This window comes from Triticum aestivum, chromosome 4B, assembly GCF_018294505.1.
Source record: "Triticum aestivum cultivar Chinese Spring chromosome 4B, IWGSC CS RefSeq v2.1, whole genome shotgun sequence".
NCBI lineage: Eukaryota > Viridiplantae > Streptophyta > Magnoliopsida > Poales > Poaceae > Triticum > Triticum aestivum.
This window is the reverse complement of record NC_057804.1, coordinates 18,434,037-18,578,215: the sequence shown is the minus strand read 5'-3', so window position 1 is coordinate 18,578,215 and position 144,179 is coordinate 18,434,037. Positions and strand designations below refer to the sequence as shown.

The window sequence follows — 144,179 nt, the reverse complement described above, 5'->3', positions numbered from 1 at the left end:
TGCGCGCCCCCACGCCCGTCGTCGTCGCCGCCCCCGCCGCGCCCGGTCTTGTCGCCGTCCCCGGCCGCCGCCGGCCCGTCTCGTCGCCGTCCCCGGCCGCCGCCGCCCCTCTCGTCGCCGTCCACGGCCCCCGCCGCCCGTCGTCGTCGCCCCCGCCGCCCGTACGCGCCCGGCCCGCTCCACACACACACGCATACACACACACACACTACATACACACACACATACACACAGACACACTACACACACACATACACACAGACACACACAGACACACACACACACACACACACACACACTACACGTACACTACACATGCATGTACGTACGTACACACATATACACACACACTACGTACACACACACATTTTTTTTACTTATTTTCTGTTTTCTGATGTTTAGATGAATTAGAACTATCAAGTTTATTTTTAGAATGTTAGAAATGTTATGTTAGATCGATCTAGTTTATTTTAGTATATGCTTAGTTTGAACTAGTTGAATTAATATAACTAGTTTATTTTTAATAAATGTTTAGTTGAACTAGTTGAATTAATATATATAGAGAACTAGTTTATTTTTAGTAAATGCTTAGTTGAACTAGTTGAATTAATATATAGAACTAGTTTATTTTTTGTATATGCTTAGTTTGAACTAGTTGAATTAATATATATAGAACTAGTTTATTTTTAGTAAATGCTTTGTTGAACTAGCTGAATTAATATATAGAACTACTTTATTTTAGTATATGCTTAGTTTGAACTAGTTGAATTAATATAACTAGTTTATTTTTAGTAAATGTTTAGTTGAACTAGTTGAATTAATATATATAGAGAACTAGTTTATTTTTAGTAATGCTTAGTTGAACTAGTTGAATTAATATATAGAACTAGTTTATTTTTAGTATATGCTTAGTTTGAACTAGTTGAATTAATATAACTAGTTTATTTTTAGTAATTGTTTAGTTGAACTAGTCGAATTAATATATATATATATATAGAACTAGTTTATTTTTAGTAAATGCTTAGTTGAACTAGTTGAATTAATATATAGAACTAGTTTATTTTTAGTATATGCTTAGTTTGAACTAGTTGAATTAATATAACTAGTTTATTTTTAGTAAATGTTTAGTTGAACTAGTTGAATTAATATATATATATATATATATATATAGAACTAGTTTATTTTTAGTAAATGCTTTAAACTAATTGAATTAATATAACTAGTTTATTTTAGTAAATGCTTAGTTGAATTAATAGAAGTAGTTGAATTAATTGAATTAGTAAGTGATTAATGTTTCGCCTAATATGAACATAGGAAATGTCGTCTGACGACGGAAAAAATTTCATTATGTGCGAATACTGTGAAGACCAGCGCGGCCAGTGCGACAGAAATTTCCTTGTTGATGGTAGGCGATTCAGCATCAAGCTGGATGAGACTTTCGAATTCGATACAGTAAGTCACAACGACAAGTCTGTTTTCGTAATTAAGCATGACTTATATATGCTTCATTTGCCTGACTTATAATTTTTAATTTTCACTATTCTACTAGCGCATCCCGTGCCATGCAAGAATTTTTGTCTTGGATAAGATAGGTTTCAAAGATATGGAAACTATGGAGGTAAAGAGAGCTTACCTGAAAACTGAGCATGATGGTTATACTTTCAACGTCAAAGTATACAATACACACACGTACACATATTTTGAATGCAAAACTTGGCAAGCACTATGCAAGGCTTATGCATTTGAGCCTGGTATGGTTATCACCTTTGATATTCGTCCGGAAGATGATATTGAAGGTAATAGAGACATATGGGTCGATGTGCAGACGCCTCCAGTTCTACCATTATGTGAGTTCTTCTCAACTATATTTTTGTCTTTGATATTGCTTATTCAAAAATAACTGACAACTAATTTCTATTGACAGCTTATCTCCATTCAACCAAACATGTCCGGCGCTTGGTAGACAGGACCTACTACTGTCCCGGAGCTGAACTAAACTGCGAGGAGATAAGTCATTATGTTTCATGGCTTGAGGATCTTCATACTGTCAAGACAAATTTTCTTCCTGCACTTAGAAATGTTAGTACTCAAAACGTGCGACCAATAGTGATGGTATTGAACTACGGTCACATCTATTTAGGAATGATGGTAAGATATTTACTATTTGTCCTCAGTGCATATTTTGCATACATAATTTTTTTGCTAAACTTTCATTGCTAAGTATATTAATTAAGTACTATACAATGTTCTTCAACAGGGACTCCCAATGACAGTTGTGCCTCAGGGGATCGAGACTAAAGGTCAGATGTCAATTGTTAGCTTACGGCCAAGATATCCTGCATTGCACATGAATGCATTCAGGATTTCTAGAAGCGATGAATGCTTAATAGTGAAAGATTGGAGGAAAATTGTTAATGATCGCAGAGAAGTACTAGGGGGCAGCAATGAGAAGCGCAGCCCACGATTAGGAGACAGGTTCATCGGCATGCTCCAGTATGATCAATCAGGAGAGCTATACATGTTCTATGCTATTTTACCAGAGAGAGAGTAGCTAGCAGGAGTGATTTAGCTAGTTCTTCATGCTGCTCTTAATTAGTACTTGTCCTTTCATGTCCGTGTTCTTCGTTCTGAACTTAAGTGATTTGCTTTTTGGTGTTATATATGAACGCTTATAATATCATGACAATCATGTTGAACTCGATCGATAATATTTTTGCTTCTAGTACAAGTGAATGTTTCTTCTTTAAGCTAGTAGTGCTGGTGGTGATTAGATAGCTAGTTAATTATTATATCATTTAATGAAAGAAACCACAGATTAGTTTCAGCTGGATGAATCCTACCTAGCTAAGTGATCAAGTATATGCCATATCCGTATATATTATATAGTTGATCAAGTATAATATGGATATGGCATATACTCTAGCTAGCTAGCTATATATAGAGATATCCAATAATGCATCCAGTCGAAACTAATCCATGGTACTTTCACCTAATGATTTAACAACTCATTATAATGTAAAACAATCACTAAATTAAATTGAAAACACAAAATTAAAGAAGAATTAAAAAAAACACCCAAACATTTAGTATCGGTTGATGTTACCAACCGGTACTAATGCCCTCCACGCAAACGGGCCTGGCTCGTGCCACGTGGTGGCACTTTAGCGCCGGTTTGTGACGAACCGGTACTAAAGGCCGGGGACCTTTAGTCCCCACTCTTTAGTGCCGGTTGGCGAACCGGCACTAAAGGCCGGTTCTGCACTAGTGATACCAAGCGAGGATGACGACGAACCCCACAAGCAGAACACCGGAGAACAAAAGAAGTTCCCGCAAGAAGTCAAAATAGTAAACTCACTTCATGTGACAAAAGGGAAAAACAGAGTGGCGCCTATGGAGATATGCACCATACGGCCTATCCCAGAGGAGTCCCGCCACTAGTTGTTACAACCAATCTCCTTCGATCATCAGGATTACTCTAGAGGTATCCGGAACGCAGGCTGGACTGCCTTGGTCTTAGATCCGATAATTGACGGACTCCACTTTACACAAGTCCTAATGGATGGTGGCAGTGACCTAAACCTGCTATATCAGGACACAATCCGCAAAATGGGGATAAACCCAGCAATAATTCGCCATGGCAACACTTCCTTTCAAGGGGTCACGCCAGGTCCAGATACCCATTGTATGGGATCCCTCTCGTTAGAAGTTATGTTCGGCTCCCCCGACAACTTCCGAAGCGAAAAGCTAACCTTCCACATCGCCCCATTCATAAGTAGCTATCAAGCACTACTGGGACGCGAAGCTTTCGCCTGCTTTAACGCAATACCGCATTATGCATCCCTTACACTCAAAATGCCCGGTCCACGAGGCATCATCTCATTAAAGGGAAATATCAAGTGCTCCTCGAGCGCGGACGATGGTGCGGCTGCCTTGACAGCCACGCACTAATCCAGCTTTACTAGTTAGAGCACCTAAATAGGTCGTTCATGACCCCGGACATGGCTCGACGAGTCCGGCGTAAACATACAAAGGCTTAATAGCCGCATTCCCCTGTACAAGGGGCTCCGCGCGTTTACACCAGGAGACAATAAAGCTCAATTCTACCCATTTTTTTGTATTATACTTTGTTTATTTTAACATAGATTTCTCGCACGATTGTTTTCCACTAAGTTCCTCTCTTTTGCACACGAACACCGTGCTACACCCGTCCAGGATATGGTACAACGGAGACACAGGCGCAGACGTGCAGTAGGGACCCGTTTCAAGGATTCTTTTCAGATTAAGACCCTGCGTAAACCTTTTTTACTGTCTCTTGTTGATAACATCCCCCGGTTTTTTGCTATAACCGAGGAGGAGGCTGGCGTCTTGGCATGTGGCCACGCCAGAATTTTGCGCGTACCTGGACACCAGGGGCTTCTTACCAAGGGCTTTTGTTCGACCTATTTTCATAAAGACCGAATACCTTAGGGAGTGTTCGGCGTCGCGAGTTTGGCCTTATATGCATCAGCTCCGAATCATGTCTTTGGTCAAATGTTGGATTTGCCCGACTCCTGTGTTTTGCTGCCTTACGTTCCGCTCTATCGACTAAGGCGGCACCAGGAGAACTACTGCGATTGTGCCCCGGTTCGTCCAGGCGAGCACCTCAGTAGAGAAAGCCGAAAACTGACTGTCATGATATAGCGAGAGACTGGTCAACCACTTGATGACTTGCCGGAATCCTTAGGATTCCTCCGCATTAACGAAGGGCCGTTTCCCGGTCAGGCACACATGCGCCCTGAATTCGGGCGAGCACGGTGCCCCCAGGGGCTATTCAGTAGCCCCACTATCAAACTCCTATGGCTAAGTGATAGTGATAAAGCATTATAGTCTGTTGCCTAGTTCGCTGCGCTATCACCTCCTTTATAGGACCAAGATGTTGGATCAAGTGTGAAAATGCGCCTTCTGCGAACACCCCCGCATTATATGTGTGGGGGCTGAAGCCAACGACTGCCATCTTTTAGGTTATATACACATATACATTAACGGCCGCACAGGAGGTATTCTAATTCTTGAAAGCACAAGTATAAAAAGCTTTTATATTCCATCAAAACATTGTTTTACAATAGCACATGTTATGCGAACACAACATCCTTCGAGCACTGCGTTTTTATTAAACGAGCGCCTTGCAGAACTTCCTCAAAGTAGTGTTGGGCAGGTACTCGGCTTTCGTCCGAATCCTGGGATGCAACAACACTGGCCTTCATCTCCGCCCAATATGTCTTGACACGGGCAAGAGCCATCTGTGCACCCTCTATGCACGCTGACCTCTTCATTGCATCAATATGCGACACCGTACCAAGGAACTGCTGCACCAAGCTAAAATAACTCTTCGGCTCTGGCCCTTTCGTCCACTGATGACTCACGACATGCTTCATGGCGAGTCCGGATAACCTGTTCATCCACGCCCATGCGGCCAAACGATCGGATACCGAAAGTGGGCGCTCTGGATTGTGGAACTGCGACCAAAAAAGTTCTTCCAATTCATGGTCATCTAGACCCCGGAAGTGTTCGGTCGCGTCCACGGCACTAGCCGCCAAATCCAGATAAGTGTTCTCCGCACTCCACTTCCGGTCTAACGGAGCATACTTAGGATCCCCGAACTTCATCCGCAGCATATAGGGCTTTCCAGCCGTGATATCTCCGGCCTGATGTAGCTCCTGCTTCATAGCTCTCCTTGCAGAGCGAGTGTCCTTGTCCTCGGCAGTGACCTTTTCTAGGTCCTTCTGTGCCACCCTACCTTCTTTTTCAAGAAGCTTACAACGGTTGGCAGCATCCTTCAATTTTACAGCCATCTCAGCCATTCCTTTCTTGCTTTGGCAATGAGCAGCCTGTTCGGCTTTTAGCTCTTCAGCCGCCTTCACGGCAGCCGCATCACTTTTCCTCGCTTGCTCTTGGCTCGGGCAAGTTCCGCCCGAAGGTTTTCCACGGCAGCGGCACCATCAGCATTTAGCACACATGTTATAAGGTACGAGCATCAAGCTCCTCTTACCAGATGTCTTCGGAGACATTACATACCTTGTGCCTCGTCCGGTCGCTCATTTGCAGGCGGGATGTCGGCATCTGCCACGTCAAGTTGCCGCTTTAGCTCGGCAAATTCATCAGTCCAGCTAGCCACCGAACACCTCGCCACCTACATAGGAAAGGCGACATATTATACATGGGATTATGATCCTCTGTGCGCCGTCATTTTTGACAACACAAAGAGTCTCAGGGGCTACTATCTATACAGGGCGCATTTTATATATGCGACTCTGTCAAAAGGTACATCTTTTTGCGTACCTCAAAACCTATCAGTAAACTCCTGGCGGCCTCGTGCAATCCGCTTTCTGCGGATGAAATCCTTCTAATCACCGTGTTCATCAACACACGGTGTTCTTCTGAGATAGACGCTCGCCCGAGCAGATCCTTCAGCTCCTCCGATCGTGCACCAGACGGTGCCGGACTCGTCCGAAGACCTTTTTCCAAGGCCGGATTCAGAGAAACCCTCCGAGACGACACCTCGGGGTCACCCGCCTCGCAAGACGGTACAGCTGGGGGAGGCGTTCCGCTCTCCATCATCTCCGGACGAAAATCCCCTGAAGATGAGCTCTGTTGCGAAGGGTTGAGATCCGAACTACAAGGTAAAATTTCGGTTATCTTCCTCAAAAATAAAACAGGGATGTCTCTCATTTTAAAACCCCTCTCTTTACTTACGGCTCGGTGGAGAGCTGATCCCCTTGGGGGCGTAATGCGGCCGGGGCACCCTCCGGCGTCGGACCCTCTGACGAAGATTTCTTCCCCCGCTTTGAGGCAATCGCCTCCGGGTCTTCAGAGGCGGTCCTCTTCTTTCCCTGGATAGAGGAATTCTCGATTCCTCCTTTCCTGACAGCCTCCTTCATGGAGGCGGTAGCTTCTTTGTTCCCCTCTTCGCCTTCTTCCAAAGGCGCAATCTCCATCATCCTGGTCAACACGGGATCCGGCGTGGTCTCAGGGAGGGGGGCCGGATACCTGATAAGCTTTACTTTCGCTATCCACTCCTGTTTAAAGGATATCTCTTTTGAGGGCAGTTTTATGATAAATGTACGGATAGCGTGTCCGGGTACAGGGCTACTTACTTGAGTGTCCGGGCGATTGCAGCTCAGACCTGCGTCCTCGGACAAGTCCGGACACATTGCTTGTGATCCAAAGAACAATTTGTACATCTCCACGGGCGTCGTGCACATAAAATGTTGGAGGGCTCGTGGTCCTTCCGGATTAAATTCCCACAGGCAGAGGGGGCGATGTTTGCAGGGCAGTATGCGGCGAATCAGCATAACCTGCGCCACTACGGCCAAATTGGTATCTCTTTCTAGGAGATCTCGAATGCGGCTCTGCAGCAATATGTCCTTGGACGGCCCCCAGTTAAGCCCTTTATTGACCGATGACGCTAGCCGTGGTGGGGGACCCGAGCGAAAAGCAGGTGGCGTCACCCACGTGGTGCCCCTGGGAGCTGTGATGTAAAACCACTCTCGTTGCCATAAGCCGAACTCCTCTTGAAAAGAGCCCTCGGGCCATGGAGCATCGGCAATCTTGCTTATAATAGCACCTCCGCACTCAGCGTGCTGCCCCTCGATCATCTTCGGTTCTACCTTGAAGGTTTTACCACAGTCTGAAGTGAGGAGTAATATGGAGGAAGGCCTCACACACGACAATGAACGATGAGATTTGGAGGATGGACTCCAGAGCTAAGTCGTGAAATTCCAGCCCATAATAAAACATGAGCCCTCTCACGAAGGGATCAATCAGGAAGCCTAGCCCCCGAAGGAAGTGAGATGTGAACACCACACTCTCACCGGGCTGGGGAGTGGGAATAGCCTGCCCTTGAGCAGGCAGCCTATGTGAGATTTCACCGGTCAGATACCTGGCATCTCTCAGCTTTCGCACGTCTTCTTCCATAACGGAGGAAGGCATCCACCGACCTTGGAGGTCGGAGCCGGACATCATCGAAGGTCCGAAGTGCCTGAATCTGGAGCTTTGGGTGTTGGAACTCGAGGCGAGAGGCGGATTTGATTGGATTGAAAGAAAGGAGTCGAGCCTTGGTCTCTTTATAAAGAGGTTGAATACCAAGAGCCCTCCCCGTGACCTTTTGGGACTCACTTTTAATTAAGAAGTCATACCAATGGCACGGTTGGGTTACCCATGCCCGTATTGATGAGAATCTCGGAATAAGGGGACACGATCTCTGCTTTGACAAGACGTGCCAAGGAAACCGCCTCGCTAAATGCGCTGAGGTGGGACAGTAAAACGATTCGAATAAAGGCTTGGCCGTGGCGTGATGTCACACTACGGAATACGTCAGCAGATTAGATTTGCGTAAATATTATTCTCTCTATGGTGGTATGTGGAACTTATTTTGCAGAGCCGGACACTATCCTTGTGTTCAAACATCTTCTATGAAGTATTCGGAGGAGGAACCCGCCTTGCAATGCCGAAGACAAATTGCGCGCCGGACTCGTCGTCATTGAAGCCTGGTTCAGGGCTACTGAGGGAGTCCCGGATTAGGGGGTGTCCGGATGGCCGGACTAAGACCTTTGGCCGGACTCCTGGACTATGAAGATACAAGATTGAAGACTTCGTCCCGTGTCCGGATAGGACTTTCCTTGGCGTGGAAGGCAAGCTTGGCGATGCGATATGTAGATCTCCTCCCATTGTAACCGACTCTGTGTAACCCTAGCCCTCTCCGATGTCTATATAAACCGGAGAGTTTTAGTCTGTAGGACGAACAACAATCATACCATAGGCTAGCTTCTAGGGTTTAGCCTCTCTGATCTCGTGGTAGATCAACTCTTCTACTACCCATATCATCAATATTAATCAAGCACGAGTAGGGTTTTACCTCCATCGAGATGGCCCGAACCTGGGTAAAAACATCGTGTCCCTTGTCTCCTGTTACCATCCGCCTAGACGCACAGTTCGGGACCCCCTACCCGAGATCCACCGGTTTTGACACCGACAGCCGCCAAGCCCATCTCTTCCGCTACCGGTCACCTTGTCGCCTCCGGCGACCACCACGACCGTCACCCCGCTCCTGCCTGCGCCGGGATCCTCTGTCGCGCCCGCCCCCACCGTCCTCACCTGGGAGGAGGTGTCCGGGGTGCTGCAGGACCTAACCCAAGCGGTCCAGGAGATCCACCTGTTCTTGGCCGGGTCCTACGGGTCACACTCGGTTGCGCCGCCCATTGCCGCCCCCGCTCCGCTATGGCTGCCGTGGCAGCCGCCGCACCAGGCGGCCTTCGCCGCGCTCGCCGGGCCGCTATAGCTGCCATCCATCGCCACCACCGCCCAGCCCTGGCTGCAGTGGCAGCCGCCGCTCCTGGCGGCCTCCGCCACGCCCGGCGCGACAGTGCAGCATCCGTTGCAGCTGTAGCAGCCACCGCCCGTCAGCTCCGTTGTCCAGTATGGGATGCCCTACGACGGGAGTGTGACGACCTCATTCCCATCAGCGCCACTGCCATCCCGGGGCGTCCACATCCAGCAGATCAAGTCCCTGCCGTCATCGCCACCGCTTCCGTCTTGGATCGCTACCCGCCACGCGGCGGTGAGGCTGCAGGCTGCTCCGTGTGGCCTCCTAGCGCGTCGGCGTGTGCGGGAGATGCGTGGTATGCAGCTGCCGCTCCTCCAAGTTGCCCTTCGCTGCACAAAGACCTCGATCTCGTCCACTGCGTCGGGGATCTTTGGCATGTGGTTTCCCCCACGAGCGGCCGGCATGCTGTTTTCCCCGTGGGCAGCGACCTCAAAGTCTGTGACATCGGCGGTTGGGGGGCACACCCCTCCTCGTCATTCTTCATTGCAAGCCCTCCACTCTTCCCTGTGCGGTGCAGACCAACAGCCATACACATGCACTCCTTTTGTCCAAGTGGTGTCCATGGGATCCAGGTGGCTGTACACGTGCACATCCAAAATAAAGCATCCTAGTCTATTTCAGGTTGAGAATAATAAAACAAGCCGAGATGTAAAAGGCTTGTTTTTAGGTGTTAGGTTTGTGTTGCGTCGAGTCATGGTTATAAGTTGGTTAGGCTGCAGCTCGAGAACAAGTTGCATGTCCAGATGGGGTGTAGTGTTAGAGTACGTAATGGGCCTAATGGGCCCATTAGTCTTAGGGTTAATTAGAGATAAGGGTCGTTTGCTTAGGAGTCAAGTAAGCCTTGCTTGAGAGTCAAGTAAACCTCTCTATATAAAGAGAGGAGATGTATCAATCTAATCAAGCAAGAATTAAGAAGGAAATCCCTTCCCTCTTGCCCGGCCGTGGGCAAAAAGGCCCTCGGCCGGCCCTCTCACGCCCTCCTTCTAGCAGCGCCATAACACGCGTGTTCCCCAGCTCCGCGTCCCCTTCCTAGGCCTCGCCGTCGTCCACCGCCCTGGTGCTCTTAGCGCGGTGTGGTGAACATGGTCAAGGAATGACTTCCATCGGACGTGGACTGTACGTGGGGAGGCTGACAGCTAGGTCCATGGCCGCACACAAGGAAATGCCTCCTTATTACGTGCAAAATAATGATTCCTCCAGCTGACATCTGGGACCCACCGGAAGGGCCTCTGTATCTTGCGAAAAAATGTTCCCCCCGCTGACAGGTCGGACCCACCAACTATATCTTCGCACGCAAGGAAGTGCCTCCTTATTACGCACAAAAAAATGAATACTCCCGTGCTAGCTGGGACCCAGCATAGTGGGAGCCTGACTTGTGGGCCTACTAAGTTGACGGGGATGGAGGGCTTTGTCAACTTAGTCAATAGAACGATTCTAGCTCTAGTGACCATACGATGTCCATCCAACAGCCGTAGTGCTTCTTCAATCTCTGGTCTTCTTGCTCCAGCCGCCCAAAGCAGCGCCGATGCCGCCTACTCCTGCCTCCCGTGGCCGTTTGTGCTACCACGGAGGCCTCACTGCCCCACTACTACTCCCACCGGTGGCCAGGCCATCCCTCCACTCACCCACACCCCCTGTTATTCTGCGGCGACGGTAGCCTCACACCGAAGCCAAACCAGTTAACCCTCGTACTGCTCTCTGACTGGGCATCCACTGCCGCGTCTTCACCAGCTCCGCATCCCCTTCCTAGTCCTCGCCGTCGTCCACCGCCTGCTGCTCTTGGCGCGACGTGGTCAATGTTGTCAAGGAACGACTTCCATCGGAAGAGCACTGTACGTGGAGAGGCTGACAGTTGGGTCCACGGCCGCAGCAAGGAAGTGCCTCCTTATTACGCGGAAAATAATGATTCCTCCACCTGACAGTTGGGACCCACCGGATGGGCCAACGTATTTCACGGAAAAAACATTTTCCCCCTGACTGCTAGGACCCACCAGCTACATCTTCGCATGCAAGGAAGTGCCTGACAGCCGGGAGCCACCTAGTCGAAGCGTATGTAGCATTGACATTCTGGTCATGAACGTGTACGTACATACTGGTCGATGTAGAGGCACGCACGTGTCGTAGTAGAGGCGTGCACGTAGCATATACACGTACGTACAACAGCCAGGGTGCAAGAAAGTAAATACGGCCACGTACGTACATACGGGCGGGGTCTCGAACGCCTACTCGCGCATACGTACGGCCAGGGCTCGTGTACATGGCTGAGTCGGAATGGAGAAATTGTGTCGTCGTCGTGTTCATGGGGAGCCAACCGGCTAGGTCAGAACGAAATGTGTCGTCGTGTTCATTGGGAGGGCTTGGATGGAACAACCGATGGAAATGAGGCATTGCGTACCGCAGAATGGAGGAAACGGACTTGTGTTCGACCGACCACGGTCGAAACAGGATCCTATTCATCAAGAGGGGTCTGGCGTGCCGCAAAACGGAGGAAACAAACTTTTGTTGGACCTCCTACGGTCGAAACGTGGTCCTGTTGATCGGGAGGGGTGTGGCGTACCGCAAAACGGAGGAAACATACTTGTGTTGGAGCGCTACGGTCGAAACGGGGGTCCTGTTCATCGAGAGGGGTGTGGCATACCGCAAAACGGGACTCCACCGGATACTGTTCATCTCCACCGTCGACCTCCTCTAGCCTCCATGGGGCTACTGTTCATCCACCTTCGACCTCCTCCAGCCTCCACCTGCGACTGTTCCTCCATGAGCTCCTGTTCATCTAGCCTCCACCGCGCGCTACTCCACCGACTAATGTTCAACTAGCCCTCTCCACGGGGTCCTGTTCAACCACCCCTCCACGGGCTACTGTTTATCCAACCCTCCACCGACTACTGTTCAACCAGCCCTCCACGGGGTCGTCCTGTTCATCCAGCCCTCCACGGGGTCCTGTTCATCCAGCCCCAACCGGCTCGATCGGGGTCCTGTTCATCAAGAGGCAACACCACGGGTTCCTGTACATCCACCCCCACCAGGAACTGTTCATCTAGACCCCCCCCAACAACGCTCATTGTTCATCAAGGGAAGGAGGCAGCAGGGTTCGATCGGCTTCAGTTAGCAGTAGTAGCGAAGGAATCACTCAGGTTCAGTAAGGTAGCTAGTGCAATCACTCGGGTTCAGTTAGAGCCCAATGCCTCGCTCGGGTTCAGTTAGAGCCCAATGCCTCGCACACACACGCGTATGTGTACGAAAGATACGCGCAGAGCTCGGCCCCCGACCACCCACCGTAACCGGGAACTCCCCGATATTTTCCTCGCCCTCGCTTCTACCACGGTTATTTCTGTCATGGACGGCCCAAAGAATGTCTTGCAGCTGCATCTCTGGCCTGCCCAGGACGAAAAGCCCATTTTCTGTCATGATTTTTTGTCATAGAAGTAGGATCCCACCACATCAATGATGATACCGGGTTTTGTCACAATTATAATCATAGAAGTGTCATAAGTATGACAGGAAAAAAATCCGTTCGGACCAAAATGTCACGGATGTGTCTTTTGTTTGTAGTGTTAGGTTTGCTACCAAACCACAATTCATATGGTGTCGTCCCAATGGATTTTTATGGTGCCTTGTTTAGAGTGAATGCAGCTGTCTCTAATGCATAACCACAAAAGGATAGTGGTAAATTGGTAAGAGACATCACACATTGCACCATATCTAATAAAGTGCGGTTACGACATTCGAACACACCATTACGTTGTGGTGTTCCAGGTGGCGTGAGTTGTGAAACTATTCCACATTGTTTTAAATGAAGGCCAAACTCGTAACTCAAATATTCTCCTCCACGATCAGATTGTAGAAACTTTATTTTCTTGTTACAATGATTCTCCACTTCACTCTGAAATTCTTTGAACTTTTCAAATATTTCAGACTTGTATTAAGTAGATATACCCATATCTGCTCAAATCATCTGTGAAGGTCAGAAAATAACGATACCCGCCACGAGCATCAACACTCATTGGACCGCATACATTGGTATGTATTATTTCCAATAAGTCACTAGCTCATTCCATTGTTCCAGAGAACGGAGTTTTAGTCATCTTTCCCATAAGGCACGGTTCGCAAGTATCAAATGATTCATAATCAAGTGATTCCAAAAGTCCATCTTTGTGGAGTTTCTTCATGCGCTTTACACCAATATGACCTAAACGGCAGTGCCACAAATAAGTTGCACTATCATTATCAACTTTGCATCTTTTGGCATCAATATTATGAATATGTGTATCGTCACGATCAAGATTCAACAGAAATAGACCACTCTTCAAGGGTGCATGACCATAAAAGATATTACTCATATAAATAGAACAACCATTATTCTATGATTTAAATGAATAACCATCTCGCACTAAACAAGATCCAGATATAATGTTCATGCTCAATGCTGGCACCAAATAAAAATTATTCAGGACTAAAACTAATCCCGAAGGTAGATGTAGAGGTAGCGTGCCAACGGCGATCACATCAACCTTGGAACCATTTCCGACGCGCATCGTCACCTCGTCCTTAGCCAATCTTCATTTAATCTATAGTCCCTGCTTTGAGTTACAAATATGAGCAACCGAACCGGTATCAAATACCCATGCACTACTACTAGAATTAGTAAGGTACACATCAATAACATGCATATCAAATATACCTTTGCTCACTTTGCCATCCTTATTATCCGCCAAATACTTGGGGTAGTTCCGCTTCCAGTGACCAGTCCCTTTGCAGTAGAAGCACTCAGTTTCTGGTTTGGGTCCACTTTTACGTTTCTTCCCGGGAGTGACAACTTGCTTGTCAGTCTTCTTGAAGTTCCCCTTCTTTTTACCCTTGCCCTTCTTCTTGAAACTAGTGGTTTTGTTAACCATCAACACTTGATGCTCCTTCTTGATTTCTACCTCCACGGCCTTTAGCATCACGAAGAGCTCGGGAATAGTCTTTTCCATCCCTTGCATATTGCAGTTCATCATGAAGCCTTTGTAGCTTGGTGGTAGTGATTGAAGAACTCTGTCAATGACACAATCATCTGGAAGATTAACTCCCAGCTGAGTCAAGTGATTATGGTACCCAGACATTCTGAGTATGTGCTCATTAACAGAACTGTTCTCCTCCATCTTGCAGCTATAGAACTTGTTGGAGACTTCATATCTCTCAACTCGGGCATTTTCTTGAAATATTAACTTCAACTCCTAGAACATCTCATACGGTCCATGACGTTCAAAACGGCTTTGAAGTCCCGATTCTAAGTCATAAATCATGGCACACTTAACTAATGAGTAGTCATCACATCGAGCTTGCCAGACATTCACAACGTGAGCTTCTGCTCCTACAGCAGCCCTTGCACCTAGCGGTGCATCAAGGACATAATTCTTCTGTGGAACAATGAGAATAATCCTCAAGTTACGGACCCAGTCTGTTTCAACTTAGCTTTCTCTAGGAATGCATTAAAATTCAAAGGAACGGTAGCACGGGCCATTGATCTACAACATAGATATGCAAAAAACTATCAGGACTAAGTTCATGATAAATTAGGTTCAATTAATCATATTACTTAAAAACTCCCACTTAGATAGACATCCCTATAGTCATCTAAATGATACATGATCCAAATCAACTAAACCATTTCCGATCATCACGTGAGATGGAGTAGTCTTCAATGGTGAACATCACTATGTTGATCATATCTACTATATGATTCACGTTCGACCTTTCGGTCTCTAGTGTTCCGAGGCCATATCTGTATATGCTAGGCTCGTCAAGTTTAACCCGAGTATTCTGCGTGTACAAATCTGGCTTGCACCCGTTGTATTTGAACATAGAGCCTATTGTCGGTGTCAAAACCGGCGGATCTCGGGTAGGGGGTCCCGAACTTTGCGTCTAAGGCTAATGGTAATAGGAGACTGGGGACACGGTGTTTACCCAGGTTCAGGCCCTCTTAATGGAGATAATACCCTACTTCCTGCTTGATTGATCTTGATGATATGAGTATTACAAGAGTTGATCTACCACGAGATCAGAGAGGCTAAACCCTAGAAGCTAGCCTGTGGTATGATTGTTGTTGATAATGATCATTAGTCCTACGGACTAAACCCTTCGGTTTATATAGACACCGGAGGGGGCTAGGGTTACACATAGTCGGTTTACAGAGGAGGAGATCTACATCCGAATCGCCAAGCTTGCCTTCCACGCCAAGGAGAGTCCCATCCGAACACGAGACAAAGTCTTCTATCTTGTATCTTCATAGTCCAACAGTCCGGCCAAATTATATAGTCCGGCAGTCCGGATACCCCCTTATCCAGGACTCCCTCAGTAGCCCCTGAACCAGGCTTCAATGACGATCAGTCCGGCGCGTAGATTGTCTTCGGCATTGCGAGGCGGGTTCCATCTCCGAATACTCCAAGATAAATTCCGAACACAAGGACCGTGTCCGGCTCTGCAAGATAATCATTCCATATATCACCGAAGAGAGAACAATAATAATCCAAGATTTCAATCTGCTGACAATTCTTCGAAAAGTGACATCACGCCACGGTCCGGTTTTTATTCGAACCGTTTTCTTCAACCTGCTTCCGCACACATCGCAGGCGGTTCCTTTGGCATGTCTTGTCAAAGCAGAGGTCGTGTCCCCTTATCACGGGATCCTCTTCAATACGGACGTGGGTAGCCTAATCATACCATCAATTACGGTAAGTGGGGAACGAGCAGGCTCCATTAGGCAAGCGGGGAGGCGTAAAGTTTTATCGCCTTTATAAAGGGGAAAAGCCTTCTCCTTTCTACCCACGCCTTCTTCTGCTTCCGCTCGCCCCTTTCCTATCGTCTGAGCCCTAGCACCCAAGCATTCATCCTCCCCACCAAAAAAAGGTCCTCCGAAAATGTCCGGATCCGGAGCAGGAGGCAAGTGAATGGCCTCCTCCGTCCAGGAGAAGGATATTAAAAAACTGCGGGCGGCCGGATATCTGGCCAAGAAAATCGACCACCGTCTTCCAACGGCGGGACAGGTTGTCCCTACTCCGGAGCCCCACGAGAGAGTTGTTTTCCTCCCCCATTTCGTCCGTGGGCTCGATTTTCCCTCCACCCTTTTGTTCACGGCATCATGTATTACTACGGGATTGATTTCCACGATCTATCTCCTGTTCTTTCCTCAACATCTCGACATTTACTGTCGTGTGTGAGGCCTTTCTTTGTATCTCGCCACACTTCGGGCTATGGCTCAAGATCTTCAACGTGAAGCCCAAAGTGGTGAGTGGCGAACACGCCGAGTGCGGAGGTACCATGGTGAGCAGGATGCCCAAGGTCACATGGCCGACGAGTACTTTCAACGACTCCGTCAAGGAGTGGCAGCAACAGTGGTTCTATATCACTGAGCTGCACGGCAAAAAGTGGGTCACTGCTCCCGAGTTTCGATCTGGAGCCCCTTTGCGGCTCACATCCTGGCCCAAGAAGGGCATAAACTAGTCGTCATCCGATGAACTGTCAGTGATCCAGGCGCGCGTCAAAGGTATGGAGGACAAGGCAATCAGGCTCGTTGACGTGGTCTAGGTGATGCTGGTCCGCCTGATCCTTCCTTGCCAGCACAGAGGCTGTGATTTGTGGGAGTACGACCCAGCTGAGCACCAAACCCTGCGGGAGCTTTTCGGATCCACGCACAAGGACATCTAGAAGGTGCTCTTTAAGTCCGGCAAACCATCGCCGGACTCTGCCGCAGACCGCGGGTACCAGTTGTCCCACCCTGCCAGTCCGGTAAGTCATCATCATAGCTTGGTTATTCGCATGTGCCATTGTTATGTCTTGAAGGAGATATTTTCTAACGTGTCTTTCCACGGTTGCCTCAGGAATGGATGAAGGTGGCGGGGCGGATTCATTGCCCGACCCCGCTGCCGGAAGAACCTGCGGGACCTCTTTTGATGAAGATGCTAGTCCCAGCGCCCTACAAGGCGCCGAAGAAAGAGGCCAACAAAAAAGCCAAGGAGACCAGGAGCGGTCTCCGTCGTCGGGGCGCTTCGGACACGAAGTCCGAAGACTCCAACGACCCTCCCTCCTCCAAAGAGAATGAGGAGGAGGAAGAGGATGAGAATGAGGAGGAGGAGGAAGAAGAGCCCGGGTCCCTTACGAGGGGGAGGAAGAAAACGGCAGCCTCCTCATCCTTAGAGGCAGATTCGCCTAAGAGGGGAAGAACATCCGTCCCCGAGGCGTCCACCACGGCTACCGACAGCAGTCCGGAGTGGGATCCTAGGGCCCAGTCCCTGGTAAAATTGTAAGTGCACAAAATCCGGACACATCCATGCATCCAGAATTTACTAGAATGCAGTATTTTGATTAGCACCATACTTTTTACAGTCCGGCGAGGTCTCCGGTCCAACAGGACTCATCAGAGGACTCATTGAGTTCCGATGCCTTGCAGAGTGAGACCCCTCCTAGGGCCCCTTCCCCAAAGCCTGGCTGTGACACCGAGGTGTCATCGAAAAAGGACCTGAGCTAGGGGGGTGCACCTTGGAGGTCGGACACCTGGGAGTGGCGGTTCCCATGAATATCGACGGCGGGGGCGATCGTGGATCCAGCCCACAGCCGGACACGGTTCCGGAGACCCTGATGGCTCTGAGATCAGGCAAGCAACCCCCTTTGACTGGAGGGGGCGATCCTAATCCGCCTGCGACCTCTGTCCAACCAAAGGCGTCAGGCGGCCTATCGACAGCACTGGAGAGTGCGTCCATTATGGATGAACACCGCGCCCCTTATGGCGTGGTGATAGAAAGGATTCAGGCCGCCGAGAGCAGACTGAATGAATCCTGCGTCAGCCTTATAAAAGGCTTGGAGGTATGTGTAGAAGACTGTCATAGTATAGATAGTAGCCCCTGACACACTGTTCGGAGAGGACAGGAACCGGACAGGGGATCAACTTCCCGTCCACAGGAGACGTAGCTAATGACATATATGTATTTTTGTGAATCAGATGTCTGCAGCAACTGCCTCCTCTCATACTGCGGAAGTGTCCGGACTCAAGCAGAGTCTGGTGAAGGCGAAGAAGAACTCGGCCGAGTGAAGAGGCGGCTGGAGGAGAAACAAGGTATGTTTGGAAAACTTTTAGTAAGTTTTTCCACAAGTAAGTAGTTGTGACTATCTTTAAAGTATATATATTGCGCGCTCCAGGGGCGGATGCCAAAATTGAGGCGCTCAATAAGGTTGTTGCCTTGGCCGAAAAGAATGCTGCCGCGGAGCAGACTCTCCGTGAGAAACACGAGGCGAGGGTCGTGGAAGCTGAACAAGAGCTTTAGGAGGCCGTAGGAAGAAACGAGAGCTTGGAGCAGAGTCTGTCGTTGAAAGAATCCGAACTTGCCCAAGCTCTCCGGACCGCGAGTGAGGCTCGAGAGGAAGCCCAGGCCGTGCTGAATGATATTCAGGAGGCGCGGAAGATTGCAGCTGATAAGGGGGGTTTTTGTTTTCTCAAGGTGCCTTACGCTTTCGCTGGGAAGATTCATGGTGACCCATTGAATCCTAATTTTTTTAGGAGCGTTCGCGGATTTGCCGCACAGCATATCTGATGCTGCTCAATTCTGCCGAGCTGAGAAGAAGGAAACTGCGGAGAAGCTCTTCTGGTCGTAGTATTTGGCGCCGAACTATCCGGTGCCATTTGTCGACCAGCTAAAACAGTTGATCGAGCTGAATCAGGCGGCCGAACTTGCCATGAAGGATTTGGTTATCCGGCTGTGGCCCGTCAAGCCCATACCGAGCAGTTTCTTTGCGCTCGTGAAGAGGATTGGGAGGGCATGCCCTCGGCTGGACGTCATTAAGCGGTTAGTTTGCATAGAAGGGGCACGAAAGGCATTTGCCCGTGCAAAAGTGCACTGGGGGAAGCTTGATGCTGAGAAGCTCATGACCGAGGGGCCGCCGGAGGGGAAGGAGCACCGCAAGCCCGAACTATATTATGATGGCATCCTGAAAGGCGCCCGCCTCATGGCCAAGGAATGTATGAAAGACATTATTTTTTCCTGAAAGCAATTGTGCTATGCTTTGTAAGGCAAAACAGAGTCACTTAGATGTAGGTGTCTGTTATGTGTAAATTTTATTCCTGCGCCGCCGTTTAATATGTTAGTCTTGAGAGTTGGCCAGTCGTCGGCTTCTACCCCCACGTAGGAACTACGGGGGTGTTCGGGATACACCTGAACACTCTTTATCCCATTCTTGGGTCCATGAAGGAGGTGTTCAGCACAGCGAACCAGGCAATCGGACTATAAGGCTTTATTACTCTCACTTAGCCATAGGATTTTGAGTATGGGCGGCGCAGCCCCTGGGGTTCGGAAGACCGCACGAGGGGCTTTAATAGCGCCTGATCAGTGGACCGATCCTTCGCACGCTGCATTTTATTATGGCATTATGCAGAATAAATCCTTAAAGATTTGACAACCTCTCGAACAGCTGACCAGCTCTCGCCTTATCATGACAGTTGGTTTTCGACTTTCTCTACTGAGGTGTTCGTCCGGCAGAACCGGGACACAATCGCAGTAGTTCTCCCAGCGCTACCTTAGCCGATATTGCGGAACGTAAGGTACCAAAACATGGGAGCCGGGCAAACCCAACCAATGACCCAAGACATGATTCGGAGCTGATGCATATAGTGCTATAAGTTCGGGGTGCCGAACGACCGAGAATGTGTTCGGACTTTAGACGCCGTAGTACGGCTGCGAGGAAGCCCCTGACGTTCGAAGGCATAACAAGATGTTCGGATGTCGTTATGACAAAATGTCATTCAAAAATAGCAGATAAGCGTCACATGACTCCACATGCTGTATTTAAGTAATACGTCTATGCGTATGGGTACGGTGCATGTTATAAAAGAGAGGCATGATGGCAGAACCTGTTGGGGCCGGGCGGTGGTTGGCTGTGCGCGGGTCCAGAGGAATATCCAGATTGTTTTCAGGTGGCGTGGACACCCCCTATATGCGTCCGAGCTGATTCCAAGCCGCCGGTCCGGTTGTGCGCGAGGGTGAACCTGCAAATAGTGCTTAAGAGGCGTGTGTGAGCAGTGCTTGAGTCGTGGATGTGATCCGTCCAGCTTATGCTGAAGGGTCTATATGAGCTGTGATTAGGTTGGGGTATCCTGAAGTAGTTTGGACTCCCTTGTCGGTGTCCGGGAGTTCGGCTGTTGAATTTAGGTTCGATTGAAGAAACCGTGACTCGCTGCTTCAGTGAATAAAGTAGCTGAATATTCTTCGATGCCAAGGCGAAGCTCGATCTTGACCGCAATTGTGACGTCATCACGTGGGTCTTGGGTGATAATGCGTTGAGTCGCAGTGTGCCCTGGCGGTGTTGAATAGCTACTGCCTGGAAGTATAAGACCAAAAGTTGGTATGACATTTTTGTCTATCCGGAGACCATCTCCGGGGTGGCGGGGTCTGGGTGGCCCTTACGCCTACGTGTGACACTCTAAAATGAGTTGTTTGGTGGGGCCCGATCCTCGAGTAGTCGGTCCCTGGACCTGATAATCTGAGCTGCTTGCCCTGGCACCTCTTCATGCTCCTACTGGCGCCGGCCTGCCGATTTGTTTAAAGACCCAGCATTCTCTATTTGTATGATTGGCTGCTGCTCCTAGGGTACCATAGATTTGACATGGTCGGTCAAGTATGCGGTTCAAGCTGGAGGGGGCCGGATTAAGATGTTGAAGTCTCTTCTCCCTCTCAACGGTTTGAGGATTACGGGCTCCTGTGTTGATCGCCGTTCCCCGGGCGCCATTCTTTGTCTTGGGATGCTTATATTTGTTGCACCAAGGTTTGTAGACTCTGTTTCTGTCTGCTGATGCGTCCGGGGTACTTTCTATGTTGCTGTTTGGTATGTAACGCTGGTCTTGTGCGCAGCCCCTTGCTGCAGTGTGCTGTCGGCGGGGTGTAGGCATGCGTTTGATTTTCAGTGCCGCCTCCTCGAATTGAGGTAGTAACATGCGCTTTGGGTAATATTTTGTTCGGCACTTGAGTCCGTATTCTTCGGTTGCCCGGGCCTTAGTCCGTTTGTCTGCGAGCATATCTTGGTCAGCTTGGAGCTGCTGCTGCTTCTGTTCAGCTTGCTTGATGGTGGGTTGATCGGGATCGTATTCCCCTTCGGCACCATCTGGATTATCTTCTCCAGTGCCGGTATTGTTGTGGCGAGGCTTGGAGCGGTGCCGATGACGCCCGTGTTTTGCTTTCTTCCAGGAGGGGTTATCTTCCGTTGCCTCGTCGCCATTGGTTTCTTTGGGAGTATCCACCATGTATATGTCATATGAAGAGGTGGCAGTCCAGCGCCCTGCGGGCGGTGGTTCCTATTCTTCTCCTGCATTGTCATCTATACCGTCGATGTCTTCGGAGTCGAAGTTAAGCACGTCGGTCAAGTCGTCGACCGTGGCTATTAAGTGGGTGGTGGGTGGGAAACGAATTTCTTTGTCGCCAGCTTCCCACTCGAGCCGGACATAGTTCGACCGAGAGTCTCCTGACAGAGAGAGAGACCTTAAAGGATCTAGCACGTCTCCAAAGGGTGAGTGCTGAAAGATATCCGCGGCGGTGAACCCCATCACTGGAGCCCAGTTAGATTCAATGGGCATGGATACGCGCGGTCCAGAACACATGGCCGGAGATGAGTCCGGGGGTCCGGAGACACAGATCCCTTTAGGAGAGGAATCTGTGTTCGGCTCCAGCGCCGAAGAGTATGCGGCCTCCAGGGCGGGGTCCATCCACCCGTCCTTGGAAGGCACGACCCGCCTGGAGCAAAGTCCGGAGCGGTAGCAGGTGCGATGTTCCGAATACTGTCCGACTGTCGATCTAGGTCATGCACGTCGTGATTGTTTGGCGCTCCTGACACGGGCCTGAATCCGTCGAAGATCAAGTCTCCGCGGATGTCGGCGGTGTAGTTTAGGTTTCCAAACCTGACCTGATGGCCGGGGGCGTAGCTATCGATCTGCTCCAGATGGCCAAGCGAATTGGCCCGCAGTGCGAAGCCGTCGAACACGAAGATCTGTCCAGGGAGAAAATTCTCGCCTAGGACGGTGTGGTTGAAGGTTGGAGAAGCCATCTAACCTTGCAGTGACGACACAGAGGAACTCTCAATGAAAGCACCAATGTCGGTGTCAAAACCGGCGGATCTCGGGTAGGGGGTCCCGAACTGTGCGTCTAAGGCTAATGGTAACAGGAGACTGGGGACACAATGTTTACCCAGGTTCGAGCCCTCTCGATGGAGGTAATACCGTACTTCCTGCTTGATTGATCTTGATGATATGAGTATTACAAGAGTTGATCTACCACGAGATTAGAGAGGCTAAACACTAGAAGCTAGCCTATGGTATGATTGTTGTTGATAATGATCATTAGTCCTACGGACTAAACCCTCCGGTTTATATAGACACCGAAGGGGGCTAGGGTTACATAGAGTCGGTTTATAGAGGAGGAGATCTACATCCAAATCGCCAAGCTTGCCTTCCACGCCGAGGAGAGTCCCATCCGGACACGGGACGAAGTCTTCTATCTTGTATCTTCATAGTCCAACAGTCCGGCCAAAGTATATAGTCCGGCAGTACGGATACCCCCTTATCCAAAACTCCCTCACCTATCACACCCGATCATCATGTGGTGTCTTAGCATGAAGAACTTTCACAACGGTGCATACTTGGGGAGTACACTTATACCTTGAAATTTACTAAGGGGTTATCTTATAATGCTACCGCCGTACTAAGCAAAATAAGATGCATAAAAGATAAACATCACATGCAATCAAAATACATGATATGGCCATCATCATCTTGTGCTTTTGATCTCCATCATCGACGGAATGTCATGATCTCCATTGTCACTGGCTTGACACCTTGATCTCCATCGTAGCGTTGTGGTCGTCTCGCCAACTATTGCTTCTACGACTATCACTACTGCTTAGTGATAAAGGAAGGCAATTACATAGCGTTTGTATTTCATACAATAAAGCGACAACCATATGGCTCCTGCCACTTGCCGATAACTTCTACAAAACATGATCATCTCATACAACAATCTTTATATCACATCATGTCTTGACCATATCACATCACAGCAAGCCCTGCAAAAACAAGTTAGACGTCCTCTACTTTGCTTGTTGCAAGTTTTACGTGGCTGCTACGGGCTGCTAGGATGAACCGTACATACCTACGGCACAAAAACCACAATGGTGATTTATCAAGTTTGCTGTTTTAACCTTCACAAGGACCGGTCGCAGTCAAATTCGATTCAACTAAAGTTGGAGAAACAGACACCCGCCAACCACCTTTATGCAAAACTAGTTGCATGTCTGTCGGTGGAAACGGTCTCATGAACGCGGTCATGTAAGGTTGGTTCAGGCCGCTTCATCCAACAATACCGCCGAATCAAAATAAGGCATTGCTGGTAAGCAGTATGATGATCACCACCCACAACTCTTTGTGTTCTACTCGTGCATATCATCTACGCATAGACCTGGCTCAGTTGCCACTGTTTGGAAACATAGCATGCAATTTCAAAAAAAATCCTACACTCACGCAAGATCTATCTAGGAGATGCATAGCAACGAGAGGGGAGAGTGTGTCCACGTACACTTGTACGAAAGCGGAATCATTAAATTAATGCAGTTGATGTACTTGAACATCTTCTCGAATCAACCGATCAAGTACCGAATGTACGGCACCTCCGAGTTTTTCACACGTTCGGCTCGATGACATCCCTCGAACTCTTGATCCAGTAGAGGTATGAAGGAGTCGATGAGTTCCGTCAGCACGACGGCGTGATGACGGTGTTGGTGAAGTGATCCGCGCAGGGCTTCGCCTAAGCACTATGATAATATGACTGGAGGAGTAAACGGTGGAGGGGGCACAGCACACGGCTAAACAATTGATGTGCTTTGGGGTGCCCCCTGCCCCCGTATATAAAGGAGGAGGGGAGGAGGCCGGCCACAAGGGGCACGCCAAGGAGGGGGGAGTCCTACTAGGACTCCCAATCCTAGTAGGATTCGCCCCCCCCTCTTTTTTTTCCTTCTCATGGAGGGGGAAAAGGGGAAGGGAGAGGGAAGAGGAGAAGAAAGGGGGGGCTCCCATAGTCCAATTCGGACTCCCCATGGGAGGGGGCGCGACTATCGGTGTCAAAACCGGCGGATCTCAGGTAGGGGGTCCCGAACTGTGCGTCTAAGGCTAATGGTAACAGGAGACTGGGGACACGATGTTTACCCAGGTTCGGGCCCTCTCGATGGAGGTAATACCCTACTTCCTGCTTGATTGATCTTGATGATATGAGTATTACAAGAGTTGATCTACCACGAGATCAGAGAGGCTAAACCCTAGAAGCTAGCCTATGTTATGATTGTTGTTGATAATGATCATTAGTCCTACGGACTAAACCCTCTGGTTTATATAGACACCGGAGGGGGCTAGGGTTACACAGAGTCGGTTTACAGAGGAGGAGATCTACATCCGAATCGCCAAGCTTGCCTTCCACGCCAAGGAGAGTCCCGTCCGGACACGGGACGAAGTCTTCTATATTGTATCTTCATAGTCCAACAGTCCGGCCAAAGTATATAGTCCGGCAGTCCGGATACCCCCTTATCCAGGACTCCCTCAGTAGCCCCTGAACCAGGATTCAATGAAGATCAGTCCGGCGCGTAGATTGTCTTCGGCATTGCGAGGCGGGTTCCATCTCCGAATACTCCAAGATAAATTCCGAACACAAGGACCGTGTAGAGAACAATAATAATCCACGAATTCAATCTGCTGATAATTCTTCGAAAAGTGACATCACGCCACGGTCCGGTTTTTATTCGAACCGTTTTCTTCAACCTGCTTCCGCACACATCGCGAGGCGGTTCCTTTGGCACGTCTTGTCAAAGCAGAGATCATGTCCCCTTATCGCGGGATCCTCTTCAATACGGACGTTGGTAGCCTAACCGTACCATCAATTACGGTAAGTGGGGAACGAGCAGGCTCCATTAGGCAAGCGGGGAGGCGTAAAGTTTTATCGCCTTTATAAAGGGGAAAAGCCTCCTCCTTTCTACCCACGCCTTCTTCTGCTTCCGCTCGCCCCTTTCCTTTCGTATGAGCCCTAGCGGCCAAGCATTCATCCTCCCCACCGAAAAAAGGTCCTCCGAAAATGTCCGGATCCGGAGCAGGAGGCAAGTGGATGGCCTCCTCCATCCAGGAGAAGGATATTAAGAAGCTGCGGGCGGACGGATATCTGGCCAAGAAAATTGGCCACCGTCTTCCAACGGTGGGACAGGTTGTCCCTACTCCGGAGCCCCACAAGAGAGTTGTTTTCCTCCCCCATTTCGTCCGCGGGCTTGGGTTTCCCCTCCACCCTTTTGTTCGCGGCATCATGTATTACTATGGGATTGATTTCCACGATCTATTCCCCAATTCTTTCCTCAACATCTCGACATTTATTGTCGTGTGTGAGGCCTTTCTCCGTATCTCGCCACACTTCGGGCTATGTCTCAAGATCTTCAACGTGAAGCCCAAAGTGGTGAGTGGCGAACACGCCGAGTGCGGAGGCGCCATGGTGAGCAGGATGCCCAAGGTCACATGGCCGACGGATACTTTCAACGACTCCGTCAAGGAGTGGCAGCAACAGTGGTTCTATATCACTGAGCCGCACGGCAAAAAGTGGGCCGCTGCTCGTGAGTTTCGATCTAGAGCCCCTTTGCGTCTCACATCCTGGCCCAAGAAGGGCATAAACTGGTCGTCGTCCAACAAACTGTCAGTGATCCAGGCACGCGTCAAAGGTATGGAGGACAAGGCCATCAGGCTCGTTGACGTGGTCCAGGTGATGCTGGTCCGCTTGATCCTTCCTTGCCAGCACAGAGGCTGTGATTTGTGGGAGTACGACCCGGCCGAGCACCAAACCCTGCGGGATCTTTTCGGCTCCACGCAGAAGGACATCTGGAAGGTGATCTTTAAGTCCGGCAAACCATGGCCGGACTCTGCCGCAGACCGCGGGTACCAGTTGTCCCACCCCGCCAGTCCGGTAAGTCGTCATCATAGCTTGGTTATTCGCATGTGCTATTGCTATGTCTTGGTGGAGATATTTTCTAACGTGTCTTTCCACGGTTGCCCCAGGAATGGACGAAGGTCGCGGGACGGATTCATTACCCAGCCCTGCTGCCAAAAGAACAGGCGGGACCTCTTCTGACGAAGATGCTAGTCCCAGCGCCCTGCAAGGCATCAAAGAAAGAGGCTAACAAAAAGGCCAAGGAGACCAGGAGCAGTCTCCGTTGTCAGGGCGCTTCGGACACGAAGTCCAAAGACTCCAGCGACCCTCCCTCATCTAGAGAGAATGAGGAGGAGGAAGAGGATGAGGATGAGGAGGAGGAGGAAGAAGAGCTCGAGTCCCTTACGAGGGGGAGGAAGAAAAGGGCAGCCTCCTCATCCTTAAAGGCAGATTCGCCTAAGAGGGGAAGAACATCCGTCCCCGAGACGTCCACCACGGCTACCGACAGCAGCCCGGAGTGGGATCCCAGGGCCCAGCCCCTAGTAAAATCAGAAGTGCACGAAATCCGGACACATCCATGCATCTAGAATTTACTAGAATGCAGTATTTTGATTCACACCGTACTTTTTACAGTCCGGCGAGGTCTCCGGCCCAACAGGACTCATCAGAGGACTCGTTGAGTTTCGATGCCTTGCAGAGTGAGACCCCTGCTAGGGCCCCTTCCCAAAGCCTGGTTGTGACACCGAGGTGTCGTCAAAAAAGGACCTGAGACAGGGGGGGCGCACCTTGGAGGCCGGACGCACGGGAGCGGCGGTTCCCATGAATATCGACGGCGGGGCGATCGTGGATCCGGCCCATAGCCGGACACGATTCCGGAGACCCTAACGGCTCTAAGATCAGGCAAGCAGCCCCCTTTGACTGGAGGGGGTGATCCTACTCCTCCTGTGACCTCCGTCCAACCAAAGGCGTCAGGCGGCCTATCGACAGCACTGGAGAGTGCGTCCATTATGGATGAACACCGCGCCCTTATGGGTGTGGTGATAGAAAGGATTCAGGCCGCCGAGAGCGGACTGAATGAATCCTGTGTCAGCCTTATAAAAGGCTTGGAGGTATGTGTAGAAGACTGTCATAGTATAGATAGTAGCCCCTGATACACTGTTCGGAGAGGACAGGAACCGGACAGGGGATCAACTTCCCGTCCGCAGGAGATGTAGCTAATGACATATGTGTATTTTGTGAATCAGATGTCTGCAGCAACTCCCTCCTCTCATACTGCGGAAGTGTCCGGACTCAAGCAGAGTCTGGTGCAGGCCGAAGAAGAACTTGGCCGAGTGAAGAGGCGGCTGGAGGAGAAACAAGGTATGTTTGGAAAACTTTTTGTAAGTTTTGCCACAAGTAAGTAGTTGTGATTATCTTTAAAGTATATATATTGCACGCTCCAGGGGCGGATGCAGAAATTGAGGCGCTCAAGAAGGCTGTTGCCTTGGCCGAAAAGAATGTTGTTGTGGAGCGTACTCTCCGTGAGAAACATGAGGCAAGGGTCGTGGAAGCTGAACGAGAGCTTCAGGAGGCCGTAGGGAGAAACGAGAGCTTGGAGCAGAGTCTATCATTGAAAGAATCCGAACTTGCCCAAGCTCTCCGGACCGCGAGTGAGGCTCGAGAGGAAGCCCAGGCCGCGCTGAAGGATATTCAGGAGGCGCGGAAGATTGCGGCCGGTAAGGGGGGTTTTTGTTTTCTCAAGGTGCCTTATGCTTTCGCAGGGAAGATTCATGGTGACCAATTGAATCCTAATTTTTTCAGGAGCGTTCGCGGATTTGCCGTGCATCGTATCTGATGTTGCCCAATTCTGCCGAGCTGAGAAGAAGGAAACTGCGGAGAAGCTCTTTTGGTCGTAGTATTTGGCGCCGAACTATCCGGTGCCATTTGTCGACCAGCTAAAATAGCTAATCGAGCTGCATCAGGCAGTCGAACTAGCCATGAAGGATTTGGTTATCCGGTTGTGGCCCGCCGAGCCCATACCGAGCAGTTTCTTTGCGTTCGTGAAGCGGATTGGGAGGGCCTGCCCTCGGCTGGACGTCATTAAGCGGTCAGTTTGCATAGAAGGGGCACGAATGGCATTTTCCCGTGCAAAAGTGCACTGGGAAGCTTGATGCTGAGAAGCTGATGACCGAGGGGCCGCCGGAGGGGAAGGAGCACCGCAAGCCCGAACTATATTATGATGGCATCCTGAAAGGCGCCCGCCTCATGGCCGAGGAATGTACGGAAGACATTATTTTTCCCTGAAAGCAATTGTGCTATACTTTGTAAGGCAAAACAGAGTCACTTATATGTAGGTGCCTGTTATGTGTAAATTTTATTCCTGCGCGGCCGTTTAATATGTTAGTCTTGAGAGTTGGCCAGTCGTCGGCTTCTGCCCCCACGTATGAACTACGGGGGTGTTCGGGATACACCTGAACACTCTTTATCCCATTCTTGGGTCCATGAAGGAGGTGTTCAGCACAGCGAACCAGGCAATCGGACTATAAGGCTTTATTACTCTCACTTAGCCATAGGATTTTGAGTATGGGTGGCGCAGCCCCTGGTGTTCGGAAGACCGCACGGGGGGCTCTAATAGCGCCTGATCGGTGGACTGATCCTTTGCATGCTGCATTTTATTATGGCATTATGCGGAATAAATCCTTAAAGATTTGACAACCTCTCGAACAGCTGACAAGCTCTCGCCTTATCATGACAGTCGGTTTTCGGCTTTCTCTACTGAGGTGTTTGTCCGGCAGAACCGAGACACAATCGCAGTAGTTCTCCCAGCGCTACCTTAGCCGATATTGCGGAACGTAAGGCATTAAAAAATGGGAGCCGGACAAACCCAACCAATGACCCAAGACATGATTCGGAGCTGATGCATATAGTGCTATAAGTTCGGGGTGCCGAACGACCGAGAAGGTGTTCGGACTTTAGACGCCGTAGTACGGGTGCGAGGAAGCCCCTGACGTTCGAAGGCATAACAAGATGTTCGGATGCCGTTATGACAAAATGTCGTTGAAAAATAGCAGATAAGCGTCACATGACTCGACATGCTGTATTTAAGTAATACGTCTATGCATATGGGTACGATGCATGTTATAAAAGAGAGGCATGACGACAGAACCTGTTGGGGCCGGGCGGAGGTTGGCTGTGTGCGGGTCCAGAGCAATATCCAGATTGTTTTCAGGTGGGGTGGACATCCCCCCTGTATGCGTTCGAGCTGATTCCAAGCCGCCGGTCCGGTTGTGCGCGAGGGTGAATCTGCAAATAGTGCTTAAGAGGCGTGTGTGAGCAGTGGCTGAGCCGTGGATGTGATCCGTCCAGCTTATGCTGAAGGGTCTGTATGAGCTGTGATTAGGTTGGGGTATCCTGAAGTAGTTCGGACTCCCTTGTCGGTGTCTGAGAGTTCGGCTGTCGAATTTAGGTTCGATTGAAGAAACTGTGTCTCGCTTCTTCAGTGAATAAAGTAGTCGAATATTCTTCGGTGCCGAGGCGAAGCTCGGTCTTGACCGCAATTGTGACATCATCACGTGGGTCTTGGGTGATAATGCGTTGAGTCGCAGTGTGCCCTGGCGGTGCTGAATAGCTACTGCCTGGAAGTATAAGACCGAAAGTTGGTATGACATTTTTGTCTATCCGGGGACCATCTCCAGGATGGCGGGGCCTGGGTGGCCCTTACGCCTACGTGTGACACTCTAAAATGAGTTGTTTGGTGGGGCCCGATCCTCAAGTGGTCGGTCCCTGGACCTGATAATCTGAGCTGCTTGCCCTGGCACCTCTTCATGCTCCTTCTGGCGCCAGCGTGCCGATTTGTTTAAAGACCCAACATTCTCTATTTGTATGATTGGCTGCTGCTCCTAGGGTACCATGGATTTGACATGGTCGGTCAAGTATGCGGTTCAAGCTGGAGGGGCTCGGATTAAGATGTTGAAGTCTCTTCTCCCTCTCAACGGTTTGAGGATTACGGGCTCCTGTGTTGATCGCCGTTCCCTGGGCGCCATTCTTTGTCTTGGGACGCTTATATTTGTTGCACCAAGGTTTGTAGACTCTGTTTCTGTCCACTGATGCGTCCGGGGTACTTTCTATGTTGTTGTTTGGTGTGTAACGCTGGTCTTGTGCGCAGCCCCTTGTCGTAGTGTGCTGTCGGCAGGGTGTAGGCATGTGTTTGATTTTCAGTGCCGCCTCCTCAAATTGAGGTAGTAACCTGCGCTTTGGGTAGTATTTTGTTCGGCACTTGAGTCCGTATTCTTCGGTTGCCCGGGCCTTAGTCCGTTTATCTGCGAGCAGATCTTGGTCAGCTTGGAGCTGCTGCTGCTTCTGTTCAGCTTGGTCGATGGTGGGTTGATCGGGATCGTATTCCCCTTCGGCACCATCTGGATTATCTTCTCCAGTGTCGGTATTGTTGTGGCAAGGCTTGGAGCAGCGCCGATGATGCTCGTGTTTTGCTTTCTTCCTCGAGGGGTTATCTTACGTTGCCTCATCGCCATTGGTTTCTTTGGGAGTATCCACCATGTATATGTCATATGAAGAGATGGCAGTCCAGCGCCCTGTGGGCGGTGGTTCCTGTTCTTCTCCTGCATCATCGTCTATACCGTTGATGTCTTCGGAGTCAAAGTTAAGAACGTCGGTCAAGTCATCGACCATGGCTATTAAGTGGGTGGTGGCTGGGAAACGAATTTCTTCGTCGCCAGCTTCCCACTCGAGCCGGACATAGTTCGGTCGGGAGTCTCCTGACAGAGAGAGAGAGACCTTAAAGAATCTAGCACGTCTCCGAAGGGTGAGTGTTGAAAGATATCCGCGGCGGTGAACCCCATGACTGGAGCCCAGTTAGATTCAATGGGCATGGATACGCGCGGTCCGGAACACACGGCCGGAGATGAGTCCGGTGGTCCGGAGACACAGATCCTTTAGGAGAGGAGTCTGTGTTCGGCTCCAGCGCCGAAGAGTATGCGGCCTCCGGGGCGGGGTCCATTCACCCATCCTTGGAAGGCGTGACCCGCCCTGGAGTGAAGTCCGGAGCGGTAGCAGGTGCGATGTTCCGAATACTGTCCGACTGCCGATCTAGGCCATGCACGTCGTGATTGTTTGACGCTCCTGACACGGGCCCGAATCCATCAAAGATCAAGTCTCCGCGGATGTCGGTGGTGTAGTTTAGGTTTCCAAACCTGACCTGATGGCCAGGGGCGTAGCTATCGATCTGCTCCAGATGGCCAAGCGAATTGGCCCACAGTGCGAAGCCGCCGAACACGAAGATCTGTCCGGGGAGAAAAGTCTCGCCTAGGACAGCGTGGTTGAAGGTTGGAGAAGCCATCTAACCTTGCAGTGACGCCACAAAGGAACTCTCAATGAAAGCACCAATGTCGGTGTCAAAACCGGCGGATCTCGGGTAGGGGGTCCCGAACTGTGCGTCTAAGGCTAATGGTAACAGGAGACTGGGGGCACGATGTTTACCCAGGTTCGGGCCCTCTTGATGGAGGTAATACCCTACTTCCTGCTTGATTGATCTTGATGATATGAGTATTACAAGAGTTGATCTACCACGAGATCAGAGAGGCTAAACCCTAGAAGCTAGCCTATGGTATGATTGTTGTTGATAATGATCATTAGTCCTACGGACTAAACCCTCCGGTTTATATAGACACAGGAGGGGGCTAGGGTTACACAGAGTCGGTTTACAGAGGAGGAGATCTATGTCCGGATCGCCAAGCTTGCCTTCCACGCCAAGGAGAGTCCCATCCGGACACGGGACGAAGTCTTCTATCCTGTATCTTCATAGTCCAACAGTCCGGCCAAAGTATATAGTCCGGCAGTCCGGATACCCCCTTATCTAGGACTCCCTCAGCGGCCACCCCTTGTGGGCTGCCTCCCCTCTCCCCTATGGCCCATGTAGGCCCAACAATTCCCCGGGGGGTTCCGGTAACCTCCTGGTACTCCGAAAAATACGCGAACCTTTCCAAACCATTCTGGAGTCCGAATATCATCATCCAATATATCAATCTTTACCTCATGACCATTTCAAGACTCCTCATCATGTCCTTGATTTCATCCGGGACTCCGAACTACCTTCGGTCACCAAAACACATAACTCATATAATACATATCGTCATCAAACGTTAAGCGTGCGGACCCTACGGGTTCGAGAACTATGTAGACATGACCGAGACACATCTCCGGTCAATAACCAATAGCGGAACCTGGATGCTCATATTGGTTCCCACATATTATACGAATATCTTTATCGGTCGAACCGCTATGCCAACATACGTTATTCCCTTTGTCACCGGTATGTTACTTGCCCGAGATTCGATCGTCTGTATCCTTATACCTAGTTCAATCTCGTTACCGGCAAGTATCTTTACTCGTTCCGTAGTGCATCATCCGTAACTAACTCATTAATCACATTGCTTGCAAGGCTTCATATGATGTGCATTACCGAGAGGGCCCAGAGATACCTCTCCGATACTCGGAGTGACAAATCCTAATCTCGATCTATGCCAACCCAACAAACACCTTCGGACATACATGTAGAGCATCTTTATAATCACCCAGTTACGTTGTGATGTTTGATAGCACACAAGGCATTCCTCCGGTGTCCGGGAGTTGCATAATCTCATAGTCGGAGGAATATATATTTGACACGAAGAAAGTAGTAGCAATAAAACTGAACAATCATTATGCTAAGCTAACGGATGGGTCTTGTCCATCACATCATTCCACTAATGATGTGATCCCGTTTATCAAATGACAACTCATGTCCATGTCTAGGAAACTTAACCATCTTTGATCAACGAGCTAGTCTAGTAGAGGCATACTAGGGACACGTAGTTTTGTCTATGTATTCACACATGTATCAAGTTTCAGGTTAATACAATTCTAGCATGAATAATTAATATTTATCATGAATAAGGAAATATAAAATAACAACTTTATTATTGCCTCTAGGGCATATTTCCTTCAGCCACCCCTCCTCCCTTCCCCCTATATATAGATGGGTAGAGGGAGGGCAGCCGCACCCATCTATGCCAAGGTGCTGCCCTCCCTCTCCCTCATAGTCCTTCTTCTTTGTGAGGCTTGGCGAAGCCCTGCTGGGGTTTCTGCACCACCACTGCCACCACGCCGTCGTGCTGTCGGATGACTCGAGCTACTACTTCATCATCGCTCGCTGGATCGTGGAGGTGAAGCCGTCATCAAGTCGTACGTGTGTTGAATGCAGAGGTGCCGTTCGTTCGGCACTTGGATCGGGAGTTCGCAAGACGGATCTTGATTGGATCGCGAATACGTTCGACTACATCAACCGTGTTTCTTAACGCTTCCGCTTAGCGATCTACAAGGGTATGTAGTTGCAATCTCTCCTCTTGTAGATGGTCATATCCTAGATTGATCTTGGTGAGTGTAGGAAATTTTTTGTTCCCCATGCAACGTTCCCCAATAGTGGCATCATGAGCTAGGTCTATGTGTAGATGACATCATGAGTAGAACACGAAGGAGTTTGTGTGCGTTGATATTTAGATTGCTTCCTTCCTTGGCCTTTTCTTGATTCGGCTGTATTGTGAGATGAAGCGGCTCGGGCCAACTTTACATGTCCACGTACATGAGACCGGTTCCATCGACAGACATGTGACTTTGTTGCATAAAGATGGCTAGCGGGTGTCTGTCTCTCCCACCTTAGTTGAATCGGATTCAACAAAGGTTGTCCTTGTAGAAGGTTAAATAGCAACTTGCATATCACTGTTGTGGCTTTGGGTAGGTAAGAATCGTTCTAGCTGGATACCCATAGCAGCCTCGTAAAACATGCAACAACAATTCAAGGACGTCTAACTTGTTTTTGCAGGGTATGTTGTGATATGATATGGCCAAAGACATGACGAGATATATTTGATGTAACCGGGACGTCTAAAATTGTTTGTGATCTGTTGTGTATCACTTATGGTTCCGCTACAATTGACGTATGTTTTCCGATGTGGATCGCACACACTCATTAAGTTGAACCGTGTGGGGAGCAATTGCCATGTTAAAACAAAAATATCCCAAATTCACCACAATATTCAATTGAACAAATAGTGTCCACAGAAAGAACATTCATCAGATTTCACAACAATTGCAATTGAACATATGGTAGCTAAATTCCAATGATTTGTCGACACATATATGCATTACATAATTAACCATAGCGTATGAAATACGGAGACCTCATTAGATGGAAAACAATGGATCAAATACGGCGGCAGCGGTGTAGTAGTAGTTTGTTTTCTAAATTTGGTGTAATAGTATTAGTTTGTTTTTAAATTATGTTTTCAGTTTATACAAATTTCAATGAAACCTCCTGAATTTCCTCTAATTTGTGTCTTTTTGTAGGAAGTTTAGCCCAATTTTGGACGAATTTACTTTTCAAGAATCGGCGTGTGGGTCAGCCTTGGGCCAGTGACTGGGAACCATAGCCCCCCCCCCCCGCCAATTTTTTCACTGGCTCACCCTCAGGCGGCGCTATGTTAAGCCCCTGGGGGCCGAACGAGTGGAGATGCTCTAAAACTGACGAACCCAACACCCCCGCGGCCGCCTGGGGGCGCCGGCTGAAGCGAAAAGTCATGCTGGGCCGCGTTGTCGGCGACACCAGGTATATTTCCCGCCGTTTTGCCTGCCTTTTTCCTCCATTTCCCCATTGCTTCCCCCTTCTCCCCCGTCATTCTCACCATTCTGCTCATCAGACCGGGCGCACACCACGCCGCCGAAGAAATATGTTGCCCCTCGCGCCATCGCCGATTCCACCCAGCCGAAGCAGAGGAAGCCGAGGGCGCCGATGGCAAGACTATCGGGCGTGTCGAACGCGAGGTGGAGGGCGAACGTCTAGTGCCGGGAGGCGGTCACCGCCGGCCGGCGGAACAGGCTCAATGCCAAGAGGGCCAGGGACACTTCGATGGCTGGCGAAGCAGGTAGAGGCGTCTCGCGTAGGGATGATGAACCTGCCGCCCGTCCCCGGCACACAAGTCGCGTGTGGGAGCCAGGCGAGCGTCACGTCGCCGGCCAACTTCTCGCCGACCCTGCCGCGTCGCTGGCATACCCTGCCGCGACGGCCGCCCCGGTCCATTACCGGCGCGCCGGGAAATGGATGCCCAGGAGGTTCGGTTCCTCCTCAACTTCCTCCTCGCACTCCTCCTCCCATTCTTCTTCCCACTCCTCCGGCTCGTCGGCGGTGTTCGGCATCAAGGCCGAGCCCGCAGCGAAGATGCCGCTGGGCCGACGCACTCGCAGCGCCGGCATCGTCATAAACGAGGGTGGTCGGCGCGCTTCCTCCTCGGCTCCTCCGTGCTTCGTCAAACCGAAGACGGAGCCGGGGCTCGCGGCCGTGAAAACGGAGCCAGGGTTCCCCACCGTGAAGACGGAGCATGGCGTCGGCGAGCTCGACGAGGCGGCGGCCCTGAAATGGGCGCGCGACGACTAGCTGAAGATGGAGATGGAGCGCCAATGCCGCGCCATGGAGCACTTCGAACATCACCGCCTGGGCCGCGACGAAGGAGGCGTCGTCGTCCTCAACAACAGCGACGACAATGACGCGCCACCACCGCCACCGGTCCGCCATGGCGACGCCGGGCAGGGGTCCAGCAGGGGCAGTCGCGTCAAGGAGGAGAAGGCCGCCGACGACGACGGCGGCGAGGATGGTGGCGACGGCGGCAACTACGCCGCGTTCAGCGACTTCTTCGGCTTGTAGTTGTAGTTTTGGCCTTTTTTAAAATAAATTTGCTATGTAAAATGTCGAACATGTTTAATATATGCCAAGTTTGCCGAATTTTAGCCGAACTTTGCCGAATGCTTTTTTTAAAACATAAACGACATCTGGGGGCGGCCCTGGGGTCGGCGACTAGGAACCCACTCGCCTCCAGGCCGATCTTTTGCGTCGGCTCGCCCCCAGGCGACGATTTTACGTGCCCCTGGGAGGCCAACGGCTGAAGATGCTCTAAGGACAACTCCACCGCGCGACCCCATCATGTCCGGCCCTGTCCGTTTGGGGTAAAACGGACAAACCGGGCGGCCCAGCGCGCGGGAGAAAACGGACTTTTGTCCGTTTTGTGTCCGCTTTCGACCCATCCGCGACCCGAGTTTGCACCATTTTTTAGGCGAAATGGACAGCGCAACCCCCCCCCCCCCCCCGGCCCCTTTGGCGCCATTCCGCCCCAAACCCTCCCACATCCCGCCCGTCCCACTCCCTCCCACGTCCATGGCCGACGCCCAGCCGAACTCCGGCAGGCTGGCCGTCGACCCGCCCGGAATGGCCAAGAAGAAGAAGGGCAATGCACCAAGGAAGCCGCGGTCGGAGTGCACGCCGGAGGTGATCGCCAAGTTGGACGCGAAATCGGCGAAGAGGAGGGGTCGGAGGGCGGTCGCCTAGAACAACATCGCCGCGGCCAAGAGAGCCGCCGACCACGCTGCGATTGAGGCCGCGCGGCACAAGGCCGAGGTCGAGGAGGAGGAGGCCATCGTCAGCAAAGCGCGCGCCCTTCTCATGGCTGGCATTTGTCGTCCGTACGGTTTCTCTGGAGGGGCCGTCGGTCCGGCGAGCACAGGGTCGTCGGTCGCCTGGCCTCCGCACTGCCAGTCGCCGACGTCACGGACCACACCCTTGTCGCCCGGCCCGGCAGAGGCAGCTCGACATGGAGGAGGCGGCCCGGCAGAGGCAACTCGACATGGAGGAGGCGGCCCGGCAGAGGCAGCTCGACATGGAGGAGGCGGCCCGGCAAAGGCTGCTCGACATCGAGGCCGACAACGTCAAGGCCAGGCAAAGGCAGCTCGGCATCGAGGCCACCAATGCCGCCACCAAAGCGAAGGAGGTGGCCCTTGCGATTATGAGCGTGGACTTGTCGAAGATGAGCGAGAAGACGAGGGCCTGGTTCGAGGCCAGGCAGAAGGAGATGCTCGACGCCGACGACCTGAACTAGGTCGTCCGATCGGCCGTGGCCTTTTTTTTGGAGGCTGGCATGGGTTCCGCCCGTCCGCTGGGCCGCTGGCTGTGTGCCGGCGAGTAAAACATTCATTTTGAAGGCCGGCTGTGTTGTCGGCCGCTGGTTGTGTTGCCGGCGAGGACAACCATTCATTTTAGAGGCTGGCTGTGTTGCCGGCCGCTGGCTGATGCCGGCGATGGATGTGTAGGCCGCTGGTTTTGTTGCCGGCGTGATGAACTGGGGCCGTGAACTAGGGCTTGTCATTTGAAACGTTGCTCTTTTTTTTTAAAATAGACGCGAAAAGGATGGGGTAAAAGATGGGGCCGCGCGCTGGGCGCACGGCCACCGCATCGTAGGACAGGCTGGGACACGACCCCATCCCCTGTCCAAACGGACAGAATCCGGACAAAACGGACGTCCGATTGGGGTCACGCGTGGAGTTGGACTAACTCTCACCTCCTCCTATTCTTTCTTTCTCCCTCCATGGCTGCCTCAGACCGCCGCATGACCACCACACACACACCCTCACTCCTTTCCACTAGCCAACAACCGTGTCCCGGGGACCCCGATCGAGCAGAGCAGACACACTGCACGACACAGCACAGAGCAGACACCTCCTTCTCCATCCCCAGCCCCAGCCCCAGCCCAGCATATGAGAATACTATGATCCCTTCCCTCCCTTCCACTCCATCTTGGCTTCACCTCCCACACATGCGTACAAGAGAAACCACGCACTGACCCCCTCCCCCACCCCCAATCACCGCCTCCGCCTCCGCCTCCGCTTCAATGGACGGACGGAGCCACCCCCTTGCAATGCACTGAGCAGACCGGCATTGCCGCCACCTCCTCGTGTTCTTAGTCAGTGAGCCACGGTTGTGTGCTCCAAGAAGGGGCGGGACCTAGCCAGGAGCGGCAATGGCCGCCGGGAGGAGGCTGTCGGAGCTGCTCCAGGAGCAGCAGGAGCCGTTCCTCGTCGAGGCCGCCAAGATTCGGAGGCCGCGGCGCGGCCGTGGAGGTGCAGGCAGCGAGGGAGGAGCAGGAGGGGCTTGCTGCCCGGTGGCCGCGTGCCAGCGGCTGCTCAGGCTCTGCAACCACGGCTTCAAGAAGAGGAGCGGTGGCGGTGGCATTGGCGGCCTCAGGTCCGCGCTGAGCAAGGTGCTGTGCGGCAAGGCCTTGAGGAGCGCGTTCCGCTGGGAAAATCTTGGCGGCGGGTGTTTCACCGGCGTGGGCGTCGGCGGCGACCGCGAGTTCCGTCGGCTGCGGCGGTCTGCCGGCCACAGCGGCGAATGCGATGCCCGTGCCATGGAGTTCGACGACGAGTACGAGCGAGAGGGAGCAGCGAGGTGGAAGACGGACATGGAGGTGGACTCGTCGCGGCAGCTCAGCCCGGTCTCCGTCCTGGAGCTGCACTCCGACGAGGACTCTCCGGTGCATCCCCGATGTAAGCTCCCTGACTTCAATCGATCACGCCATGGACTCACTCTCATGTTAAAATCCCTGGCTGATTTTATCTTTCTTGTTTTGCTCTGTTCTCTCGACAGGGGAGGAGGACGAGAAGCCATCAACCTCCGGGAGCTCACCCTCAATTTTGTCCTCAGACTTCCATGGCCCCACCTCGCCGTGCTTCACCTACAACGTCCACGGCGGCAAGGCTCTTGCAATGGAGACGACAGAGGAAGAGGACGAAGAGGCGGCCGGCAACCGCGGCGGCAAGTGCATCGAGGAGCAGATCTCGTCGTGGGAGAGGATCGCGGGGGACATCTACAAGATCCCCGGGATGGTGGAGCTGGACCTGTCAGAGCACACGCAGCAATGGAGGAGGGGGCTGGAGCCTGAGGTCAGGGAGATCGGCGCCAGGATAGAGACCCTCATCTTCGAGGAGATCAGGAGGGAGACCGTCTGCGACATGCTCGCCTCACACTGTACATTATTTTCACCACCTTCTCGTTGACCAGACAGACAAATTGAGAGGGCTTGTGGGGTGGTTAAAAATTTACTAGTGCTAGTAGCAGAGGATCTGTGTAATGTGAGGCTTCTTGATGTGAAGATCATTTTGTTTTGTTCCCCAGCCCCAAAGTCTTGGTCTGCTCTGTGCCTGGGGACTTTGCTGGGTAGGTTCCATGTTGCCTAGTCTGCAAAAAGAAAAGGCAATTCTAGTAGTGCAATGGTTTTTATAGGTCAGAGGCAAAAGATTTGTCTCATCGACTAATCAGGCAGAAGAGAATTGTTCCGTTAATTAACAAAAAAGCGGTCGAAAACCGTCACAATCTGTTGACTAATCAGGCAGAAGAGAATTGTTCAGTTAATTAACGAAAAGGCGGTTCAAAACCGTCCCAATCTGCTGAACGGTACACATAGGATACCCTACACATATAGTGAGTGATGAAAGGGCAAGCTCTCTTCCTTCATTGTTAATAACAACCTCGCCAGCAGCATCTAACAAGACTAGCAAATTAATGCCTTGGCTTGTAAGTATTCATGCAAAACACTGTGAGTTTCCAAGCTGCAAAGTTTGGTTGGAGCATGGCCACATTGGCAGAATGGGGCACTTGGCTCCCGTTCTGAAATTGGCCAGCAGACAAAACCATTGAAATCGAGCGGGCAAATCTGTGGCCCGGAGGCCAGAAGATCAAAGCTGCGTGGCCAAATGAAGAAAAGGGCATCATTGTTGGGATTCAATTCAGTTCGTCCGTGGAGCAGAAAAAATTAATCAATCAATCGGCAGCACAATCCACATTTGGAATCCTAGCAGCATGCGCATTGCGGAGTTCCAGATGGAGCAGAGGCAAAGCAAGGAGGCCCTGTGCAGCTGGGGTAAAAGGACAAGGCTGATTAGTTTAGGGTGCACTTTCTGACCAGGTGCCTGCATCTTGCTTGGTTAAGCCGGGTCAAAGTGGCAGTAGAGTAGTACAGTACCTTCTTTGAATCACACCATGCTATGTTAGTAGCAGTTGATTAGTTAATTGGTAGGTTAAGGACAGTAGTGCTGCTAACAGGGACACTAGACTGTTATACTTTTATCATCATCAAAAAAGAAGTGGTTGTAGTAGTAGTACAACTACCACTCAATGGAAGTTTGAACAGGTTGTTAGAGAGACGGTTCTCCTTTGTGGAAAGGAAATGAAGAAAGGTTAAGCCTTGGCTCTCACCATTAGGTCACGGCAATGGCAGAACAAAAAAAAAAATGCAATGCTATAACATAGTGAACCCTGTCCCAGCTTACAAACAAATAGAATTGAAATTCATATATATATTTAGATTGGCTTTCGCTACGCTGAGTCCCCGCGCCCCCTCTATGGTGGCGGCGAGGGAACCGTAGCTCACCACCACCGCAGCCCCCTCCCAGTCCCCATCACCTCGCCACCATCGGAGGAGCGGACGGTGAAGCTCACGCCGGCTCCCTATATGGTGGCGGTGGGGTGTCTCGTTTGGCACGACTCCATGTCGGCCCGTCCGACCCATCCACCCCCCCCCCCCCGGGGTTAAGGGTGGTGTGCTCCTTTGCTTGTCTCGGGACGCCATTGTGGTGTCGCAGTGGCGCTCATTTCCTCCGATATGCGGCCATGACTTCAAGATGATGGCTTTCGGGTGTGCTTCTGGTGGTGCCACCCCATCGGTGGTTGCCCCTTATGGTGCGCCTGTTGGAATTCCGCCGCGCTCGTGCCTTTGCAGTGGAACCCTTCCCGGTGTAGCTCCGGACTCGGTGGCACTCAACCTACGTTTTTCAATGTCTTTGGGTTGTCTTGTCTCTTCCAGCACGACGCCGACCTCGGCGCTCTGGAGATTGTGTCTCCTCCAGCCTCTATGGCTGGCCAGTATCCTGACAGCCTCGGCCCTAGCGGCCCGGATGTGCATCTCCTCTAGTTCCTGGCTTGTCGGCGTCGTCGAACGCCATCGGGTCCCTTGCATCGGCCCATTCGCCCCGCCCCTCGCCACGTCCAGCGCGGATCCCCTTCTGGTGATGGCGGTTGACCTACATTTGACTTCTAACTCCAGGTTCCTGGTCCGATGGCTTTGGGATTGCTCAGACATAGCCCAGGGAGAAATCCCTGCTTGGCTTGCTGGTGGCAGTGGCGAGTGTCGTCCCCTCCTTGGAGGTGTTGCCATGGTCTCTCTCTATGCCCCTCTCCGAGCACCAGGGAAAACCCTAGGCCCGATCCTTTGAATCAGACGACGATGACGCCACGACGCCGTTTTCCATTCCGAGGGCGTCGTCTTTTGTGTTCACGGGTCCCCGGTGTTGGACTTGTGGTTGTTAGACTTCAAGTTGGTTTAGCTGTGTCGTTTGCTTGTTCGGGCCAAGCACCCATTGTCATGGCATCGTATTCACGATCACCTTGAGTTCGTGCATGTGTTGTATATCTTCCCTTGTACTTAATTTTTTTTTCTATCAACAAGAAAGCCTTGTGGATACATAAAACTATGTACTTTCTCCGTTTTTATTTACTCTCCATATAGACTTGACTGAAGTCAAACTTTATAAAGTTTGACCAAGTTAATAGAAAAGAATACAACCCTTTACCATAATAAATCTATATGATGTGGAAATACATTAGATAATGAATCTAATGATATTAATTTGTTATTGTATATGTAAATATTTTTGTCTATAAACTTTGTCAAAGTTTACAAAACTTGTCTTTGAACCAAACTAATATGCGGAGTAAATAAAAACAGAGAAAGTATTTTAGTACTACCTCCGTTCCATAACGTAGTGCGCCCACGCATCCCGAGATCTAAATTTGACCATAAATTTAACCAACGAGACCGATTGCGGCGTGCAAAAATTATACCACCGAATTCGTATTTCGATATGAATTCGGTGGTATAATTTTTGCACGCCGCAATCGGTCTCGTTGGTTAAATTTACGGTCAAGGTTAGATTCGGAAAGCGCAGGCGCACTACGTTGTGGAATGGAGGGAGTAGAAGTTAGACGATGATCTTGTCTTTGGTTTGATCATGTGGAGGGTCCGGCAGCTGTGTTAGTACCTGAAAATCGCAGCAAATCAAAACGGCGGTTAGAAGGGGACAAACCCCATTTAATGAACGTCTCGCCTTCAACACGCACACATGCGGGCGTGGGCGCGCCGCGGAAATATTTATTAATGAACGTCTCGCCTTCAACACCCACACTCGTCAACTTGTCTTGTCTCGACCTGGAGCGCCAAGAAATGAACATGCGCTCTGAAATGCCAGTTTTTGTAGTCACATGCACCCCTAGCGTTTCTCATGGAGTACGCTTAGCTCAGTAACCAAACGTGTCAGCTCGCTTACGCCGATCGTGCGGCGTACGGCTTGAGGAATCAGTGAGTGGACACGTACAGGTTGGGGAAAGAAACAAAGCACAGCTGCATGGACACGTACTTGCAGCTTGGTTGAAAGTTGAAACTCAGCACGAGATACAGTTCACAGTTGATGTAGTACTACTCTACTAAATTCAGCCGTTGCCACGAACGGAGGATCGGGTTTCAGGCTTTGAGCACGGTGGTCTTTGCAAGGACGCACGCATGGATTGGACCGGTGAAAGCTTTACGCGGCAAGCGGCATTCACGGCGATGGTTGCTGCGCCCCGTACGGTCCCGCCGAGGAGCTAGCCGAAGAAGCGGTTGCTTTTCGGGCGGACTCCGGCCTCCGACGAGTGGTCCGGGCTCCGGCGCCGGTGGTGCCGCGGCGTCACGCCATGTGCGCCATTAATGGCGCGGCGGTGATGGCAGGCCGGTTGCACGGTTGCCCACCCGAACGCTGCCCTGATAGATAGCTGATGGCGATGCCCCACCCGACACAAGCTGCAACCGCTGTGGGTGCGGTACGTTGGTGCGCACAGAAACGTACGTGTCCACCCGTCCCCTCCACGGCCGGCCATGATCGGTAATGCTACACGTACAAACAGTTTACAGATTTTTACAGGGTAGGTTAGTCTTGATTGATGAACAGATGAGCGGGACGGCCCATTCCTTGAAAATTAGGAGGGAAGAGGTTTGTGATTGATTGTTGGATGAAAAGAGCATGTAAAAGCCTGTAAATCTTTGCATGTCTAGTATTTTGACGGTACAATCATAAGCATAATCATGCATGCATGCAGTCGATGTCGATGGAGCCAACCGTCCACTGTTCGGTTCTCTCTCTTTCTTAGGCCAACTCCACCGCGTGACCCATCCGTGACCCATCCGGACGTCCGATTTTGTTCGTATGGGTAGCGAAAAAGCGGACGTCCGGCCCCCGGACAGTGCTCGAACGCATCCGCGCCCAGCGCGTCCAGGACCAAAACCTGTCCGTCCCGCCTAGCATCGTCGCCGCCTCCTGCAGGACCAGCCCGCGCCCCGATGGCCGGCGCCGCACGCACCCCGCCCTGCCTGCGCCCCGGGGGCTAGCGCCGCGCGCCCCGGCGCCTCGCGCCCCGCCCTGCCACGCCCCGGCGGCCGCGCTCCGGGGGCTGGCGCCCCGCGCCCCGCCCTGCCGCGGCGACCGCCCTCCGTGGGCTGGCGCCGCGCGCCTCGCCTAGCCGCGCTCGGGGGCAGGCGTCGCGCGCCCCACCCTGCCCGTGCCCTGGCGCCTCGTCCTCCCCGCGCCCCGGCGCCTCGCGCCTCGTCCTCCCCGCACCCCGCCCTGCCGCGCCCGCGCCCCGGCGCCTCGCGCCTCGTCCTCCCCGCACCCCGCCCTGCCGCGCTCTGAGGGCCGGCACCACACACCCCGCCCTGCCCGCACCCCGCCCTGCCGCGCTCGGGGGCTGGCGCGCGCGCCCCGGCGGCCCGCGCCCCGCCCTGTCGGATTCGGACGAAGAAATGGACATGATCATGCTCATGAGCATGCAAGAGGAAATGTACCGGTAAATGGAGCATATTCTCAACTTCAAGGGCCCAATCAAATGGAGAAGAGTGATCAACCGGGACAGGGTGTCCGGAGAACAAGTAGAAATCCCGGAAAATCAAGATGCGGTTCAGCTTATGAACTTTCTGCAAATGTATCAGAATCTTCAAGATCAACATGTGCACACGCAGCTACTCAATGATCTGGTGGAGCACATATGGATCCACAATGGCAACCAAGGAGACAATGCTTGAGTTTGACACTTCAAATTAATTTTATGTAAACGCTATGTATGCTTGATACCAACAACTAATTATGTGCAATATTGTGTTGCATGATCGACGTATATGTATTTGCATGGATTTGAGAGTTCGAATTTAAAATATGTGAATACACGGAACGAAATATGAGGGTCCGTCTGTATGGGCATGTGGGTGCGGTACGTTGGTGCGCACAGTAACGTACGCTTCCGCCGGTCCCGTCCACGGCCGGCCGCGGTACAAAATCATGCAGTCGATCGATCGGGCCGTCCACTGTTCCGTTGTCTCTCTCTCTCACGTACCGCAGCATCACTGCACCAACGTGCCAAACTGGGCCGACGTTGCTGTTTTGTGTAGCAGATCCATCCTCCCGACTGTTCTCCAGAAAGCACTCCAAAAAAAAAAGACTGTTCTCCAAAAAGAAAATGAACGAAAAGAAAAGGGCACTAATTCATGCATCGTTGAATTTTTGTTTTGTTTCTGTTTCGTATACGGAGTGCATTGGTCCTATAACGGTTGTTGTTCTGGTGCGCTGGTCCTACGGGGACTTAGCACAACGACTTCCCGACTGTCTACTACAACAAGTTGTTCCCGACTCCGGCGATGGAGGGGCGATGACGGCGGCGCGTCTTCGACTCGCTTCAGTGCTCGCTAGGTGGTCTATGGATTTGGATGTAATTTTTATTATTTCTGGTATTAGTTGTACTGCCATGATTGAAGATGAATAGATCGGAAATTTTCTGAAAAAAAAAGAATGCATTGCATCGATGTGTGTGTAAGCCTGCGGCTTTCATGGTGCAACAGCGTCCGTCGTCATGTGCTCCAACAGTCGCCACTTGCACCGGCAGTTGTTAGCGAGCTTAATTGGGCCGTCGACAGACCGGTGCCGCCGCTGTCCGCGTCTGCCCGCAATGCATTTGGGGTCGAACGAAGCGTGCGACACACACGCGGGTGTTACGGTCCAAGCTAGTCCAGTCCGTCTCTCTCGGGTCAAGCCTGCTGGGCGGCATACATACTCCTAGGTCGTGAGCGCCGTGCTAGCTAGTGTGGTTTGCGGCGGCGACTCCGCCATTCTGGGCGATTGTAGTACAGATCAGCCGCAGCAAGCTACTGCACTAGCTAGCTAGAGTAGCACTGTGGCGATAGTAGATGGAGGTCGACGAGGAGCACTGTTCATGACGTGGTCTTAATCTGGCCTAGCTCCCTCGCGCTGTTCATGGCGTGCACTAGTATTTTCGCAGTGCAAAGCCAAGTTCTTTGCTTGCGATTTCTTCTTTCTTTAAGTTTAATAAGAGCAACTTCAACGCGCCGGGTCAAATAGATGCACACTTTGTCCATTTTTCATTCATTTGGGTCGGCTGCCTGCTCGTCGTCCGCCTGTGTCGGACCAGTGCACTCAACAGGCTGACTCAATTCTCGCCCTTGCGGGAAACATTTTGATTTTAACAAAATGCCAGCCTACAAATAAAATACCACACAGTTCATGCTGACGCACTTGCTAGTGGCTGGCACATATGTCGGCACATATAAAAGGATGAGAGTTCAACCACGCCATCTCGGCCGTGGTCATGCCAGCACACTTGCCAGCATACAAAGATGACGATCTCCGACATAGATCAATCATCAAGCTTGAGCATGTTGTCATGCATCTTCTCAAACCAAGGCCTCTCCTCGGGGACACCATGCTCAAGTCCACCTTCATGATCTCCACCCCCTTCAACATGCAAGAGAGCGTCACTTCTTTTGTGGGCGCCATGATGTATGCCGACGGGAATCTCTCACAGGCATTTCCTCTGGCCCCGGTGGACGATCCACCGGCCACAGGTGTGGCGTTGAGGTCGATGGCCATGGCCACGGGCCTGGCCGGCGCGACCACACTCACCTCCGCCGAACAGTCCCCGGGAGAGGTGGAGAAACAGGAGGCTTGCGGGTGGGGATGGAAGCCGGGCGTCTGCGGTGGTCAACGTGCACGGCGGCTCTGGTCGTGGCGAACAAACAGCCGACGAGCCCGTGTTGGCCGCCACCACGGTGGCCGCGACAAGCCCGTGCTAGTCTGGGTTGTCAAACCCTAGGTAGCTAGTGGCCGCATCGACAAGGGCATTGTTCTCCTGCAATGGCGGCCTCTTGCTGTGCGGCGACGGCAAGGGCAGCGGCCGCCTCGGCTTCTAACTTGAGGGCCTGCACCTTTCTCCGGCCAGCCCTCTTGGCCGATTGCATGGCCCGCTGCGCGTCGGTCAACTCCTTCTTGGTCGGCGCCACCGTTTTGCGGGCGGCGCGGGGCTTGGCGATGGTGGAGGCGAGGCCGGCAGCGGCGCCGAGAATTAGCGCGTCGTCCATGGCAAGCGAATGGGGGTTCTTTGGGAAATAGGGTGGCTTTCCCGCTGACTGGCGAGCCAGGGGGGAGGGAGAAGGACGGGCGTCGCGCACGTCTGCTGCGTGTCCGCACCAACACAAGTGTGGCCCAAATTTAGGCCTGTAATTGATCGCGTACGGACAAAACGCAGGACGTCTCGCATGATACTGCGCACGGTGCACCACCATGCATGGATCGGACACTCCTCCTCTAGCTCCGAATGAAGACGCGCATGTACATGGTCATGGATAGCTTGATGCCTTGGTCGATTCCTCTACAAGCACGCACTAGCTACTACGTCTACGTGAGCCTAGCTTGATCGATTAGATCGGTCTCTTCTGGACACACGCACGCGAGACGTCGATCGGACACACGAGCTGCAGCGTACAGTGTGACTGCGTGAGTCCCGTCTTGGCAGATGCGGACACGAGTAGGACATGGATCGACTTAGCCGGAGAGAGATTGGGGAACAAGACCAAGATGACATGTAGTGGACCCGCCTAGTCAATGAGATTAGTGATGAACTCAGCCGGGATTGATTCTTTCCCGGTGTGCCAAACAGGTGTAGGGTTAAGGTTTACTCGGATTCAAAAGTACAGGGTACCGATTTCAGGGATTGAGAGGTCGGAGTCCATTTCAGACGAGCGATACGAATTCGAGGTTTAAAATAGACTTCACTCATGGACCGCAGATGCGAACGATTGCACAGCTGGACCGCAGGCAGTGTACACTGTACAGTAGTACTAGAGTCCTTTCCCTTCCGGCAGGCGGCAGCGGTTCGTTTGCTCACTCGCACCCAGCCAGCCTTGGATGCCCTGTGGCAACCCACCCTTTGTCGTGGGCTCGTGGCCGTGGCCGTGCGCTCCGGCCGGCCGGCCTCTCCGCTACCCTTCTTTCTACACGTGCATGCAGACGGACACGAAGGCGACAAAGCACCGAGCGCTGCGTGTGCTACAATAATATACAAAGCAAAGCAAAACAAAAACAAAACTGGGGTTGGTTAATGCTCCCGACGTGCTGCAGCTGCTAGCCTGCTACTACCATAACTTGCTAAGCATGTCTGGCGACCATGGCGTGTCGCATGCTTATTTTGCCCGTTTCTCCTCGTCCGTCCTCACATGGGCTAGATCGATCCTGTCTTCTTTGTCGCGTTTGTTAACCTCTGGATTTACTCCTCTCGTGTCTTTTTCAGAGGAGGAGGAAGGAAGCTTCAGCGAGCAGGAATTAATCTGTGTGCGTGGCTGCAGCGTGGGATAATTAATCGAGACTAACGATCGAACTTCCCATACATAACCCGATACAAACAACCTGCTCTAGGACGTAAATCCGGACGCCGGTATTTTTTTGGACGTGGTGGTTGCCATTTTTGGGTGTCTGACATTGGTTGCATTCATTTTAGCCGGCCCAACTTTGCGCTGGCCTCTCGCATGCGTCCTAGCCATTCCTCCCCGCATCTCTCTCGCTCCCCCGTTCATCATCATGTATACGAAAAAATGTATATAAAAAGTTATACAACGCCTATAAAAAAGTTGATCATATATTTAAAAAATGTTAATCGAGCATTTAAAAAATGCTAATTAGGTATTTGATTTTTTATTCAAACATTTAAAATATGAAATGCATACAGTTTATCATGTATATGAAAATTATAAAAAAAAACACAATGTGTATGAAAAATGTTCATCCTGTATAGAAAATGTTCCTAGTGCATATGAAAAATGCAAAGCGTATATTAAGTAAATGAATGAGATATACAACATGTATTGAAAAATGTGCGCCATGTATATGAAACATGTTAAACTTGTACTTAAGAATGTTAAATGTGTATTGAGCAAATGAAACATATAGGATATATAGCAAAAAAGTATAGTGTGTATGCAAAAATATACAAAAAAAAGTAGACATCAAAATATGCAAGTTTTCAAAAAATGCTAGTCATATATTTAAAAGTTAAACATGTCTATAAGATTTATTTCTATTGTATATGAAACATGTTAAATGTGTACTGAAAAAGTTAACATGTGTTGAACAAAAAAGGATAAAAACCAACAAAAAAACAAAGAAAAAAGGATAAACCAATAAAAACAAAAAAAAAGACAAAGAAAACCAGGGAAATGAATGAAAGCCTAAGAAAACCATTGCAAAATAACAGAAGGAAAGAAGAAAAAACAAAGAAATAGTCCATGAAACGGGCCTAAGATCAACTCTCCTGAGACTGTAAATGACTTCAGACCCATTACTCTGCTCAATTGCTGCCTCAAGTTGATTACCAAACTGCTAGCTGATAGACTTCAACGTGTCATCATCTCCCTTGTGCACCGAAACCAGTATGGATTCATTAAAGGGCGCACGATACAGGATTGCCTGGCGTGGGCATACCAATATCTTCATCAATGTCAAAGCTCGGGCCACCCAATTGTTCTTCTGAAACTGGATTTCGCTAAGGCGTTTGATACTATTGCACACGAACCGATGATTTGCATTATGCAGCAAATGGGTTTCAACGACAAGTGGATCTCTTGGATCAAGTGCCTTTTCTCCTCGGGTCGTTCGTCAGTCCTACTAAATGGAGTCCCTGGCCGACAATTTCTTTGCCGGTGTGGGGTGAGGCAAGGTGACCCTCTCTCCCCCCTCATTTTTGTCCTCGCTGCCGAGCTTCTTCAATGCGCGATCAATGATGCTTTCAGACGTGGAGATATCAGCCTGCCTTTTCCCTGCTTAGGGCAAACTGATTACCCGGTGATCCAATACGCGGACGATACGCTACTTGTCTTGCCTGCCTGCCCAAATCAAGCTATACGTGTCAAAAAAATCCTTTCTGACTATGCATCCTCGATCGGCCTCAAAATTAATTTCCACAAATCAACGCTGGTACCAATCAACATGGATGCAATTTCAGCTTCAAGCTTGGCCGCTATCTTTGGATGCAATGTAGGTGCAATGCCCTTCACCTACCTGGGCCTCCCACTTGGCACTACAAGACCAACCATCCAAGAATTCATGCCTCTGGTTTGCAAAATGGAACGTCGTCTCACTGCCACGATCGCCATGATGTCTTATGGGGGCCGCCTCTCATGGCTCAATGCTTCTGTCACATCACTCCTGGTGTTTGCCATGTGCACGCTCAAGTTCCCTCCGAAACTGATTGGAATTCTAGACAAGATTCGAAGGAGATGCCTATGGAAAAAGAAAACTGATCAAGGAGACAAATGCAACTCGCTGGCTGCCTGGGATCTAGTTTGCAAGCCCAAGAGTAAGGGCGGGCTGGGAGTAATCAACATTCAAATACATAATGATGCCCTCCTGCTAAAGTTTTTGCACAAGTTCTATAACAAGCTGGACGTGCCATGGGTTACAATGCTTTGGGATAATCACTATGCCACCCAGGTGCCTCATGCGGTGGATTCGATCGGGTCTTTCTGGTGGAAAGACGTTCTCAAACTAACGCCCATTTATAGGGGGATCACTCGTGTCCAAGTGGTTGATGGATCAACCACGCTGCTCTGGAAGGATCTGTGGTCCAATGATGTGCTTCAATCTTCACACCCACGCGCCTTCTCTTTTGCTGTGCATGAGGACATGACGGTCGCTAACTTCTGGGCCAACGATGAGCTGCATGAAACCTTTCACCTACCGCTGTCTGCCCGTGCTCTTATTGAGGTACGGGATGTCCAGCATGCAACATCCCACATACACCCAACGACGACAATATCTGATGTTTGGCACTACATTTGGGGTGCAGCCGAATACAGACCAAAAGATTATTATAACAACTTTTTTCGCGACGCAACAGCTCATCCCTCTTTTAGGCTCCTTTGGAAATCTAACTGTACAATGAAAATCAAGGTATTTGGATGGTTGTTGCTGCAAGACAGGTTGAACACTCGTGACATGCTGAGGAGGAGACATTATGATATTGGGGGTGATTTCACGTGCCTCCTTTGCGGGCGAAACATTCAGGAGACTCTTGAGCATATGATCTTCACTTGCCAGTTTAGTGAAAGGTGCTGGGCCAGGATAGGTGTTGACTGGCCGGATTTCCATAATAGGTTTGTGGCGCTGCAGAACGCACAAACCATTCTGCCCCATCCTTTCTTCATCGAAACGTTCTACACTGCTGCCTGGAGTTTGTGGAAAGAAAGAAATAATAAGCACTTCAGAGGTGTAGCCCCAAGCATTACATCTTGGTTTCAGCGTTTCAAGGAGGACTTGGGGCTCTCGCAACATAGAGTGAAAGGTGCACGCAGGGCTGCCCTGCTCTCATATTGTGACACACTTAGTTGAGTCCTTCTTTTTTCTGTACTCTGTTAGCTTGCGTAGAACCAAAAACAGTGTGTGAGTGCTGATCATGGCTTAGCTGACCACCCCCCTGTTGGTGACACCAGTAGTGAGGGTGGGATGTGATGTAAGTGATATATCTATGTAAACACCCCATTTATATGGATATATGAAAAATATGCAGTGGGAGTTCTCTCCCACTGTCAAGTTCCTCAAAAAAAAAATCAAGAAAGAAACAAAGAAAAATGAAGAAAGAAACATAAGCAAAAACACTCAAAAAAACCAAGAAAGAAACAAATAAAAACATATTAAAAACCCATGAAAACTGTGAAGGAAACAAAGAAAATGAGTGAAAAATCAAAGAAAACAAATAAAATGGAGAATGTCAGTGAAGAAATAGAATAAAAAACAAAGAAATATGAAAAGGAAACGAAAAACATACAAAGATTAAAACTGAAAGAAACGAACGCAGTTAAGGCAACGAACCTTGGGAGCTATATCTGGTTTAGTGTGATGGATCCGTCCGTGCCTGAAGCTTCATCCCTTACTATAGATACTAGGTCGGGCCAATTCATCTGTTTTTATTTTCATTCGTTGTGTTTCGTTCTGGTTCGCTGAGTTTTGTTCATTGGGTTAAAAAAAAATTTGCGAGAAAAATTTCAATCTATTCATCTTCAATCATGACAATTCAACGGACACCAGAAATAATAAAAATTACATCTAGGTCCATAAACCACCTAGCGACGACTATAAGCACTGAAGCGAGCCGAAGACGTGCCGCCGTCATTGTCTCTCTCTCGCCGGAGTCAGGCAAAACTTGTTGTAGTAGACAGTCAGGAAGTCGTCGTGCTAAGGCCCCATAGGACCAACGCAACAGAACAGCAATCGCCGCCGATGAAGAGTAGCGTAGATCGGAAGGATCAAACCTGAACAAACACAAACATAGACAAACTACGACCAAATCCAAGCAAATCCACCAAGGATAGATCCGCCGGAGACACACCTTGACACGACCACCCGCGATGCTAGGCACACCACCAGAATGGGGGCTAGGCGGGGAAGACCTTATTTCATCTTCAGGGAGCCGTCGTCGTCTCGTCTTCCTGAGCAGGACACAAACCCTAACAAAACTTGAAGAAACATCTAAAAACGGAGCCCTCCCATTGGCAAGGGCCGAGATCCACCGCGCCGTCATGGCCCTAAGGCCACCGGAGACGAGGCGGATTGGCGGCGGCGCCGACGGGAGGTAAAGAAACCCTAAGCTTTTCTTAAAATAGCAACTCTTTCGTTCATTGGGTTTAAATTGTCCCCCCTAAAAAATTGGGTTTAGTTTTTGGTTTCTTTCGGTTATTTTCCTATGTAGGTTTCTTCTCCAATTTTGGCTTTTTTAGTTTTTTCGTATTTTCATTGGGTTTCTTAAAACTCTTTTCTGGTTTTTCTTGTTGTATTCGGGTTTCTTATGTTTTACCTATCTTCAATTTATTTTTGCATTGTTTTTCTGCAGTTGTCCTGTTTCTTTTCTCTTTGTTTTTATTTTGTTTTTCCTTTTCAATTCTTTTTACTTTATTTATTCTTTCTTTCTTGGTTTTCGTCAGCTTTCTTTACTTGTCTTTAGTTTTTCTTTCTTATTTACTTACTTTTCATGGTTTTCTTCGGGTTTCCACTTTTCTTCGTTTCTGAGGAGTTTCTTTTGATTCTTTCTTTCGTTTCTTCAGTTTTATACAACACATCTCTATATTTTTCATACATATTTGCACATTTTATGTTTACATTAGAAACATTTTTAACAACTTGTAAATACATTATTACATTTGAACATATTAATATTTGATGACTACTCCATCCGTTCCATAATGTAAGACGTTTTTTGACACTACACTAATGTCAAAAAACGTCTTACATTATGGGACGGAGGGAGTACTTTTTTTATACACATTGTACATTCTGCTAGTATAGGAACATTTTTAGTACATGTTTAACACTTTTGAAATGTATTATTAACATTTTTTATACACAATAAACATCTTTCAAAAATTATATGTTGAACATAAAAAAGTGTCAATATATGTTCTAGATTTTTCGTATACATCGGGAAAAAATTTGTACACATTTAGCATTTTTCTAAATAGATGATTAACATTTTTTCAAATATTTGTGTTTAAGGACTATTTCTTTGTAGTCATTTTAATTTTTTTGGTATGCATGAGGAACAGTTTTTATCGATGTTTACCATTTTAATAAAAATATTACTACCATGTTTTTGTTACACGGTCAACATTTTAGAAATATATGTTTTTACGTTAACTTTTTTAATACACATTCTACATTTTTGGTATATATCAGGAACTTTTTTTTTTGCATTTTAATGTTTTTTGAAACAGATTGTTGACATTTATAGAAAACATATATTTTTGGATATCTATTGTTTTCCATACACATTATACATCTTTTGTAAACATGAGGAACATTTTTTTATTTACACATTTAACATTTTTCAAATGCATGATTCACATTTCTAAAAAATGCAGGTAAAGTTTATATTTTTGGTAATATAGTAGTATATGTTTAGAATATTTGGAAGTATAAACAAATGTAAGAAAGGAAATCAAAAATGAAAAAAAGGTTAAAAAAAACAGGGAAAAAACAAGGAAGTGGACTCCCGCACGCTTGAGCAGTTGAGCTAACCCAGTATGGCATTCGCGTCAGGTGAGCCTACCATCGAAGTCGCCTCAAGCAAGGTATAGGCGCCTCCGCAACTAACCCCGGCCGAGCTAGCGCAAAGCAAAAAAACACTAATCACTTGCGGCCCCAGTCGGAAGTGCTTTCTGGCGAGATGAGAGCTATTCTTACATTAAGAGAGATATAGCTGTCGCGGGTACATAGCTCTTGCATCCTTTGTTTGCGTCTGAATGCAGGACCACGCACCCTCTTGGTGTATTAGGCCCGGCCCTTAAATCTTTTACTTTGTGTAGTTCAGTGTGTTTTCTGATCTTTTCATGCTTCAATGTATACAACTTAACGATCCAACTACTGCATTATACTCCATCCGTTCATAAATATAAGATGGTTTGGATATTTTAATATGAGCTACGTACAGACTGAAATGAGTAAACAAACACGCAACCAAATCAGAAAAAGGATAGAACATCTTATGTTTGTGAAAGGAGGGAGTAATTCGTTTTGTAGATGTGGTAAGCTATGGATGTCGATGAGCCAAATAAAAAATATTTTTATTAAAATTTGCCTTTCAAAATCATGAATGGAAAAATATTTTCAACTATGGTTAAAAATATTTACGTAACTTTTAACTTCAATAATTATATTTCCATTCTAGTTATTATTGTAGCTTTAGTATGATATTTTTAGACGTCGGTCTCAAATTCTAGTGCAATTTTCTTGAAGCTGATGAAAAGTAGTCGTTTTTTTAGTAAAACCATAAATGTCTAAAGACTTTTATATGTTCTAAAAAATGTTTATGTAAATACTACTTTAATAAATATGTGCCCCATCATATATAGAAATTTTTCATATGAGTTAGATAAGGCGTTCAAGTACATCAAATGAAATGTTCATGTAATTTCCAAAATTTGAAATTGTTCCTACAAATAATACTTCCATTGCTCATACAACCAAACTTCATTTTCTCAAAATTTAACGTTTATTGTACCGCCAAAAAGCCACCTCTTGGTGGGGTGTTAAGATTGATAGTACATAACTATATCCAACAAAGACTGAAATCTGATATCCATATTTACACAACTATGCGTGCGCGTGTATCTCGGTATAATCTCATTCGTAGACAAGTTTTGTCACCAAAGTTCAGAAGTTGGTCACATGTTCATTGGTCGTCGCCTTTTTAGCTAAAAATTAAGGTCCTAACACCACTCAAAAAAACATGTGACTGAATTTAAAACTCCAAACTATAGGATTCTGATTTTGTTGCTACTGTACTTGTCATCCACTAACGAACATGATCTGCACCACAGGACATCAGCAGTAGTACAAAATGGCAAAAAAAAATCGTATAGTACAAAAACACCAGAAATAGTCAATGTAATGATCATCCTTTTTTTAGGGAAATCTAATGATCTTCCATTTCAGGGTTTTTTAGCCAGGCTGACGACGCTGTGCTCCGCAACACCACAAGAGGTCTTGCAAGAGAGGCCAAGCCCAAGAGCAAACCTAAGCCCGGCCCACCCGAGCATCTTCTGGGCCTCGGTGTGCCCCCGGCCGGTCTTCCTGCCGCTGGCCGTGCAGGCGACGTAGGCCGCGAGGAACGGGTCCTCCTCCGGCCGGACGCCCCGCCTGCTGGACCTGCTCCTCACCGCCTTCACCGGCGGCGACAGGGACGGTGCTCCGGGACCTCCCGGCGGAGGCGGCACGCGCAGCTGGTGCGTCCGTGCCTCCACCTTCTTCGTGCTCTCCTTGGACACCCCCGGCTCCTGCTCCCAGGAGAAGGCCACCGCCCTGCTTGTCGAGACAGCTCCGGGCTCCATGCCTGTATCTCCTGTCCTCTCCAGCTATAGATTAGTGAATCACGCTAGCTCCTTAGCTCCCAGTGGAACTGTCTGAGACGAAGAGCACAAAGAGACGGCGTGGTCCGAGGAGGAAGAAGAAGAGCCGAGGCCGTAGCGGAGTGGTGCCGCCGTGCACGCGAAGCGCATGCTCGCGGTGGGGTCGGGAGGTCTGGTTCTTGGTTCGGTGGTATGCGGGTACGACGTGGTGCGGGTTTCCTGGAGGTTTTATAGCGGCGCAAACAGGGTTAGTTCGGCGAGGTTTGATCGGCCGACGGATGTGACGGCCGGGGTCTCGATCAGGAGCTCAGCTCAGGACGGGTGGTGGCCTGGCTTGGCCCGTTGGCCGGCGCGTCCTTTTCCGCGTTCGGTTTCGCCTTTGTGGCATCTGGGAGACCAAAACAGAACCGCGCACGCACGCAAATCCGCCGGCGGCTAACCGTGTACCGGCAATACGGTTGCAGTTGCTGCTGCATGCAGATTTGATCGAACACTCTGGCTAGCAGCAGCGGCGGCGAGGGTTCTCGTGGATGATGTCTTGGCAATCGGCGTGGTGGTATGCCTATCTGATCTTGATCTTGGTAGCAACCGAGGAACGTGCTGCCGCAGCACTCTACTCTGCACTGCTCGTCAGCGAGCAGGCGGGCCTCGTCGCCGTTTGCGTGACAATGCTACCGATCATCACGACCTCGGCGCTAGGTTACAGCGCAGGGGTCAAGACGCAGGGCACGACTTCCATGCGTGCCTGTACCTGTAGAAAATGTTGGGAGCCGCCAGAGAGAGCCGAGACAAATCAAGGGTTGTGATGTGTGTCATGGGCTCACGGGCGGGCCGACCTTTAGCTCGGAGAGCGCCAGCAATGCCTATTCTAATCGCGGCTCACGGCGCATGTGACCCGGCCGGCGTTTTGTAGAATCCAAGCCGGTTTTTGGATCCATGGAAGAACGAAAGATATTGACATTTCTTTTGTAATGTAGTGGCATTTCAATAATAACATACATAACATACTGTTGGGAAGTCTCGGAGGCAGGCCAACCGGCTTTTTGTGAAAGTGACGAGCCGTGCTACACGTCAATGTTGTATTGTTGCTAGGAGGGGCATCTCAAGTTCTTGACGCTAACGTCAATATCTTTTTGGTTCTAGTCCTTCTCAACATCAACCACTCACGCCATACTTATGCGAAACCAAATACTACTTGGTGCGATTTTGGCTCGTGTTTGGGTTGAATACTTGTAGTACTACTCCAAACGATGCAATAATTAATAAGGTCCAATGACTTGTGAAGTGTGTTGGGTCAGTGTAGATTACCTCATGATTGCATATTTAAGAGAAACCTAATAGAAGATGTTTTTTATGCCCACTTAGGAGGGTCTCTTTGAATTGTATACATACGACTTTCATAGAAACTCTGAATGATTACAACTCTAAGAAATCCTTTCTATGGAAACCATTTGGATCATGGGCTTGGAGTTATCAAATTACTACAAATTCATTCCTACGCCCTAGGAATCTTAACACGGGTTTATATCTCGTTTTATTTTTTTAGTGCACCATCCAAAGGAGGTTGCTGCAGAATTCTCGCAGGATTCTAGGTACGTGACATTTAAATCATGCATCTTCCCCATTTATGTGTTTTCATATTCCTAAAATCCAACTAGGTTCTTAATCGTTTGTTCGGGTTTCCTCTCTACACAAAGAGCCCAAGCCACGGACTAACGCAAAGAGGACATGCTTCTCTTTTTGGCACTAAGATGACATGCTTCGATGGATATTTAGATAGCGCATGCATGGCTAGTGTCGTACACTGTATATTTAGAGACATTTTACGGTGCATCAGATGAATTTTGGCCGTTCATTTTTCTGTATGGATGGCCCAGATATGGAAATACTACTCCCGATTTCTGATAGTATATTTTGCGCTCAGGGGTAGTTTCGGTAGTTCACTGTTTAACGAAAACGCGGGCTGGTTCCCCCGAAAAACAAGTGAAGGGCATTAGTGGAATTTAACGTGATCATTTGTTTTTTCAATACCCATCGTCGCCCTTCCTCACCCGCAGTCTGACGGAAGGCCCACGCACACAACCTCGAATGAAAGGTCAAAGGAAAAGGGCGACCGATGGCGGCGCTATGGCGACAGGACGACGGCGAACCTCAGTCGCCGTGAGTGCCCTCCGCGCAGTATTTGCGGGCGGTACGGTTTGGTGCCCCGCCGTACCCGGACGAGCCAGCACCGCGGGCGCCGCCCCTCCCCGGTGTCCTAGGCGGGTGTGGTCGGCGGCTAAATGTCCCCGCCGTTCGTGTTCCCCTCCTAAGCTGCGGGATGTGGAGCGGTTCGCCAAGGGGGAGGACTAAGGCGAGACGTTGCCGGCATGCCCCGTCGCCGTCAAGGCCCTACGTGCCGCGGACCAGTGCCGTACAGATCTGTCGCGGCCGATGCAGGTACTCGCATCCGACCCATCGATCCATTGGCCCCCATTTCTTTCCTCGATTTCGTAAGCTAGCTTCTCCATCGTCTCTGGCCCAGGCACCGCCACTTGCTAGCTGTGTCTGTACCGAGGCTTATTCTGAAATTGGACCTAGGCTTATTCAGCTTAGTTCATGAATCATTAAGATATCTATCCTTCCTGTGTAGCAGTGACAAGCGATTTGGAGGGAAAAAGCTGATCCAGCCATGGTCCTCGCCTAGGAGGAGGACGAGTTCCATCACACCAGCAGCAGTTCAGGTCCATGCTCGTCCTCTCTGCTCATCTTGTGTACTTGTTCAAATTCAGAAATCCACACTAGCTTGTATAGCAGCAAGTCCGAAAGTACAGGAGCTCATGTACACAAGGATTTTTTTTGTATGTGATATATAGCAGCAAGTCCGAAAGTACAGGAGCTCATGTACACAAGGATTTTTTTGTATGTGATATATAGCAGCAAGTCCGAAAGTACAGGAGCTCATGTACACAAGGATTTTTTTTATGTGATATATAGCAGCAAGTCCGAAAGTACATGAGCTCATGTACACAAGGATTTTTTTTTGTATGTGATATATAGCAGCAAGTCCGAAAGTACAGGAGCTCATGTACACAAGGATTTTTTTTGTATGTGATATATAGCAGCAAGTCCGAAAGTACAGGAGCTCATGTACACAAGGATTTTTTTTGTATGTGATATATAGCAGCAAGTCCGAAAGTACAGGAGCTCATGTACACAAGGATTTTTTTTGTATGTGATATATAGCAGCAAGTCCGAAAGTACAGGAGCTCATGTACACAAGAATTTTTTTTGTATGTGATATATAGCAGCAAGTCCGAAAGTACAGGAGCTCATGTACACAAGAATTTTTTTTGTATGTGATATATAGCAGCAAGTCCGAAAGTACAGGAGCTCATGTACACAAGGATTTTTTTTGTATGTGATATATAGCAGCAACTCCGAAAGTACAGGAGCTCATGTACACAAGGATTTTTTTTGTATGTGATATATAGCAGCAAGTCCGAAAGTACAGGAGCTCATGTACACAAGGATTTTTTTGTATGTGATATATAGCAGCAAGTCCGAAAGTACAGGAGCTCATGTACACAAGGATTTTTTTTGTATGTGATATATAGCAGCAAGTCCGAAAGTACAGGGGCTCATGTACACAAGGATTTTTTTTTGTATGTGATATATAGCAGCAAGTCCGAAAGTACAGGGGCTCATGTACACAAGGATTTTTTTTGTATGTGATATATAGCAGCAAGTCCGAAAGTACATGGGCTCATGTACATAAGGATTTTTTTTGTATGTGATATATAGAGCAAGTCCGAAAGTACAGGAGCTCATGTACACAAGGATTTTTTTTTTGTATGTGATATATATCAGCAAGTCCGAAAGTACAGGGGCTCATGTACACAAGGATTTTTTTTGTATGTGATATATAGCAGCAAGTCCGAAAGTATAGGGGCTCATGTACACAAGGATTTTTTTTGTATATGATATTAGTGCAGAGCATGTGCAGTTTCAGATTCCACATAGAGCATGTTTCAGTTTCAGTTCAGTCTAGTTAATTAGTACACCTGTTGAGCACTCAGATAGGCAATGGATAGTTCCCAAGTTGGTGGCCAAGTTGGCTCTTTACAAAATCCTGATCATCAATTAAATGGTAGGATGCACAAGTTGACATAACAGGACAACATTTGCCTATCATTCATTGGCATAATACAGAATTGAAACCCCAGGTTTAAAAAGAATGTGTTGCTTCCAAGGACAGAAGTAAGAAGGAAATTGCGACCGAAAGTGTAAAGCCACTTAGAAATTTTGTTTTTCAATCACATCCTATAAACCAAAGGGAATTGCATCATTAAACAAAGAATACAAGATTTTGTGCGTGAAAGACTTTAATGAAAAATTAATGTAGATATTCAATGCGGATAAAAGTAGGTAAATTTACGGCAATTTGCCGTATAGATAAAGTAGCACAACCAAAAGAATTGTTTGATACATCTCCGCTGTATAGATAAAGTAATAAAATTGAAAACAGTGTGGAAACCGTCTACGGGGCAAAAACCACACCACGCCCGATCCTATTAACTCTACCCTAAGTCTAGCACCACACAACTATAGTGCGGAACCATCGTCTCCCGAGACATCTCGGCCGCTGTCGTTGTGTCCGTCGTCACCTCCGAGGTCGAGGTCTTCTAAATCATCTTGTAAGTCAAACGCTGGTATGGCCTTCCGAACTTTCAACTCATTGTGAGGTGAATTGATCAACGCAGCAGCAAGCCATCTTCTGAACTGTGTTATGCCATCCTGCATAGGAGGTAGACGTTAGGACCCTTTGTATATGTGAAAGTTAAGTTAGATAGGGAAGATGTAGGTACCTGGTTGAATATTGCCGACAATCTCACTCCAGTCCAATATTGGATGTATTTCAACACCCAGAGAGCACAGGAACAGCCATCTGTTTGCTGTGGCACTTCATAGTCTTTGATAGGCCACGAAGCCACTTGAGTGTCCGGCCATCTACTTCCTTGCATTCCATTTTCCATCACTGCTATATCAATATGTGTTTCCATTCCAAGAAGCTGCAAGTAACATATCACTCAATTTAGTACCGTATTCGTATAAACTGTAAGTTTTATAAAATGTTGTTAGAGCCTCACCGCAGCAATTACTTCTTTGCGGTTGTTGCGTGATTGGAGTGAGTCCAGAATTTGAATCTCCCTCTTTTGGGAGTTGACAACAGCCTCCTTATTTCCCTTATATTTCAGATTGCCCTTTCTAACACCAAACCCTTTGCTCTTCGCATACGCTAAGTAGAACTTGTACGCTTCGTTCTCACTTTTAAATGTCTGCCTGACCATCGAGTCGTACTCCATAAATTCATCTATCGAGATGCCTTCACCAGCCATGCCGATATCTTGCAATAAGAAACAGCAAAACCTGTTACATATTTACATGAAAGAAAATACGTTGGAACTAAAACATATTAATTATACATTGTCAACGATTATCATCTGTAACTGAACCAATAATCTCTGACATCCTTACTAATTTTCTGAGAAGCCAAGAATCCTACTGGCCATAGTAATTTTTAACCCATCGTTTTCATGTTCCAAGAAATTTGTATTATGTTCTTGTAAGAAGGAACATGCATCCCGCAATATCAAACACATAATCTGACAACATTTTACTCACAGTACAAGAACTAGAAACCTCACACACACTACTAATTCAGCATCCACACGCACAGAAAACCCAGCAGCCATTTTTGAATTGGTATTGCGTGCACAGAGGCAACGTACCTATGCGAGGGATCTCAATCACGACGCGCGGAGGAACCGATCTCGGGCGCCGTCAGAAGATCCTGCGACAGAGAGAGAGGGCCGCCGGGCGGCGCGGCCCGGCTGCGCCGTTGAAGATCTTGGGGGCCGTCCAAGATCTTGCGGCGGCGACCGCAGGGCGGGAGACGGAGCGGCCGCCCAAGTGCGACTCAGGCAACGGCGACCGATGGGAGGGGGAAGGAGAGGCGGCTCGTGTGCGACGGAGCGATCCGCAGGGCGGGAGAAGGAGAGGCGCCCCCTGTGCGACGCTGCCGGGCAGATAGGCGGCGGCAGGCGGCGGCACAAAAGTGAAGAACGCACGCACGACAAGTGAAACCCAGCTGTGATTACTTACGATTCTATTCCAGCTGTGATTACTTACGTTATTAATCACTGCAATTACCCATATTATTAATTAACTAGTACAAATGCCCGTGCGTTGCAACGGGCGAAAAAATTACAAAACCTACTTCGTGTGCCACCTTGTGCCATTTCTTATAACCAATTCTATAAATCTTGGTAATAAGGTTGTTCGGAGCATGAAGTGTGGACGTGAAGAACCAACCTAACTTGCTTCGTCTAGTGAAAGAGTAGTGGTGAAATAGTATGTGGATCGGTTATATGTTTTGCTTTTAAAAAAACACAAATATTTGTTTATTTTTTAAGAAATTAAACAATTTTAAGTTTTTTTAATTGGAACTGGAACATGTTTTGAGGCCAAACATTTTATGAACACATTATTTTTTTGAATTTATTTATTTATTTTGTGAACAATTATATATGTTTATATATGTTTATTTATTTTGTTTTTAGGCATTTCCTAAAAGTGTGAACATATTTAAAATATGTTTATATATTTTTAAACCAAGAACAATTAGAAACTCTCATTATCTTAAAAAAAACACGCCCAATGCCTGTAAATAAAAAATGATTCCTGGTGTCCGGACCATGGAGTATAGAGTTAGAGCATGGTTAATAGTATAGCCGACCGCTGGCTATATGATCTTGCCACATCATCTATATCCTACCTTATAGCCAGCAAGTACAATAGTTACATATAAATATGTACTACTTTGGTGATACATGACACACCTTTCTCTCTCACAAAGTGTCTAGGAGCGCGTGCTAGAGGCGACTGTTAATCAGTGCCCGCTTCTCTTCTCTCTCCTCTTCTCTCTCCTCCAACTCATAAAAAATATAATATTTAAAACCTTACAACCCGCCTACATCATCCTATTGTACTTGCTGTTAAAGAAGTTGTAGTGGTGTCCTTTGATGGCGCCTCTTTCAGCTTAGCACTATCACTGGGTGAAAAAGTGGTGCATTTATTTTTAGTGGGTCATACAAATGTTAGAATGTTCTATACTAATCAAGAGTTTATTAACTAATTCAAAATTTTTGTTAGAATTTTCAAAAGATTTAAATTCAAACGGATTTTTACTATGTGGATTTTTTAGAGATAATTGTTTGTTTGATTTGGAAGAGTTCAAATATGCACGTGCGTTGCAAAAGGAGGGAAGATTGATGTGTCCACCAAAACACACATCATCATAGCACGGCGGGGGTAGGGAGGTGCATGCCGATAGATTCGTCAGTTTCTCTTTAACCATGACAACCAACCTCTGGTTGGATTGGATGGTTTGGAGGGCGATGGTACCCAATACCAATAGGAATTAAAATCTAGCTTTGACGCTTTCATGTCTCATGAAGGCGAAATATTATTTTTCTGGGTGGCGATTTTCGCGTCGATAGCGAGACACTTGTGGTGCGTTCATCAATCTCAAAACCCATCCAGTCAGTCTCTCAAGGGGTTAGTGTATGTATGTGTGTGAGTCTCTGTTTGTACTGTGTTTTTCAAAAGAAGGTTCCATCTAACTTTTGTATGCAGCAATTTAATGTGTCGTGCGTCCCATCGGAAGGAGAAAATCATCGCATGTTTTTAGTGTCTCATTCATGTTGCCACTTTTCTTGTTTGACATCATCCTCAATGATGATATGATTTTTGGTGTTCGCAATTCAGACAACTTGATGAACCCACATTCATGTCCTTCGATGTTGCTTCAATCAGCACCACACTATCACCGGATAGGAGTAGTGGTGCATTGATGTGAGATTTTTATATATAGTTATTTGTTAATATTCAAAAGCAAGCATGTTTTTGCTATGTTGATTTTCTTTTTAGAAAATGTTGGTTGTTTGCTTTGCAATATTACATTAAGTTTCTTTTCGTTTTGCACTTCTTGGACTTGGCCCAAACACAAGCTTCTCGTGTTGATTGTAGGTTCTTTCTTTTAAAAAACACGCACATTTTGTAGAGTCCAGAATCGCACACGCATCTCTTTCAGTTCTAGATCACAATAAAAAAGGAAAGTTTCCTAGCACATAATCTTAGTGTGCATGTATCCAACGGCTTGAAAAGGTGTCTGAGACTCCGTTAGCGAACCCTTTAAAGTTAGTAGATTTTTTAGGGGTCTTTAAAATTAGTAGCTGAAGTCATTTAAAAAAATAGCTAGCTCAAAGTAGAGGCGAAAGGCGATGATTGAATTTAAATGCATATTTTCTAATTAGTGCATCTAATTCATTTTTTTTATAAATATCAATTTAGTCAAGCATATGCCTGTATGATCGTTCACGTACGACAATATTTTTTTAAGAAAACTTAGTCGGCTCTGCTGTACGAGATTACAATATTTCTTCTGGATAAACTATTGATGTCAAAATCCACAAATACGAATCATATGCATAGCACGCATGCACAACAATCATTGCCTTTCAACTGACTACAGACAAATCACGAGCATTTCCATCCCAAACACCACACGGGGCGCATCGTCGGCTTGTTTCTTGCATGTTTACACCAATGCATATATGTACACACACACCATATATGAGGTCTAGCTACGAACCTCTGGAGCATTTGGTACTGCTCCCATGCATACTACTGCAGTGCAGCCGATCAGGCGCTGTGCCCTAGAACCGGCGGGCTCCACTTCCCCATGTTGTAGCTGTCCGCAAGCGCTGATGCTGGCCTCCTTCTCGGTCTCGGAGACGCCATTGTTGCAGATGTTTGTGAACGCCCTCATGTGTTTCGTGCCATACTGAGTGAGTGATCCGCACCGGGACTCGAAATCTCGCACCTGACAGCAGTGATTGGCATCAGTACACAGTAAACTTAATCTGAACCGGAAACATAAAGAGTACTGCAGGGTGTTGCATATTTATGGGATTGTAAACAAGGAATTGTTACACTCACCATCATCTTCAGACAATCCCAATAGTCTACTAATGGCTGGCCAGGGCCTTTAGTAGCCTCAAGCACCGAAGGTCCCTCAAATCCAAAGACAAGCTTCCCGATGAAATCGATACTGCTGTCGAGATGCTTCCTGTGTAACACAGTTTCTTTGACCTCCCTGAGAGGTGAGAGCCCTCTGCTTCTCCTCTGATCCAACATTTAACTGCTCATACTGAAAGCGAGAAGATACATTGTTAGCAGACAAATTTGGCAAAACAAAACACATGAAAATTAGTAGTAACAGAGAAGATGAGCTACACAAGAAATATATAACTGGGATTTTACCTTCTTCCACATGAAAAGAATATCAACATCTCTTTGATTGATTGCACCCTTGAGGCTGGGCGAAAGCAGCGGCCTGTTTGTGATGCTTGACTTCACAGGATAGAAACCTTGATAAAGGAAAAGCTTGTCATCCTTGAATGTCTTGTTACCATACTCCATGACATGAGAACCGATATTGGAGTCATTTGGGGGTGCCGTTCTTGCTTTAACCACCTCGTACTGCTGCTTGATGGTTTCCTTGTGTAGATTGTGAGTTTCACTGCACAGTAGGATCCCATGGTTCAGAATAGCAAGACAACATACAGAGCATAAATATTACACCTGATGCTTTTTACCTGTCTTCCATCCAAGAAACCCTGTATGCGTCACCCAAGCAGGTCATACATTCAGGAGGAGCTGGTGTTTCCATCCCAGGGCAGTATGCTCCCTAGCTACTTTCTTCCGCATTTGCTGCTGTTGTAACATAAATATTAAGGTCTTGTGGCATTAATCCCTCAAAGATACTGCCACTTTCACATGCTTCAACATATATGATCTGCCAAAATTGCAATTCTAGTTGAATATAAGACTCAAAACAGACCGTTTCAGCTTAATAAATATATTTTTAATGGAAAAGAAAAAAGAGAGGATAGATACCATCTCGGAATAGCTTTTGGAAGCATGCTTTTGCCGTAGCACTTTGATGAAGTCGCCAGGAAAAACAAATGGCAGGTTGGGCATACCTACATGGGTCTTTAACAGAATCAAAGACATAGTGAGAGTGTTCCTGAGACTGAGGGCGTCTGCAATGATAATCATCAAATGTTTTCGTGTCGTAACAAGATCTGCGGACCCCAATGCCTTGATTAAATGTACACATGGTTCCAGCGGCACGAGCTTAATTGCACAAAAGGACCAACAAACCTAGCTCTCGATAAAAAATATAAGCTCCAAAACATGTACAATTAATGAAACTTCTCTCTTCAACTTACCCTCTGAATATTTTTACCAATTTTTTTATATTTTTTCTCAAGATGCTTATTGACTTAAGCTTTCCAGAGTAAAAAGAATCACTCAATTCCGAGTTTACGTGAGGGGGTCAATAAAACCTCCAACCGATCTAAAAAATTGTGACAAACAATGGTTCGCAACTTCGAAGGCCAAAAGATTGTTCGATAAAGAGCACATTTGAAATAGCAAAACAGAATGCTATGTGATAAGAAAAAAATTCTGTTTTTCACCTAGACATTAAAAAAAAATCTCAAGTCACTCTGATCCATTCTGTGTTATTCAGTGCACTACAATTTATTCACCAACAAAATAAAGACCAAGAAGCAATGAATCTGGAGGTTACTGACCTTGATGCAGCAAAGGAGACACGGCTATATGTGGTTCTGCTCGATAGCCCATAAGTACAGCATGAGATCCTTCTTATTGCTCCTGTACGTTGTCTCATTCAGACAACTGTAGCTACTAACATCAATCAACATTCCTTCCAAGAACTTGAATTCGGTAGAGACTATCAATGCCTTGGAGTACATTGGATCTAAAGGCAGCCTAGCCATCTACCCACTGGATTTGAAAGCTTACAATGATCAGTCAAATAATTTATCATAATAACCTGAATAAACCCACATCATGTAAGTAATATGATATCTCAATTAGGGTGTGTGTCTATGTGTGTGCCCGTATAGCTGGTCTATTTGCAAATGAAACTGCTCCAAGAAAATTTCAATTAGAGCTAGGTGATAGTGACAGATTGCTACATATATATGTGAACCTGTATTATCATACAGTCATACATACTTGAGCTAGCTGATAGTGACAGATTACTACATCTATATGTGAACCTTTATTATCCTACTCTGCTTCTCTTGATCCTCTTTGCCTTGCTATAAAGCTCAGTTTTGGAAACTTAACCCTGAACTTCCAAAACATGCTTTCATTTTCCAAAAAGGAAGTAAATTTCTTTGGCATGATCAAGCCAAATCAACCTTATCCATCTTGGTCCCTAGCTCAAATGATATAAAGTTGAGGCAACTGACCTTTTCCACTTTACAATCAGATTACAGTCTGCATAACCCTGGTCCAGGCAAAACTCATACAGATCATTTGACATATCCTTCCTTCTATGGAAAAGATCATAAATGTAATGGCTTCTTGAAATGCGGGAAATTGGGTAGAGTGCTTTGCACTTTCTCTTCCTGTCATGTGTATCATTTTCAGATGTGCGTGCAGATCATATTAGTACTCATCCTGTAGTATGAAATATCAATCGACATCTGAAAAGGTCACATCGATAGATAGCATGCTTAATAAAATGCATACCTTCTCTAATTTTGGCATCCAGCTCACAGATTGTGGGTTCAATAAGCACCCACCCTTCAGTATATTCGACACGGCCTATCTTTATCTTAGGCATACTATCACAAGGGGTGTCCTAAGGCAGGCTTGGAATGCACAAACCTGAGAAACAATAGAACATATGCCTTGTCTGGGAATTGCAACTTATAATTATTAAAAGGAACTGTCACATACATAAACTAATCAGACCAGCAGGCACTCAATTGACTGAACAAAACACTCTCATTAAGCGATTAACTATCTCTTATGATATCTATGGTATAATAGAATAAACAAATCAGAAAAGCAATATATGATGACTGAAACTGGTTGTTTGCTATCAAGAAAAGTAGTGGTGTTGCAGCAAGATGATCTGAATGTAAATCAAATGGAGCTGAATTTTAACCGTGCTTCTTGCGGCTAGTTCATCTAGCGATGGAATATGAGTAAACCATCTAGCTTAACATAACTATTTAATAGGTTCCTCTCATTAAGCGATTAACTATCTCTTATGATATCTATGCTATAATAGAATAAACAAATCAGAAAAGCAATATATGATGACTGAAACTGGTTGTTTGCTATCAAGAAAAGTAGTGGTGTTGCAGCAAGATGATCTGAATGTAAATCAAATAGAGCTGAATTTTAACCGTGCTTCTTGCGGCTAGTTCATCTAGCGATGGAATATGAGTAAACCATCTAGCTTAACATAACTATTTAATAGGTTCAGTTTTTATTCCTGTCAAATCTGAATATAAATACCACAACAGTTACCAACTTCATGATGTGTGTATCAGGACCACATAAACTTTCTGAAGTTTTCATGCTAATACTCCAATTCTGGAGTTTGCATACTGATACTCCAAAGTAAAAAAGGTACATCATACATTTTTCCGAGTGTTGATCAAAATTTCCAGAAACAGCAGCCCATTGATATTTGGAAAAGAGGTTTGAGCTGAACCATATCTTCAAGCAAGTTAATTCTCAATCATGTGTCAGGCGTACAACACATTACTTCCTCGGGGTCGCTAGAACTAAATTTAACAGTATGAATAGCATATATAGGTAATTTTTGATGGTCATCACAATACAGCAAACCAAACAAATAGAACATCTTTGTGACAGCGAAATTATAGGAAATCAGTATGATTCTATCTATATCAATCGACCAGAAGGTACAGGTTACAGTAAGCAACCTAAGAATATATAAAATCCTATCAAAACTCATGCTCTTTTCAAATTTCGGTTTCAAAAAGATTACAGTAAGCAACCGAAGAATATATAAAATCCTATCACAACTCATGCTCTTTTCAAATTTCAGTTTCAAAAAGATCCTAAAACATAACAAACATGTCGCAAAAAGCCATCAAAACAAGCCGATCAATCAATTCAGATCAAATTCTACTGACACGTCCATCTCCCTTGTTCATCCAGAAGGAAGCAGAAATAGGCGTCCTGACAGTCAGCGACACCAAGATAACCACAGGCGGTATGGCCGTCAGCCCGACACCAAGGTTCTGGCTCCCACGGTCGGTCAACTTGGCTGTGCTACAGGACAGCCACATGGGCGTCGCACTGACTTGAAGACCACATGCATGTGGAGCATGAGCGTGGTGGTAGACTCCGACGACCACGAGTGCAGCAACTCCAACGGCCAACAAACTTGTGTATGTGCTAGGTCCTGTTGTTAATAGAAGGAACTTGCAAGCTTGCTATGAATGTGAGGAAAAAATGGCGTTGTAGACATGTGATATCCTGACTTGATTGAACTGGAAACAGAAAAGAAAAAATGGGAGGGAGATGACCAATTGTCGAGCTGAATGTTGTGTGTACTTGTATTAGTTAAAACTGACCCATTCACTGTACGATTTTATCTTTGAAAGATGGTTGGAAGAGAAATTTTATTTATATGTAAGTTAATTCTGCAGATGACAGGTCATGGTTTTGCTTGTTTGCAACCTGCAACATCTTAATTTCTTTACTTTGCACATGAATATGTAGATGGATGGAATTTGACAGCATAACATCATCTATATATTACAAAATTTGATAGGCCCATGCAATTTGACAGCAATGTGTCAGAAAACTTGGTTAACCAATGGTTTCTGCAACTCAAGTAAATGGGGAATGAGTGATTTTCTGCAGTTCAAGAACATGGCAATTTATGAACATGGCGATTTATGAACAGATCGTGGGGAATTAGGAAAAGAGAGGAGATGAATGGATTACCTGATGGTGATGAAGTCCTCATTCGTACGCCACCCCTGGCCTGGTTGGTGTACTGTCGCCCACCGGCCGGCTCTGGATCCCTCCGTCTGCAGCGCACGTCCTCCGTCGCTCGGCTCCGGCGAGCTCCTGCCTAGCACACCGCACCTCCCCTCCTTCCTTCCTTCTTCTCTCCCTCATCTCCACTCTTCTTTCTGCCCAGGAGCCGCGGATGCCATGGATCTGCCAGGGAAACCACGCTTCGGCCTTCCTCATCGTCACCGGCGACCCCTGCCTCGCCGCCTGCCTCCGAATCGGCCTCCCCAGCCTCTGCTGCACACGGATCCGGCCCCTGCAAGCTCCAGCCGCCGGCGTCGTGCCGCATCGAGCAGCCGCCGCCGCCAGACGCCGGCGTCGTTCCGCATCGAGCAGCCGCCGCCCCCAGTCGCTCGTTATGCACGGGTCTTTTTTGCAATGTTTTCTGAGAGCCAGGATCGCGGGTTCAATACACCAAAATGGAGAGTTTTTTTTGTAAAAACGAAACGTTTTCTCTGGTAGCCACTAAAACAGGGATTGCGGGTTGATTTCGTGTAAACTGAGGGGCTGTTTTGCAAAACAACCACGACGGATGACCAGAAGCAATCGCTGGTTTATTAGTATATATATATATATATATATATATATATATATATATATATATATATATATATATATATATATAGGTGGTAAAGATAAAGATAACATTATCATTAAGAAAGGACTAATCTACCCTTACATCCAATTACTAAAATGTCCTCAAGAGAAAAAAACAGGGATCAATAATGACCATTGGATCACCTATATACTACCCACTATTTAGAGCATGGGTTACACCTGCAAAAGCACTGGTGGGTTCCATAAACCTAGCTCATGACTTTGCTTGTATTTTTGCTGTCGCCAAGGTGGACCCGAGGCACGTCCCTCACCATATCTCCTTACACAAGGTGCTTGAGATTGGGGAATACGACAATATCTTCATCAATGGGATTTGGGATATTGCCCACTCGCTCATCATTTCATCGACTCCACTGAGCTAATCCAACCCATCGTCATTCGCGTGCGGCGGGCACATGTGCAGGACTTCACCTCTCCCTAGCTCTCGACGCAGTAACGAAGAGCGAAAAGGGGTGGGGTTCATTGCGCTTGACTGATGTACCCACGGGTACGGCCTCCTTCAACAACGTCCGAACCATGTTATAAATTGCGGTGATGACTGGGCTGCAAATGTTCGTGGGCTGCTCCCCCAACATTCGAGACCATTTTAACATAGCGGCCGACGTTTTATGCTTCATTCCATGTTTAGTCCAGGGCACCAACTCCGGCATGGTGTCAATCCACATCTTCCCACCATTAGTGATAAAGTCGGACAACAACTCGTTTGAATGCTTCCACCTGATTAACTAGAAGTAAACTATATGTGATTGTTATCACCTACTCTATATGTGATTGTTGTCAGCTCGAGCATGGCGTGTGTCTGCTCCCATTGTTGGACCATGCTATTCCCAAGGCAAAAGCTCCCCCTTTTCCTCGGTGGAGCTGACAACATTAAGCTTAGCCATGCCATGGTAGTGTACTCGATGCTCCACATTCTTTCCGTGCTTCTTTAGCGGTGGACACTTGCAACACTTCATATGGACACGGGGTTCTTAGTCTATTAGGATTTATTTATTTTGTGTGTGTGCGCGCGCGCGTCCTTTTGTTCATCGTGTATTGTTCTCCGTGTTCTCCTCGTGCATGAGAGCTTTGTCATGTGTTCTGGTAGACGTATCGGAGTACTCCCACACATGGGGTATTTCCAAATTAGAAAAAATCACCACAGAAGTCATGAAAAAGGACGTATCCGGTGCTAAAAGATCATATCCGAGGTATTGAGAACACAAGTCACAAAAATGAACTAACAAAAGTAGATGACAAAAAAATCTTCAAATCCAAATTCATAATGCATCTGTAGTAATAAAACAAAAAAAATCTAGCTATTATTAGTAACTAATTTAACTTGGTATGTGGATTCGGTCTATTAGCACAACCAACGCCGAATATGTAGTCTTCTTCTTCGTTTCTCGAGCTACATACTGATTTTGATTTGAAATTAGGCGTCGTAGCAATGTTACAGCTTTATTCCATATATTTTGCAAATTTTAAATACGGTTTTCCTAGACAAACTTTTAAATATGTCAAAACATTCTGAGGTGTTACGGGCGTGGGGAGAGATCACTGTTGTAATCAGGAGTGCTCCTAGCTGACGCTCCCGTGCGTCAACAAGAGGAGCTTTCCCACAGGCATGCATCAAATTGGGCCGGCCCATTCGGTGGCTTCACTGCAAATTAAATTAGCAAAGAAGGATGCTCAGTTGAAAAAATCACTTGTTGAGGAGCGCTCCCCGCAACGATTTGTCGGGAAGCGCTCCCCGCACGCCAAGTGTCACGCACGGAGCGCTCGTGAGACTTTTCCGGGGCGCTCCACGCGCGACACTTGTCGCGCGCACAGCCTCTCCCGTGATTTCCGGTTTCTGGTTTCCCTTTCATGTTTTTCTTTTTTTCACTTTAGTCTTTATACTTTTAATGTTTTGTAATACACTTTTGATCTGTTTCGATATTTGTTTCTCTCTGGTGTGGCCGAACCGTCGCCGTGGACTGTTCTTTCTTTGCCGTCGTCTCTGCCCGTCGCAGCCGCTGTCGGTGTCAAAACCGGCGGATCTCGGGTAGGGGGTCCCGAACTGTGCGTCTAAGACGGATGGTAACAGGAGGCAGGGGACACGATGTTTACCCAGGTCCGGGCCCTCTCGATGGAGGTAATACCCTACTTCCTGCTTGATTGATCTTGATGATATGAGTATTACAAGAGTTGATCTACCACGAGATCGTAGAGGCTAAACCTAGAAGCTAGCCTATGGTATGATTGTTGTTGTCCTACGGACTAAACCATCCGGTTTATATAGACACCGGAGGGGGCTAGGGTTACACAGAGTCGGTTACAAGGGAGGAGATATATATATCCGAATTGCCAAGCTTGCCTTCCACTCCAAGGAGAGTCCCATCCGAACACGGTACGAAGTCTTCAATCTTGTATCTTCATAGTCCAACAGTCCGGCTATCCGAGGACCCCCTAATCTAGGACTCCCTTAGTAGCCCCTGAACCAGACTTCAATGACGATGAGTCCGGCACGCAGATTGTCTTCGGCATTGCAAGGCGGGTTCCTCCTCCGAATATTCCATAGAAGATTTTGAACACAAGGATAGTGTCCGGCTCTGCAAAACAAATTCCACATACCACCGTAGAGAGAATAATATTTCCGCAAATCTAATCTGCTGACAGCTTTTCTTAACGTGACGTTCTGCCGTGGTCTGGTCATGACGAACCGTTTTCCCGAGCCTGCCACTGCACGTGTTGCGAGGCGGTTTTATTGGCACGTCTTGTCGAAGCAGAGATCATGTCCCTCTTTTCACGGGATTCTCATCAATATGGGTTGAAAGAAATATGCCCTAGAGGAAATAATAAAGTTATTATTTATTTCCTTATTTCATGATAAATGTTCATTATTCATGCTAGAATTATATTAACCGGAAACATAATACATGTGTGAATACATAGACAAACATAGTGTCACTAGTATGCCTCTACTTGACTAGCTCGTTGAATCAAAGATGGTTAAGTTTCCTAGCCATAGACATGAGTTGTCATTTGATTAACGGGATCACATCATTAGGAGAATGGTGTGATTGACTTGACCCATTCCGTTAGCCTAGCACTTGATCATTTAGTATGTTGCTATTGCTTTCTTCATGACTTATACATGTTCCTGTAACTATGAGATTATGCAACTCCCGTTTACCGGAGGTACACTTTGGGTGCTACCAAACATCACAACGTAACTAGGTGATTATAAAGGAGTACTACAGGTGTCTCCAAAGGTACATGTTGGGTTGGCGTATTTCGAGATTAGGTTTTTTCACTTCGATTGTCGGAGAGGTATCTCTGGGCCCTCTCGGTAATGCACATCACTATAAGCCTTGCAAGCAATGTAGCTAATGAGTTAGTTACGGAATGATGCATTACGTAACGAGTAAAGAGACTTGCTGGTAACGAGATTGAACTAGGTATTGGATACCGACGATCGAATCTCAGGCAAGTAACATACCGATGACAAAGGGAACAAAGTATGTTGTTATGCGGTTTGACCGATAAAGATCTTCGTAGAATATGTAGGAGCCAATATGGGCATCCAGGTTCCGCTATTGGTTATTGACCAAGAATAGTTCTAGGTCATGTCTACATTGTTCTCGAACCCGTAGGGTCCGCACGCTTAAGGTTTCGATGATAGTTATATTATGAGTTTATGAGTTTTGATGTACCGAAGGAGTTCCGAGTCCCGGATGAGATCGGGGACATGACGAGGAGTCTCGAAATGGTCGAGACATAAAGATCGATATATTGGACGACTATATTCGGAGTTCGGAAAGGTTCCGAGTGATTCGGGTATTTTTCGTAGTACCAGAGAGTTACGGGAATTCGCCGGGGAGTATATGGGCCTTATTGGGCCATACGGGAATAGAGGAGAGAGGCCGAAAGGAAGGAGGCGCGCAGCCCCCCTCTGGTCCGAATTGGACAAGGGGTGCGGCCCCCTTTTCCTTCCTCCTCTCCCCCTCGTTCCCCCTTCTCCTACTCCAACAAGGAAGGAGGGAGTCCTACTCCCGGTGGGAGTAGGACTCCCCTTGGCGCGCCCCTACTAGGCCGGCCGCCCCCTCCCCCCTTGCTCCTTTATATACGGGGGCAGGAGGGCACCTCTAGGCACAACAACAATTGATCCCTTGGATCTCTTAGCCTTATGCGGTGCCCCCGTCCACCATAATCCACCTCGATAATATCGTAGCGGTGCTTAGGCGAAGCCCTGCGTCGGTAGTACATCAAGATCATCACCACGCCGTCGTGCTGACGGAACTCTCCCTCGACACTCGGCTGGATCGGAGTTCGAGGGACGTCATCGAGCTGAACGTGTGCTAGAACTCGGAGGTGCCGTAGTTTCGGTGTTTGATCGGTCGGGCCGTGAAGACGTACGACTACATCAACCGCGTTGTTCTAACGCTTCCGCTTTTGGTCTACGAGGGTACGTGGACACACTCTCCCCTCTCGTTGCTCATGCATCACCATGATCTTGCGTGTGCGTAGGAAAATTTTAAAATTACTACGTTCCCCAACAGTGGCATCCGAGCCAGGTTTTATGCGTAGATGTCATATGCACGAGTAGAACACAAGTGAGTTGTGGGCGATACAAGTCATACTGCTTACCAGCATGTCATACTTTGGCTTGGCGGTATTGTGAGATGAAGCGGCCCGGACCGACATTACGCGTACGCTTACGCAAGACTGGTTTCACCGTTACTAGCACTTGTGCTTAAAGGTGGCTGGCGGGTGTCTGTCTCTCTCACTTTAGCTGAATCGAGTGTGGCTACGCCCGGTCCTTGCGAAGGTTAAAACAACACTAACTTGACGAACTATCGTTGTGGTTTTGATGCGTAGGTAAGAACGGTTCTTGCTAAGCCCGTAGCAGCCACGTAAAACTTGCAACAACAAAGTAGAGGACGTCTAACTTGTTTTTGCAGGGCATGTTGTGATGTGATATGGTCAAGATGTGATGCTATATTTTATTGTATGAGATGATCATGTTTTGTAACCGAAGTTATCGGCAACTGGCAGGAGCCAGATGGTTGTCGCTTTATTGTATGAAATGCAAACGCCCTGTAATTGCTTTACTTTATCACTAAGCGGTAGCGATAGTCGTAGAAGCAATAGATGGCGTAAACGACAACGATATTATGATAGAGATCAAGGTGTCGCGCCGGTGACGATGGTGATCACGACGATGCTTCGGAGATGGAGATCACAAGCACAAGATGATGATGGCCATATCATATCACTTATATTGATTGCATGTGATGTTTATCCTTTATGCATCTTATCTTGCTTTGATTGACGGTAGCATTTTAAGATGATCTCTCACTAAAAATTATCAAGAAGTGTTCTCCCTGAGTATGCACCGTTGTCAAAGTTTGTCGTGCCCAGACACCACGTGATGATCGGGTGTGATAAGCTCTACGTCCATCTACAACGGGTGCAAGCCAGTTTTGCACACGCAGAATACTCAGGTTAAACTTGACGAGCCTAGCATATGCAGATATGGCCTCGGAACACGGAGACCGAAAGGTCGAGCGTGAATCATGTAGTAGATATGATCAACATAGTGATGTTCACCATTGAAAACTACTCCATCTCACATGATGATCGGTTATGGTTTAGTTGATTTGGATCACGTGATCACTTAGATGACTAGAGAGATGTCTGTCTAAGTGGGAGTTCTTAAGTAATATGATTAATTGAACTTAAATTTATCATGAACTTAGTCCTGGTAGTATTTTGCAAATTATGTTGATCAATAGCTCGCGTTGTTGCTTTCATATGTTTATTTTGATATGTTCCTAGAGAAAACGTGTTGAAAAATGTTAGTAGCAATGATGCGGATTGGATCCATGATCTAAGGTTTATACTCATTGCTGCGCAGAAGAATTATGTCCTTGATGCACCGCTAGGTGACAAACCTATTGCAGGAGCAGATGCAGACGTTATGAACGTTTGGCTAGCTCAATATGATGACTACTTGATAGTTTAGTGCACCATGCTTAACGGCTTAGAATCGGGACTTCAAAGACGTTTTGAACGTCATGGACCATATGAGATGTTCCAGGAGTTAAAGTTAATATTTCCAGGAAATACCCGAGTTGAGAGATATGAAGTCTCCAACAAGTTCTATAGCTAAAAGATGGAGGAGAATCGCTCAACTAGTGAGCATGTGCTCAGATTGTCTGGGTACTTCAACCGCTTGAATCAAGTGGGAGTTAATCTTCCTGATAAGATAGTGATTGACAGAATTCTCTAGTCACCATCACTAAGTTACTAGAACTTCGTGATGAACTATAGTATGCAAGGGATGACGTAAACGGTTCCCGAGCTCTTCGTGATGTTGAAATCGACGGAGGTAGAAATCAAGAAAGAACATCAAGTGTTGATGATTGACAAGACCACAAGTTTCAAGACAAGGCAAAGGGAAAGAAAGGGAAACTTCACGTAGAATGGCAAACAAGTTGTCATTCCCGTGAAGAAGCCCAAAGCTGGACCTAAGCCTGAAACGGAGTGCTTCTACTGCAAAGGAAATGGTCAATGGAAGTGGAACTACTCCAAATATTTGGTAGATAAGAAGGATGGCAAAGTGAACAAGGGTATATTTGATATACAGGTTATTGATGTGTGCCTTACTAGTGTTTATATTAGCCCCTGAGCATTTGATACTTGTTCGATTGCTAAGATTAGTAACTCGAAACAGGAGTTACAGAATAAACAGAGACTAGTTGAAGGGGAAGTGACGATGAGTGTTGGAAGTAGTTCCAAGATTGATATGATCATCATCGCACACTCCCTAAACTTTCGGGATAGGTGTTAAACTTAAATAAATGTTATTTAGCGTTTGCATTGAGCATGAATATGATTTGATCATGTTTATTGCAATACGATTATTCATTTGAAGTTAAAGAATAATTGTTATTCTGTTTACATGAATAAAACCTTCGACGGTTATACACCCAATGAAAATAGTTTGTTGGATCTCGATCGTAGTGATACACATATTCATAATATTGATGCCAAAAGATGCAAAGTTAATAATGATAGTGCAACTTATTTGTGGCACTGCTGTTTAGGTCATATTGGTGTAAAGCGCATGAAGAAACTCCATGCTGATGGGATTTTGGAATCACTTGATTATGAATCAGTTGATACTTGTGAACCATGCCTCATGGGCAAAATGACTAAAACTCCGTTCTTCGGAACAATGGAACGAGCAACAAACTTGTTGGAAATAATACATACTGATGTATGCAGACCAATGAGTATTAAGGCTCGTAGCGGGTATCGTTATTTTCTGACCTTCACAGATGATTTGAGCAGATATGGGTATATCTACTTGATGAAACATAAGTCTGAAATAGTTGAAAGGTTCAAAAAATTTCAGAGTGAAGTGGAAAAATCATCGTAACAAGAAAATAAAGTTTTTGCGATCTGATCGCGGAGACGAATATTTGACTTACGAGTTTGGTCTTCAATTAAAACAATGTGGAATAGTTTCACAGCTCACGCCACCTGGAACACCACAACGTTATGGTGTGTCCGAACATCGTAACCGCACTTTATTGGATATGGTGCGATCTATGATGTCTCCTACTGATTTACCACTACTGTTTTGGGGTTATGCATTAAAGACAGTTGCATTCACGTTAAAAGGGCACCATCTAAATCCGTTGAGACGACACCATATGAATTGTGGTTTAGCAAGAAACCCAAGTTGTCGTTTCTTAAAGTTTGGGGCTGTGATGCTTATGTGAAAAAGTTTCATCCTGATAAGCTCAAACCCAAATCGGAGAAGTGCGTCTTCATAGAATACCCAAAGGAAATTGTTGGGTACACCTTCTATCACAGATCCGAAGGCAAGTTATTCATTGCTAAAAATGGATCCTTTCTAGAGAAGCAGTTTCTCTCGAAAGAAGTGAGTGGGAGGAAAGTAGAACTAGATGAGGTAATTGTACCTTCTCCCGAATTGGAAAATAGTTCATCACTGAAATCAGTTCCAGTGATTCCTACACCAATTAGTGAGGAAGCTAATGATGATGATCATGAAACTTCAGATCAAGTTACTACAGAACCTCGTAGGTCTTCCAGAGTACGGTCCGCACCAGTGTGGTACGGTAATCCTGTTCTGAAAGTCATGTTACTAGACCATGATAAACCTATGAACTATGAGGAAGCGATGATGAGCCCAGATTCCGCAAAATGGCTGGAGGCCATGAAATCTGAGATAGGATCCATGTATGAGAACAAAGTGTGGACTTTGGTGGACTTGCCCGATGATCGGCAAACCATAAGAAATAAATGGATCTTCAAGAGGAAGACGGACGTTGATAGTGGTGTTACTATCTACATAGCTCAACTTGTCGCAAAAAGGTTTTTGACAAGTTCAAGGTGTTGACTACAATGAGATTTTCTCAACTGTAGCGATGCTTAAGTCTGTCCGAATCATGTTAGCAATTGCCACATTTTATGAAATCTGGCAAATGGATGTCAAAACTGCATTCCTTAATGGATTTCTTAAAGAAGAGTTGTATATGATGCAACCAGAAGGTTTTGTCAATCCTAAAGGTGCTAACAAAATGTGCAAGCTCCAACAATCCATCTATGGACTGGTGCAAGCATCTCAGAGTTGGAATATACACTTTGATAAGTTAATCAAAGCATATAGTTTTGCACAGACTTACGGTGAAGCCTGTATTTACAAGAAAGTGAGTGGGAGCACTACAACATTTCTGATAAGTATATGTGAATGACATATTGTTGATCGGAAATAATGTAGAATTATTCTGCAAAGCATAAAGGAGTGTTTGAAAGGAGTTCTTTAAAAGAAAGACCTCAGTAAAGCTACTTACATATTGAGCATCAAGATCTATTGAGATAGATCAAGACGCTCGATAAGATTTTCAATGAGTACATACCTTGACAAGATTTTGAAGTAGTTCAAAATGGAACAGTCAAAGAAAGAGTTCTTGCCTGTGTTGCAAAGGTGTGAAATTGAGTAAGATTCAAATCCCGACCACGGCAGAAAAAAGAAAAGAGAATGAAAAGTCATTCCCTATGCCTCAGTCATAGGTTCTATAAAGTATGCTATGATATGTACCAGACCTATTGTATACATTGCTCTGAATTTGGCAAGGGAGTACAATAGTGATCTAGGAGTAGATCACTGGACATTGGTCAAGAATATCCTTAGTGAGGACTAAGGAAATATTTCTCGATTATGGAGGTGATAAAAGAGCCCGTCGTAAAGAGTTACATCGGTGCAAGCTTTTACACCGATCCAGATGACTCTAAGTCTCAATCTGGATACATATTGAAAGTGGGAGCAATTAGCTAGAGTAGCTCCGTACAGAGCATTGTAGACATAGAATATTTGCAAAATACATACGGCTCTGAATGTGACAGACCCGTTGACTAAGCTTCTCTCACGAGCAAAACATGATCACACCTTAGTACTCTTTGGGTGTTAATCACATAAGCGATGTGAACTAGATTATTGACTCTAGTAAACCCTTTGGGTGTTGGTCACATGACGATGTGAACTATGGGTGTTAATCATATACAGATATGAATATTGGTGTTAAATCACATGGTGATGTGAACTAGATTATTGACTCTAGTACAAGTGGGAGACTGAAAGAAATATGCCCTAGAGGCAATAATAAAGTTATTATTTATTTCCTTATATCATGATAAATGTTTATTATTCATGCTAGAATTGTATTAACCGGAAACATAATACATGTGTGAATACATAGACAAACATAGTGTCACTAGGATGCCTCTACTTGACTAGCTCGTTGAATCAAAGATGGTTAAGTTTCCTAGCCATAGACATGAGTTGTCATTTGATTAACGGGATCACATCATTAGGAGAATGATGTGATTGACTTGACCCATTCCGTTAGCCTAGCACTTGATCGTTTAGTATGTTGCTATTGCTTTCTTCATGACTTATACATGTTCCTGTAACTATGAGATTATGCAACTCCCGTTTGCCGGAGGTACATTGTGGGTGCTACCAAACATCACAACGTAACTGGGTGATTATAAAGGAGTACTACATGTGTCTCCAAAGGTACATGTTGGGTTGGCGTATTTCGAGATTAGGTTTTGTCACTCCGATTGTCGGAGAGGTATCTCTGGGCCCTCCCGGTAATGCACATCACTATAAGCCTTGCAAGCAATGTAGCTAATGAGTTAGTTACGGAATGATGCATTACGTAACGAGTAAAGAGACTTGCCGGTAACGAGATTGAACTAGGTATTGGATACCGATGATCGAATCTCAGGCAAGTAACATACCGATGACAAAGGGAACAAAGTATGTTGTTATGCGGTTTGACCGATGAAGATCTTCGTAGAATATGTAGGAGCCAATATGGGCATCCAGGTTCCACTATTGGTTATTGACCAAGAATAGTTCTAGGTCATGTCTACATTGTTCTCGAACCCGTAGGGTCCGCACGCTTAAGGTTTCGATGATAGTTATATTATGAGTTTATGAGTTTTGATGTACCGAAGGAGTTCGGAGTCCCGGATGAGATCAGGGACATGACGAGGAGTCTCGAAATGGTTGAGACGTAAAGATCGATATATTGGACGACTATATTCGGAGTTCGGAAAGGTTCCGAGTGATTCGGGTATTTTTTTCGTAGTACCGGAGAGTTACGGGAATTCGCCGGGGAGTATATGGGCCTTATTGGGCCATACGGGAATAGAGGAGAGAGGCCGAAAGGAAGGAGGCGGGGGCTGCCTTTTCCTTCCTCCTCTCCCCCTCTTTCCCCCTTCTCCTACTCCAACAAGGAAGGAGGGAGTCCTACTCCCGGTGGGAGTAGGACTCCCCTTGGCGCGCCCCTACTAGGCCGGCCGCCCCTCCCCCCTTGCTCCTTTATATACGGGGGCAGGGGGGCACCTCTAGGCACAACAACAATTGATCTCTTGGATCTCTTAGCTGTGTGCGGTGCCCCCCTCCACCATAATCCACCTCGATAATATCGTAGCGGTGCTTAGGCGAAGCCCTGCGTTGGTAGTACATCAAGATCGTCACCACGTCATCGTGCTGACGGAACTCTCCCTCGACACTCGGTTGGATCGGAGTTCGAGGGACGTCATCGAGCTGAACGTGTGCTAGAACTCGGAGGTGCCGTAGTTTCGGTGCTTGATCGGTCGGGCCGTGAAGACGTACGACTACATCAACCGCGTTGTTCTAACGCTTCCGCTTTCGGTCTACGAGGGTATGTGGACACACTCTCCCCTCTTGTTGCTATGCATCTGTTGGAAATATGCCCTAGAGGCAATAATAAAAGTATTATTATATTTCGTTGTTCATGATAATTGTCTTTTGTTCATGCTATAACTGTATTATCCGGAAATCGTAATACACGTGTGAACACATAGACCACAATATGTCCCTAGTGAGCCTCTAGTTGACTAGCTCGTTGTGATCAACAGATAGTCATGGTTTCCTGGCTATGGACATTGGATGTCGTTGATAACGGGATCACATCATTAGGAGAATGATGTGATGGACAAGACCCAATCCTAAGCATAGCACAAAAATCGTGTAGTTCGTTTGCTAGGGCTTTGCCAATGTCAAGTATCTCTTCCTTAGACCATGAGATCGTGTAACTCCCGGATACCGTAAGAGTGCTTTGGGTGTACCAAACGTCACAACGTAACTGGGTGATTATAAAGGTGCACTACAGGTATCTCCGAAAGTGTCTGTTGGGTTGACACGGATCGAGACTGGGATTTGTCACTCCGTATGACGGAGAGGTATCTCTGGGCCCACTCGGTAATGCATCATCATAATGAGCTCAAGGTGACCAAGGTGTTGGCCACGGTATCATGCATTACGATACGAGTAAAGTGACTTGCCGGTAACGAGACTGAACGAGGTATTGGGATACCGACGATCGAGTCTCGGGCATGTAACGTACCGATTGACAAAGGGAATTGTATACAGGGTTTGATCGAATCCTCGACATCGTGGTTCAACCGATGAAATCATGGAGGAGCATGTGGGAGCCAACATGGGTATCCAGATCCCGCTGTTGGTTATTGCCCGAGAGTCATCTCGGTCATGTCTGCGTGTCTCCCGAACCCGTAGGGTCTACACACTTAAGGTTCGGTGACGCTAGGGTTATTAGGAAGACTAGTATGTGACTACCGAATGTTATTCGGAGTCCCGGATGAGATCCCGGACGTCACGAGGAGTTCCGGAAGGGTCCGGAGGTAAAGATTTATATATGGGAAGTTGTTAAACGGACACCGGAAAGTTTCGAGGGCATACCGGTATTGTACCGGGGCCACCGGAAGGGTTCCGGAGGTCCACCGGGAGGGGCCACCCCTCCCGGGGGGGCCACTTGGGCTGCGTGGGGAGTTGGCCAGCCCCTGGTGGGCTGGGCGCACCCCCTCCCTTGGGCCCTTGCGCCTAGGGTTGAGGGGGGAACCCTAGAGGGGGCGCCCCCCCTTGCTTGGGGGGCAAGTCCCCCCTCCCCTTGGCCGCCGCCCCCCCTCTAGATGCATCTAGAGGGGCCGGCCCCCTTCTCCCTTCCCCCTATAAATAGAGGGGTGAGGGGAGGGCAGCCACACCACAAGCCAAGGCGCAGCCCTCCCCTCCCCAACACCTCTCCTCCTCCGTTGTGTGCTCGGCGAAGCCCTGTCAGAGTACTGCTTATCCACCATCATCACGCCGTCGTGCTGACGGTGGAGCTGTCTTCCTCAACCTCTCCTTCCTCCTTGCTGGATCAAGACGGAGGAGACGTCACCTGTACCGTACGTGTGTTGAACACGGAGGTGCTGTCCGTTCAGCACTTGGTCATCGGTGATCTGAATCACGTCGAGTACGACTCCATCATCACCGTGCAAGCTTCCGCTCGCGATCTACAAGTGGTATGTAGACGCAATCTCTCTCCCATGACTCATTGCTTAGATGAACTCATAGATGGATCTTGGTGAAACCGTAGGAAAAAATTTAATTTTCTGCAACGTTCCCCAATAGTGGCATCATGAGCTAGGTCTATGCGTAGTTCTCTTTGCACGAGTAGAACACAATTTTGTTGTGGGCGTGGATCTTGTCAACTTACTTGCCTCTACTAGTCTTTTCTTGCTTTAAAGGTATTGTGGGATGAAGCGGCCCGGATCAACCTTACACGTACGCTTATGTGAGACCGGTTCCACCGACTGACATGCACTACTTGCATAAGGTGGCTGGCGGGTGTCTGTCTCTCCCACTTTAGTTGGAGCGGATTCGATGAAAAGGGACCTTATGAAGGGTAAATAGAAGTTGACAAAATCACGTTGTGGTTATTCGTAGGTAAGAAAACGTTCTTGCTAGAACCCAATTGCAGCCACGTAAAAGATGCAACAACAATTAGAGGACGTCTAACTTGTTTTTGCAGCGATTGATCATGTGATGTGATATGGCCAGAAGTTGTGATGAATGATGAATTGTGATGTATGAGATCATGTTCTTGTAATAGGATTCACGACTTGCATGTCGATGAGTATGACAACCGGCAGGAGCCACAGGAGTTGTCTTTATTTTTTTGTATGACCTGCGTGTCATTGAAGAACGCCATGTAACTTACTTTACTTTATTGCTAAACGTGTTAGCCATAGAAGTAGAAGTAGTCGTTGGCGTGACAACTTCATGAAGACACGATGATGGAGATCATGATGATGGAGATCATGGTGTCAAGCCGGTGACAAGATGATCATGGAGCCCCGAAGATGGAGATCAATGGAGCTATATGATATTGGCCATATCATGTCACAACTATATAATTGCATGTGATGTTTATTATGATTATGCATCTTGTTTACTTAGGACGACGGTAGTAAATAAGATGATCCCTTACCAAATTTCAAGAAGTGTTCTCCCCTAACTGTGCACCGTTGCTACAGTTCGTCGTTTCTAAGCACCACGTGATGATCGGATGTGATGGATCCTTACGTTCACATACAACGGGTGTAAGACAGTTTTACACGGCAATAACACTTAGGGTTAACTTGACGAGCCTAGCATGTGCAGACATGGCCTCGGAACACGGAGACCGAAAGGTCGAACACGAGTCGTATGGAAGATACGATCAACATGAAGATATTCACCGATGATGACTAGTCCGTCTCACGTGATGATCGGACACGGGCTAGTCGACTCGGATCATGTAACACTTAGATGACTAGAGGGATGTCTAATCTGAGTGGGAGTTCATAATTTGATTAGAACTTAATTATCATGAACTTAGTCTAAAACCTTTGCAAATATGTCTTGTAGATCAAATGGCCAACGCTCATGTCAACATGAACTTCAACGCGTTCCTAGAGAAAACCAAGCTGAAAGATGATGGCAACAACTATACAGACTGGGTCTGGAACCTGAGGATCATCCTCATAGCTGCCAGGAAACAATATGTCCTAGATGGACCGCTAGGTGACGCTCCCGTCCCAGAGAACCAAGACATTATGAATGCTTGGCAAACTCGTGCTGATGATTACTCCCTCGTTCAGTGTGGCATGCTTTACAGCTTAGAACCGGGGCTCCAAAAGCGTTTTGAGCATCACGGAGCATATGAGATGTTCGAGGAGCTGAAACTGGTTTTCCAAGCTCACGCCCGTGTCGAGAGATATGACATCTCCGACAAGTTCTACAGTTGTAAGATGGAGGAAAACAGTTCTGTCAGTGAACACATCCTAAAGATGTCTGGGTTGCACAACCGTATGACCCAGCTGAACATTAACCTCCCAGATGAGGCGGTCATTGACAGAATCCTCCAGTTGCTCCCACCAAGCTACAAGAGCTTTGTGATGAACTACAACATGCAGGGGATGGAAAAGACCATTCCCGAATTGTTCTCGATGCTGAAGTCAGCAGAGGCTGAAATCAAGAAAGAACATCAAGTGTTGATGGTCAATAAGACCACTAAGTTCAAGAAGGGCAAGGGCAAGAAGAACTTCAAGAAAGACGGCAAGGATGTTGCCGCGCCCAGTAAGCCAGTTGCCGGGAAGAAGTCAAAGAATGGACCCAAGCCTGAGACTGAGTGCTTTTATTGCAAGGGGAAGGGTCACTGGAAGCGGAACTGCCCCAAATACTTAGCGGATAAGAAGGCCGGCAACAACAAAGGTATATTTGATATACATGTAATTGATGTGTACCTTACCAGTACTCGTAGTAACTCCTGGGTATTTGATACCGGTGCCGTTGCTCATATTTGTAACTCACAGCAGGAGCTGCAGAATAAACGGAAACTGGTGAAGGACGAGGTGACGATGCGCGTCGGGAATGGTTCCAGAGTCGATGTGATCGCCGTCGGCACGCTGCCTCTACATTTACCCACGGGATTAGTTTTGAACCTTTATAATCGTTATTTAGTGCCAAGTTTGAGCATGAACATTGTATCTGGATCTCGTTTAATACGAGATGGCTACTCATTTAAGTCTGAGAATAATGGTTGTTCGATTTATATGAGAGATATGTTTTATGGTCATGCTCCGATGGTCAATGGTTTATTCTTAATGAATCTCGAGCATAATATTACACATGTCCATAGTGTGGATGCCAAAAGATGTAAAGTTGATAACGATAGTCCCACATACTTGTGGCACTGCCGCCTTGGTCACATTGGTGTCAAGCGCATGAAGAAGCTCCATGCTGATGGAATTTTGGAGTCTCTTGATTATGAATCGTTTGACACATGCGAACCATGCCTCATGGGCAAAATGACCAAGACTCCGTTCTCCGGAACAATGGAGCGAGCAACCAACTTGTTGGAAATCATACATACCGATGTGTGCGGTCCAATGAGCGTTGAGGCTCGCGGAGGATATCGTTATGTTCTCACTCTCACTAATGACTTGAGTAGATATGGGTATGTCTACTTAATGAAACACAAGTCTGAGACCTTTGAAAAGTTCAAGGAATTTCAGAATGAAGTAGAGAATCAACGTGACCGAAAAATTAAGTTCCTACGATCAGATCGTGGAGGAGAATATTTAAGTCACGAATTTGGCACACACTTAAGGAAATGTGGAATCATTTCACAACTCATGCCGCCTGGAACACCTCAGCGAAACGGTGTGTCCGAACGTCGTAATCGCACTCTATTGGATATGGTGCGGTCTATGATGTCTCTTACCGATTTACCGCTATCATTTTGGGGATACGCTCTAGAGACAGCTACATTCACTTTAAATAGGGCACCGTCTAAATCCGTTGAGACGACACCGTATGAATTATGGTTTGGGAAGAAACCTAAGCTGTCGTTTCTAAAAGTTTGGGGATGCGATGCTTATGTCAAGAAACTTCAACCTGAAAAGCTCGAACCCAAGTCGGAAAAATGCGTCTTCATAGGATACCCTAAGGAAACTGTCGGGTATACCTTCTACTTAAGATCCGAGGGCAAGATCTTTGTTGCCAAGAACGGATGTTTTCTGGAAAAAGAGTTTCTCTCGAAAGAAGTAAGTGGGAGGAAAGTAGAACTTGATGAAGTGCTACCTCTCGAACGGGATAGTGGTGCAGCTCAGGAAAATGTTCCTGTGATGCCCACACCAACTGAAGAGGAAACCAATGATGATGATCAAGGTACTTCGGATCAAGTTGCTACTGAACTTCGTAGGTCCACAAGGACACGTTCCGCACCAGAGTGGTACGGCAACCCCGTCCTGGAAATCATGTTGTTAGACAATGGTGAACCTTCGAACTATGAAGAAGCGATGGCGGGCCCAGATTCCAACAAATGGCTTGAAGCCATGAAATCCGAGATAGAATCCATGTATGAAAACAAAGTATGGACTTTGACAGACTTGCCCGATGATCGGCGAGCAATAGAAAACAAATGGATCTTTAAGAAGAAGACGGACGCGGATGGAAATGTTACCATCTATAAAGCTCGACTTGTCGCTAAGGGTTATCGACAAGTTCAAGGGATTGACTACGACGAGACATTCTCTCCCGTAGCGAAGATGAAGTCCGTCCGAATCATGTTAGCAATTGCCGCATACTATGATTATGAGATATGGCAGATGGACGTCAAAACGGCATTCCTTAACGGGCATCTTAAGGAAGAGCTGTATATGATGCAGCCGGAAGGTTTTGTCGATCCTAAGAACGCTAACAAAGTATGCAAGCTCCAGCGATCCATTTATGGGCTGGTGCAAGCATCTCAGAGTTGGAATATTCGTTTTGATGAGATGATCAAAGCGTTTGGGTTTATGCAGACTTATGGAGAAGCCTGTGTTTACAAGAAAGTGAGTGGGAGATCTGTAGCATTTCTCATATTCTATGTAGATGACATACTCTTGATGGGAAATAATATAGAATTTCTGGACATCATAAAGGCCTACTTGAACAAATGTTTTTCAATGAAGGACCTTGGAGAAGATGCTTATATATTAGGCATCAAGATCTATAGAGATAGATCAAGACGCCTCATAGGTCTTTCACAAAGTACATACCTTGATAAGATTTTGAAAAGGTTCAAAATGGATCAGTCCAAGAAAGGGTTCTTGCCTATGTTACAAGGTGTGAGATTGAGCTCGGCTCAGTCACCGACCACGGCAAAAGATAAAGAAGAGACGAGTGTCATCCCCTATGCTTCAGCCACAGGATCTATTATGTATGCCATGCTGTGTACCAGACCTGATGTAAATCTTGCTGTAAGTTTGGTAGCAAGATACCAAAGTAATCCCGGCAAGGAACACTGGCTAGCGGTCAAGAATATCCTGAAGTACCTGAAAAGGACAAGGGACATGTTTCTCGTTTATGGAGGAGACGAAGAGCTCGTCGTAAAGGGTTACATCGACGCTAGCTTCGACTCAGATTCGGATGACTCTAAGTCACAAACCGGATACGTGTATATGTTGAATGGTGGAGCAGTAAGCTGGTGCAGCTGCAAGCAGAGCGTCGTGGCGGGATCTACGTGTGAAGCGGAGTACATGGCAGCCTCGGAGGCAGCGCATGAAGCAATTTGGGTGAAGGAGTTCATCACCGACCTAGGAGTCATACCCAATGCGTCGGGGCCAATCAAACTCTTCTGTGACAACACTGGAGCTATTGCCCTTGCAAAGGAGCCCAGGTTTCACAAGAAGACCAGGCACATCAAGCGTCGTTTCAACTCCATCCGTGAAAATGTTCAAGATGGAGACATAGAAATTTGCAAAGTACATACAGATCTGAATGTCGCGGATCCGTTGACTAAACCTCTCTCGCGAGCAAAACATGATCAACACCAGAACTCTATGGGTGTTCGATTCATCACAATGTAACTAGATTGGTGACTCTAGTGCAAGTGGGAGACTGTTGGAAATATGCCCTAGAGGCAATAATAAAAGTATTATTATATTTTGTTGTTCATGATAATTGTCTTTTGTTCATGCTATAACTGTATTATCCGGAAATCGTAATACACGTGTGAACACATAGACCACAATATGTCCCTAGTGAGCCTCTAGTTGACTAGCTCGTTGTGATCAACAGATAGTCATGGTTTCCTGGCTATGGACATTGGATGTCGTTGATAACGGGATCACATCATTAGGAGAATGATGTGATGGACAAGACCCAATCCTAAGCATAGCACAAAGATCGTGTAGTTCGTTTGCTAGGGCTTTGCCAATGTCAAGTATCTCTTCCTTAGACCATGAGATCGTGTAACTCCCGGATACCGTAGGAGTGCTTTGGGTGTACCAAACGTCACAATGTAACTGGGTGATTATAAAGGTGCACTACAGGTATCTCCGAAAGTGTCTGTTGGGTTGACACGGATCGAGACTGGGATTTGTCACTCCGTATGACGGAGAGGTATCTCTGGGCCCACTCGGTAATGCATCATCATAATGAGCTCAAGGTGACCAAGGTGTTGGCCACGGGATCATGCATTACGGTACGAGTAAAGTGACTTGCCGGTAACGAGACTGAACGAGGTATTGGGATACCGACGATCGAGTCTCGGGCATGTAACGTACCGATTGACAAAGGGAATTGTATACAGGGTTTGATCGAATCCTCGACATCGTGGTTCAACCGATGAAATCATCGAGGAGTATGTGGGAGCCAACATGGGTATCCAGATCCCGCTGTTGGTTATTGCCCGAGAGTCGTCTCGGTCATGTCTGCATGTCTCCCGAACCCGTAGGGTCTACACACTTAAGGTTCGGTGACACTAGGGTTATTAGGAAGACTAGTATGTGACTACCGAATGTTGTTCGGAGTCCCGGATGAGATCCCGGATGTCACGAGGAGTTCCGGAAGGGTCCGGAGGTAAAGATTTATATATGGGAAGTTGTTAAACGGACACCGGAAAGTTTCGGGGGCATACCGGTATTGTACCGGGGCCACCGGAAGGGTTCCGGAGGTCCACCGGGAGGGGCCACCCCTCCCGGGGGGCCACTTGGGCTGCGTGGGGAGTTGGCCAGCCCCTGGTGGGCTGGGCGCACCCCCTCCCTTGGGCCCTTGCGCCTAGGGTTGAGGGGGGAACCCTAGAGGGGGCGCCCCCCTTGCTTGGGGGGCAAGTCCCCCCTCCCCTTGGCCGCCGCCCCCCCTCTAGATGCATCTAGAGGGGCCGGCCCCCTTCTCCCTTCCCCCTATAAATAGAGGGGTGAAGGGAGGGCAGCCGCACCACAAGCCAAGACGCAGCCCTCCCCTCCCCAACACATCTCCTCCTCCGTTGTGTGCTCGGCGAAGCCCTGTCGGAGTACTGCTTCTCCACCATCATCACGCCGTCGTGCTGCCGGTGGAGCTGTCTTCCTCAACCTCTCCTTCCTCCTTGCTGGATCAAGACGGAGGAGACGTCGCCCGTACCGTACGTGTGTTGAACACGGAGGTGCTGTCCGTTCAGCACTTGGTCATCGGTGATCTGAATCACGTCGAGTACGACTCCATCATCACCGTGCAAGCTTCCGCTCGCGATCTACAAGTGGTATGTAGACGCAATCTCTCTCCCATGACTCGTTGCTTAGATGAACTCATAGATGGATCTTGGTGAAACCGTAGGAAAATTTTTAATTTTCTGCAACGTTCCCCAACAGCATCACCATGATCTTGCGTGTGTGTAGGAAAATTTTGAAATTACTACGTTCCCCAACATGGGTGTGGGTAACTCAATCGTGCCCGCTGGTACGACTCCTCGATTTTAGGCAAGTTCCAGACAGTCGTGCGGAGGGCGCTTGATATTCACCCTCTTTATAAAGGGGTCATGGCCTGTCCTTTTCTTCTTGCGCTCGATCTTTCCCTTCTCCCACCTCGAATTCCAGCACCCAAGGCGGAGGCCAAGCACTTCGGACCTTCAATCATGTCCGGATCCAACCTTCGAGGCCGGTGGGTGGCCTTCTCCGTCACAGAGGAGGACATCAAGAAGCTAAGAGAAGCCAGGTATCTGACCGCCGAAATCTCGCACAGGGTGCCTGCTTAAGGGTAGGTCATCCCCACTCCCGAACCTAACGAGAGCGTCGTATTTGTTTCCCACTTCCTCTGAGGGCTAGGCTTTAGTCTTGATCCCTTTGTTAGAGGGCTTATGTTCTATTATGGGCTAAATTTCTATGATCTGGCTCCGAATTCCATCCTTCACATCTCGTCGTTTATCGTCGTGTGTGAGGCCTTCCCCGCATCGCTCCACACTTCGGCTTATGGCTCCAGACCTTTAATGTGAAGCCGAAGATGATCGATGGGCGACACGCAGAGTGCAGAGGCGCCATAATAAGCAAAGGTGTCGATGCCCCATGGCCAAAGGGATCCTTCCCCGAGATGTCCAACTTATGGTAGCGGGAGTGGTTTTACATCACGGCTCCCCGAAGTACTAAGTGGGTAGCTGCCCCTGCCTTCCGTTCGAGCCCCCCGCCACAACTGGCGTCATGGGTCGACAAGGGACTGGACTGGGGGCCGGCTAATGACGTGCCGACATTGCAGAGTCACATCCGGGATCTCCTCAAGAGAGACATCAGCCTTGTCAAGGTAATGCAAGTCATGCTAGTTCGTCGGGTCCTGCCATGCCAACGTCGATCTCTCCCTATGTGGGAGTTCAACCCGGAAGGACCACGAACCATTCAGAAATTCTTCGGCGTGACGCTCGAAGATATGTACAGATTGTTCTTTGGATCACGAATAAAGTGTCCGGACACCACCGAGGATGCGGGCCTAAACTGCAACCGCCCAGACACCCAAGTAAGTAACTCTTCGGCTGATACACCGACAGGAGCCCCCGGGCCTGGGCCACACATGGTGCCGAGCGCTGTTGGGCCAGGCCCAAAACAGGGCACGGGCACGCGCGGCCTGGGTTACGCCGTATCTCACTCCATATCCACCGCGCCCTCCCCGAACGGCACGCGTCGAATGCGGCGTCGTGGGAGAGATCGTGGGTGGTTTCTTTATTCGGAAAGACGGAACGTCCGCCCCCTCCCTCTTTATAAGCAGGGGAAACAGGGGCAGTTCGCCCATCTCACTGGTTGCTATTCTAATCTCAAAAACCTCCGCCGCTCCCCCCTTCTTCCCAAAGCTGAGAGAGAGCAGCGCTCCACCCCCCATCGCCACCAGCACCACCAACGCCGTCGATCTCCCCCACCACCTCCACCATGGCTCCGAAAACAGACAAGGGGAAGGGCGTGAAGTCGACCGAGGCGCAGCGGCTCGCGGCGCTGCGAAAGGAGCGGGCAATCTCCCCCCCCCCCAAGCTCACCGCGAAGGAGCTGAGGGAGTATTACTACCTCTTCTGGTCGATGGGGACGTGAGCGCATCCGCGCACGAAGGCACTCTCAACCGCCGCTTTGGAACTGGCTCCGAATGGATATCCCTTCTTCACGTTATTCTTCTACTGCGGGCTCTGCCCGCCTTTCTCTGAGTTTTTCTGCGACATAATGAACACCTACGGGTTCCGCCTCCTTGACTTCACCCCCAATGTCGTTCTGACCATGGCAGTTTTCGCACATCTCTGCGAAAATTTTGTCGGAGTCTATCCAAATGTAGCTCTTTTTCGCCACTTCTTTATGCCCCGAGTTGAGAGAGGGGAGCCTTTATCCGGCGGAATCGCCTGGATCTCAAGAGCTGGCAAGAAGGAAGCTTATCTGGAGGGAGAGCTCCGCGACAAGTGGGAGGAATGGAGAGCAGACTGGTGCTGGATTGTCGAGGAGAACCCGCAGCCATTTACCGCCCAACACCAAGCCCCAGTAGCGCGCGGCAGCGATTGGAGCAATGTGGCCCCAGAAGATGACAGGCTGAAGATTGCCGTCACCTGGATCCAACGCCTCAGGCTTGCCGGGCTCACTGTAGGCGCCGTTGGCGCAGATTTTCTTCGCCGCCGCATCGCCCCCCCTGCAGGAGAGGAGGAGACCCGCCTGGGAGTTCCAGAATGCTGCGGACATCATGAGGCTGCGCCCGGGCCTCAACTTCAACTTCACTGTCCTGGAACTTACCGCAATGCTCCAGGAGCTGTTCAAGTACGACCCTGAACATCCCGAAGTGTTCAGGTTGCCGAAGGGTGTCGTTCCGCTGTGCAACAACTCCTCGCTCGATCGCATCCGTGCAATCATGCCGCTGTGCGATTCGCATGGAATTGTCCCAACTTGGCAAGAGCCTGCAGACGACGTCGTGCAGGAGTTCTTCGACGGCTTGGTGGAAGTGCCGGTCCGCTCCGATGAACAGAGAAGCCTTACTCGCGACACCACCGATGCGGAGATGCAGCGCATCGCCACTAGGCTGGAAGAGGCGGCGGCAACCGCTGCTGCGGGCGAGTTTGGATTCACCATGGAGGAGGCAGAGGCAGCAGAGGCATCAGAGGCGGCAAGCCTTGCCGAGCGAGAGGGGCTTGCCGGCGAAGGGGAGCTTGCCAGCGAGGGAGAGCTTGCCGGGCCTGAAGTCGAGTCGAGCGAGCCTGCCGAGGGTGTGAGCGGTTCGTTGAAGATCAACTCCCCTTCCTCCTCATCTTCAGACAGCTCGCCGCAAGCAGAGCCCCCAGCTCCACCAAGAAGGCGTATCCGCAAGGCCGGGGACGTAGCGGGGCGGCAGACGAGTCAACAGCCACCGCGCCACGCGACACGCTCCACCGTGGCAAGCACTGTTGCCGCGGGAGCATCTCACGCCGATGCGGCAACTGGAGCGGGGTCCTCCCGGACCACCGCTTCTCACGCCGCGGCGGCGGCCGGAGCTGGGCCGTCTCAGACCACCGCCGCCGCCCCCGCCAAGCGGCTAAGGGAACCTACTCCTCCGCCTCGTCGCGCCGGGGGTGAGCCGAACTTCGACCTCTCCGCGCTCAGCTCCGACGAGGAAGAAGAAGAGTAAGATTCTCTGTTGTACTTGTAGTTCTTCAATTCTTGCTGTTTTGTCTTGTATCTGATTTTCTTTACTCCGAACCCATTCCTTTTCAGGACTCTGCCCCAGAGAGCGGCGAAGAGAGCCAAGATCCCGGTGATTGTCATCGAGGACGATCCCACCACGACAGCAGGGGGTGTGTCCGAGACCACCTTGCCGGACCCGACAACTATTCTTCAAAGCAGCCCCCAGCGCAGCCCCTAGCGTAAGTATATGATTTACTTCCTGCTGTTAGGCGCGCATGGGTGTTCTTTCTTTGCTGACATCTGACTTATTGGTTTGTGTAGGAGCAGAGCAGCCTCACCAGGAGTACCCGGAAGCCGCCCCCGACATGCCATCTGCTTCGACTACACCGCCAAGGGAGGGTTCCCCGGCAAGGGAGCGTTCTCCGGCAAGGGAGAAGTCTCCGGCAAGGGAAAGTTCTCCAGCAAGGGACAACACCAGTGACCCCCCGGTGGAGGAGACCATGACTACAGAGCCCAGCACAGGTAATCCCCTTGCTTGAAAACTTCCCTTGGGTTCTTCTTCTTCTGATTTTCTTTTTGGATATTTGCTTGACTTTTCTCCCTTTTCCGGCCATCAGATCCTTCTGCCATGGAGCCGATGGAGATCGAGGTCGCCAGCGAGGAGAACGCGCGCGGCAATACCAACGACGCCGCTGCCACCGAAGAAGCAGCCGGCGCTGAAGATCCCGCCGGCGAAGAGGCCGCCAAAGCTGCCGCCGCAGAAGCTGGCAAGGGGTCTGGCGATCGCACTGACGGCCTTGAGGCCGCAGGAGCGCCAGGCGCTACGCCGACCGCCGATCCCTCCACTGCTGCCGTAGCGTCAGGCTCCGAAGAGCCCCAGCCCGGCGCCTATTTGAAGGCCAGTGATGGCGTCTTCATCAAGCTCCCCTGGGCGTCAAGCTCCAGGGCGCCGGTCGAAGGAGAAATCTTTGATGGAGAGGTGCTCGCCTCCGCTAGGCTGACGCTGGTTGATGCGCCGAGCAGCAGCAGCGACGAGCCTGAGGAGGAGCGGCTGCTGCGGAAGCTGGTGTCGCTCTACCGCGCTCGGCAGGCCAAGGTGGAATCCCGGGAAGCGCTTGTCGCGAAGGCGGGAGTGGACATCGAGAAGCGCGCGGAGGAGCTCCGGGGCCTCAAGCAGGAAGCTCTCCGGTCCCTGGCAGAAGGGCGGGAGCAACTCGCCGAGGAGCGGAAAGCCTTCTTCCTCGAGAAGGCTGAAGTTGAAGAGCAACAGCGGCTTGCCGCCGAGAAGCTGTCTGCGCAGGAGGGCGAGTTGGCGCAGTGGAAGGTCAGCCTTGACAGTCATGAGGAGGAGCTTGCTGCGCGCGAGCAAACATTTGGCGGGGCTCTCAAGGAAGCAAAAGATGTTGCCGCAGCTGCCGGGGCCGCCAAGAAGGAGCTAGAGACGAAGGTGGCGCAGCTGGAGGCCGATCTCAAGACGAGCGGTGAAGATCTTGCCGCGCTCAAGCGTGAGCGCGAGAAGGACGCCCACACCTTTGGCGAACTGCAGGGTCGTCTCGCCGAGAAGGGCAAGGAGCTTAGCACCGCCAAGGACTCCAACGCAGATCTTGAGTTGAAGCTGGCTACTTTGACCAAGACGCTGGACGGCGCCAGGGAGCAGGAGGTGGCATTGAAGGAGAAGATCAAGGCCGACGAAGAGCTGCTGGCGAGTGCTGCTGCCGCCCAGAACACTTTTAAGGAGAATGTGGAGCACTAGACGAAGGGTCTCGTGGATGTTGCTGCATCCATCGACAGGGAGTTGACGCAGCTGAGGGTGGAGGATCTCGGGTATCCCTCCGATGAGAACATCCAACCTAGTGCCAAGCTCAACTTGTTCTTCAAAGGCGTGGTGACGGCCCTCCAGCGACTCCGGGAGAGGATCCCAAAGCAGCTGGCCGACGAGTCGCGCAAGATCTACGCGGGAGCTCTTCAAAAGGTGTTGGTGAAGGTGGCCTTCCGCAACCCAGGCCTCAACCTCACCAACGTCCTCAGGACCTTGCCGCCGGATGCTGATCTGGAAGCGCTCAAGACCCTTGTCGCACCCATTGTGGACAAGGTGAGCGGAATCAAGAGGGTTGAGGGCGATCACGTAGATTAGGCCGCCCGTTTTCTCCTTTTCTTGTCGGTGCTGGTCATGTTATGAGAACAATCTGTTAGAGCTGCGACAAGCTATCTTGTAATATAACTCTATTTTGGGTAGCGATTGCTATGTTATTTCCTTTACTCGATTCCTTCCTTTGTATGTTTTTGCCCTACGCTTTTAGGGAACTTGTCGGCGCAGGCACCTTAGCCGCGAGCGCTGAGTGCAGGACGTCAGCAGCCTGCTTGCGGTGCCGCTACCAACAAGAAACCTTGTCGCAACTAGTCGCAGCTCACTTAAGTTGTTGAGCGGACTCGAAACAAAGTAAGGGCGCAACTAGCTACGAGTTGGTTCCTCCGCGCACAGGTTTTCCATACAAAGTACGGTCGTTCAAGGAAGATAACTTAAAATTTTAAAAAAGTCTGATTGCTCAAACTTTGGCAACTTAGCTTTTCTGTTGTTTGCTTCCCGGTAAGGCGAAACTTTCTTGAACGACGCCTGGTCCACACTATTATCTTCTCCTTTCCCCCCGACAAACTTGTGGGCGAGGGAACCTTCCTTTCTTTGAGAAAAGGAAAGAAGAGAAAACAAAGATATGGAGCCTTACGGCTCGTTATTTCTTACCGGGGGTAGGCGCTGCACAAAATGTCAGATAACACGTGCAAAAAATAGAAAGCATGAAATCGACAAGATGTGCGGAGCACATGAGCTTTACTTATGCACGGGTTCTGCACCCGGCTTTGTACAAAGGATTACATGCAACAGCGGCAAGACTTGTACAAAAGGTGGTTGTCGGAACAGGTTCCGGCAACCGCGCCCTACGGGTAAAACTTACGAAGATGCTCAATGTTCCAGGAGTTGCTCACCGGAATGCCATCTTCGGTCTCAAGGCGGACAGCGCCAGGCCTAGTGACTCGTTTTACTCGATAAGGGCCTTCCCACTTCGGCGTCAACTTGTTGGAATTCTTGGCGGATTGAACGCGCCGAAGAACAAGGTCGCCTTCCTCGAGACTTCTGGCATTAACTTTGCGGCTATGGTAGCGGCGCAAAGCTTGCTGGTATCGAGCAGCTCGTACAGCAGCCTGAAGACGGTCTTCCTCAAGGAGCAGCACGTCATCTTGTCGCAGCTGCTCTTGCTCGAGCTCATCATAAGCGAGCACTCGAGGTGACCCGTATACGAGTTCTGTGGGGAGAACTGCCTCTGCTCCATAGACTAGAGCGAAAGGTGTCTGGCCAGTGGCTCGATTTGGCGTCGTCCTGATCGACCAAAGAACCACCGGCAGCTCCTCAATCCAGTTCTTTCCGCACTTGTGCAGCCTGTCGAAAGTTCTGGTCTTGAGCCCGCGCAGCACTTTGGCATTTGCCCTCTCTACTTGACCGTTGATTCTCGGGTGAGCAACAGAAGCGAAGCAGACCTTGGTGCCAAGATCTTGGACGTACTGCATGAAGGTGCGGCTCGTGAATTGCGTGCCATTGTCGGTGATGATCCTGTTAGGGACCCCGAAGCGGCAAACAATCGACCTGAAGAACTCGACTGCTGACTGTGCTGTCAGCTTCCTCACTGCTTCCACTTCCGGCCACTTTGTGAACTTGTCGATTGCAACGTACAAGTACTCAAAGCCCCCGACAGCTCGGGGAAAGGGGCCGAGGATGTCGAGCCCCCAGACTGAAAATGGCCAGGATAAAGGGATTGTCTGGAGATCTTAAGCTGGCTGGTGTATCCGCTTGGAATGGAACTGGCACGCTTCACACTTGGTTACTTGTGCAGTTGCATCCTGGAGGGCTGTCGGCCAAAAGACACCTTGCCGGAATGCTTTGCCAGCAAGTGCTCTTGCGCCAATGTGGTGACCACATATGCCTCCATGTATCTCTGCCAACAGTTTTTGTCCGTCTTCCCGGTGAATACACTTCAATTTCACACCGTTGAGTCTTCTTCTGTACAGTGTGTTGTCGACAAACTGGTACATACTTGACTGGCGGGCTACTCTTTCCGCTTCTTCTTGCTCTTTGGGAAGTTCTCCTGTCTGAAGGAAACGGACAATCTGCTGTGCCCATGCTGGAGCTTGTGGCTCGACAACAAGGACTAAAGGCACATCTGCTGCTGCGGGAACATCCGCTTCTACGGCGAGAACCTGCGGCTCAGCCGGAGCTTGACGTTCCCCGGCAAGCTTGCCGGAGCAAAACTTGTCGGGAGCGTCTGCTTCAACGGAACAAACCCTAGGGCTTGCCGGAGCAGACTGCCCCTCAGCACCCTTGGTGTTGATCTTGGGGACCTTCTTGGCGGCGGCTTCGGGGAGCTCTGCCGGAAAATAGTCACCAGAAATCAACTTCCTCTTCTTGCTCTGTCTAGATGATGGCGTTACAGACGGTTGAGTCAGTTTGAGCACAAAGATTCCTGGTTCCACAGGTAACTTAAGTGCGGCGCACTTCGACAGGCCATCGGCAACGTCGTTATCAGCTCTTGGAACATGCTCCATCTGTAGGCCGTCAAAGTGTTCTTCTAATTTTCTCACTTCATCAACGTAAGCTTCCATCAACGAACTCTGATAATTCTTGTTCACTTGGCGGACGACAAGCTGCGAGTCACCCCTGACGATGAGCTTCTTGATCCCAAGGTCTACCGCGATCCTGAGACCGGCAAGCAAACCTTCATACTTTGCGGTATTGTTTGTTGCTTGCTCCCTGGGAAAGTGCATCTGGACTACGTACTTGAGGTGCTCTCCGGTGGGTGCAACAAGTAGCACGCCCACACCGGCGCCTTGCAGTGAGAAGGCACCATCAAAGTACATCAGCCACTCTTTGCTTGCTTCCTTGACGGGGATGCTCGTTTCTGGAATTTCTTCATCTGGTGTTGGCGTCCACTCTGCTATGAATTCTGCCAATGCTCTGCTCTGGATAGTTGAAGTGCTCTCGAACTTGAGGCCAAAGCTTGATAGTTCCAGTGCCCACTCGACAATCCTGCCTGTTGCCTCTGGATTCTGCAGTATCCTCTTCAGCGGAAAACGAGTGACAACTGTGATCTCATGTGCTTGGAAGTAATGGCGCAGCTTTCTCGAGGCCATGAGAAGGCCGAAAAGCAATTTCTGCACACCAGAGTACCTCGACCTAGCCCCCTGTAGAAGGGAACTGACAAAGTAAACTGGGCGCTGCACCATTCTCTTCTGCATCTCCTCACGCGCCTGCGCAGATCCATCTTTGTCGGGACCAGAGCTTGCCGGTGAAGTCCCCTGCTTGTCGCTGGATGCATTTGCCGTGGTTGCCGGCTCATCATCCGCCTCCCTCTCCGCTACTAACGCAGCACTAACCACTTGATTGGTTGCCGCTATATACAGCAGCAACTTCTCTTGTGGCTTAGGTGCGACAAGTGTTGGAGCGGAGGACAGGTATCTCTTTAAGTCCTGCAGCGCAGCCTCCGCTTCCGGAGTCCATTTCATTGGACCTGCCTTTTTCAAAATTTTGAAAATCGGCAGGGCTCGCTCAGCAGACCTAGAGATAAACCTGCTGAGAGCAGCCACGCAACCGGCAAGTCTTCATACATCCTTGACGCGCTTTGGTGCTTCCATCTGCTCAATGGCCTTGATCTTGTCGGGGTTGGCTTCAATTCCCCGTTGAGACACGAAGAACCAGAGAAGCTTGCCGGAGGCGACTCCAAACACACACTTCTCGGGGTTGAGCTTGAGGTTGATCTTGCGCAGATTTGCAAAGGTTTCGTCTAAATCTTGAATCAGAGTCGCCTTGTCCTTGCTCTTGACCACTATGTCATCCATGTAGGCTTCCACATTTCTGTGTATTTGTGGCTCAAAAGCTTCATGGACTACCCTTGCAAATGTTGAACCAGCATTCTTTAATCCGAAAGGCATCCGTACGAAACAGTATGTGCCACACGGAGTGAATGCGGTCTTCTCCTCATCCTCTTCTGCCATGAAGATCTGATGGTATCCTGAGTATGCGTCAAGAAATGAAAGCAAGTCACATCCGGTCGTGGAATCAACAATCTGGTCAATGCGTAGCAAGGGAAATGGGTCTTTGGGACAAGCTTTATTGACATCGGTAAAGTCGATACAAAGCCTCCATTTCCCGTTTGCCTTGCGCACGACTACAGGATTGGCCAACCACGTAGGAGGGAGCACTCCTCTGACAAGGCCTGCTGCTTCCAATTTCTTGATTTCTTCTGTGATGAATTCTTGGCTCTCCACTGCTTGTTTCTTGACTTTCTGCTTGACGGGCCGCGCATGAGGACAGACGGCAAGATGGTGCTCGATTACTTTCCTGGGAACACCGGGGATGTCAGACGGTTGCCACGCAAACACGTCGACGTTCGCCCGCAGGAAAGCAACGAGCGCGCTTTCCTATTTAGGGTCGAGTGTGGCACTGATGGTGAAGGTACCACCAGTGCCGTCCTCCTTGGCGGACACCTTCTTGGTCTCTGGTGGAGCTGCCATTGTCTTCTTACACTTGCCGGTGGAGCTCGATGGTGCGTCCTCGACGGTAGTGCAGCACTCTAAAAAGGTGCGCTTGCCGGAGTGGGCATCAGAACTCTTGCCGGACTTGGCCTTCTTCTTCCCCCCGGGAGCTTCAACGACAAGCGACTTGCGATCTGTTGCGGCTGCTGCTTCCCGGTAGATCTTGTCGGCGCAGATAAGAGCATCCTTCTTGTCACCAGGGACAGAGATGACACTTATCGGCCCTGGCATCTTCAGCATGTTGTATGCATAGTGAGAGGCCGCCATGAATATGGCGAGCACTGGACGGCCGAGTATCCCATTGTAAGGCAATGGAAAGTCAGCAACGTCAAAAGTGACCCTCTCAGTCCTGAAGTTCAACTCGCTGCCAAATGTCACCGGCAACGTGATCTTTCCCTTCGGCTTGCTCCTTCCCGGATTGATTCCTTGGAATGTGCCGGTCTCTTCGAGCTCGTTGTCAGGGATCTAGAGTTTCTAGAGTACCGCGGAGGAGATCAGGTTCAAGCCGGCCACGCCGTCAACTAGCATCTTTGTGACCTTGAGGTTGCGGATAGTTGGTGAAACCAACATCGGCAAGCACCCGACCGCAGTTATGCGATCAGGGTGGTCCTCAATATCAAAGATGATAGGCGTGCTGGACCATTTCAGAGGCTTGCGTGACTCGACGGGTGGTTCTACCGCATTGACTTCCCGCATCCACTGCTTGAGCTGGCGGTGCGAAGTATGCAGAGAAGCACCGCCGTCAACGCACAGGACCTCTGTGGCTTTCTGGAACTCCTGCTCTCCGGTCTCATCATCATCCATATCTTCATCGTCGTCGTCATCTTCATCCTTGTCGTGGCCGCGGGGAGGTCTATCTCCTTGCCGCTGCTTGGCCTTGCCGCGGCGTCCTCCTCGGCCGGGGCGTTTCTTGTCGGATCCTCCAGTACCTTCTTGGGCCTTCTCCTTGTCGCGTCGCTCGTATTCAGCCTTTTGCTGCTCGACAAGCTGCTCGACCTTCTTGCAACTCTGGAGGTCATGACCCTTGGTGCGGTGGATCTTGCAGTACTGCTTGTTGGTGCTGTCCTGCTTGTCGGCGACCACCACAGCCTGGCAGTTGGTGCATGCGGCAATCTCCTTGCCGGAGCTACCAACTTTAGCTTCCTTGGCGCCACCTCCGTTGCCGGACTGCTCAACGACTAGCACATCTTTGCCTTTCTTCTTTCTGTTGTTCCGCCGCCGGTTTTTCTTTGCCGGGGCAACATCCTCGCTGTCAGATCCTCCTGCTCCTGTACTCTCTCCGGGGAGTTTCCTCCCTTCCTCAGCACGTGCACACTTGTCAGCCAGGGCATATAGCTCACTGATGTCTTTGACTTTGCATATCGCCATCTCCTCCCGCATCCTGCGGTTTCGCACGTTCTGATGGAACGCGCTGATGACCGCGGCAGGGTGGACATCTGGGATGTTGTAATGTACACGGCTGAATCTCTGAATGTACTTGCGCAGGGGTTCCCCTTCCTTCTGGGCGAGCAGATGAAGATCGCTCTCTTGTCCATGAGGTTTGTGGCCGCCTGTAAAGGCGCCGACAAACTGATGGCATAGGTCTGCCCAGGAGGATATGGAGTTATCCGGCAAGTGCATGAGCCAGGACCTGACGTTGGACTTGTGCACCAGCGGGAAGTAGTTGGCAAGGATCTTGTCATCCCGCCCCCCGGCAGCTTGCACCGCGATGGTGTAGATGTTGAGGAACTCCGACAGATGTGACCTGCCGTCATACTTCTCTGGCACGTCTGGCTTGAAATTCTTCATGCTGGGCCACTAGACTTGCCGCAGCTCATGAGTGAACGCAGGGCAACCTACCGCGTACGGCAAGCCGCCTGGTTCCCCTGGCGCATGCATGTCGACAGAGGGCCCAGTGCGCTGGTCCGATTGATGCCGCGCTTCTCTTCGGCGCTCGATGCGAGTACGAGCGTCTTCTTGCTGTCGTTCGTGAAGAACTTGGCGCTGATCGCGACGAGCTCGTGGATCTGATTATGCGGTGGAGTCGCTGTTGAGGTCGATCCGGCGAGTCGGCGATCTTGGCCTTCGGGGCGGAGAGTGCACGGTGGCTGCACCCCCACCGGTTCTGTCGCCATCGGCTCATGCCTGGCAGTCTTGCCGCGGCCGCGATGTACTCGGCTGCCGTGGAGTGTCGCCGTTGGCAAATCCGATGAGACTTTGAATGGTGGCCCTCCATTCGTCGATCTTGTCCGCCGTTGGAGGGTAATCCAGGAGCAGTTGAGCTCGCTCCAAAGCTTCTGCTGGGGTGGAGGGTGGTAGTGGTGAACGGTGCGAGGAGTGGGATATGCTCGGACTTCTAACTGTGTTAGAAGGAGCAGTATTCCGTCCAGGCGACCGTGTCTCGCCCGTGCCAGCGTGTTGGCGTGCATGCTAGTCTTGAGCACCTCGGGATCCACCGGCTCGATCTTGGTCCAACGAACGTATGGTACCGTGAGTACCATGACGCTGTCGGTCCCGCGCCTCCTGAGATGGGCGCGGTGCCTGTACGGACGCCGAGGTATGCGCAGCCTTGTCCTTGGACCTGGCAGCACCGTGAGCTCCCTCATCGACGCCCGTTCTTCCGCCGGCGTCTACCCCACCACCCGTTTGCTCCGGTGGTGGTGGGATCGATGCGGACGGAGCAGCCGCCTCCGAAGCCTTCGTCTTCGGCGGCATGTCGATGAAAAAGATGAAGATCTAGCCCGCGTGAACGCCGGATCAGGTTCACACCACCTCGACGCCCCCTACCTGGCGCGCCAAAGATGCCGGGGAAGCTGATCCACGAACATCTATGGGACCGGCGGACCGAGCCCCTTTCGGTTCGGTGGGGGGCGGAGATCGCACGAAGAGCAGATCGAGGCAAAGCACACGAGCGGTTTACCCAGCTTCGGAGCTCTCCGGAGAGATAATACTCCTACTACTGCATGTCTGATTGTATTGAGTTCTTGCTCGGGAGCGCTGAGTGCTACAGTACACCCTAGCTGCTAACGAGACCGAGCGTGAGTGTTTTTCTGGCTTCGAACCGAACGAACCCCCTCTACGTTGCGCATGGGCCTCCTTTTATATGCTCAAGGGGTCACCGACAGGTGGCAACGCAGACAAGGGTAAAAAAATGGACAGGTGTTGCGGTTGGTACAACTACCTGTACAGTGTATCATACCTAACTCTGACGGCAGGGGACAAAGGCATTAAATGCCCGTCTGTGTCGCCCAAACAGTGCAAAAAGGGACCGTCAGGGACGCCACCGCTTGCCAGGATGGCAGTCTTGTCATCGCCGCTTGCCACCGCGCACCGCTGGCTGCACAGCCTCCTGCCACGCGCGCCCGGAAAGGTCCCAGGGCGACACGTTGGTGGATGCGCTGGAGCGCAGGTACAGAGTGGTAGCTTGCCGCGGTTGTTGTCTTGTCGCGTCCGGAAGCTTGTCGCTCACCGGGCCTCGCCGGGACGCATGGCGCGTCGCGGCAAGTTCCTTGAGATGCCTTGGTTGGCCTTCCCGGCAAGCTCCCCTTGCCGGGGCCTTGTCTCCTTGGCTCGAACACTTTGTTCTTGAATGGCTCCAAAGGAACCACGGAGGACTTTGGCGGTCACCCGGCAAGCCTTGCCGCGGGGTGCTGCGACTGCCCGTGCACGAGTTCGGGATACTAGGGTACCCCTACTCTAGTACACCGACACCGACACGTATTGTATTGTTACCATCGAGGATAAAAAGATGGCGTTTATATCATATTGCTTGAGTTTATCCCTTTACATCATGTCATCTTGCCTAATGCGTTACTCTATTCTTATGAACTTAATACTCTAGATGCATGTTGGATAGCGGTCAATTTGTGGAGTAATAGTAGTAGATGCAGAATCGTTTCGGTCTACTTGACACGGACGTGATGCCTATGTTTATGATCATGCCTAGATATTCTCATAACTATGCGCTTTTCTATCAATTGCTCGGCAGTAATTTGTTCACCCACCGTAATATATGCTATCATGAGAGAAGCCACTAGTGAAACCTATGGCCCCCGGGTCTATTTTACATCATATTAGTTTCCCGTCAACTAGCTATTTCTGTCGCCGTTTATTTTGCAATCTTTACTTTTCAATCTATACAACAAAAATACCGAAAATATTTATCTTATTATCTTTATCAGATCTCACTTTTGCAAGTGGCCGTGAAGGGATTGACAACCCCTTTATCGGGTTGGTTGAAAGCTTCTTGATTGTTTGTGCAGGTACTAGGTGATTTGTGTGTAGTCTCCTACTAGATTGATACCTTGGTTCTCAAAAACTGAGGGAAATACTTACGCTACTTTGCTGCATCACCCTTTCCTCTTTAAGGGAAAACCAACGCATGCTCAAGAGGCAGCAAGAAGGATTTCTGGTGCCGTTGCCGGGGAGATCTACGCACAAGTCAAGACATACCAAGTACCCATCACAAACTCTTATCCCTCGCATTACATTATTTTCCATTTTCCTCCAGTTTTCCTCTCCCCCACTTCACCCTTGCCGCTTTATTTGCCCTTTCTATTCGCCTCTTTGATACGTCTCCAACGTATCTATAATTTATGAAGTATTCATGCTATTATATTATCCTTCTAGGATGCTTTATATGCTATTTTATATGATTTTTGGGACTAACCTATTAACCTAGAGCCCAGTGCCAGTTTCTGTTTTTTCCTTGTTTTTGAGTATCGCAGAAAAGGAAAACCAAACGGAGTCCAATTGACTTGAAACTTGACGGAGATTATTTTTGGACCAGAAGAAGCCCACGGAGCATCGGAGATGGACCAGAAGAGTTTCGGGCTGCCCACGAGGGTAGGGGGCGCGCCCACCCCCCTGGGTGCACCCCTACCTCGTGGACAGCCCGGAGACCACCCTGACTTGTTCCCGACGCCAAAACCTCTTATATATACAGAAACCCCCCCAGAACATAACCTAGATCGGGAGTTCCGCCGCCGCAAGCCTCTGTAGCCACCGAAAACCAATCTAGACCCGTTTCGGCACCCTTCCGGAGGGGGGATCCATCACCGGTGGCCATCTTCCTCATCCCGGCGCTCTCCATGATGAGGAGGGAGTAGTTCACCCTCGGGGCTGAGGGTATGTACCAGTAGCTATGTGTTTGATCTCTCTCTCTCGCTCTCGTGTTCTTGATTCAGCACGATCTTGATGTATCGCAAGTTTTGCTATTATAGTTGGATCTTATGATGTTTCTCCCCCTCTACTCTCTTGTAATGGATTGAGTTTTCCCTTTGAAGTTACCTGATCGGATTGAGTCTTTAAGGATTTGAGAACACTTGATGTATGTCTTGCATGTGCTTATCCGTGGTGACAATGGGATATTCACGTGATCCACTTGATGTATGTTTTGGTGATCAACTTGAGGGTTCCGTAACATTGTGAACTTATGCATAGGGGTTGTCACACGTTTTTGTCTTAACTATCCGGTAGAAACTTTGGGGCACTCTTTGAAGTACTTTGTGTTGGTTTGAATAGATGAATCTGAGATTGTGTGATGCATATCGTATAATCATACCCACGGATACTTGAGGTGACATTGGAGTATCGTGACATTATGGTTTTGGTTGATATGTGTCTTAAGGTGTTATTCTAGTATTATCTCTTGAATAGATCGATCCGAAAGAGTAACTTTGAGGTGGTTTCGTACCCTACAATAATCTCTTTGTTTGTTCTCTGCTATTAGTGACCTTGGAGTGACTCTTTGTTGCATGTTGAGGGATAATTATATGATCCAATTATGTTATTATTGTTGAGAGAACTTGCACTAGTGAAAGTATGAACCCTAGGCCTTGTTTCAACGCATTGCAATACCGTTTGTGCTCACTTTTATCAATAGTTACCTTGCTGTTTTTTATATTTTCATATTAGAGAAACCTATATCTACCATCCATAATGCACTTGTATCACCATCTCTTCGCCCAACTAGTGCACCTATACAATTTGCTATTGTATTGGGTGTGTTGGGGACTGATACGTCTCCGTCGTATCTACTTTTCCAAACACTTTTGCCCTTGTTTTGGTATCTAACTTGCATGATTTGAATGGAACTAACCCGGACTGACGCTGTTTTTAGCCGACTTTCCATGGTGTTATTTATGTACAGAAACAAAAGTTCTCGGAATGACCTGAAACTCCACGGAACGTCTATTTGGAAATAATAAAAAATCCTTGCAAAAGATGAAGAACAGGGGGGCACACCCTGTCCACGAGGGTGGGGGCGCGTCATCCCCCTAGGGCGCGCCCCCTACCTCGTGGGCACCCTGGAGCTCCTCCGATGCCAACTCCAACTCTATATATTTGCTTTCGGGGAGAAAAAAATCAAGGAGAAGAAATCATCACGTTTTACGATACGGAGCCGCCGCCAAACCCTAAAACCTCTCGGGAGGGCTGATCTTGAGTCCATTCGGGGCTCCAGAGAGGGGGATTCGTCGTCGTCATCATCATCAACCATCCTCCATCACCAATTTCATGATGCTCACCGCCGTGCGTGAGTAATTCCATCGTAGGCTTGCTGGACGGTGATGGGTTGGATGAGACCTATCATGTAATCGAGTTAGTTTTGTTAGGGTTTGATCCCTAGTATCCACTATGTTCTGAGATTGATGTTGCTATGACTTTGCTATGCTTAATGGTTGTCACTAGGGCCCGAGTGCCATGATTTCAGATCTGAACCTATTATGTTTTCATGCATATATGTGAGTTCTTGATCCTATCTTGCAAGTCTATAGTCACCTACTACGTGTTATGATCCGGCAACCCCAAAGTGACAATAATCGGGACCACTCCCGGTGATGACCGTAGTTTGAGGAGTTCATGTATTCACTATGTGTTAATGCTTTGTTCCGGTTCTCTATTAAAAGGATGCCTTAATAGCCCTTAGTTTCGATTAGGACCCTGCTGCCACGGGAGGGTAGGACAAAAGATGTCATGCAAGTTCTTTTCCATAAGCACGTATGATTATATTCGAAATACATGCCTACATTACATTGATGAATTGGAGCTAGTTCTGTGTCACCCTATGTTATGACTGTTACATGATGAACCGCATCCGGCATAATTATCCATCACCGATCCAATGCCTACGAGCTTTTCCTTTATTGTTCTTCGCTTATTTACTTTTCCGTTGTTACTGTTACAATCATTACAAAACACCAAAAATATTACTTTTTCTTCTGTTACTTTTGTTACCGTTACCACTACTATCATATTACTTTGCTACTAAACACTTTGCTGCAGATACTAGTTATCCAGGTGTGGTTGAATTGACAACTTCTGCTAATACTTGAGAATATTCTTTGGCTCCCCTTGTGTCGAATCAATAAATTTGGGTTGAATACTCTACCCTCGAAAACTGTTGCGATCCCCTATACTTGTGGGTTATCAAGACTATTTTCTGGCGCCATTGCCGGGGAGCATAGCTCTATTCTTTGAGTCACTTGGGATTTATATCTGCTGGTCACTATGAAGAACTTGAAATACGCTAAGACAACAATTTAACCCTCAACTACGAGGGGAGGTAAGGAACTGCCATCTAGCTCTGCACTTGATTCACCTTCTGTTTTGAGTAAGCTTGCGACACCTAAACCTGCTTCTGCTATTCGTTCTGATATGTCGCATGTTATTGATGATGCCACTTCTACTATGCATGATACTTATGATGAAACTACTTCTATGCTTGATACTACTATGCCCCTTAGTGAATTTGTTGATGAACAAATTGCTAGGGCTAGAGAGAAAGAAATTATTGAAACTGATTGTATTGATGAAAGTGATGATGAAGACTTTCCTGTTATTCCTCAGGGTTATGTTTTTGATAAAGAAGCTTCTTTAGCTATTTTAGCTTGCAAAGATAGGGATGAACTCAAGAGGTTATTAGCTAAATGGAATAAGCAATCTCTTAAAGATAGAATGAAACCTGACCCTGCCTTTGCTACTTCACCTATCTGTGTTGCCGATAAGGATTATGAATTCTCTGTTGATCCTGATATAATTACTTTGGTTGAATCTGATCCTTTTCATGGTTATGAATCTGAAACTGTTGTGGCACATCTTACTAAATTAAATGATATAGCCACCCTGTTCACTAATGATGAGAGATCTCGCTACTTTTATATCCTTAAAATATTTCCGTTCTCATTAAAGGGTGATGCTAAGATATGGTTTAATTCTCTTGATCCTGGTTGTGTGCGTAGTCCCCAGGATATGATTTATTACTTCTCTGCTAAATATTTCCCTGCTCATAAGAAACAAGCTGCTTTAAGGGAAATATACAACTTTGTGCAAATTGAAGAAGAAAGTCTCCCACAAGCTTGGCGGAGGCTTCTCAAGTTACTTAATGCTTTGCCTGATCATCCTCTCAGGAAAAATGAAATACTTGATATCTTTTATAATGGACTAACCGATGCTTCCAGAGATTACCTGGATAGTTGTGCTGGTTCTGTTTTCAGGGAAAGAACACCGGATGAAGCTGAAATTCTATTGAATAATATGTTGACAAATGAAAATAATTGGACACTTCGTGAGCCAGCTCCCAAGCCAATTCCCGAGCCTATTCCTAAACCAACTCCGAAGAAGAGAGGTGTTCTATTTCTCAGTCCTGAAGATATGCAAGAGGCAAAGAAATCTATGAAAGAAAAGGTATTAAAGCTGAAGATGTTAAGAATTTACCTCCTATTGAAGAAATACATGGTCTTAATCTACCGCATGTTGAAGAAACATATGATCTTAATCCATTACCTATTGAAGAACCTCATGGTCTTGATAACCCGACACAGGTAGTAAAGGTAAATTCTCTCTATAGATATGATAGAGCTGAAATCCCTCTTACTAAGTTTGATAGCCAATGCTTAGATGAGTTTGATAATTTTATGGTTAACCAAGAAGATTTTAATGCTTATTTTGGTAGACAATTGAAATACAATTCCGATATGCTTAAACACTTGGGTGATTATATGGCTAATGTTAGAGGTGAACTTAAACTCGTTAGCAAAAAATGCTTCTATGGTTACCACTCAAGTAGAACAAGTACTTAAGGCTCAAAATGAATTGCTCAATGAAATGAATAGTAAGAAAAATGATTATGCTGTTAGAGTGGCTACTAGAACTGGTAGAATGACTCAGGAACCTTTGTATCCTGAAGGTCACCCTAAGAGAATTGAACATGATTCTCAGAGAAATAATATTGATGCACCTAGTTCTTCTAAAAGGAAGAAAAAGAAAAATGATAGGACTTTGCATGCTTCTAGTGAACCTATTGCTGAACCACCTGAGAATCCAAATGATATCTCTATTTCTGATGCTGAAACACAATCTGGTAATGAACATGAACCTAATGAAAATGCTAATGATGATGTTCATGATAATGCTCAACCTAGTAATGATAATGACGTAGAAATATAACCTGCGGTTGATCTTGATAACCCACAATCAAAGAATCAACGTTATGATAAGAGAGACTTTGTTGCTAGGAAACATGGTAAAGAAAGGGAACCATGGGTTCAAAAACCCACGTCTTTCCCTCCGAAACCATCCAAGAAAAAGGATGATGAGGATTTTGAGCGCTTTGCTGAAATGATTAGACCTATCTTTTTGCATATGCGATTAACTGATATGCTCAAAATGAATCCTTATGCTAAGTATATGAAAGATATTGTCACTAATAAAAGAAAGATACCAGAAGCTGAAATTTCCACCATGCTTGCTAATTATACTTTTAAGGGTGGAATACCAAAGAAACTTGGAGATCTAGGAGTACCTACTATACCATGCTCCATTAAAAGAAACTATGTTAAAACTGCTTTATGTGATCTTCGAGCCGGTGTTAGTGTTATGCCTCTCTCTTTATATCCTAGACTTGATTTGAATAAGTTGACACCTACTAAAATATCTTTGCAAATGGCTGATAAATCAACTGCTATACCTGTCGGTATTTGTGAGGATGTGCCTGTTGTGGTTGCAAACGTTACTATTTTAACGGACTTTGTTATTCTTGATATTCCCGAGGACGATAGTATGTCTATTATTCTTGGAAGACCTTTTCTTAATACTGAAGGGGCTGTTATTGATTGCAACAAAGGCAATGTCACTTTTCATGTTAATGGTAATGAGCATACGGTACACTTTCCGAGGAAACAACCTCAAGTTCATAGTATCAACTCTATTGGAAAAATTCCATCGATTATATTTGGAGGTTTTGAATTTCCTCTTCCTACTGTCAAGAAGAAATATGATATTATTATTATTGGGGATGTGAATATCCCCGTTGAGGTAACATAGTGTTATTCGAAATTTCTCCGGTTCCATGTTATTCGGAATGAGTTTATTAACAAGACCCGATCAACCTTGTTAGTGGATTCCTTTTTGATGAGAATGAGATGGATGAAACTAGGAGGCACAACCTTCTATACCCTCTTTCTACTTTCTGTTATTTAGTTGAAATAGAGTAAACATAGTATTTTCTGTCTGTTTTCCGATTTATTCGTGCAATATAAAAATACCCCGAAAATAAAAGCTCTCCAAATGCCCTGAAAATGAATTATGATTTTTTTTCTAGAATATTTGAGGATTTCTGGAATTGAGAACACAGCAGGGGGGTCAACCACCTGGCCACAAGGGTGGAGGGCGTCCCCCTACCTCATGGGCCCACGGTGGCCCTCCTCCACTTATTCCTGCACCCATACACCCCTTCTTCCTCCCACAAACACCAATATCTAGCTCAAGCACGAGTTCTAGCTCATTTTACTGCAATTTTCGATCTCCTTGCTCAAAGCACCTCTCACAAAACTGCTTGAAGAGATTGTTCCTTGGTATGTGAATCCTCCATTGGTCCAATTAGTTTTTGCTCTAGTGCTTTATTCATTGCAAATTTGTGCTGCCTAGGTGACCATGTTCTTGAGCTTGCATGTCAAATTTATATGGTTCCAAGTAGTTCTAATGCCTGATTTAGTCTCTAGGCACTTGTAGGAGTGGTTGCTATCAATTTTGTTGAGCTTGGTTCACTTTTATTTGAAGTTACTAAAAATTTCAGAAATTTTTCAAAGGAAGAAATATGTTTAGGAAAATGTTCCAAGGTGGTTCTTCAAGGAATCGAGGACCCAGGCTTGCAATGCGTGATGCTGATGACGAGCCACCAAGGGACGCTCCAGTGTGGCCTTGTGAGTGGCCTTCAGAAAATTTTATGGATCGAGCGGGAATCAAAGAGGAATTTAACGCATATTTGCCTAACGCTGATCTTGTGAGCTTTGAGGCAGACAAATACCCCCAGTACCATCATCTCACTAGTTCATTTGTGAGGAGGTTTGAATTTTCATCTTCACGTAATTCTCCAACTATCATGTTTGATCTTTATGAAAAATCTTGTACCATGGACTTAGAGGATTTTACTTCTGCTTGCAAACTTGCACAATGGGGTAGTGTTAGTGATCCCCGTAAATCTGAATTTAGAGACTTTCTTGCTGGTATAACCGTAGGGGAATCTAGAGATATAGCACAAGCTACCATAGGGAGCATTCGCTTTCCTGCTATACATTATTTTGCTCTCTTCATAGGTAGGTGCATAAATGTTAAGGATGAAGCATGTCATATGTGTGTGTCTGACCTCAGTATTCTTAGGAGTGTTGTGTTAGGAGACCAATCTTATAATTTGGGAGCCATTTTTGCACGTAGGTTGCATAATAGTAGATTTAATGGAGATTACTTTGGTGGAATTTATGCAACCTGCTTAGCTGATTTTCTTATGTGGACGTTCGTGAGGATGATACTAAGTTGCCTCCTACTTATTTAGACTATAATTCTATGGTCTACCACCAGTTTGTCGAGAGGAATGAATCACCTCTCTAGTATCGACTAATCTTTGACAAACGGCGTGCTGTCCGTATTACTCTCCCTGCTCCTGCCTTCTTTGATTATCAGGCAAAAGGAAGATATGTTATTACTAGAGAGGAGGCAGATGAGTACGAGAGGAGGGCGGAGGCAGCTCGACACCACGCTGCAGCTCAGGAGGCGATAACCACTGCATCGCAGTACGATCCCAGCTACACCTACGGGTATCCGCTAGGCCATCCCTGGCAATGAACCAACTTAGGCCAAAAGCCTAAGCTTGGGGGAGTACGTATTTCCCACCGACATTACATTTATGTTCACACACACTCATTGCTAGATGTCGGTGCTCATACTCTTTCACTGTAATATCCATGCTAGTTTATTTTCTTTTTCTTGCTTTCTTCTTGTGTGTTTGTTAAACTTCAAGAAAAACCAAAAAACATTTAGTGTACCTTCTAGTTAGTTTACTTTCCTTGCGGTAGTAGTAATAATTAGAAAGAAAACCCAAAAATATTTCCCATTCTTCTTTTGCTTGTTGGGAGCTTTCCCGTGTAAATAGTTTTTATTTCTTTTCTTTTCTTTGGGGTCGATAGGAGAAGACCATAATTAATTTGTTGAAGTGGCTCTTATATGCATTATTGTTGATTCAACCAAGAGCCCATATTGCCTTGTCTTCTCCTGTTTATTGAATGCTCGCAGATTCCAGATTAGTCCAATGCACGTGCACTCTTATTATTATTCACTTCGTTCGGTCGTGCAAGTGAAAGGCAATTATGATAATATATGATGGACTGACTGAGATGAGAAAAGCTGGTATGAACTTGACCTCTCTTGTTTTTGTAAATATGATGAGTTCATCGTTCCCGATTCATCTTATTATGAATAAACATGTTTGCAATGACAATTAGAGATCATAGTTGCTCGTGTCATGATTGATTAGCTATGAGTTATAATGGTTTATCTTGCGTGCCAACATGCTATTAAAATGGTTGTGATGTGGTATGATGGGGTGGTATCCTCCTTTAAATGATTTAAGTGACTTGACTTGGCACATGTTCACACATGTAGTTGAAACAAAATCAACATAGCCTTCACGATATTTATGTTCATGGTGGATTATATCCTACTCATGCTTGCATCCAATGTTTATTAATTTTAATGCATGTTCATGACTGTTGTCGCTCTCTAGTTGGTCGCTTCCTAGTCTTTTGCTAGCCTTCACTTGTACTAAGCGGGAATACTGCTTGTGCATCCAATCCCTTAAACCCCAAAGTTATTCCATATGAGTCCACTACACCATCCTATATGCAGTATCTACCTGCCGTTCCAAGTAAATTTGTATGTGCCAAACTCTAAACCTTCAAATAAACATTCTGTTTTGTATGCTCGAATAGCTCATGTATCAACTAGGGCTGCCCTTATCTTCCATGTTAGGCGGGTTATTCTCAAGAGGAGTGGACTCCGCTCCTCACTCACGAGAAAATGGCTGGTCACCGGGATGCCTAGTCCCATGCTTTATGAAAATTAAATCAAAATAATTGCAAACAAAACTCCCCCTGGGACTGTTGCTAGTTGGAGACACTCGTTGTTTCGAGCAAGTCATGGATTGATTCTTGTTGGTGGAGGGGGAGTATAAAATTTACCATTCTGTTTGGGAACCGCCTATAATGTGTGTAGCATGGAAGATATCGCCATCTCTTAGTTCTTATGTTGACAATGAAAGTATGCCGCTCAAAATATTATTTATCTCTATTTCAAAACCGAGCTCTGGCACCTCTACAAATCCCTGCTTCCCTCTGCGAAGGGCCTATCTATTTACTTTTAGGTTGAGTCATCACCCTCTTATTAAAAAGCACTAGCTCGAGAGCACAGCTGTTATTTGCATCCATTACTATTAATTTATATTGGGTATGACTATGATTGGATCTCTTTTACCATGAATTACAATGTTTAGTCAGTCCTTGATCTTTAAAGGTTCTCTGCATGTATGTTTTGCGGTCTCAGAAAGGGCTAGCGAGATACCATCTTGTTATATCATATCATGATTGTTTTCAGAAAGTGTTGTCATCCAAGATTTATTATCATGGCTTGCTAGTTGATTATGCTATTGATATGAGTAAACATGAGACCTAAGAGTTATTGCAAATGTGGTTAGTCATGATCTTTGCTGAAAACTTGAATGCTGGCTTTACATATTTATAACAACAAGAGCAAACAGAGTTTGTAAAAGTTTTTCTTTATCACTTTCAGTTTGTCAATTGAATTGCTTGAGGACAAGCAAAGCTTTAAGCTTGGGGGAGTTGATACGTCTCCGTCGTATCTACTTTTCCAAACACTTTTGCCCTTGTTTTGGTATCTAACTTGCATGATTTGAATGGAACTAACCCGGACTGACGCTGTTTTCAGCAGACTTTCCATGGTGTTATTTATGTGCAGAAACAAAAGTTCTCGGAATGACCTGAAACTCCACGGAACGTCTATTTGGCAATAATAAAAAATCCTTGCAAAAGATGAAGATCGGGGGGCCCACACCCTGTCCACGAGGGTGGGGGGCGCGCCCTCCCCCCTAGGGCATGCCCCCCTACCTCGTGGGCCACCTGGAGCTCCTCCGACGCCAACTTCAACTCTATATATTTGCTTTCAGGGAGAAAAATATCAAGGAGAAGTAATCATCACGTTTTACGATACGGGGCCGCCGCCAAGCCCTAAAACCTCTCGGGAGGGCTGATCTGGAGTCCGTTCGGGGCTCCGGAGAGGGGGATTCATCGCCGTCGTCATCATCAACCATCCTCCATCACCAATTTCATGATGCTCACCGTCGTGCCTAAGTAATTCCATCGTAGGCTTGCTGGACGGTGACGGGTTGGATGAGATCTATCATGTAATCGAGTTAGTTTTGCTAGGGTTTGATCCCTAGTATCCACTATGTTCTGAGATTGATGTTGCTATGACTTTGCTATGCTTAATGCTTGTCACTAGGGCCCGAGTGCCACGATTTCAGATCTGAACCTATTATGTTTTCATGAATATATGTGAGTTCTTGATCCTATCTTGCAAGTCTATAGTCACCTACTATATGTTATGATCCGGCAACCCCGAAGTGACAATAATCGGGACCACTCCCGATGATGATCGTAGTTTGAGGAGTTCATGTATTCACTATGTGCTAATGCTTTGTTCCAGTTCTCTATTAAAAGGAGGCCTTAATATCCCTTAGTTTCCATTAGGACCCCGCTGCCACGGGAGGGTAGGACAAAAGATGTCATGCAAGTTCTTTTCCATAAGAACATATGACTATATTCAGAATACATGCCTACATTACATTGATGAATTGGAGCTAGTTCTGTGTCACCCTATGTTATGACTGTTACATGATGAATCGCATCCGCCATAATTATCCATCAGCGATCCAATGCCTACGAGCTTTTCCTATATTGTTCTCCGCTTATTTACTTTTCCGTTGTTACTGTTACAAATAGTACAAAACACCAAAAATATTACTTTTGCTTCTGTTACTTTTGTTACCGTTACCACTACTATCATATTACTTTCCTACTAAACACTTTGCTACAGATACTAAGTTATCCAGGGGTGGTTGAATTGACAACTCAACTGCTAATACTTGAGAATATTCTTTGGCTCCCCTCGCGTCGAATCAATAAATTTGGGTTGAATACTCTACCCTTGAAAACTGTTGTCATCCCCTATACTTGTGGGTTATCAGGGACACAAGAGACTCTTTGTTATTTGGTTGTAGGGTTGCTTGAGAGAGACCATCTTCATCCTACGCCTCCCACGGATTGATAAACCTTAGGTCATCCACTTGAGGGAAATTTGCTACTGTCCTACAAACCTCTGCACTTGGAGGCCCGACAACGTCTACAGGCAGAAGGTTGCGTAGTAGACATCAAGCTCTTTTCTGGCGCCGTTGCCGGGGAGGTGAGTGCTTGAAGGTATATATTTAGTTCTTGCAATCTAATCTTTTAGTTTCTTGTTTATCACTAGTTTAGTTTATAAAAGAAAACTACAAAAAATGGAATTGAGGGTGCCTCATATGCTTCATCTTTTTAATATCTTTCATGAAAATAAGGATTCCGATAATTGTGCTCAATTGCTAGAGGAAGAATGCATTAGAATGTTTGGCACTAAATCTTTGAATGATGAGCATGATTGCAATGTTGTTAGTATGAACTCTTTGAATATCCATAGCACTAATGATGATTGCACTAGTCATGATGAAAATGTCTCTTATAAGCATGTCAATTTTTGTGGAGTGCATAGAGTTTGCAAGTACGCACCAAATAGGGAAGATAGATTTTGCAAGAGGCATAAGTTTTTAGAAACCAAATGGTTGCAAGAAATGCTAGATGTTTGTGCTGAAAATTTAAAATTTCTTTGCCATCCTTGTGAACTTTGCAATGAACATGATCATTTAAACACCCAATGCAAATTGTTTCATGATCGTATCGTGTCCAAAAATTGTGATGACTTGATTTCCCTTGCACACCATAATGAACTTAGTTTTCTTTTGGGTTATGAAGAAATGAAACGTATAACTAAGGATATGCCAGAATTTGTCCTTGATAAAGTTCTTGATTTTGATCTAGAAGAAACTTTTATGTATTGTGCGGTGAATTGCATTGAAAATCCTTATATTTCCAATTACATAAAGAAAAGAAAAGAAATAGAAGATGAAGAGAATACTAATGAAAGGGAAGAGACTTCCCAATATCCTCCTATTATTTCTTATGATGAATCAGGTAACGAGGAGCAGCTTTCTATTCAACCAATCTCATTAATAAGGAGCTCAAAAAAGAGGGTTAAACCCACACATGATGTCAAGAAGAAAAAGAAAAGACGGAGAAGCAAAGGTAGAAAGGTATCCCTCTCAAATGATGCTGCTCCTATTACTCATTGTGATGATGATAATTGTTATACTATTGGTGCTATCCATACTATTAATGCTGAGAGTGATTATGCTTATAATATGAAAAGGCCCAAGATTGGGGATGCTATGTTTGATGAGAATGACATATTTGAGAATATATTTGCTGCAATTAATGTTTGTCCCAGGCTTGGGGATGCTATGTTTAATGAATATGATTTTTTAGCCTTCCAAGTTTTGATGAGCAAATTTATTATGATGATAGCATGCCTCCTATTTACGATGATTATTGTGATGACACTTATGCTATAAAAAGTAGTGATGATTATATTTATAAAACTTGTCATGATTATGATTACCCTTTTTCTGAACATTACTCTTTTAATGTGGAAACAATTTATAGTATTCGAGTTTCTTATGATACTCCCACTATTCCGAATGAGAAGAATTTTGCTTATGTGGAGAGTAATAAAATTTCTATGCTTGTACATCATGAAAAGAATGCTTTATGTGATGGTTATATTGTTGAATTTATTCATGATGCTACTGAAAATTATTATGAGGGAGGAATATATGCTTTTAGGAATTGCAATAATATCAAGTTTCCTCTCTATGTGTTGAAAATCTTGAAGATTTGCTTGTTTTGACTTCCTATGCTAGTTGATTATTGTTCCCATAAGTTGTTTGCTCAAAAAATCCCTATGAATAGGAAGTGGGTTAGACTTAAATGTGCTAGTAATATTCTTCATGATGCTCTCTTTATGTTTCAATTCTTATCTTTTATGCGAGCATCATTGAAATCATCATGCCTAGCTAAAAAGGCATTAAAGAAAAGCGCTTGTTGGGAGAGAACCCAATATTTACCCCTACTGTTTTTGTGTGTTCACATGATTATGCTACTGTATTAATAATGTTTTGTAGCTTTTTTTTCAATAAAGTGCCAAGTAGAACCTTTGGGAAGACTTGGGTGGAAGTTAATGTGATCTTGCTGTAAAAAACAGAAACTTTGCGCTCACGAGTTTAGCTGTCATTTTTTACAGAAGAGTGATTTTAAGTTGATTCTTTTTGAAGAAGATTAATAGACAAATTCCTCAGATCTAAAAATTTATTTAAGAATTTTTGGATTTCCATAAGTATACGTTTGATACAGATTACTAAAGACTGTTCTGTTTTTGACAGATTCTGTTTTCTATGTGTTGTTTGCTTATTTTGACGAATCTATGAGTAGTATCGGAGGGTATGAACCATATATAAATTGGAGTACAGTAGATATTACACAAATATGAATTTAGAATGAGTTCACAACAGTAACAAAAGTGGTGATTTATTTTCTTATACTAACGGAGCTTACAAGTTTTCTGTTGAGTTTTGTGTTGTGAAGTTTTCAAGTTTTGGGTAAAGATTCGACGGACTATGGAATAAGGAGTGGCAAGAGACTAAGCTTGGGGATGCCCAAGGCACCCCAAGGTAATATTAATGGACAACCAAGAGCCTAAGCTTGGGGATGCCCCGGATGACATCCCCTCTTTCGTCTTCGTTCATCGGTAACTTTACTTGGAGCTATATTTTTATTCACCACATGATATGTGTTTTGCTTGGAGCGTCATTTTATTTTGTTAGTATTTGCTTGCTGTTATTTATAATAATGTTTTGCATCCCTATTTTCAATAAAAATGTCAAGGATAGCCTTTACCATGCTTATTTTGCAAGTATACATGTTGCTGTTTCAAAACAGAGAGTTTACCGCTGTTGCAAAAATTCCCTAGAAAAGTCAGAATACGATAAAATGTTGAAACTTTTTGCATATTGAGATTTGATAAATTTTATACAGTGTGGTAGAATTTCATAATGTTTGGAGTTAGGGAAGTATGATGAATCTTGCATTCTTTGCAGACTGTACTGTTTTGGCAGATTGCTGTTATGTTTGCATTGTTTGCATATGTTTGCTTGTTTAATGATTCTATTTGAGGACAGGAGTATTAAATATGCAGAGGCATTTAGTATGCAATGTTGAATAATAATTTTAGTGATTTGTTACAGTCGAAAATGATAAGGTTTTTGCATTGGTTTATACTAACTTATCTCACGGGTTCTTGTTGAGTTTGGTGTGCATGAAGCTTTCGAGATTTAGGAAACCGTGATATGAGAGGAATTAAGGAGACACCAAAGCTCAAGCTTGGGGATGCCCAAGGCACCCCAAGATAATATTTCAAGAATTCTCAAGCATCTAAGCTTGGGGATGCCCTGGTAGGCATCCCACCTTTCTTCTTCAACAATTATCGGTTAGTATCGGTTGAGCCTAAGTTTTTACGCAGATTTATGGAGAAGCCTGTGTTTACAAGAAAGTGAGTGGGAGCTCTATAGAATTTCTCATATTATATGTGGATGACATACTATTGATGGGAAATGATATAGAACTCTTGGAAAGCATAAAGGCCTACTTGAATAAGTGTTTTTCAATGAAGGACCTTGGAGAAGCTGCTTACATATTAGGCATCAAGATCTATAGAGATAGATCGAGATGCCTCATTGGTCTTTCACAAAGCACGTACCTTGACAAGATATTGAGGAAGTTCAATATGGATCAGTCCAAGAAGGGGTTCTTGCCTGTATTGCAAGGTGTGAAATTAAGCACGGCCCAATGCCCGACCACGACAGAAGATAGGGAAAAGATGAGTGTCATCCCCTATGCCTCGGCCATAGGGTCTATTATGTATGCCATGATGTGTACCAGACCTGATGTAAACCTTGCCGTAAGTTTGGTGGGAAGGTACCAAAGTAATCCCGGCATGGAACACTGGACAGCGGTCAAGAATATCCTGAAGCACCTGAAAAGGACTAAGGATATGTTTCTCGTTTATGGAGGTGACGAAGAGCTCGTCGTTAAGGGTTACGTTGATGCTAGCTTCGACACAGATCTGGATGACTCCAAGTCACAAACCGGATACGTGTATATTTTGAATGGTGGGGTAGTCAGCTGGTGCAGTTGCAAGCAAAGCGTCGTGACGGGATCTACATGTGAAGCAGAGTACATGGCAGCCTCGGAGGCAGCACATGAAGCAATCTGGATGAAGGAGTTCATTACCGACCTAGGAGTTATTCCCAATGTGTCATGCCCGATGACTCTCTTCTGTGACAACACTGGAGCTATTGCCCTTGCCAAGGAGCCCAGGTTTCACAAGAAGACCAGGCATATCAAGCGTCGCTTCAACTCCATTCGTGAAAATGTTCAAGATAGAGACATAGAGATTTGTAAAGTGCATATGGACCTGAATGTCGCAGATCCGTTGACTAAACCTCTTCCACGTGCAAAGCATGACCAACACCAGAACTCTATGGGTGTTCGATTCATCACAATGTAAGTAGGTTATTGACACTAGTGCAAGTGGGAGACTGAAGGAAATATGCCCTAGAGGCAATAATAAAAAGGTTATTATTATATTTCCTTGTTCATGATAATTGTCTATTGTTCATGCTATAATTGTGTTATCCGGAAATTGCAATACATGTGTGAATACATAGACCACAACATGTCCCTAGTGAGCCTCTAGTTGACTAGCTCGTTGATCAATAGATGGTTACGGTTTCCTAACCATGGACATAGGATGTCATTGATAACGGGATCACATCATTAGGATAATGATGTGATGGACAAGACCCAATCCTAAGCATAGCACAAGATCGTGTAGTTCGTCTGCTAAAGCTTTTCTAATGTCAAGTATCCTTTCCTTAGACCATGAGATTGTGCAACTCCCGGATACCGTAAGGGTACTTTGGGTGTGCCAAATGTCACAACATAACTGGGTGGCTATAAAGGTACACTACGGGTATCCCCGAAAGTATCTGTTGGGTTGGCACGAATCGAGACTGGGATTTGTCACTCCGTATGACGGAGAGGTATCTCTGGGCCCACTCGGTAGGACACCATCATAATGAGCTCAATGTGATCAAGGAGTTTGTCACGGGATGATGTGTTACGGGAATGAGTAAAGAGACTTGCTGTAACGAGATTGAACAAGGTATCAATATACCGACGATCGAATCTCGGGCAAGTATCGTACCGATAGACAAAGGGAATTGTATACGGGATCGATTGAATCCTCGACATCATGGTTCATCCGATGAGATTATCGTGGAGCATGTGGGAGCCAACATGGGTATTCATATCCCACTGTTGGTTATTGACTGGAGAGTTGTCTCGGTCATGTCTACGTGTCTCCCGAACCCGTAGGGTCTACACACTTAAGGTTCGGTGACGCTAGAGTTGTAGAGATATTATTATGCGGTTAATCGAAAGTTTTTCGGAGTTCCAGATGAGATCTCGGACGTCACGAGGAGTTCCGGAATGGTCCGGAGGTAAAGATTTATATATAGGAAGTCCAGTTTCGCCCACCGGGAGAGTTTTGGGGGTCACCGGTATTGTACCGTGACCACCGGAAGGGTCCTGGGGGTCCACCGGGTGGGGCCACCTATTCCGGACGGCCCCATGGGCTGAAGTGGCGTGGGAACTAGCCCCTGATGGGCTGGTGCGCCCCACCCAAGGGCCCAAGGCGCCTAGGGTTGGAAACCCTAGGGGGCCGTTGCCCCCCGAGGGGGCATGCGCCCCCCCTGGTTGGAAACCCTAAGGGGGCCGTTGCCCCCCGAGGGGCCACCGCCCCGGGGGCCGCCCCCCTAGATGGGATCTCCAAGGGGGCATGCGCCCCCTAGCCCCTATATATAGTGGAGGGGAGGGAGGGCAGCCGCACCCTAAGCCCTGGCGCCTCCCTCTCCCTCCCGTGACACCTCTTCCTCCTCCAGTAGCGCTTGGCGAAGCCCTGCTGGAATCCCGCTGCTTCCACCACCACCCCGTCGTATTGCTGGATCTCCATCAACTTCTCCTCCCCCCTTGATAGATCAATAAGGAGGAGACGTCTCCGCTCTGTATGTGTGTTGAACGCGGAGGTGCCGTCCGTTCGGAGCTAAGATCATCGGTGATTTGGATCACGACAAATACGGCTCCATCAACCCCGTTCTCTTGAACGCTTCCGCTCGCGATCTACAAGGGTATGTAGATGCACTCCTCTCTCTCTCTCTCGTTGCTAGATGAATCTATAGATTGATCTTGGTGATGCGTAGAAAATTTTAAACTTCTGCTACGATCCCCAACACTAACTTGTGGTGCTTGCTATTCAGAATCCTTTGCTAGCCAAAATATCTGTACTAAGCGGGAATACGGCTTGTGCATCCAAAATTCCTTGAACCAAGTTTATTCCATGAGTGTCCACCATATCTACCTATATGCAGTATTTACCTTATGTTCCATGTAAATTTGCATGTGCCCAACTCTAAACCTTCAAATAATAATATGTTTTGTATGCCCGAATCGCTCATGTAGCGACTAGGGGTTGTCAGTATCTTCCATGCTAGGTGGGTTATTCTCAAGACGAGTTGACTCCGCTCATCATTCACGAGAAAATGGCTGGTAACTGGGATGCCCAGTCCTATGATCAAAAGATCAAAAATAAAATCGCAAATAATTTAAACAAAACTCCCCAGGATTGTTGATAGTTGGACGGCACCCGTTGTTTCGGACAAGCCGTGGAGTGTGATTGTTGGTGAAGGGCTTGTAAAATCTTTACCTTTCTGTTTGGGAACCGCCTATAATGTATCTAGTATGGAAGATATTGGGAACTCTTGGTCGTTATGTTGACAATGAAAGCATACCTCTCAAAATTATTTTCACCTCCGTTTTAAAGCTTCGAGCTCTGGCACCTCTGCAAATCTCCGCTTCCCTCTGCGAAGGGTCTATCTTTTACTTTTATGCAAGATTCAGTAGTATTCCTTCTCATTCCAACCTACTCTTTAGTTGGCAAGCATCATGTGATGGGGAAAGATCTAAGCATATATAGCCATTCAAATATATTTGATCATGAATTATTATTGTTGACCTTACCCTTGAGGTAAAAGGTTGGGAGGCGAAACATTAAGCCCCTATCTTTCTCTGTGTTCGATGAATGCTATTTGTTCTAAAAATATGCTTTGAGTGGTAGCAATCATGGAAGACTATATGATAGTTGAGTTTGTGGGATTTGCTAAATCAAAGCTCTTACATAGACCATTGCAATTGTTTGATGACTGAGAACATAGTTTGTTAGTTTTCAAGAAAGTTTATGGTCTGTGCTTTAACATGTGAATAGCTTGTTACTTGATCATGAAAAGTTTTATGAGTTGAGCTACTGTTATGACATATAGTGATGCTAGAAAAGGTGATTGAAATTATCACTGATCAAACTTGTGCACCTGCTAGCATTCACACTTCATAAATTATTTCTTTTATCATTTACCTACTCGAGGACGAGCAGGAATTAAGCTTGGGGATGCTGATACGTCTTCAACGTATCTATAATTTATGAAGTATTCATGCTATTATATTATCCTTCTAGGATGTTTTATATGCATTTATCTGCTACTTTATATGATTTTTGGGACTAACCTATTAACCTAGAGCCTAGTGTCAGTTTCTGTTTTTTCCTTGTTTTTGAGTATCGCAGAAAAGGAAAACCAAACGGAGTCCAATTGACCTGAAACTTGACGGAGATTATTTTTGGACCAGAAGAAGCCCACGGAGCATCGGAGATGGACCAGAAGAGTTTCGGGCTGCCCACGAGGGTAGGGGCGCGCCCACCCCCCCCCCCCCGGCGCACCCCTACCTCGTGGACAGCCCGGAGACCCCCCTAACTTGTTCCCGACGCCAAAACCTCTTATATATACAGAAACCCCCAGAACATAACCTAGATTGGGAGTTCCGCTGCCGCAAGCCTCTGTAGCCACTGAAAACCAATCTAGATCCGTTCCGGCACCCTGCCGGAGGGGGGATCCATCACTGGTGGCCATCTTCATCATCCCGGTGCTCTCCATGACGAGGAGGGAGTAGTTCACCCTCGGGGCTGAGGGTATGTACCAGTAGCTATGTGTTTGATCTCTCTCTCTCTCTCTTGTTCTTGATTCGGCCCGATCTTGATGTATCACGAGCTTTGCTATTATAGTTGGATCTTATGATGTTTCTCCCCCTCTACTCTCTTGTAATGGATTGAGTTTTTCCTTTGAAGTTACCTTATCGGATTGAGTCTTTAAGGATTTGAGAACACTTGATGTATGTCTTGCATGTGCTTATCTGTGGTGACAATGGGATATTCACATGATCTGCTTGATGTATGTTTTGGTGATCAACTTGCGGGTTCCGTAACATTGTGAACTTATGCATAGGGGTTGTCACACATTTTCATCTTGAATCTCCAGTAGAAACTTTGGGGCACTCTTTGAAGTACTTTGTGTTGGTTTGAATAGATGAATCTGAGATTGTGTGATGCATATCGTATAATCATACCCACGGATACTTGAGGTGACATTGGAGTATCTAGGGGACATTAGGGTTTTGGTTGATATGTGTCTTAAGGTGTTATTCTAGTACGAACTCCTGAATAGATTGATCCAAAAAAATAACTTTGAGGTGGTTTCGTACCCTACAATAATCTCTTCATTTGTTCTCTGCTATTAGTGACTTTGGAGTGACTCTTTGTTGCATGTTGAGGGATAATTATATGATCCAATTATGTTATTATTGTTGAGAGAACTTGCACTAGTGAAAGTATAAACCCTAGGCCTTGTTTCAACGCATTGCAATACCATTTGTGCTCACTTTTATAAATAGTTACATTGTTGCTTTTATATTTTCATATTGCACTTGTATCACTTGTATCATCCATATTGCACTTGTATCACCATCTCTTCGCCGAACTAGTGCACCTATACAATTTACGATTGTATTGGGTGTGTTGGGGACACAAGAGACTCTTTGTTATTTGGTTGCAGGGTTGCTTGAGAGAGACATCTTCATCCTACGCCTCCCACGGATTGATAAACCTTAGGTTATCCACTTGAGGGAAATTTGCTACTGTCCTATAAACCTCTACACTTGGAGGCCCAACAACGTCTACAAGAAGAAGGTTGCGTAGTAGACATCACTATTTTCGCTTGCTTCTTGTGTGCTTGTGTGTTGGATTGATTGTTTGTCACGATGGCTCAAGACAATACTAAATTGTGTGACTTTTCCAATACCAACAACAATGGTTTTATTAGCACTCCAATTGCTTCTATTACCGATGCTAAATCTTGTGAAATTAATGCTGCTTTGTTGAATCTTGTCACGAAAGATCAATTTTCTGGCCTTCCTAGTGAAGATGTCGCTACCCATCTGAACAACTTTGTTGATTTGTGCGATATGCAAAAGAAGAAATATGTGGATAATGATATTGTTAAATTGAAGCTATTTCCGTTTTCTCTTAGAGATCGTGCTAAAACTTGGTTCATTTCTTTGCCTAAAAATAGTATTGATTAATGGAATAAGTGCAAAGGTGCTTTTATCTCTAAGTATTTTCCTCCCGCTAAGATCATCTCCCTTAGGAACGATATTATGAATTTTAAGCAACTTGATCATGAGCATGTTGCACATGCTTGGGAGAGGATGAAATCAATGATACGTAATTGCCCTACACATGGTTTGAATTTATGGATGATTATACAAACTGTTTATGCCGGATTAAATTTTGCTTCTAGAAATCTTTTCGATTCGGACGCTAGAGGAACTTTTATGGAAATCACTTTAGGAGAAGCTACTAAACTCCTAGATAATATTATGGTTAATTATTCTCAATGGCATACCGAAAGATCCACTAGTAAAAAGTTTCATGCGATAGAAGAGATTAATGTTTCTAGTGGAAAGATGGATGAACTCATGAAATTCTTTGCTAATAAGAGTGTTTCTTATGATCCCAATGGTATGCCTTTGTCCACTTTGATTGAGAATAATAATGAATCTATGGATGTTAATTTTGTTGGTAGGAACAACTTTGGTAATAACGCGTATAGAAGAAACTTTAATTCTAGGCTGTTCCCTAGTAATTCCTCTAATAATTATGGTAATTCCTACAACAATTCTTATGGAAATTTTAATAAGATGCCCTCTGATTTTGAGACTAGTGTTAAATAATTTATGAATTCGCAAAATAATTCCAATGCTTTGCTTAAAGAAAATTGCCTAAGATTGATGAGTTGGCTAGGAATGTGGACAGAATTTCTCTTGATGTTGATTCTTTGAAACTTAGATCTAGTCCACCTAAGCATCATATCAATGAGTCTTTCAAAGCCATGAGAGTTTCCATTGATGAGTGCAAAGAAAGAACCGCTAGGATGCGTGCTAAAAAAGTTTGCTTTGTGAAAGCGTGTTCTTCTAGTTTTCATGATAATAATGATGAAGATCTAAAAGTGATTGATGTGTCTCCTATTAAATCTTTGTTTTCCAATATAAATCTTGATAAAGATGGGACTGGAGATGAGTCAACTTTAGTTAAAAGGCGTCCTAATGATTCAGAGTTTTTAGATCTTGATGCAAAATTTGGTAAAAGTGGGACTGAAGAGGTCAAAAATTTATATAGCAATGAACCCACTATTTTGGATTTCAAGGAATTTAATTATGATAATTGCTTTTTGATAGATTGTATTTCCTTGTTACAATCTGTGTTAAATTCTCCTCATGCTTATGATCAAAACAAAGCTTTCACTAAATATATCATTGACGCTTTAATGCAGTCTTATGAAGAAAAACTTGAATTAGAAGTTTATATTCCTAGAAAACTTTATGATGAGTGGGAACCTACTATTAAAATTAAGATTAAAGATCATTAAATCTATGCTTTATGTGATTTTAGTGCTAGTGTTTCCACGATTCCAAAAACTTTGTGTGATGTGTTAGGTTTCCGTGAATTTGATGATTGTTCTTTAAAATTTGCACCTTGCGGATTCCACCATTAAGAAACCTAGGGAAGGATTAATGATGTTCTTATTGTTGAAAATAGGAATTATGTGCCCGTAGATTTCATTGTTCTTGATATAGATTGCAATCCTACATGTCCTATTATTCTTGGTAGACCTTTCCTTAGAACAATTGGTGCAATTATTGATATGAAAGAAGGAAATATTAGATTCCAATTTCCGTTAAGGAAAGGCATGGAACACTTTACTAGTAAGAAAATTAAATTACCTTATGAATCTATTATGAGAGCCAATTATGGATTGCATATCAAAGATGACAATACCTAGATCTATTCTTGCTTTTATGCCTAGCCACGGGCGTTAAACCATAGCGCTTGTTGGGAGGCAACCTAATTTTATTTTCGTTCCTTGCTTTTTGTTCCTGTTTAGTAATAAATAATTCATCTAGCCTCTGTTTAGATGTGGTTTTATGTTTAATTAGTGTTTGTGCCAAGTAGAAGCTTTGGGAAGACTTCGGTGAAGTCTTTGTGATCTTGCTGTAAAAAAACAGAAACTTTAGCGCTCACGAGATTAGCTGCCACTTTTTACTGGAGAGTGCTTTTAGATTGATTCTTTTTGCAGATGATTAATAGATAAATTAATCACGTCCACCAATTTATTTCAGAATTTTTGGAGTTCCAAAAGTATACGTTTGATACAGATTACTACAGACTGTTCTGCTTTTGACAGATTCTGTTTTTGGTGTGTTGTTTGCTTATTTTGATGTATCTATGGCTAGTATCGGGGGGTATGAACCATAGATAAGTTGGAATACATTAGGTTTCACACCAATATAAATAAATAATTAGTTAATTACAGTACCTTAAAGTGGTGGTTTGTTTTCTTGCACTAACGGAGCTCATGAGATTTTCTGTTTAAGTTTTGTGTTGTGAAGTTTCCAAGTTTTTGGGTAAAGATTTAATGGATTTTAGAATAAGGGGTGTCAAGAGCCTAAGCTTGGGGATGCCCAAGGCACCCCAAGGTAAATTCAAGGACAACCAAAAGCCTAAGCTTGGGGATGCCCCGGAAGGCATCCCCTCTTTCGTCTTCGTCTATCGGTAACTTTACTTGAGGCTATATTTTTATTCACCACATGATATGTGTTTTGCTTGGAGCGTCTTGTATGATTTGAGTCTTTGCTTTTTAGTTTACCACAATCAACCTTGCTGTACACACCTTTTGGAGAGACACACATGAATCGGAATTTATTAGAATACTCTATGTGCTTCACGTATATCTTTTGAGCTAAATAATTTTTCTCTAGTGCTTCACTTATATCTTTTAGAGCACGGTGGCGGTTTTATTTTATAAAAAATATTGATCTCTCATGCTTCACTTATATTATTTTGAGAGTCTTTTAGAACAACATGGTAATTTGCTTTGGCTATAAAATTAGTCCTAATATGATAGGCATCCAAGATGGGTATAATAAAAACTCTCATATAAAGTGCATCGAATACTATGAGAAGTTTGATACTTGATAATTGTTTTGAGATATGAAGGTGGTAATATTAGAGTCATGCTAGTTGAGTAATTGTGAATTTGATAATTACTTGTGTTGAAGTTTGCAAGTCCCGTAGCATGCACGTATGGTAACCATTGCGTAACAAATTTGAAGCATGGGGTGTTTCTTTGATTGTCTTCCTTTCAAGTGGCGGTCGGGGACGAGCGATGGTCTTTTCCTACCAATCTATCCCCCTAGGAGCATGCGCATAGCGCTTGGTTTTTGATGACTTGTAGATTTTTGCAATAAGTATGTGAGTTCATTATGACTAATGTTGAGTCCATGGATTATACGCACTCTCACCCTTCCATCATTGCTAGCCTCTTCGGTATCGTGCATTGCCCTTTCTCACCTCGAGAGTTGGTGCAAACTTCGCCTGTGCATCCAAAACCCGTGATATGATACGCTGTATCACACATAAACCTCCTTATATCTTCCTCAAAATAGCCACCATACCTACCTATTATGGCATTTCCATAGCCATTCCGAGATATATTGCCATGCAACTTTCCACCGTTTCATTTATTATGACACGCTTCATCATTGTCATATTGCCTTGCATGATCATGTAGTTGACATCGTATTTGTGGCAAGGCCACCATGCATAATTTTTCATACATGTCTCTCTTGATTCATTGCCCATCCCGGTACACCGTCGGAGGCACTCATATAGAGTCATATTTTGTTCTAGTATCGAGTTGTAATCCTTGAGTTGTAAATAAATAGAAGTGTGATGATCATCATTATTAGAGCATTGTCCCATGTGAGGAAAAAAAGAGAAAGGCCAAATAAAAAAGATAAAAGCCAAAAAAAGAGAAAGTCCAAAAAAGGAAGGCCCAAAAAATGAGAGAAAAAGAGAGAAGGGGCAATGCTACTATCCTTTTTCCACACTTGTGCTTCAAAGTAACACCATGATCTTCATGATAGAGAGTTTCTTATATTGTCACTTTCATATACTAGTGGGAATTTTTCATTATAGAACTTGGCTTGTATATTCCAACAATGGGCTTCCTCAAATGCCCTAGGTCTTCGTGAGCACGCAAGTTGGATGCACACCCACTTAGTTTCTTTTGTTGAGCTTTCATACATTTATAGCTCTAGTGCATCCGTTGCATGGCAATACCTACTCCTCGCATTGACATCAATTGATGGGCATCTCCATAGCCCGTTGATTAGCCGCGTCAATGTGAGACTTTCTCCCTTTTTTGTCTTCTCCACACAACCCCCATCATTATATTCTATTCCACCCATAGTGCTATGTCCATGGCTCGCACTCATGTATTGCGTGAAAGTTGAAATTTTTTGAGAATACTAAAGTATGAAACAATTTCTTGGCTTGTCATCGGGTTGTGCATGATGAGAGCATTTTGTGTGACGAAAATGAAGCATAGACAAACTATATGATTTTGTAGGGATGAGCTTTCTTTGGCCATGTTATTTTGAGAAGATATAATTGCTTAGTTAGTATGCTTGAAGTATTATTATTTTTCTGTCAATATTAAACTTTTGTCTTGAATCTTTCGTATCTGAACATTCATGCCACAATAAAGAAAATTACATTGAAAATTATGTTAGGTAGCATTCCACATCAAAAAATCTGTTTTTATCATTTACCTACTCGAGGATGAGCAGGAATTAAGCTTGGGGATGCTTGATACGTCTCCAACGTATCTATAATTTTTTATTGTTCCATGCTATTATATTATCTGTTTTGGATGTTTAATGGGCTTTAATATACTCATTTATATTATTTTTGGGACTAACCTATTAACCGAAGGCCCAGTGCAAATTGCTGTTTTTTGCCTATTTTAGTGTTTCGCAGAAAAGGAATATCAAACGGAGTCCAAACGAAACGAAACCTTGGTGAGGATCTTTCTTGGAACAAACGCAATACAGGAGACTTGGAGTGGACGTCAAGGAAGCAACAAGGCAGCCACGAGGCAGGAGGGCACACCCAGGGGGTAGGCGCACCCCCCACCCTCGTGAGCCCCTCGTAGCTCCACCGACCTACTTCTTTCGCCTATATATACTCTTATACCCTGAAAACATCCAGGGGAGCCACGAAACCACTTTTCCACCGCCGCAACCTTCTGTACCCGTGAGATCCCATCTTGGGGCCTTTTCCGGCGCTCCGTCGGAGGGGGATTCGATCACGGAGGGCTTCTACATCAACACCATAGCCTCTCCGATGATGAGTGAGTAGTTTACCACATATCTTCGGGTCCATAGTTATTAGCTAGATGTCTTCTTCCCTCTCTTTGGTCTCAATACAAAGTTCTCCTCGATGTTCTTGGAGATCTATTTGATGTAATACATTTTGTGGTGTGTTTGTCGAGATCCGATGAATTGTGGGTTTATGATCAAGATTATCTATGAACAATATTTGATTCTTCTCTAAATTCTTATATGCATGATTTGATATCTTTGCAAGTCTCTTCAAATTATCGGTTTAGTTTGGCCTACTAGATTGATCTTTTTTGCATTGGGAGTGCTTAGCTTTGGGTTCAATCTTGCGGTGCTCGATCCCAGTGACAGAAAGGGAATCGACACGTATTGTATTGTTGCCATCGAGGATAAAAAGATGGGGTTTATATCATATTGCTTGAGTTTATCCCTCTACATCATGTCATCTTGCCTAATGTGTTACTCTGTTCTTATGAACTTAATACTCTAGATGCATGCTGGATAGCGGTCGATGTGTGGAGTAATAGTAGTAGATGCAGAATCGTTTCGGTCTACTTGACACAGACGCGATGCCTATGTTTATGATCATGCCTAGATATTCTCATAACTATGCGCTTTTCTATCAATTGCTCGGCAGTAATTTGTTCACCCACCGTAATATATGCTATCATGAGAGAAGCCACTAGTGAAACCTATGGCCCTCGGGTCTATTTTACATCATATTAGTTTCCCGTCAACTAGCTATTTCTGTCGCTGTTTATTTTGCAATCTTTACTTTTCAATCTATACAACAAAAATACCAAAAATATTTATCTTATTATCTTTATCAAATCTCACTTTGCAAGTGGCCGTGAAGGGATTGACAACCCCTTTATCGCGTTGGTTGCAAGGTTCTTGATTGTTTGTGCAGGTACTAGGCGATTTGCGTGTAGTCTCCTACTGGATTGATACCTTGGTTCTCAAAAACTGAGGAAATACTTACGCTACTTTGCTGCATCACCCTTTCCTCTTCAAGGGAAAACCAACGCATGCTCAAGAGGTAGCAAGAAGGATTTCTGGTGCCGTTGCCGGGGAGATCTACGCACAAGTCAAGACATACCAAGTACCCATCACAAACTCTTATCCTCGCATTACATTATTTGTCATTTGCCTCTCGTTTTCCTCTCCCCCACTTCACCCTTGCCATTTTATTCGCCCTTTTCCGTTCGTCTCTTTTCGCTTGCTTCTTGTGTGCTTGTGTGTTGGATTGATTGTTTGTCACGATGGCTCAAGACAATACTAAATTGTGTGACTTTTCCAATACCAACAACAATGATTTTATTAGCACTCCGATTGCTCCTACTACCGATGTTGAATCTTGTGAAATTAATGCTGCTTTGTTGAATCTTGTCATGAAAGATCAATTTTCTGGCCTTCCTAATGAAGATGCCGCTACCCATCTGAACAACTTTGTTGATTTGTGCGATATGCAAAAGAAGAAAGATGTGGATAATGATATTGTTAAATTGAGGCTATTTCCGTTTTCTCTTAGAGATCGTGGTAAAACTTGGTTCTCTTCTTTGCCTAAAAATAATATTGATTCATGGAATAAGTGCAAAGATGCTTTTATCTCTAAGTATTTTCCTCCCGCTAAGATCATCTCCCTTAGGAACGATATTATGAATTTTAAGCAACTTGATCATGAGCATGTTGCACAATCTTGGAAGAGGATGAAATTAATGATACATAATTTCCCTACACATGGTTTGAATTTATGGATGATTATACAACTTTTTTGTGATTGTGAGCCCCCATCAAATTATTATATGCCAAAATTGTTGACGTTGGACAAGGAAGACAACGTAATGATTTATGTTTGTTCATATTCACATACAAGCTATATTGTCATAGATCCTTCAACATGTGGTGCTTGCTCCCTATCTTTGCTAGCCAAAATCCTGAACTACGTAGAGATACTACTTGTGCATCCAAAACCCTTAAACCCAAATCTTATTTTCAAGAGTCCACCATACCAACCTATGGATTGAGTAAGATCCTTCATGTAAGTTGTCATCGGTGCAAAAAGGCAATAAAAATTGCTTCTAAAAGTGAGATCATTTAGTGCAAGAGAAAATTGAGCATTGTACGAACTTGTGATGGCAAAGAATAAAAGCGACATACTGCATAATAAAGGGTGCCATCATAAGGGGCAATATAAAGTGACGTTCTTTTGCACTAAGGATTGAGCATACAAACAAAAAGCGCATGACAACCTCTGCTTCCCTCTGCGAAGGGACTATCTTCTACTTTTATGTATTTACTTTTATGCAAGAGTCAAAGTTTTCTCTCTATTCCTTTTTATTTTCTCTTTTGGCAAGCATCATGTGGTGAGGAAAGATCTAGGCACACATATCCAGTTGGATATGGGTAGCATGAGTTACTATTGTTCACATCACCCTCGAGGTGAGTATGTTGGGAGGCAAAACTATAAGCCCCTATCTTTCTATGTGTCTGGTTGAAACGTTTTGCTCATGTGTATGCGGTGAGTGTTAGCAATCACAGAAGACTATATGATGGTTGAGTATGTGGACTTGCCAAAAGGTTCCGATATGTGATCCTTCCTGAAAAAGATGATGAATTGTAGTTGCAAAGTTGACTGAGAACATAGTTTGTTGTTTTCCAATAGAGTTTATGCTTTATACTTCGATGTCGTGATGAACTGTTACTTGTTCATGAAAAGTTATATGATAAGAGTGCTAAATAAAACTTTTATGTTAAAGTTTGTTGTTGTTATAATAACATACATGATGCTTCTATGTGCGTATTTTGTTTTTATCGACACCTCTCTCTCTCTCTCTCTCTCTCTCTCTCTCTCTCTCTAAGCATGTGGACATGTTTTTCGATTTCGGTTTTCGCTTGAGGACAAGCGAGGTCTAAGCTTGGGGGAGTTGATACGTCCATTTTGCTTCATGTTTTCCTACTGTTATTTACGTTGTTTTATTGCATAATAATACATTTTGTAGTAATTCTAATGCCTTTTCTCTCATAATATGCAAGGTTTACACAAAGAGGGAGAATTCCGGCAGCTCGAAATCTGGACCTGAAAAAGCTACGTCAGGCTACCTATTCTGCACAACTCCAAATGAGCTAAAACTTCATGAAGAATTTTATGGAATATATAAGAAATAATGGAGCAAATAACTACCGGAGGGGGGCCACCTCGTGAGCACAAGACACCAGGGCACGCCTGCCCCCCCCCCCCCGGCGCGCCCTGGTGGGTTGTGCTAAGCCCGGCCCACCTCCAGTGCCCATCTTCTAGTATATAAGTCATTTTGACCTAGAAAAAATAAGGAGAGGACTTTTGGGACGAAGCGCCGCCATCTCGAGGCGGAAGTTTGGAAGGAGCACTTTTGCCCTTCGGCGGAGCGATTCCGCCGGGGGAACTTCCCTTCTGGAGGGGGAAATCATCGTCGTCATCATCACCAACAACTCTTCCATCTTGGGGAGAGCAATCTCCATCAACATCTTCAACAGCACCATCTCCTCTCAAACCCTAGTTCATCTCTTGTGTTCAATCTTTGTACCGGAACATCAGATTGGTACTCGTGGGTGACTAGTAGTGTTGATTACATCTTGTAGTTGAAATAACATGTGGTGCCCCCATGTTTGCTTTTGGTAATTGATGACAATCTCTATGGACTAATGGTTGCCTTGAGTTATATTTGAAGGTTTTGTCCATAGGCTTTTCTTGGAGTACATGTGTTGGTTTCAAGGAGAGTTTGTGTCGACCAAGGTGCTATTCAAGGAATTATCCAAAGATTGGTCATTTGAGAGTTGAGCTTATTGCAAGCATGTCTTGAAGAAGAAGATTGTTTGATCATTCATGTTTACCTTCAAGACATCATCCAAATGAAGAGATTTGGAAAGAATCAAGGTTGATCAAGACTAAGTGAAGAGTGAATCAAGTTGATCAACACACAAAGCGTATAATATGTACAGAGGGATCAAGTGATCCCATGGTATGGTAAGCATTGTCCATTACGCTTTGTGTACTAACCCATGGTCTTCGTGAGAGTTCTTTGTGGGGTTAGGTTGCGGTGTGCAAATTCAAGTGAAGCATCACGAAGAGATCAAATGCTTGAAGCTTGCCATCCATTGTGGTGACAATGGACTTGTGAAGATGTGCGGAAGAGTGGCTCACCCATAGTGGAGTATGGGGGAGCAATCAACTAGTCTTCATCGAGCCAGCGCAATCAAGAAAGGTGGTCCAACTTGAGGGAATCAAGATCGTCATCATCTAGCTCAAGTGGACCATGTGCAAGGCAAAGGTTTGCCCTTGATAGGTTTTCTATTTTACCGGTCTCATGATGATAGTTGGGAGACCGGGTTATAGGATCGATTGCCATACTATCAAGGGGGGCTCTTGATGAGTAGCTTGATCGTATCATTCGTAGAGAGATAAAACCATTGCATCCTTGCATCATCTTTATTGGTTCTTGTTTGGTTCTCTTTGTAAGTCTTAGAGATTATGGTCATCTTGATGACAAGCTTAAGTTCATCGAAAACAGAGTTCGCATGCATCTTCAATGATGTTTTCGGTGTTGGAGGTTTTACCGGTCTTTTCCGAGGAAGGGTTCTCACCATTTTCTTATGGGCCTTTTCTCATTTGCTTCTTATTGATATTTCTTTCAAGATTGTGTTAGCCCATGTCGTTAGCTTTCCAACAAACTTGGTTTCATTGAATTTGGAGTCCGTTTGCAGAAGTTGTGGTTGTTTTGGTAAAGGCTGCAGTGGTACTACCGTGGCTAGAGCGGATGTAATTTTTTACTACCGCTCTAGAGCGGTACTACCGCGGCTCCTGAGTGGTAGTACCGCTCCAGAGCAGTACTACCGCGGCTCCTAAGCGGTAGTACCGTTCCGGGCCAAAATCTCGTGTTTTTCTCAGCGAAAGTAGGCACGGAAGTATTTTTTTGTACCGTTCGCAAGCAGTATTACCGCTACCATTTGCGGTAGTAGCGTGAGGTCGAGCGGTAATACCGTGAGGACGAGCGATAGTACCGCTCCGGCTGTTCTACTGGCCTTTTGCCTCCTCGCTGTTGTTTTTCAAAGGGGTACTACCGCCGTAGCGGTAGTACCGCTCCTTGGAGCGGTAGTACCGCTCTGTGCGGGCTGTGAGCATAACGGTTGGATTTTTCCCCACCCATAAAAGGGGGCCTTCTTACCAAATGAACCTTATCCTTTGAGCTCGTGTTCTTCCCCCATTGTTGACCTTCTTAGAGCTTGCTAACTCTCAATCCCTCCAATGATTCTTGCTAGTTCTTGAGGGAAAAGAGAGAGGAGATCTAGATCCACGTTTCCACCAATCACTTTCTCCTCTAAGTGAGGGGAACCCCTAGGATCTAGATCTTGGAGTTCTTCGTGTTCTTCTTTCGTTCTTCCTCTCATTTTCCTCCATAGCATTAGTTGCTTTGGTGGGATTTGGAAGAGAAGGACTTGGGCACTCCGTGTGGCCTTGCCATTGCATTTGGTGCATCGGTTTGAGTTCTCCACGGTCATACGTGGTAGTGAAGTTTGAGAAGCTTATTACTCTTGGGTGTTTGGGCACCCTAGAGCTTGTTCCTCTTGGGTGCCTTGGCGTCCTAGACGGTTGGTGGTGTTCGGAGCTCAATCATTGTGGTGTAAAGCTCCGGGCAAGCGTCGGGGTCTCCAATTAGGTTGTGGAGATCGCCCCGAGTAATTTGACGGGTACCGGTGACCGCCCCCAAGGGTGGCCAAAGTGTACGGGTTCGGTGACCGCCCCCAAGGGTTGCCATTTGTACGGGTTCGGTGACCGCCCTCAAGCATCCCTTAGTGGAATCACAGCATCTTGCATTGTGCGAGGGCGTGAGGAGATTACGGCGGCCCTAGTGGCTTCTTGGGGAGCATTGTGCCTCCACACCGCTCCAAACGGATATTAGCATCCGCAAGGGTGTGAACTTCGGGATACATCGTCGTCTCCGCGTGCGTTGGTTATCTCTTACCCGAGCTCTTTACTTATGCACTTTACTTTGTGATAGCCATATTGTTTCTTATCATATATCTTGATATCACCTAGTTGTTTATCTTGCTTAGCATAAGTTGTTGGTGCACATAGGTGAGCCTAGGTGTTGTAGGTTTGAGCTTGACAAATTAACCACTAGGTTTATTCCGCATTTGTTCAAGCCTAAACCGTAATTATTTTAAAGCGCCTATTCACCCCCCCCCCTAGGCGACATCCACGATCTTTCAATTAGTATCAGAGCCTCGTCTCTCTTTGTTAGGCTTAACCGCCTAGAGAGTAAAGATGTCGACTAGGGGATTAGGATTCTCTAACACTCTTAGTTTCGATGGCACAAATTTTGATGTTTGGGTAATTCGCATGCTTAATCTCTTTAGGATCGTGGACCCAAATTTAGAGCGAATTGTAGATATGGGTTTTTCTCCTCCAAAGGATCCCCAAAGATTATCTTTACAGGATGAGAAAAACTCTTATCTCAATGCTCAAGCTTCTAATGTGCTTTTCGATGCTTTGATCAATGTAGTTATATTTCAACTCATGCCGTTCCGGGATGCTCATGAGTTGTGGACAAAGCTTCAACATAAATATGGTGTGTCCAAGATTTGTGGGGATGATTGTTCTCCCTCCACCTCCGGCCATGTTGCTTTCTCAACTTCTACTACATCACCCACATGTGGTTTGCCACAAGGTAATGATATGGTTAGTAGTGGTGGTCATTGCAATGATGATAGTGTGCTTATCATTGATGACTCTTCATCACTATCTTATTGCAATGATCCATCTTTGGACTTTAACACTTCGTGCACCTTACATGTTTCTCATGCTTGTGTTGATAGTCCGTGCATATCATGTAGAAACTGCTTGACTAAATCTCATGATGAGATGCTTGCTATGTCTTGTTGCCATGATAAAAATGTATCTATTTCCTCGAGTTGTTGTGCTAACAATGTAGAGGAAACTCAACACTCCATGGAACAAGATGTGGTCTTGAATGGTGCTTCAAGGGATCCTACATCATCATCTATTGCATTTTGCCTTATGGCCAAGGCTTCAAAGGTATCTCCCACTTTGAATCCCAATATACCTTGTGACGATATTTATGATGGCAAGAGTGATGATGATGTTGATTACTATGAAGAGAATGATAATGTTGCCTCCTTAAAAAATTAAGGGGAAATGGTTTTTAAAGCTCTTCTAAAAATAAAATTGCTCGTTCCAACTTCATGGAAATTATGTCTATTGCCATTAAGGGCAAGAAATATATTGAGGAGTTGGAATCTCATCTCGAGGAGCATGAAGTCACCATTGAGAAAATGGAAGGTCATGAGCGTGATTACACTAATGAGATTGCGGACCTCTCTCAAGCTCTTGAACTTGAACAAACCACCAAGGAATCTCTTGAGGAGACTTTTGCTCTAGAATTATCTAGAGTGAGGGAATCTCGTGATAGAGCTCTTGAGGTGGCCAATGATTTTGAAACTAAAAATGAGGAGCTTGAAGTTGCGCATGCTAAACTCCTTGAGGACTTTGAGCACCTCGAAAATGGCTCAAGGGTCATTAAGAGTGAGCTCATCAAACTCACCGAGTCTCATGCTCAACTTAAAGCTTCATATTCAAAAGAGCTTGCCAAGTTGTCTTCTCCTCTTATTGCTAATGATGATGCTTGTGCTACTAACTCTATCTCTTGTGAAGCATCCATATTGAAGGAGAATGTTGAGCTAAGGGCTCAACTTGAGTTGCTATCTAGAAATTATGGGATGTTGGAAGAAAATCATGTAAAGCTCACAAGCTCTCATGATGATCTTCTAGTATCCTATAATGTGCTAAAGTTAGCTCTTGAGGCCATGCTTGCTAAGGTAACATCTAGTGAGCCTCATGTGGATACTAGCACTACTTTTATTCAAAATGCTATATTGCCTTGTGCTAGTCCTCACGATTCATCCATGCATAACATTGGTACATCTTGTGATGAATTGCTTTTCTTGCCTTGTTGCTCTAATGATGAAGCATATACTTCCTCTAGTACTTGTGTTGAGACTAACCATGTAGAGGAAATCAAAGAGCTCAAGGCCCAAGTCACTTCCTTGAAGAAAGACTTGGTAAAGTGTCATGAAGGGAAATTCACACTCAACAATATCTTGAGAGTGCAAAAATCCCCCAATGACAAAGGTGGACTTGGATTCAACTCCAACAAGAAGAAGAAGTCCAAGATGAACAAAAAGAAGGGCCAAGAACAAGTCAAGAGTTCGGCCAAGATTGTTTGCTTCAAGTGCAAAGTAGAAGGGCATCATGTTAGATCTTGCCCATTGAAGAAGAAGGCCATTAGTGACAAGCAACAAGGGAAGCGGCCACAAGTTCGATCTCATGCTGAACCACAAGTTGAAGAAAGTCCTCTTCCCAAGAATCCTCAAGCTAATGCTTCTCAAGTTGAGAAATCAAGTGAGAAGAAAGTGAAGAGTAGGCGTTGCTACTTATGTCGTGAGAAAGGTCACCTCGCCTCTTCATGCACTAGTGGTAACTTATCCAACCCAAATATTATTGATGATATCTATTCTCTTGGGAAGGAAGGTTGGCAATGTGTTTGCTAAAGTTGTTGGTACTCAAAGTGGTGTCAAGAAGAGAACCATTTGGGTAGCCAAGCCTATTGTGACTAACCTCTTAGGACCCAACTTGGTTGGGGACTAACAAGCTCAAACTTGATCAATAGCTATTGTTGGAGGTCATTGGATACTTGGCTACATTATGAAGAATTAAGGGGATTTCATCATTCTTATTGTCTCAAGCCAAGTCAATTGAATCATCAATTTTATATCTTATATCCAATGTGCCTCCTTGCGGTAACTTGTACTTAAATTTCTTACATTGAAAGTTACTTGCCCCCTTTGCATGTTTTGGTTCTGTTCCTTGCATGTGGTTGTATATGATTGTGCCTCCAAATTGCTTATCTTGAGTAATCAAGTATATGTATGTTGGTTTGCACTTCATGTACATGTGTGTCGTTCGTTGAGACTTTGTGCATCTTGTTTGTATCTTAGTTGACTCTTGTGAGAGATTAATGTAATATCCCATTATGGGGGAGTGATGTGCTTTGTGCACCTCACAATCCTATAAATGTGTGTACATGAGGAATACCATCTAGTATTGATATTACAAGATTATCTAGTCGCTATGTGGTATGTCTTCGCATGAGAAATTCAAATTCTATATAGTCCATTAATTATCTCTTGTTGGTTCCTCATATTGCCTCTTTTTTAGTCTTTATTGGTATCACATTATGGGGGAGTAATATGCTATGTGCATATTACAAGCCTAGAAAATGTGTACATTTGAGATATTGTCACCTAGAAATATATTGTAAATTATCCTGTTCCTAGGTGGCATGTTAGCTCTACAAGCTGCAATTTGCTTGTGTTTGGTGTGAAGATGATGTTGGATATCATTGCTATCTACCAACGGGAATTATTTCCAAATACTTCTTGTCTTTTGACAATTGGTACTCACTTATGTGTGGTAGAGATTATTGATCATCTTTACATTGGCCTTTGCTTCTATTTGCCTTATCTCTTGCCTAGGATTGTGTCAACTCCCATTGTTTTCCATACCACTTGTGGATCTTGTTATTTCCTTGAGCTTTTCTCGTGTTTGTATAGATATAGTGAAAGTGGTGATCCCAACTTGTGCTTTTTGTATTCAAATGCAAATTCTCTATAATGCACTTGTCTTGGGGAGCTATCCTATTTTCTATGAAACACTCATCTTGTGATCCTTATCAAGTGTGTGTTTGTGGAAGGCAAGTCGTTTCTTTTTGGTACTTTGTGCCATCATGAAACTTTGTATAGGGCTTGGTTTGTTTGGAACCATTCTCTCTTTTGGGAGTTTGACATCTTTCTTTTTGCGTGTATCAATGGATATCTCATTCCTTGATGTATCCTTTAATGATATCTTCCAAGTGATGATTTCTCCATTTGGTATCCTTTTCACTTGGTATTCCTCTTTCATTTTGTGTTGGTTCTTGAAAGTCTTTAGGATGCATATTTACTTCATGTATTTTCTTTGGCATGCTTTCTTTCTTTGACCGAATATATAGGGAAACTCCACCAAGTCTCAAATTGAATGAGATGTGCATGAAATTCATTTTCATATCTATATGCACATATTTATGTGGAGTTTGTCCTATGTATTATTGGTTCTCTAACTCTTTGGTCCCAATGAGTTTGGGTACCATTTTGTTTGTGTTGTTGTTCTAGGAACAATTGGAGATGCATTGGATACTCGGCTCACTCACAAGGAAGGTGTTGTCACCATGTGCTTTTTGGAGTCAAGCTAGGATGATCAATGAACTACTTTGTACCTTCAATTGGTATCTACTACATCCTTCCAATGTTAACTCGATAACAAGTATCTTCATATACTTCATGCACACATTTCTTGCATCAACCTTGTGTAGGTTGTATCATGGCATGTTATTCATTCTCTCTGTGATACTTGTTTCCTTTCTCAAAGCATCCCAACAATGATCTCTTGTTGCTAGTTGCGATGTCTTTGATGGTTGTGTGGTAGTAATTCATTTATGTACAATAAGACCATATCTAGCCATGTGCTATGCTTCCAAGCAAATATCTTATTGGTATATCTATGACTTCTTTTTGGATATCTTGTTCCTTCGTGTTGTAACTATTTCGGGTGTACATCCTTCTTTGTAGATATATATCATCATGATCTCGTCTACCTAGAACCTTATACACTTGAGAGAAATTACATCTCTAGATGATATCCTTTCTTTCACGTCCACATTGTCTTTATTGTTATTTCTTTGGTGGCTCTGTGAAAGCTTTTGACTTGAGTGTGTGTCTTATCTCGTTGCATCTTGATGCACTCTTGTGTGGTGAAGATTATTTTCCTCATGCTTATCTTTACGAGGCTTTTGCCATCTTAATTGGTATCCCTCGTCTTGATGAGGCTTTCTTCTTCTATCTTCACCACGGGTTGTCACAAGCATAGGCTCTCTGTATGCTTATTAGTAAGCTTGTGAACCCATTTGCTAGTTGTGTGTGGGAATAATAGGCCTTGCATCGTGTGCCTCATTCTTCCAAGACTATGTTGATGCTTAATGCTCATCCGTACATTAGTCTTCTCAAGTGTTTTGCCATGACTCACACACATCATTTTGGTTGAGCCTACTCTTAAGTTGCCTCTTTTATATGTTGCTCAAACATTTGCTTGTTGCAAGTGCTAGGCTTTGTTTCCTATATGCTCACTTGCACTTGTTATGATTTTCTATTGATTTTCGGGGAGTGATGATCCTATTTTGTGCACTTGGTATCCTAATGCAAATATTGTAAGAAGTGCACAAATCATGGAGAGCTTCACTAGTGTCTTCAGAACACTCTGTTACTCTCTTGCACTTGTCGTGAGGTTCTATTGATCTTGGGGGAGTGACGATCCTATTTTGTGCTTGTTGTATCCAGTTACAAAACTAAATTGTGCACAAATCATGGGGAGCTTCTCTAGTTTCTCTAGAACACTCCTTTGCTCATATCATAATTTATTTCATTCATGTGGCACGTAGGATCATTGGTCTAGTTGGCTCAATTGATATCTGTTGATTGCTTGCTTCAATTGGTATATTTTGATTGCTTGTTTGATTATTTCTCTCTTTCTTATGTCTTTGTGGCATATCTTTCTTTTGTAAACTTTGGGCCTAAATATAGTTTGTTTTACTCCTAGTATTTACAGTCAAACTTGTGTATTGCATTCCACTCTCTTGTTGAGAAATACACAAATTATGGAGGAACACAATTTATATTGGCCTTCTAAGCTTTTCTCCCATTTTGGCAATCGATGCCAATGGGGGAGAAGTTTCAGAGAGTTTTGTGGAGAAGTTTAGAGAATTCTCTCCTCTTGCTTTGGTTTTGTTCCTAAGCATTTGCATCTCTTGCTCATGCATCATTGGTTGTTGCATTGCATGGTGATGCATAATTCCTTATATAAACTCTCTTGAAAGTGATTGTCATCAATTACCAAAATGGGGGAGATTGAAAGAACATGTGGTGCCCCCATGTTTGGTTTTGGTAATTGATGACAATCTCTATGGACTAATGGTTGCCTTGAGTTATATTTGAAGGTTTTGTCCATAGGCTTTTCTTGGAGTACATGTGTTGGTTTCAAGGAGAGTTTGTGTCGACCAAGGTGCTATTCAAGGAATTATCCAAAGATTGGTCATTTGAGAGTTGAGCTTATTGCAAGCATGTCTTGAAGAAGAAGATTGTTTGATCATTCATGTTTACCTTCAAGACATCATCCAAATGAAGAGAGTTGGAAAGAATCAAGGTTGATCAAGACTAAGTGAAGAGTGAATCAAGTTGATCAACACACAAAGCGTACAAGATGTACAGAGGGATCAAGTGATCCCATGGTATGGTAAGCATTGTCCATTACGCTTTGTGTACTAACCCATGGTCTTCGTGAGAGTTCTTTGTGGGGTTAGGTTGCGGTGTGCAAATTCAAGTGAAGCATCAAGAAGAGATCTAATGCTTGAAGCTTGCCGTCCATTGTGGTGACAATGGACTTGTGAAGATGTGTGGAAGAGTGGCTCACCCATAGGGGAGTATGGGGGAGCAATCAACTAGTCTTCATCGATCCAACGCAATCAAGAAAGGTGGTCCAACTTGAGGGAGTCAACATCGTCATCATCTAGCTCAAGTGGACCATGTGCAAGGCAAAGGTTTGCCCTTGATAGGTTTTCTATTTTACCGGTCTCGTGATGGTAGTTAGGAGACCGGGTTATAGGATCAATTGTCGTACTATCAAGGGGGGCTCTCGATGAGTAGCTTGATCGTATCATTCGTAGAGAGCTCAAACCATTGCATCCTTGCATAATCTTTCTTGATTCTTGTTTGGTTCTCTTTGTGAGTGTTAGAGCTTATGATCATCTTGATGACAAGCTTGAGTTCATCGAAAACGGAGTTCGCATGCATCTTCAATGATGTTTTCGGTGTTGGAGGTTTTACCGGTCTTTTCCGAGGAAGGGTTCTCACCATCTTCTTATGGGCCTTTTCTCATTTGCTTCTTATTGATATTTCTTTCAAGATTGTGTTAGCCCATGTCGTTAGTTTTCCAACAAACTTAGTTTCGTTGAATTCGGAGTCTGTTTGCAGAAGTTGTGGTTGTTTTGGTAAAGGCTGCAGCGGTACTACCATGGCTAGAGCGGATATAATTTTTTACTACCGCTCCAGAGCAGTACTACCGCGGCTCCTAAGCGGTAGTACCATTCCGGACCAAAATCTCGTGTCTTGCTCAGAGGAAGTAGGCACGGAAGTATTTTTTTGTACCGCTCGCAAGCAGTAGTACCGTTACCATTTGTGGTAGTACCGTGAGGTCGAGCGGTAGTACCGTGAGGACGAGCGATAGTACCGCTCCGGCGGTTCTACTGGCCTTTTGCCTCCTCGCTGTTGTTTTTCAAAGGGGTACTACCGCCGTAGCAGCGGTAGTACCGCTCCTTGGAGCGGTAGTACCGCTCTGTGCGGGCTGTGAGTATAACGGTTGGATTTTTTCCCCACCTATAAAAGGGGGCCTTCTTCCCCAATGAACCTTATCCTTTGAGCTCGTGTTCTTCCCTCATTATTGACCTTCTTCGAGCTTGCTAACTCTCAATCCCTCCAATGATTCTTGCTAGTTCTTGAGGGAAAAGAGAGAGGAGATCTAGATCCACGTTTCCACCAATCACTTTCTTCTCTAAGTGAGGGGAACCCCTTGGATCTAGATCTTGGAGTTCTTCGTGTTCTTCTTTCGTTCTTCCTCTCATTTTCCTCCCTAGCATTAGTTGCTTTGGTGGGATTTTGAAGAGAAAGACTTGGGCACTCCGTGTGCCCTTGCCATTGCATTTGGTGCATCGGTTTGAGTTCTCCACGGTGATACGTGGAAGTGAAGTTTGAGAAGCTTATTACTCTTGGG

At 46.4% G+C, this 144,179-nt stretch overlaps 3 protein-coding genes and 1 pseudogene across 3 annotated transcripts; 1 reads left to right on the top strand and 3 right to left on the bottom strand.

Annotated features, from left to right (window-relative positions):
• Nucleotides 1–37,798: 37,798 nt before the first annotated feature.
• On the top strand, nt 37,799–39,451 carry LOC123094240 (uncharacterized). Its single transcript, XM_044516293.1, has 2 exons — nt 37,799–38,718; nt 38,819–39,451. Exons 1-2 carry the CDS (start codon nt 38,193–38,195, stop codon nt 39,226–39,228), a joined length of 936 nt encoding a protein of 311 aa, XP_044372228.1. The 5' UTR covers nt 37,799–38,192; the 3' UTR covers nt 39,229–39,451.
• Nucleotides 39,452–54,927: 15,476 nt separating this feature from the next.
• Nucleotides 54,928–55,851, bottom strand: LOC123094239 (uncharacterized). The gene has a single exon (XM_044516292.1). The coding sequence runs from the start codon at nt 55,470–55,472 to the stop codon at nt 55,074–55,076; it is 399 nt and encodes a 132-aa protein (XP_044372227.1). The 5' UTR covers nt 55,473–55,851; the 3' UTR covers nt 54,928–55,073.
• A 4,026-nt stretch (nt 55,852–59,877) lies between these two features.
• LOC123094238 (uncharacterized) lies at nt 59,878–61,634 on the bottom strand. The gene is made up of 4 exons (XM_044516291.1): nt 61,262–61,634; nt 60,620–60,876; nt 60,338–60,541; nt 59,878–60,266 (listed from the first exon to the last, which is right to left on the bottom strand). The coding sequence occupies exons 2-4, from the start codon at nt 60,866–60,868 to the stop codon at nt 60,075–60,077; spliced, it is 645 nt and encodes a 214-aa protein (XP_044372226.1). The 5' UTR covers nt 60,869–60,876; nt 61,262–61,634; the 3' UTR covers nt 59,878–60,074.
• A 2,324-nt stretch (nt 61,635–63,958) lies between these two features.
• LOC123090644 (vacuolar-processing enzyme beta-isozyme 1-like) lies at nt 63,959–69,884 on the bottom strand (annotated as a pseudogene).
• Nucleotides 69,885–144,179: the final 74,295 nt, after the last annotated feature.

What these genes read in the sequence shown, in the direction of transcription:
- LOC123094240 (XM_044516293.1), top strand. Translation starts at nt 38,193, where the DNA reads ATGGCCGCCGGGAGGAGGCTGTCGGAGCTGCTCCAGGAGCAGCAGGAG. An exon ending in CTCTCCGGTGCATCCCCGAT is followed by an intron (nt 38,719 to 38,818) that starts GTAAGCTCCCTG and finishes TTCTCTCGACAG; the next exon opens with GGGAGGAGGACGAGAAGCCA.
- LOC123094239 (XM_044516292.1), bottom strand. Translation starts at nt 55,472, where the DNA reads ATGGAGCCCGGAGCTGTCTCGACAAGCAGGGCGGTGGCCTTCTCCTGG.
- LOC123094238 (XM_044516291.1), bottom strand. Translation starts at nt 60,868, where the DNA reads ATGGCTGGTGAAGGCATCTCGATAGATGAATTTATGGAGTACGACTCG. An exon ending in GCAAAGAAGTAATTGCTGCG is followed by an intron (nt 60,542 to 60,619) that starts GTGAGGCTCTAA and finishes TGTTACTTGCAG; the next exon opens with CTTCTTGGAATGGAAACACA. An exon ending in TGTCGGCAATATTCAACCAG is followed by an intron (nt 60,267 to 60,337) that starts GTACCTACATCT and finishes CCTCCTATGCAG; the next exon opens with GATGGCATAACACAGTTCAG.